This window comes from Semicossyphus pulcher, unplaced genomic scaffold (assembly GCF_022749685.1).
Source record: "Semicossyphus pulcher isolate SPU_LCO1_2020_fin unplaced genomic scaffold, fSemPul1.0.p SCAF_14, whole genome shotgun sequence".
Classification (NCBI taxonomy): domain Eukaryota; kingdom Metazoa; phylum Chordata; class Actinopteri; order Labriformes; family Labridae; genus Semicossyphus; species Semicossyphus pulcher.
The window spans coordinates 10,095,532-10,202,240 of NW_027211648.1; the positions used below are offsets into that span (position 1 = coordinate 10,095,532).

The 106,709-nt window shown below is 41.4% G+C and overlaps 8 protein-coding genes across 12 annotated transcripts; 1 reads left to right on the forward strand and 7 right to left on the reverse strand.

The window, feature by feature from the left end:
• Positions 1-246: 246 nt before the first annotated feature.
• Positions 247-9,832, reverse strand: LOC138591510 (TLE family member 5-like). The gene is made up of 7 exons (XM_069662133.1): positions 9,484-9,832; positions 7,488-7,585; positions 5,745-5,808; positions 5,366-5,410; positions 5,217-5,279; positions 4,947-5,021; positions 247-4,010 (listed from the first exon to the last, which is right to left on the reverse strand). Exons 1-7 carry the CDS (start codon positions 9,508-9,510, stop codon positions 3,771-3,773), a joined length of 612 nt encoding a protein of 203 aa, XP_069518234.1. The 5' UTR covers positions 9,511-9,832; the 3' UTR covers positions 247-3,770.
• A 5,018-nt stretch (positions 9,833-14,850) lies between these two features.
• On the reverse strand, positions 14,851-37,912 carry gna11b (guanine nucleotide binding protein (G protein), alpha 11b (Gq class)). 2 transcript variants are annotated; one of them, XM_069662448.1, is made up of 8 exons: positions 36,850-37,912; positions 25,314-25,498; positions 23,065-23,219; positions 21,745-21,873; positions 20,640-20,768; positions 18,467-18,596; positions 18,206-18,359; positions 14,851-16,549 (listed from the first exon to the last, which is right to left on the reverse strand). In XM_069662448.1, the coding sequence occupies exons 1-8, from the start codon at positions 36,983-36,985 to the stop codon at positions 16,359-16,361; spliced, it is 1,209 nt and encodes a 402-aa protein (XP_069518549.1). In that variant the 5' UTR covers positions 36,986-37,912; the 3' UTR covers positions 14,851-16,358. The 2 variants fall into 2 exon arrangements, with proteins under 2 accessions (XP_069518549.1, XP_069518548.1); XM_069662447.1 differs by lacking the exon at positions 21,745-21,873.
• An 824-nt stretch (positions 37,913-38,736) lies between these two features.
• LOC138591190 (uncharacterized) lies at positions 38,737-41,437 on the reverse strand. The gene is made up of 4 exons (XM_069661707.1): positions 41,273-41,437; positions 39,917-40,465; positions 39,651-39,811; positions 38,737-39,335 (listed from the first exon to the last, which is right to left on the reverse strand). Exons 1-4 carry the CDS (start codon positions 41,435-41,437, stop codon positions 38,903-38,905), a joined length of 1,308 nt encoding a protein of 435 aa, XP_069517808.1. The 3' UTR covers positions 38,737-38,902.
• Positions 41,438-43,711: 2,274 nt separating this feature from the next.
• tpgs1 (tubulin polyglutamylase complex subunit 1) lies at positions 43,712-45,447 on the reverse strand. Its single transcript, XM_069662343.1, has 5 exons — positions 45,243-45,447; positions 45,122-45,188; positions 44,496-44,542; positions 44,101-44,420; positions 43,712-44,043 (listed from the first exon to the last, which is right to left on the reverse strand). Exons 1-5 carry the CDS (start codon positions 45,412-45,414, stop codon positions 43,882-43,884), a joined length of 768 nt encoding a protein of 255 aa, XP_069518444.1. The 5' UTR covers positions 45,415-45,447; the 3' UTR covers positions 43,712-43,881.
• A 560-nt stretch (positions 45,448-46,007) lies between these two features.
• On the reverse strand, positions 46,008-52,520 carry LOC138591261 (inositol-3-phosphate synthase 1-A-like). Its single transcript, XM_069661796.1, has 11 exons — positions 52,346-52,520; positions 51,917-52,045; positions 51,657-51,818; positions 50,797-50,926; positions 50,293-50,486; positions 49,621-49,770; positions 48,861-49,076; positions 48,414-48,578; positions 48,225-48,338; positions 47,087-47,304; positions 46,008-46,975 (listed from the first exon to the last, which is right to left on the reverse strand). The coding sequence occupies exons 2-11, from the start codon at positions 52,028-52,030 to the stop codon at positions 46,780-46,782; spliced, it is 1,659 nt and encodes a 552-aa protein (XP_069517897.1). The 5' UTR covers positions 52,031-52,045; positions 52,346-52,520; the 3' UTR covers positions 46,008-46,779.
• A 2,546-nt stretch (positions 52,521-55,066) lies between these two features.
• LOC138591645 (programmed cell death protein 10) lies at positions 55,067-64,343 on the forward strand. Of its 2 annotated transcripts, none has more exons than XM_069662294.1 (8): positions 55,067-55,175; positions 56,584-56,813; positions 57,230-57,283; positions 59,415-59,532; positions 59,691-59,817; positions 61,585-61,663; positions 61,798-61,883; positions 63,475-64,343. In XM_069662294.1, the coding sequence occupies exons 2-8, from the start codon at positions 56,724-56,726 to the stop codon at positions 63,554-63,556; spliced, it is 636 nt and encodes a 211-aa protein (XP_069518395.1). In that variant the 5' UTR covers positions 55,067-55,175; positions 56,584-56,723; the 3' UTR covers positions 63,557-64,343. The 2 variants fall into 2 exon arrangements, with proteins under 2 accessions (XP_069518395.1, XP_069518396.1); XM_069662295.1 differs by having other exon boundaries at positions 61,801-61,883.
• A 4,456-nt stretch (positions 64,344-68,799) lies between these two features.
• LOC138591408 (glycosyltransferase family 92 protein F13G3.3-like) lies at positions 68,800-79,093 on the reverse strand. Of its 3 annotated transcripts, XM_069662000.1 has the most exons (6): positions 79,025-79,093; positions 73,636-73,879; positions 73,253-73,553; positions 71,694-72,024; positions 71,416-71,591; positions 68,800-71,020 (listed from the first exon to the last, which is right to left on the reverse strand). In XM_069662000.1, the coding sequence occupies exons 2-6, from the start codon at positions 73,718-73,720 to the stop codon at positions 70,789-70,791; spliced, it is 1,125 nt and encodes a 374-aa protein (XP_069518101.1). In that variant the 5' UTR covers positions 73,721-73,879; positions 79,025-79,093; the 3' UTR covers positions 68,800-70,788. The 3 variants fall into 3 exon arrangements, with proteins under 3 accessions (XP_069518101.1, XP_069518099.1, XP_069518100.1); XM_069661998.1 differs by having other exon boundaries at positions 73,253-73,879; XM_069661999.1 differs by having other exon boundaries at positions 73,253-73,879; positions 79,015-79,056.
• A 7,684-nt stretch (positions 79,094-86,777) lies between these two features.
• LOC138591191 (beta-1,4-galactosyltransferase galt-1-like) lies at positions 86,778-89,023 on the reverse strand. Its single transcript, XM_069661708.1, has 4 exons — positions 88,407-89,023; positions 87,343-87,673; positions 87,090-87,268; positions 86,778-86,997 (listed from the first exon to the last, which is right to left on the reverse strand). Exons 1-4 carry the CDS (start codon positions 89,021-89,023, stop codon positions 86,778-86,780), a joined length of 1,347 nt encoding a protein of 448 aa, XP_069517809.1.
• Between the last annotated feature and the right edge of the window lie 17,686 nt (positions 89,024-106,709).

Below are 106,709 nucleotides of genomic sequence, written 5' to 3' on the forward strand. Positions count from 1 at the left end.
ACCATGACTCTGCTTGTTCATCCCTCAAAGCGCTAATTTGTATCCGAGTCAACCCTCATACCACAGATTATTTCATCAAGCTGCAGAGGAACAAACTGCAGTTTTTATCCGGCTTCAAAAAGCTACCTTTCATGAGCTTCAATGAGACGGTGTTGAAGGGATGTCGATGCCCTTTAAAGTTGCAGCTCCGTCCTTCAGATTGCTTCAGTCCTTTTTCCACACAGTAACAAACCCAACACAAATGAGCACTCTCAATCACGTCTTTTATTTGTAAGGCACCAGAGAAGCTTCCTTACTGCTAAAAGGTTGATTCATTCTCATTAGAGTACACAGTTGCTTGTTTACATCTTTGTTTTTTTTTTGCCCCAGGTATCTTAAAATGAGACTGTGTTCATTAACACATGAAACTGGTTTTTGTTTTGCACAAAAAAAGAAAAAAAAAAAAAAAAAAAAAAGATAAAACATTTACAAACCTAGAAAACAATGTTAAGTGTTACTGCCTACTGAGAGAATGGGAGGAAAAACAGGAAAAACAACATGGTATACAACATTGTGCCTCTCTTAACTGTAGGCTTGTAAAGCACACATACAACACCAAATCTTCCATGATACACACACGTTAAAAAGCAGCTTTGAAACATACAAAAATGCTTTAAAAAATATGTATATTGATATATTCATATGTATACAAATTGGCCCTTCACAGCAAAAACAAACACACATACCATTCATATGTCTGAGTTTTGCCAAAGGAGGTTTTTCTACAGAGACTGACGTCAGCGTGAAGAGCTCTCACACTCGATACGCTGAGGTCAGATCTCCCCCAAACTAGCACAGACAGAAAAAAGAGAGACAAAAACACAAAAGAGCACCGAGCCACGACTTAAGTGCTTTTCAAATCATAATACAGAGGAGAAAAAAAAAAGGGTTGAAGCTCTGATTTTTGGACGTGCTCAGACATTAAAAGGTGGGTTGTCAAAGCTCTGGACAGCACTCACATTACAGGGGAAGAACAGAAAGGTCAGGAGATAAGGAGAGAGAGGAGAGAGCTGCAGTGATGATAAGGTGAAGAGTAGACTCTCTTTAAACACTCAGTAGATGTCAGGAAGTTCATACTAATGATCAATAAGAGATCTCCGCTGCCCTCTGGTGGCCGAAATATGAACAATTCTTCTTCTGACTATATACCTCAGCTGTGTCCCGACTCCAAACTACATACTAACTGCAAACAATTTGATATCTAACCTTTAAGGTTAGTGGAAAGAAATCTACATACTGAACACTTTTAAACTTACAAAGAATGATACAATACTCGCTTCATTGGAGGACGATTAAACAGCGACTTTAGAGAGATACTGCCAATTAAATTGGACTTTAAATTAATCACCAACTACTTTATTAATAGAAGTCAGTTTGGAGGGGATTTTATTTCTCTCTTTGATTATTGTCCAAATATTGGGATTGCAGTGCTTTCAGACAGCGTCCCCTGGTAGAAATTCTCATTAAGAATCAAAGACTGAAATATAATGCAAAAGTTCAAACCTCGCAATCCGTCTCACCTCCTCCTGGCCGATTGCTGCAGGACATATTTGAACCTCTAGATCAAAAACCTACATTTTTCCCTAATTATTCCAATAATTTAAAGTAACAATCCCAAACTTGTTCATTTAAATAAAAGTCTTTTAAGTCACTTTCTATCACTGAATGAGTTGCATTTGCAGTATATCGTATTTTTATGGACTGGGTGTCTGTGGCGGTTGGTCTGCCAGAGAGGGTAGGCGGAGCTAAGCGGCTGCACTTCCGGTTTAAACATTAATCTACTACGGCTGAACAAACAAAGAAAAGATCGATGACTACAGATACAACTCCGGCTCCCATCAGCGCTCATCTGACAACGATTTACTTTCTTATTAATCTCTATATCTGATGCGAGTTCAGCTAACAATCCGTTCAGCGTTCAGATTTCCCGACAGATGAACAACTCCTCCGAGGGATGTAATGAACCAAGAAATGAAACTTGTGAAAAATCTGGAAAGCGAGATTCGCATCTGAACACACGGATGCTTCTCAAGTTGCTAACTGGACTGTGAACAATGCAGCGCACGGAAAAGGAAGTGTTGACTGGAAGTCGTTTATCGCTAACCGCTGGCTACACGCCCGACATGTTCACCGTTGCTCCCAGAGGCTATAGGGTCGTCAGACTAACGCAGATGGATTCAGAGTCATTTCAGGTGTATTTCATTTATTGTTCACAAGAAAACTATTAACAAGCCGTGTAGACTGTATGTACTATATTAATTAGGCATGTATTGAGGAATTGGGACACAGCTTTGATTTAAAACAGGAGAGATGTTTTGCAACAGGAAACAACTGTGTGGTCGACAGCACAAATTCTGACTGTGAGAATCGCTGCTTAAAGAGCTTTAGCAACTCACCTTGGACACATTCTTCATTAAAACAAGAGGAAAATTAAAAAAAAACAGGGAATCACACCAAATTAAAGAGGAAAAGACAGGTGCTAACAGGTGTGCTAACAGGTGTGCTAACTTGCAGAAACACGGTACTCATCTGTCTTTTACAACCGTCTGGTTCTGAAGTTTAGATCCTGTTGAAGTTTGCCTTGGTCAGTTCAAGAGCGGATGAGTACGAGGGAGGGGCAGAAGCAGGCGGGGGAGGGAGGGGTGAGGAAAATACAAAAAGGTGCTTTAAGAAAAAAAAAGTGTCGTCTTCTCTCTGATCATTCACTCGAGCACACACAGACACATTTTTGAATGTCTAATTAGTCTTTACGAAAACAACATGTCAAAATAAAGTCGATTTTTTTCAGAGCTTTTCATTGAAAGACGAGTCCTGGTCCATGCTGTGTAGCGCGCGTAGCAGCAGCGGCGGCAGCAGCTAGGCCTATGAGACACAAATTAACCCTAAAGATGGGTATACTACCATTTGTACAAACTATAGGTTTTTAATGTTATATAATCCCGTTTATGTGGGACTGAGGTACACAGCGAAAGGTAACTCCTCCAGTGGTTGGTCGTATGAAGAAACAAAAAGGGTCATGTGGCTTATGTTTAAAGGAAAGTGAAATGTCCCTTTAAAACTTCCCACCTAACAACAGACTGAGATTTAATTTGGCTCTGAGTACGTAAATGAATGATATTAACTGTCCAAACAGCTCCTGTCAACATTTTTCAATTTTAAGGAAAATTAAGGAGCTTTTTTAAAGTAATGAGAGGAGGGACAGGAGCTAAAGGAACTAAAGGAACTGCTTACTGAGCCCGGCAGACAGGGGCCAGGAGGAAACAATCAGATGGACTTAAAGGACACGAACAAAAAAAAAACACAGAAAATAGATCTGATTACAAAAAATATGAAGAAATATAAACCTGTGTGAGGCAGATGCATGTAAGGGACACTGCTGTTAGCTTTCACTCTCAGCTCTCACTCTGAACGGGAAAACATTTATCTTGGTTAAGCCCGACAACAGCGGCTTTCACTAAAAAAAAGAAGCATCTATTTAAAGTCTAGAAGCCTGAACTGAGTCTATTACCGCTAAATAATAAGAACATTTAACTTTCACTCTCAGCCATTCAGCAGTTTTCTTTCTCTGCACATCCAAAAAGTTTTAACTCCTCTGCTCGTCATCATCCCTGCAGTTACTCTTCTACATCAACACTCAACAGACAGGCAGCCAGACTTACATCAATCTCCATTTACAGTTACAGTTTTACCTTTCTTTTACCCCCCCTCCAAACTGTCTCCCCGTGACGGCACTAGTCTGACTTGTCCCCGTCTTCTCCTCTCGGCGCTCTCTCAGCGGCGTCCCGGGCCTTGTCGTCCTTCACCACCTGGGCCTGGCCGTGTGAGTAGTTGGCCAGGATGGAGGAGAGGGAGAGCAGGCCAGAGCTGGAGGAGACGGCTGGCAGGGTGGGAGGGGTGAGGCCCAGGGGCAGCGGGGTCACCGGCAGGGCCAGGCCCTGCAGCTGGGACAGGTGTTGCACCTGGAGCTGTTGCTGAAAACACACATGGTAGAGATGCTGTGAATTCATGAGTTAAGTTTTTTCATACATACATACATAAACATGATAACATGAAACTGATTTTGATCTTTGATATCTTTGTAAACTCCCCCGCAACTTTGAAGACACTTTGAAGCCATGAATCATCCTCCTGCTTGCACCAGAAAGTGACACATAAAAGTGTATCCCCCAAAGAGCTATACTTAGCAGACTACTCGTGACTTCTTGCATGATTAGCTGGTGAACTATCATAGCTGGCAAGCTAACTGTTAACATGCTAGTTAGTCACTGACATGCTACTCTGTCATAATAGCTTTCCTGGCTAGCTAGTTTTATAGTGGCTGCTAACAAGCTAGCTAGATCCATCCATCCGTTTTCTATACGACTTATCCTGTTCAGGGTCTCGGGGGGGCTGGAGCCTATCCCAGCTGTCATTGGGCGAGAGGCAGGGTACATCCTAGACTGATCACCAGTCAATCACAGGGCTGAAGCATAGAGACAGACAACCTTTCGCGCTCACATCCACACCTACGAGCAATTTAGAGTCACCAATGAACCTAACGAGCATGTCTCTGGACTGTGGGAGGAAGCAGGAGTACCCGGAGGGAACCCACGTTTGCACAGAATGCAAACTCCACACAGATACACAACCAGGGTTCAAATTAGGATCCTTCTAGCTGTGAGGAAACAGAGCTAACCACTGCGCTAACCACTGAACCACCGTGCAGCCCCAGCTAGCTAGATATTTTTTCGTAAATGTTTTAACAACCTTCTTTTAAGGTTAAATCCACTAGTTTTATGACACATTTCCTGCTATAAAAAAACAAAACAAATTACACTATACATTTGATTTTGTGGAGACGTGATCCTAACTTCTCTAATAAACACATGTGGGAATAAAAAAAGTACTTTCCTCACTTCAAAGCTTACCCGTATGATGGAGTTCATCTCAGGGGGCGTGACCTGCTTGGCTCTCTCAATGGCGCCCATGACTTGCTGTTGATGCTGAAACAAGGGACGTGATTGGACAATGTTACATTCAAAGACCTATCATATGTGACATAAAGAATAGAGTAGGCAAGAGTTAGAATGCACTGATGAATAACAACCAGAATGTAGATTACATAAAGGAAAATGGTTTGATTACAGTACAGCGTGCATCTTTTCCAATCATATCCATGCGTGTCATAGTGTCTTTACCTCTTGTGACAGGTAAGGCAGCACCTGAGCACAGATCCCGTTCAGTCTCTTCACTATTTCAGCCTGAAAAGAAAAAAGAAATTGTTCAGAGCATTAAACTCCGATGATGAATCCTTCTTTTACTCGTCAAAATCTGAGACAGTGTTTACCTGTTTGTGCATTTCAATGTTCAGCCCGTAGGACATTTCATAGTACTGCAAAACAAAGAGGGAGGAGACAAACGTTATAATAAACTAACGAGCTAGGTTTATATTGTCTGTGCATTTTTATACACCTGCACACGAACTAAGAATCTTCCATCTATCTGAGAAGTGTATATCCTTAACTGATCATGTGATGAGTGATGCTGTGCTGCCGTTTGCTCACACACTGGACATTATGTACTCGGACTACAGTAATAAACGGACATTATATAGACATTCCTGGCGTGTGCTGGATCTACAGTGATTAAAACTCAACACTAAGCAACGCTGGTTGCTATGTGACGAGATCATAAAATGATCAGGCGAGCATTAAAGCGATACTTACCATGATGTAGTGACGCTGCATCTCTGACTTTTCAGAGGCCAGTTTGTCGCACTCCAACTTCAAACTGGGTTAAAAAGAGAATAAAAAAGAATTAAAAGTCAGCATGTGTCTCTTCATGTCGAGGAATAGCTGGCATTTTGGGAGTTGTGCTTACTCAACAACGTCTTTCTTTATGCTAAGCTGATCACCTGCAGGCTCTACGTTCATATTTACATTATATCCATTCCTCTCATCTACTTTTTAACTTGCTTTTTTAAGCAAATACCAATAACAAACATTTTCTACCCATAATTGTAAAAAGGCTTTCAGCAAAGTGAAAAACGGAGCTCAAAGTGTAGATTATAGCAGAAGTAGGGAAAGGATTTATTGATATCAATGCCATCATCAATCCTGCTCATTGGTCTGGTCTATTCCTGATTCATGATCAATTTTCTATGTGGAGAAAAAGTACCCCTGCACAGGTTTTCACCATCAACTCAACTGTTTCATTGGTAATGTTGCTTTCTACATTGAAGTGTAGAATCTGTAGGCAGGGACGTGAGTTTAAGGGATGGCAAGTGTTCTGGTTTCAGTTTGTAGTACGTATGTAGTCCGAGTAAGATTGACCAATCATGTATCAGCAGGACGTGTGGAAAGCAAAAGCAGGCAGAACATAATGCGCCGTAATGACATCCCGGCTCCCATCAGCGGCTACCTAACAACAATTTAGCTTCTTATTAATCTCTATAAACAGACATCTGCATGCTAACAGCTAACAGTCTGTTCTAGATCAAAAATTCAACCTGAGATAAACTCCCTTGATGGTGTGTCACGAAAGCCGTTCAGATTCCCCGACTTCCTTGAATGCAACAGAAATGATCGATCCGACCTCCGTTCAACAAACGAGCATTTTAAAAGTAGTTTTCTCCTCCTCTGGAGGACAGACCTGACAAAGCTTCATTTTAAATTTTTACTAACCTGCATCATGATGTTGAGATTTTGGCAAACTTAAGACCCGTTAATTAAAGTCAATCACCAGAAAAACGGGTTCTTTTTCGGGTTCATACCGCTGCAGTAAGCCTTAGTGCAGCCTCTGTGTAACTCACTATTTACAGTGAAGCTGAGACTCACCAGAAACAGATGAACGGGCGCTCCTCCGGGGGATTTAATGACAGTGTTTATCTGTGCTGGCATATCTACAGGGGCGAAATTCGCTACACTTTTGATCTGAACACACAGTTGCTTCTCAAGTTGCTAACTGGACTGTAAACGGTGCAGCACACAGAAAAGGAACTCTTGACTGGAAGCTGTTTGTTGCTAACCGCTGGCTAAACCACACGCCCAACATGTTCACCGTTGTCCCCAGAAGCCATATAGACGATGGGATCTGAGATTGTCATGTTACAGACATTAAAACTAGCACTGGTGTTGCTCTGTATTTGTGAAATGAAGCACCACTTCCGACCGTTTCTTTCTCTCTGCCATGACTCCTTTTTGTGGTCAGTTTCCAGAAGTTTAAGGTCATTGTTGTGCACAACTGTCAGTGAAACATGTTGGCATTAATAAAAGGAATTAAAAAGCTCAGAGGTAAACAAATCTGACAGATAGGAGAACTTCTAACCTTTTCCCAATTCCCATTCTTACGCAGAAGGAAAGGGAACTCAAATCCCTGCTTAATATGAGTTGCGGGGAAAACAAGGAGAACAAGAAAAGGTTTCAGACTAAATTTATATTAAGTGTTTGTTTGGTTGCGTAGCTGCATACCTGTGGTACTGTGCTTGGAGGAACTGGAACTCATCCTTGATGCGGTCACAGGAGTCAGAAGTGGTGAACTTGAGAGGTTGACTGGACTGAGAGGATGCCTGAGAAACAGAACAGGATCATTTTTACATTTATAAAAAGGCCTTAATGAAACTGAAAGCACACTTTGGATGCACAAACATAGCCTGAACATGAGTGCTGTATGAGTGTGTGTATCCTAATGCCCCGGTTTGTTTAGAAACAGCAGTTTGACCTCTGGGATTAACCCTTTGAGAGGATAGCTAAAGTGAAGGTCAGCCTAAACTGGGCTTCAGGTCCGATTGAAGAGCATTAGATGAGATAAAGGGAAGAAAAACAAGTTTAACTTAGAGCCGCTAATATTACTTTGAGTTAATTATCTGAAAACACAGATTTTCTGCCACATCTGTCCTGACAAATTAATAACCTACATCTGTCTTTAGAAAAACATAGTGGAACAACTCTTTGCAGGACCGCAGAGTGTGCGGTGATTGAGGAAAAGTGTTTACAGAAGGAAAGATTAATGCGCGCCCGTGCTGACCATATGCGAGAGGTATTTAGAGTCTGCATTAGAAGTCTGGATATGTATAGACTACACTTAAACCATCAGACCAAAGCTGTAATCCAGGGTTTATCTTGTGCCCTAAACCTCATTACTCTCTAAATAAGTGGCACGAGGGCAAGAGGTCTCCAGTGGGATTATGGGACGGAGCAGAGCGGATGGAGTCACCCGGTTACACGAAGGTCGAAACTCTGTGCAGTGCATCCAAAATGCATCCGTGTGCTACATGTTAAATAGTGCTGAAAGCGTCAGCCAATCCATTGATTACTTGAATGGCAGGAATCAATGAATTGTTTTAAAACAACTGCAGTCGCGTTGGGCTCTGGCCAATGTTTGATAGGCATGTTGCTCTATTTTCAAACACTAAAAAAGTACATAATAGTTGGATTGATTGATCTTAAAAATAACCTTTAGACACAGACAGAAATGAAATAATTCAGACATTTACTATAACAACAAATTGCAGAAAATTCACCATTTCACATTGCCAACCTTAAATTAGTAGATCAAAATAAATGTAATCTTCCTGTATTTGAATTATTGATGAGAGATTTAATGCTTTTCGAGTAATTAATAATGGTAAATGAAGAGTCTTGGCTTTTGCTCGATAGCAATTTGCTTAATAAATGGCGATGAAAAAAAAAAAGATAGCTGCAGCTAAAATAAACTCATCCTCATATATTTTAAACATATTCTAAGATTAATCGTTTAGTCGTTAAAGTTTTTCAACTTTTGCTTCAGTTGAAGTCTTTTTTCACCTACTGGTGGTTTACATTAGCTACTTAACGCAATTAATCTGGAAATAACTGATATGCAATGATTTACCTGCAGCTTACTGGCACTTATTTGTCTCATTTTGATGTACATCTTTTCGTCACACTTCTGTTTCTTGCAGCTTATTTAAGCAAAATCTAATCGAAATTTAACCCAGTATTCGCAGCAGTTTTTGTAAATCCTTTTAGAGATAAAATCTTGTTGCGCTGTTTGCAAATAGTTTCATCAACTTTTTTATACACATTTGCTGCAGCCTTACATTTATACAATCTGGTTTGACAAAAGACAAAGTGAAAAAGTGAAGCTAACCAACATAGAGTAACTTGCTCTCATGGACTCAACCCTTATCAATTAGCTGTTTTGCCTATATGCTAGCTAACGTCCGACTGTGTTTTCAGCCTAATAAAGGTAACCAAGTGCTGTAGCTAGTATCTACATTATTTTCAAGTTTCAAGCTGCTTTGTCTGCCCCACTGTAACAGTCTAAACGTCGTGAGGAGATGTAGAGAGGTCTGGCATTGTGAGACGAGCTGACAGCTACCTGCAGCCAGCACAGCTAGTATCAGCTGGCGGTTGCTAGTTAGCATTAGCTCAGTCTGCTCAGTGTTTAGTTTCCCACTGGGACAAGTTTAACTAGCCAACTCACCGAGTGCCTTGATTGAGGAAACATCATGTCAGCAGTGTGTTTCGCCGTGTTTCCTTGGTCTAATCGAATTACCAGGCTAGCTGGCTAAGCTAACAGCTCCCCAGATATTATTAAATGATTGGAGACGCTGTTCGCACTTTGTACTCTGTCATCGTTTAGAACAACGTTAGCTAACGTCAAAGCAGCACGAGCCGGAGATCGTCTTCTGCTCTCTGCGGTGAGAAAACCCGCTTCCTCCGAGGATAAACAGGCTCACACAAATAAAACGGTCTTCAAAGGAACATCAGGTTTTTTGGAATAACGTTAACGTTACACCTCCCCGGGGAAATCCTGGATGTTGACACATGAGCCCCCGACTTTCCTTTGCTTTGAAGAGAAGAGCAGCATCACCCGGAACACAAACCGAGCAGCGGAGGAGCGGGCGCCCCGTGTGACACAGAGCTGAACTGACCCGCTCATTGAGGCAGGCAGGGCCGCAGACAGAGCTGCTGCGACCCCGGGCTGGACCAACAACTAGGATTCACAGACAGCCGGAATGGGCCCCCAAAGTACATCAGGGCACCTGTGCATTGATGGCGTTTTATGATTTTATCAATTGTGTTGTTTTATGGAATTTAAATCACTTAAGTTCTGTCTCAACCTGAAAGGTACTATTAAGCACTATATGGACAAAAAGTTCAGACCGGGATTATTTTAACAGGATTAAAAATGATCTTTCTTTCAGACCTACCTGAAAACAATATTAAAATTACGATAATGGGACAATTTTTGTATTTGTTTTGGTTAGCCCTAACCTAGCCAAACAGACATTTATTTTCTCTAACTCTGGAGAACAAGACTTGTAGACATCTTTGCAGCACTGCAGTAGTTCATGAAAATGCTGTTTTGAACACATACTTTAATCTTGATCAAAAAAATTGCCTTTCTAGCTTTGATACCTCACTTGGCCAAAATGCCATTTTGCTAAAGGCTTTGATTAATTTTGCAGCCCTAATTATAAAGAGGTTGCTTCCTATCATAATGTCGCCCTGTACCATAATTTGCTTTCAATACTTTACTTTATATTGTTAATTAGAATTAAATAAGGTTTTGTTTCAACCAGAATTGGATGATTCTTAATGTGGTGTTCGATTCAACTATCCCCTTATACCGACCCTAAAAGTAACCTTCACCTTAACTGAACCCAGAGGATAGATATGCAATGGAAATTAGAGGAAGAGGGAGGTCAATTGCAGACAAAAGGCAGGTCTCACTGGCTGCTTAATTTTGTCCCAACCAGTAAAACCCTAATGCACAGCAAAAAAATTAAATACATTATGACATTCTAGCCTGAGAAAAGAAAGAAAATCACAGAAGAATCACACAATTTATAGACATTTAAAGCTCCTTAATGTATACGTTTTTGTTACTACTACTACTACATTTTGGATGATTCGTACCTCCCAAAGAATAGACATTTCCCTTCCTTCAGCTGGGGAATAACAGAGTATAACTAGGAAACCTATCCATCCCACGGAAGAGTTTTTGTTAAATTTGAAACTTTATAATGGCAATGCTTTTAGATCTACATTTACAACTTATCACAACACATAATCATGAAACCCACTCAACACAGACACCGTGAGCAAGTATAGGAACAAATTTATTTCAATTTAAAACAGATACCTTGTCATTATGTTTCTCTCTTAGAAGGCGGCAATGATCATAAGTCATGTTCATGTTTGAATGAGGATCAGGCAACAGTGGTTGAAACAAATACATGAAACACATAAAAAAATATGGCAAGAGTTATGTAAATCAATAATCGATAATAACCAACTGATTGAACCCCCCTTCATCGAGGGCTCTGCTTCAATGAAAACATCAAAGCCCTCACTTCCAACACAAAATAAACAGCACATGCAATTATAATTACAGTTTCTTAAAAAACAGCAGATTATCTTTTAAATCTTCAATCTTAAATACAGAATAAAGTCTTTGTGTGTTCTTAATCATCTATCCTTTTAGTCTCCGTTGTGTTTTACTTAAAAAGGGGGATGGTGGGGTGGGGGGGGGACCATCTCAGGTAGTGGTCCTTTGATGATGACCACAGCGTTGGCACTTAGAGAGAGCCTGGCTCTAGAGAGAGTGGGGTTGGCACACTCAATATAATACATAATTTACATTTGGTTTACATACAAAATAAAAGAAAAAAAGAAACAGCATTTTTATACACCACTACACGATTGACCTTCAGGTTTCATTGGAGTGAGGAGAAATAAATCAAGTGGTCCTACATAACAGTGTTGGTAATGTTTTCTTAAACAGGAAGTGGAAACAAAAAAAGGGGGAGAGATTTGAATATGCAATGACTCCACTCTGATGGCCAAGAGATAAGTTTGATTCCGCTTATTCCAACAAGCCCATGGGAAGGGACAACACACAACCGCGGCTGCCCAAAAGGCCACAGAGCACGCTCCGAAGCCTACACAAACGGGCTAGCAGCGCCATCTTGCTTTATTCAAGGCAATAAATAAGGGAGCTGTAGTGAACAACCAAGCCTCTCTCTTGCTAAAAACAGGCAGAAATTAAACACAGACTGCCTTTCCTCTCTTCAGCTCATATACATATCTATCGATCAAATGTGTGAATAAAAAAAAAAAGTATTGTGCAAATAATATCATTTTATAGTTAAAATCCAATCCTCTCTCTCTCTGCACTGGTCATCGCTCAAAACGGCCACGAATACAAGAATGAGACGTTTCATACAAACGGCCTCGCGCCTCTCTCCAGCTCATTTCTAAATGTCGGGATTACATGTCAAAATAAAACACACTGGGCTGCTAACACACTAACCAAACCCCAAACTTACAGCCAGCCCTTTACCATGTGCCACAGTTGTAGTGTTAAGTCTAATAATACGACATGGTTTGTCACCATCAAAGTGATCAACACACAGTAATACGACTACTGATAAATACTTGGGTATCCATACTGGGCCCACCTCAAGAACTAGCATCCAGGCCCTCTTTAGCCTAATGACTGTTGGCCGTCTGCTTCTACCGTTAAAGTTAGTGTCGTTCTCAGCAGACAAAATGGCAGTTAAGGACCACACAGGCTTAAAAATATAGATATATTTTAGCCCCATTAACTTTGATAGTGTTCAAACTGATTACAAGTCTTTGATTGAGTCGCTCTGTTTTGCAGCTTTGATTCCCATTCATCCAAAAAAAATAAAAAAAATACTTTAAATAACATGGAACTAGTTTTAGACCCACTGTAGTGACGTTTAGTTGTTGAAAACAGACAATCATAAGGTTGTCGATGGGCCAATATCAACCATTTATTAAGCAATTAGGCACTCGCCTGGGATATCTGATCCGAATTAACTTGAGCTTCTTTGCAGGAATTGTAACATTCATTTGGTTATGACATATCCCTGACATGGCATTTAGTAATACAGCAATCCACATCTCATGTTACCAAAAAATTAAAGGATTTAAATAACTTTAGCTTAGTGTGGAATACAGGAATACACCAGTAGACACTGACTTGAATGTGTACCATTTTTTTTCACGTTCCTGCGGAAATAAAAGCTGCTATTTGGCAGCCACTGAACGGCAACATTTGTCCTTTACATTACATCTGTTTTCCTTTTAAGTTTGGTCCAATGACAACGCAGCTTTGCAATGCATTGATTGGTTGAAAAGGGAATTCATATACCGAGAGTTTTGTTCTCATTTAAAAAAAGATGACTTCATGCCAACTGTGGTACAGATCATCTCTTAGTGTCAAGTTAAACGCCGCAAGTTACATATCAAACCTCGCTGGCGTGAATGGAAACCAACAGCTGCGTGCAGAGGAGGATAGTTATAAACTGCTGAAATGGTGCAACAAAAAAAAATGATGACGTTTGTGGTTAATGGGTAAAAACATGCAAAGCCACGAGCATGGTCATTACTTGGCTATCAGCTAGAAGTCAAATACTTGGGGAAACATGCAATACTTGTCCTGGTAGTTGTGTAATCGAGTAATAAGTGTGTTTTATACTGAATGAGGTATTACAGGGTACACTGTGATACCAACAAAGAAGTAGTGAAAGTCTGAGAGCCAGACACTGGGTCCATTTAAGTCACCAAAGGGCCAAATACATAAAGAAATACATGAAGAAAACTGCTTAGTGTTGGTACACTCTCTATACACACACCTTATGTTTGCATTAACACCCTGCCTATACTTCTTATAGCACATACTGCAGGAAATCTCCATTTATAAACAAGGATTAGTAGTGGATGACTTGGTTCACTGTGGTCCTGTACTCCACTCCCCACTGTCTGATGCACTGTGATAGCCCTTAATGAGGATGAAGGATAAGTCACCTGTAGAAAAGGTCAAAGACCAAAAAAGTATATCTGCACTTCACTGGCACTATCAAAGCAAGCCTCAAAAAACTGGAAATTAACAATGCAAAAAACCGACAACAGAATTTTTGTGTTAAATTACAAATAGCAAGCATGGACCGCGTGGGTCTTCAATCACTGATAAAAAAGTCCACCTACGTTCATACTGTACATTTTTCTAGGTATGCGTTACAGCGCTGCATCTATAAACCGAGAGGAAATACAAGTTTCTTTAAAAAAAATCAAAAAAAAAAAATCAAACGAAACAAATGTGAGGGCTCCTAAAGAAAACCAAACAGTATTATCATGGATGGAGATGTGATGGCAAAGTACAACTGGAAATGTCTCAATAAGAAATAGAAAGCAGAGATAAAAGTCCTTACTATACCAGACATTCGTTTTTTTACAGCAGTTCAGACTCAAGTAGGCTCCGCCATGAGAAAAGGAGCACTTCAACATGACAGAATCAAAAGCAGTCAAATTATCAACACCTTCAAACCTGGTCCATAAATTAGATAAATAAAAAAAATCTTTAATTACTCTTAAAATCATCTTGTCACCATACTGTGAAGATTTTTACCAGCCCTAGTTAGTATACTCAGGAGCCAGAGCTGTTGGAGTAGTGTGGAGTCGAGAGGCTGGTTCGGAGGAACCTCTTTCTCTGACTATTGCTCCTTTGCTGATTGTTTCCTCAAGACCACTCAGCTCTGTGCAGTCCTATTAATCAAGTGAACAAAATCCATAATCACAGTATCACTACTACCATAAATTCATAGGAAAAAACTGTATGCTAATGAAAGAAGTTGATTCTTTTTTTCTATTTTTTCGTTTGTTATTTGCCAAAGGTGGTGTACCACAGAGCGTTTTTGTACAGGAGTGTTTTGTGTATATGTATTTACAAACAAATATACACAAACAACGTTTGCAGACTTTAGAGTGCGCTTTCTGTGAAAGGTTCATAGCCCCGCCCACCCCTCCCTCTCACCACTCAACAGCAAGCAATCTTTATATAAACAAAGTGACTATACAGTAAAAAAAAAAGTAAACAGAAGCACATCCTGATGTGATGTCACCGTCAGGAAGTGTGTCTGATTGGACGGCTGAGGGATGTTACCGCATGGATTCCATTCACATCGCGGGATGTGTGGGCGTGTTTAATTTACAGCTTGTATTTTGTTGGATAAGCTACTTGCAGCCCGAGCTGCAGATGTGCTCTGCAGGGCCGATAAACACTGATAACATCACACTCCCCTCCACATCTGCTTCCACCAATCAGAGCAGAGCCTGCGTCAAACGCCGGGTCTCCTCTCACCTACTGAGTGTTCTGTAATAAGGGGTGGGGGTTGTTGGTGGAGTCAGATGCTGTCCCTGTGAATCCATACAGAAAACATCTGGAGGAGGGAAGCAATGTGATAAACTTAAACATAAAACACAAAAATCCATCAAAAAATCTTGAAAGGATACTTATGTCAAGTAAATTTTCTTCTTTTTAGACGTCTTTGTTTTGCAAAGTTTAAAAGTTTTTATAGATTTTCTTACCACTTCTTATCACCGTTCCTTTTAGCCATTAGTTGTTTAATAGAAGTAGACGTAGCAACAAATTTCTATCATTAAAAACATTTAAAAAATTTCAGCAATTAACAGATTTTGATTAGCTATGTCTTGCCCTCTCGTGCTTTTTGTCTTAAGTGTGTTTACATATGCATTTACTTCATAATATATATTTCTATTTTTTTGCGATTGCGATGCTCACACTGGTGGGTACATTCATAGATGCGAGGTGGAGACAGAATCCTCAGCCCCGCCCTCTTGTGTCCGGTGTGCGACCTCACTTCCTGTCCGGGTCACCCTGTCCTTAGAAACGTGATGCTAGTCGCTGGTCCTTGGTTGGTTTCAGGAGTTATGAATTTCACTTCCTTCCATGTGGAGGGGAGTTCAAAAAGGACACGACGGAGGATCTGATCTCACACCACTGAGGGTCAACTCCAGAGGGCCTAAGGGGTTTGATGCCGCTAGTCACCAAAACACAGCTCTTCGCTAGTCAATGCTGCCCCAAACACACACACACATCACACACACATACACACAAACACCAAAGTCCCCCTTCAGTCACTGTACAGCCCGTGTAAAAGGTTTGTGTGCCAGATGAAATGTGCCAGAGCCAGCAGCAGCCGGAGCCAAATCTGACACGCGGAGCAGCTTTGGGAGGAGCGAGGACTCTGACACAACAAGCTGCCGAGCGAAGGAGGAAGAGGGCGAGCTTTGGTGAAAGAGGAGGGGCGGCGTTTGAAGGTGGGAGGATTTGTGAATGTAGTGTAGAGAGGGGGGAAAAAAAAGGAAGGGCTCTGTCGGTGTGTGTGCGTGTGTTAGTGTGTCTGAGTGTGTGTTTGTAAGTCGGCATGGTGTGCTGTGTAATGCGTGTGGAGTTGAGCGCACACTCCCGGAGGAGGTGAGCATTTGTGCAATGGGGAGGAGACGTGCGTCGTACGAGAGCTCTCACACCAGATTGTACTCTTTGAGGTTGAGCTGTAGGATGGTGTCTTTGACAGCTGCAAACACAAAACGGATGTTCTCAGTGTCCGTGGCACAAGTGAAGTGAGAGTAGATGATCTTGTCGCTGTCTGGGTTTAAGTCCACAAACATCTTGAGGATGAACTCCCGCGCTGCCTGGGCATCTCTCTGGGGACCTGAGGCAAAGACAAAGACAAGCACATGCAGGCATTGACTTCTTTATCTCGCCATTAAAACTTTAAAAAGGTAAATAATTAGGTTTGGTATGGTGCGTTAGAAGGGAGGCGTAGCTTAGCTTAGCATAAAGACTTCAACCAGGGGAAACAGCTAGCCTGGTTCAGTCTTCTGCTATTTTACACATTGTATCGCATTTATTTAAATCATACAGAAACAGTAATGTAAAAAAAAATTGATATATAGTATTAAGAGGAGTCTTTAAGGGGGGTTACATAGACCTACATGTGGAATATAACCTTAAAGCAGCCAACCCAATAGCTATATACTATAGCCCCTTATACACTGCCAGTTCAAGGCGGGAATATTACGCCTCTATTATGTTTCGTCTTCTATGTAAAACGTATACCATAGTAACAGAGGCGAAATGGCGACAGTGTTAACAGCAGAGCCGTCAGGGCGGAACAGAGCCGTGTGTGTGTGTATTTGAAGCATGCACTGTTTGTTTACACCTCACGCACGTTTTGCTTCAGCAACGCCGGAACACTCTGTAAAAACACACACTGGGGCGGCTTTACGCCAGCTTTGCTCGGTCCAATGTAAAATGGCAAAGGCTGCATGACGCGGAGCTTCGTTACGGCGCCGAGACAGAACCGCAAAGTAAGAATGGCTTATGTTGCATAAAAGCCATGGGTGGATGGATACAATTGTACTTAAAGCACTATTATGTGAATTAAACAAATAAAATACAACCTGTTAATGACGTAGATGTCAGAGCTGTTGGAGTTTTTGAATTTGGAGAGCTACCCATTCCCCTTATGCGTCTAATTGTTGTGATAAACTTAGATTACTTTCTCTTGGCAAACCACAGACATAGAAGTGATAAAAAACCTTGAGATGTATGCGAAATGCCAACCACTTTATGGAAGTGTAATCATGCTATTGTTATATGGCCTGGCTCAGTACACTGAAGGCAAACATAACCGAGAAACAAGCGTAGCTAACTTTGACTGGCAACTCGGCTTACAGGCCCTGCAGAGGTCCTGCGTGTGCAAGAGTGTCTAAGAAACAGATTTTTGACATCAAATTTTGTTTGTATATTTTTAAATCTTTACTTTAAGTTTTTATTTATTTAGTATGCGACTGCTGACATTTTCCAACATTACACTCTCTGCATTACACTCAAACAGCAGTCGCTCATGGCATCCATAATATTTATTGATAGTGCGAAGGCTGCCGTTTTAGAGAAGTAGACTTTGCAAGGGCTAATAAATAATAGTACCTGATTAATGCATTGACTGGAGAACTTGCTGACACCGGATACTGTTTTATACAGTTTAGGTTGTAATTGAGGCATTAAAAAAACACAGCTAAGTACAATATCATGTCATTAAGCTTAAGTTCAACATGATAATGTAATTCTATCTTTAAAAATGCACCTCAATGCTGGGTATATAGCGAAATAGACACTTTCACAACCTTTGTTATACTGGAACAAGTACAATGATGTGGTCTGTGGTCATAACCGCTCTCAGACTGTTGTCTCAACACAGAATAATGCATTAACATAAGCTACACTTATTTACCTAAGGGGGCGAACATCGCTATATTAGAGATGGGCCTGATGACTCAACACGCACACGTAGAGATTATCTCACCATCAAACTCAGGGAAGTAGTCCACCAAGTGAGAGTAGGAGATCTTCTCCTCTAGCAGGTCCTTCTTGTTCAGGAAGAGGATGACAGAGGAGTTTTGGAACCAGGGGTAGGTGATGATGGTCCTGAATAGAGCTTTACTCTCCTCCATACGGTTCTAGTGCAGAGAACAGGGAGCATTAAAGCAAAATTAAGAGCGTTTTTTTTAAATAAAGTTGTTACAGCCATAATAACAACTTACAAGCTGGTTTAAAGTCCACCTACCTCGTTGTCGGACTCCACCAGGACCTGGTCGTACTCACTCAGCGCCACAAGGAACATGATGGAGGTGACATTCTCAAAGCAGTGAATCCACTTCCTCCTCTCTGACCTCTGACCTCCTACATCCACCATCCTGACGGCAGGACGAAGGAGAAGATGAGGAAGAGGAAAACATGTTTAGCGTTTAGCTCTTGGTGGCATGGTTCACATTCATTCATGTACTTTTGTTTAACAGGACAGAAGTTTCAAATGATCTCAAAGTCCTGGAATGTCTTACAAGACTTTTTACTATTTTAAGAGAGGGTTTGAATCCATCAAGTATTTTTTTTTCAAACACTAAAATGGGCACGTAGCAGGAGAACAATGTAAGAGAGGAACTATTTTTTTGTGCAGATGAATGTCTTACACATTTTCAGCACATGACCTGAATAACGATATAGCCTCTCATCAAGGGACCCTTGAAAGCATATTTTTACAATTATTTAAGCAGATGTCAGAAGGCCTCTTTTTTGGGGGGTCCTGATCACTCCTTGTCCTATTAACTTCATTCTAAAGAAACTACTAACACCTGATGGATTCAACATGAATGAATCAAATTCACAACTTCATGGCCAAAAGTTTCTACAGGTCTCAGAGAAAACATGGGTAGATGTCTACATTATAAACAGGTACAAAAGTGCAGTGTAAATACCCTCATGTCCTTGTAAGTAAGTGAGTCAAGCATGCCACCACAAAAAGGAAAGCGTCTCCGTCAGAGACAGATCTAGGATCAGTTTTAAATCAAATGCTGCTCAATTTAGGAAATTGTGTTATTCTCACCGTTTGGCAGAATTTAGTCAAATTTGCTGGACTGGAATTCTTAAATTGAGCGTCATTCATTAAGGAGTTAACCTTACATCTGATACTAGGTCAGTCTGTATTTATGTGATGTAAGTGGAAGGTCATAACACCTCTATTTCTCTAGTAGAAAGACAGTGTTCCTAACCTTCCTGAGTGTGTGTGTGATAAAGCACCACACAAAAACAAATGTGGATGTTTGGAAGCATATTGAAGAAGACAAATGGGGAGATGGGAATGAGGGGGAGTGTTGTTGCAGGAACAAAAGACAGAGAGGACACACAGAGGACAGTAGGTTGGAAGATACAGGGGGCACCTCTGGTGGCAGGATCCTTTTCAGGGTAGAAGGACTCCTCCTATGTAACCTAATGAGAAGCTACAAGCTGAGAAAATTGCATCTCAAAGAGTGTGAAATACATAATGAAGAGTTGAACTAACAGAACTAACATAAAAGGTCATGAAACTTTGATGTCAGCTCAAGGCCTGCAGGCAAACAGGTTTGCATTCGCTGAAGCCGTTACAGCAATCCCGGCTGTGATACTGACTAACGGATGTGCGGATCCTCATACGGTTTCAGCTTCTCCTTCACAAGGTCACCTTTCACTCGTCGGGGAGTTTAGGTCCCAGTTTCATTAAGCCTTCATTTGTGACAACTGATTCAGTTAAATCTTTCTAGTTAAGACCCTTTGAACTGAAGCCATTTATATAACAGCTTGACATCAATTTAACACCTCACTATGAATGCTTGTTTTCACCTCTGGACGCACAGGTGCAAGCCACCGGACCAGGGCGGAACACGGTCTCTGAGAAAGCTGCACAAACATTGTGAAGTTCACAAAGCAAGGCTGCCCCCTGGTGGTGGCCCAGTCCACTGTGGTCCACAGAGACCCGGGGCCAATATAGGCCCTGCAGGACCTGCTGCCCAAAATAACATTCCTCCTGCGCGGAGAGGACGACCTCGTTTCTTCTGCCAGCCGGGGAGGAAAGGAGGAGAGGAGGAGGAAGAGAGGAGGTGACCCATTTACAGAGACTGGGCACCAGAATGTAGGACTTTGTGTTTATTGGGGGGTTATGTTTTGTGTGGTACCACTCCTGTTGGTAACAGGAGGTAAAAGAAAGTGTGACTTTTATGTTTATGACTTGAGGGATGGTTAAGTAGTAAGAATGAGAAACAGACACAAATGCATAAACTAAAAGTAAGGGGGTACAAGATATTTTTGGGGGGCACAAAAAACATGGTTTATGTCGAGCTTTGGACAAGAGCACATCAGATGACGTATGGGTTAATGATGTTACAACATAACAAGGAGGCACCGAGCCATAACGGTCATCTTTCTACCTGAAAATGATGCTTTGCAAGTCGAACGGGTACTCTATGATTCCTGTAGTGGGGATGCGCACCCTGAGCACATCTTGCTGAGTGGGAAGATAGCCGGAATCTGCAATACGATCCAGATCGGTAAGATAACTACAGGCAGGCCGGTCGAGGGGGGAAAAAGGAGAGATAAGGAGAGAAAAAAAAAAAAAGACAGAAAAACAGTTATATAAAGCGTGACAGGCAATTACCGCAAGCCCCCCGTGCCATTCCAGGAAGTGTAGATGAGTCCTGTTGAGGAAGCTTCACAGAAAAAGGCCACATCTCAGAAACAAAAGGGTGTTAGTGTCACTGCTCCACCGACACTATCTATAAACCCAACATGAGGCTTTTAAGATCAGCTTGCAACTGTAGTTTGGAGTTTACTCAACTCATTTTGTAATCACAACAATTTGCAGTGAGGTCAAGTAGTTTGTGGATTACGTTGCAGACAGTGAGGAGGCTTCAGTGACAGCAGTAGCAGTGACTACAGCAGCACCTGGGTTCTATTAAGAAGGTTTGGATAAGTGATATCAAGGATACCAGGAAAAAAATAACATACTATTTGTTTCTCCAAAGTAAATAAAGTTGTTTTATTTCTTAAAGGTTTCAATTCCTCTGTATTTTAAAATGTGCCCATTTGCCTCACTGATTGTGTAACAATTTCCTGGAGAATCTCTGACATCACCGTCTAATCCTTCTCCATCTGGTTTTTTGGTGGCTGCTCCCCACATGCTTCAGTGCAGCATGTCTGGCCTTAGTTTATGTCCTGGAGCCAGGACCTCAGCACAATTGTGAACAAAAACCACTGACTTATAAATCAGGTCAACCGATGTGGCTCTCAGGCTCTATGATTTAAGCACAACATCCCATTTTCCTGGAGGATAACTGGGTCTATTAAGATAAATGGGCCCTTTTGGAAAAATATGAGGGCATTTGCAAGTTTGAAATTGTGATGTAACCATTGTGTGCATCACCCCGTCTGATAATTCTTCTATTTTCTGGAATAGTACTTATCATCCTGACAGTCATCAGTGGTTTCTGTCCTCTAACTACGGTGATGCTGCAGTCCTGGTGCCATGGGGGGTACCTGAAGATGACGTTCTCCAGGTCAAACGGGTACTCTATTATACCCGTGGTGGGAACACGGACCCTCAGCACATCCTGCTGGGTGGGAACGTATCCCTCCGCGGTCACACGGTCTATATCGCTAAGGTAACTGGAGATATACATTATAGCAGTGTGGATAACACTGAAACAGACATATTTAATACTTCTCTTATCACTCACACACACAAAAAATGCATATTCACCATTCAAGCACACCTGCATGCATGCTGACTTGAAGCAGCATTAAACTGTAGTACAGCAAGTCAACAACCAGGGGGCACTAGAAAGTGAGTCAAGTGCCTGTGGCTACTCAGCCTGGGGTTACATATTATTACACTGTAATTGTGGCAAACAGACACAACCACAAAACAGGCGGCTGACACGTTTGGCAACACACTATTGTTTTTTCATGTGTGGTTACATGTCCTACTACTACAGTAGTACTACTACAACCCTAGAAGTTTTGGTGCATTAAAACGGAAATTACTGGGAAGTACGGACATCAAACTTTAGCTGAACGTTCTTAGTATAATTGATTATAATCTGTTAATAGTGGGGCATGATCATAGATAGCAGCATGTAGTTTAAATGAAAGACAGGATCATGGGTCTAAAGTCACTGCTTAACGCTCTATTAGCTGGTAGAGACAGCATGAACTCTGGGCCTTTCCCCCACATTCCCCTCAATGACACACTGCTCTTCTGCACAATATCAAACAATCATCATATTTTGTAGATTAACATCCAGGACGGTCAGTAAAACAACAATTAAAATCCGACTAGTTGATCTTTTTCTTGTGGATTTTTCATATGAGAATTGTGAAATTGGTTGGTGAATTTTGAAATATGTCTGCAAATAGCACCTCACGTGCTGCCCTGCCCAGCACACATTACAAAACTAACCAGGTAATTACAAACAGAGCATACACACACACAAGCTGCCACAAACCACACATTCAAACACACCCTAATGACTCTGAATAGTGTTGCCTTGATCTCTGGAGTCAACTCTGTCTCATGGCAGGATCACAATGAAATCGTAACAAATTAAAGAATTTTCTATAAGTGCAAATATCTCCAAAAATAAAGATCCAAATAAGAGCACAGGAATCTAAGGAATCAAGAATAACTTCACTGATAACTCTGTTTCAGTTGCCCAAATTAACATCACAGTCATACCTGCACACTCACACATTGTGTCACAGTCACACAAATGCCTTCCTTAAATCCTGAACAGACACCACACCTGATGACAACACAAAGACAAAGAAACACACAGAGAGAGAGACAGACAGACGTACTATTTAGTAGAGTCGGAGAGCTGGTACTCTCTGCGGCGGTCGTAGGCCTCCTGGATCCCGGGGTCGGCCCACAGGCTCTTGATAGCTGCGATGTAGGGATGGTCGAAGCCGTTGATCTTCTCGATGTCCACCTCCTTCACGAGCATGGCATTAGACTGGAGAGAGACAAAACAGAGGAGATGAAGAGCAGGGAAAGGAGGAGATGTAGGATAACTATGAAGAGCAGCGAGAGGAAAGATGTCTGGACCTGGTAGCTGCTCCTGACCAACCACTTATTCTACTTATTCCAAGAATAATGTTTCTGCTAGACAAACTAAATGCGTCCCTTAGAGAAAGACCTATCTGGTAAATCAACTGATTTAGAGGTCGTTTGACTTGACGAATGGATTTTTTAAAAATGAGCAAAACTGAGTTTTATTTATAAGAAAATTAAGGTTTTTTGTCCCCTCTGGAATGCCTTACAAAAAGAAATGATTCCTAATTCTCACATTATACTAAATTTTATTGTCTATCTATAAAGAACAGTCCTCATAGCACTATATTACTTTGTAATCTGCCTATCTGGGGCCATTTTGCTGTATCTTCTTCTCTGGTTTCAATGTGCGCTGTAGACAGCTGCCCTAAGTGTTTCTATCTCATCCCTCCCTAAATCATTTTGTCTTTTTCTTAATGGTGCACAAATTTCAATTATGAATACACCCTCAGGTCACGGGCACAAATAATCCTCTAAATACATTCAGTTGAAGAGCTACTTTATAACATATGAAATTGAAAATTGCTTATGTTTACAGTTTGCCCACTGTGTACATATTATTCTAAAAACTGCACTTTCTTGACTCGTAAGCTGGTTTGTCAAATATATTTGAAGGGTTTTCATATAACAACTAACTCAGTTGTAGGTGTATGTGAAGGAACACTTCCTATAAAACAAATTAGCTTTCACTTTATGACTTTGTCAATTTGAAAAATGATTGAAATCCGGATAAACAAGTCCCACAATGATGAATAAAAGGAACTCCACCAACTAGTCAAGTGGGTGGAGTTTCCCACAGAAAGACTGAGCAGGCGATGCATTTGTACACTGACCATATTTGGAAGAATACATAAGATATAATGACAAGAATAGCGATTTTTCATTATATTGTGATGTCAAGTTGGCCTTCGACCTATTGGGTAAAACATTGAATCACTTCATTTTATTCTAGTAGACATTTCGCTAAGCCCCTCCCTTAAACGGCCACTTTCCAATCCTATGTTAGCAACCGTAACTAGGCGCGGGAGGCCTGTCAAGCTTTCAGAACGAGAAATCTGCAAGTTCGACAGCAGATATCCTCAAAGTTTAGAGGGGGGTGTCATATTTTTTTGCTTTTCCGAAGCAAATGGATTCAAAATTGTGGAAGACGGTCAACTGGTCTCCGCTTGCGATCCTGCCTGGCCTTCGCTACCACCACTGATGATATCGGCACAGCCTTTATTTTACCACCCCTTGGTTTGTGCCGTTGTTGTGGCAAACTTGTACAGGATTTTGTTGGGTTTTCCTGTTGTGCCTTTAAGAGATCCAGTGCATGAATCAAGCCACCTTTGAAACCTACTCTGGAATATTCAGCACTTTGTGTTGACTTTTAACTGATGGATTTCATTACATGATGTGACAAATTTCAAAAGTTAATGAGTGATGTCTCTTTACACAAAATTATTGTGCTGCTTAATTATTAGCGAATGCATACGGTTGCAAACATCTTATGATCTTATTATGGAGCACAGCAGTTTGCTCTTTTAATTCACAATATTTAGGTGACTATGCTGTTCAGTCGTAATGTAGAGCAGTAATTCTAAACACTGGTCCTTCTGAAGGAGCGTACTGCTGGATTTCTGTCCTACTGAGTGGCGGACTACATTCACCTTGTATCCCAGGTGTAAATCAGTCCTCATTAGAGGTTCACAATAAAAGAGCAGCAGGGCTCTGAGGACTGGAATTGAGAACCACTGAAGCATACAATAATAGACTATAATTATGTAGTTGTATTGTGCCCACACCAACATTAACTAGTTCACTTTCAGTCATTTCATGTATTAAAAGCAAGCCTATGTACAAATACTCAATAAATACACACCTACAGTCAAAAACAAAGGAATATTTATGAGTGTGTGTGCGACTACTGGTGTTCCCTCCCCATGGCAAACAATAACACCTGTAAAATGAGGGGTGTGATAATGTCCTGCTTTTGCTTCTGCAGGTCAGTCCTTACCCGGTTCTGCTCAAATTTGTAGGGGATCTTGAGGGTCTCAGTGGCGCGGATCATGGACTGCATGGAGGTGAAGATGTTTTGGTAAACAAGCCGGATGAAGCCCCTCTTATCTTCGTCTGAGTAGCCGGCGCCGTGAATGATCCTCATCTGCTTGATGAAGGTGCTCTTGCCACTTTCTCCCGTACCTGACAGGACACAAAGGCGCACAGTTAGAGACAGAGTGGTCACAGTAAGACCACTGAAGGCGTGGCCAGTTATGACATGCAGATTTTAACAGTGTTAGACACAAAGACCAATTTAAAGGAGACAAAAGTTGCATCTTAGCATTTCTAACCACACTATTAAGATGCAGGGTCGTGTTTCTGACAGTTTTTAGTAACATAGTCCGACAAAATTATAATCATTCATAAAGGATACCAAGACGATGGGAAGAAAGTGTTGCTCTGTAATGGCATAAATATCGCGATACAATACGCATCACGATACAGCGCTATGATTCATTACAGTGCAATATATTGCGATATTGCACCCAATGAGATATATGGTGCCTTTTAAGACTCTCTTTAATAGGCCTGTGTTCTCGGTTAAGTATGAGTGGAAGAGTCAAACAGCTGAAGCCAACAGTGCCGCCTAGTGGTTGGAGGTTAAAGTACAATTAAAAAAAGAACCACTGACACGAATCGCATGAAAACTATTCATCAAAACTAGATGCTGAGTTTTTGAGAATAGACACCGCACAAATACTGCAATACTCAAGAGTATTTTCTCACAACTCTAGAGGACACACATCTAAAGAAAGTTACAGTCTTCCTCATAAACCTGGAAGTACCTAGCCACTTTCCGATTACTGTCATGTAACTATAGAACAAGCGCAAAGACTTTAATAGCTCTTAAATTGTATCAAAAATTGCTACCTAAAGCAGTTTTACGTAGTTTTAATGATGGACATTTTGCCACATAAAACAGGTACAGCTCACACCCATAGACACTGGGGTTGGGTGATATCACATTATACATTTAGTACCGATCATTAACATTGATATCTCTGGATGTATTAGACCATTTGTGGGCAATGTGGCACATCAATTTCAAGGACTGCTTTATGGTAATGTTGGATTTTTATACGACTTTTTGACAATATGATTTATTACCAGGACTTTCATTCATATTACCTAATCCTACAAGGCATGAGTCCCCTGTCCCCTCCAATCAGTGGATAAGTCATTCTGAAATGAGGCTCCTCGTTCGTGCCAAGACGATGACATCGAGCCAAATCTGTGACCCGAGACAGATGCTCCATGAAAGGCGAAAGATGACCGTAAACTTTCCAAGAACATGAAGCAGTCTGTTAGAGAATCTGATATTTAATTAGTACTCATAAATGTCTGTTAATTAATAAGGAAGGCAAGTTGGCACAACCTGGTAATAATATGCCAAAGTTTTCTCAAAATAACGTGGGATGTTCATGCAAGTCAGTTTAACACGTTATAAAACCCCTCTGCTGGAATTACAAGTTGATTAACTAAACCAGTTACGACTGCCGGCATGTCAAAGGCTTCTTTGTCCGACGCAGGTTGTTATCACACAGTTTTGAAAGCGAAGGAATCAAAAATGTTTCCAGGGAGAAGAGGAGATATGTGTGAGGGGAGGGGTACAAGCTAATTTAATGAAGATGATTAAGACAACTTGCCCTACATTCAGGATCTAACACTAAACTGCCTCTGCCGAAAGGTGACAGCAGGGTTCGTTGTCAAAAAGGCTGCATTCCTTCAGTGATCCTCCTCTGCCCTCCTGAGTCCATATCTGGCTGTAAGATCATCGCAATATTTCAAGTGATGGCAGCTCTCCAGATTTACACATATGGTAAGGAACCCAAGAAAAAGGCTTTGGATTAAAGGCGAACACTTATTCTGCCTCTATTCACAAGAGCCTCCTTGATTTCAGTGGAAGAATCAAAGTCTCTGCATCGAGTGAAACACACGTTTTTAGGCTTTTCAAGTCCTACAGTGACTGCCAAATAAACCCCCCATTTGCTAGGGGTTTTCGAGGGAGGAGGGTCTGCTTGGCCTAACCCACATTTCGCACTAGCTTTCTATGTTCTACATGCCCAGAAACACCACCCTGAGGCCACAAAAGAAAGAAAAGAAAAGAAAAAAGCTGATGGCATTTCAGTCCTCAGTGAAATCAAAAAGGATCCAGCACATCCATAATATCTGCAAAACTGAAAGGGAAAGACGAGGAGGGAAAAAAAAAGAAAAAACACATACACTCATCTCACCACCACCTACATTCAAGGTTTTTGAAGAGCAGCCATATTTCCGTTACCATAGCAACCCCTCCTCTGTCTCCCTCTCTTTTTTCGTTCCTGTGTGTTTTTTTTTCCTTCTTCTTTTTCTTTTTCTTTTTTTTTTTTATTAAACCCCTCCCATCCGCCCTTTCTCTCTCTCTCCTCTCTCTTTCGTAGCAGACAGTAAATATAACTGCGAGCCCCTCAGGCTTGCTCTGTGCTCTTCATCTTTTGGCGTACCACAGAGAAAGAAGAAAGAAGGGCCTTGGCTCCATAGAGTCTTTGGCGGGGGGTGTAAGACAAAAAAATAAAAGCTGGTCTGAGGTCAGTACCAGGGGGTTCCGAGGAAATGCTGTAAAAATGTGGGGAGAGATAGCAGGAAGTAATGTCTTTATCTCTAGACACAACATTTGTGTTCAACACTGCGTGTCCATGATGGGAAATGACATCATCTTCTTCTTCCACAACAAAAATGTCCAATTTTGGACACCACACAGACTGTCTTTATAGTTTCTCCTGCTTCCTGCAAGGTCCTTACCAAAACAGTGCTCACAAAAGAAGTCAAGAACAGACAGCATATTCTTTGTACTGGGCGGCAGCGGTAGTGTCCTGGTAGTAACTGCTTCAGTGAAAGGAGCAAGAGGATCACTCTCCAGCTTGATGTCTGATTTATTTCTCGTGACCCCCATCACAAGATCTCCCTCCCCTGTGTTCTCTTAACTGTCGTGTCCCTCTTTCCCCAGACAGCACACTACGAGCCTCTGTCTTCCCCTTTTTCCTTCCTAGATTGTACCAGCACCATTCACAACCATTTGCATGCCCCCACCCCCATAAATATGCCCTCTCTCACTCCCCTCCTCCCCTTCGTCACAACCCCTCCTAACCTCCCTGAGGCTAGAAATATGCCTCTCCATTCTCATCCCTCTCTGTCAAGAAAATTTTGGATATTCATAACTAGAATCCATCCATTCTTTTTTGGTAATGACCTAGAAAAAGGAGGCCACCTTTTAATAGCTCGCACACTACTTGGGTTTGATAACGCTTTCCGTTCCAGGTAGCAACGAGCGTGAGACAGAAAGAAAAGACACGAGAGCTGAGATTATGCCCCAAATGCAACAGTGCAAGATACACTACACAGCCCACACGCCAACGCTGGTCTTCTGTGGAGCCGATGTGTTTCTTGGAACGGTCTCAATCAGGGGTAACCCGACAACAATGAGCAGAGCATTCAAACTTGCTCCGAGTAGCCAAATTAAGAAGTGAAATGAAAACAGTATGTAAATAGTAACAGCTATCCATCGTGTCAGGACGCCAAACACTTCACCTGTATGCTTTGTTGCCAGGCTAGCTTTCATAAGCCTTTACATAACGTGACTGATGTCAGCCCGTGACACAACACCTGATGGACTTGACACACCGCTGTCTTAGTGCAGCAGTTTTGGTTGAGTCCAGGTTGTCAGTTTATCTGGTTATGTCCGTGCGTGTGTGTGTGTGTGCAGGGCCTGCTGCTTTGTTTACACAGTCTGCTCATATCCTATAACTGGCCGTGATGCTCCACATGCAGGCACCGGTGGACACTAAAGGCCTTATGTGCAGGCTAACATCAGCCTCCCTCTACAATGGCTGTCGCAGCTTTCTATGAATTATCAGCTTTATGGTTAACCTGCATGTAAATACATACAGATAGTGGTTGAATGGTATGAAAAGTGTTGGCTTATCTAGGTGCTTTTATGGAAGTGCACGGGAATCCAATCTCAGCAAAGAGAAGACATTTGCATAAAACATTACAGAAGTTAAAAAAACCACAAAAAAACTGGCACGAGCCAGGTGTTAGCCCTCTTATCAGCGCTCTGGAAAGATTCTGTGTGAATCAGGCAGTCACAAGGGCTAACCGAACTGTAGCGTGGTCCTCAATCTTTTACTGAATTCATCTTAGAAAGTGGCCTCTTTCAGGCGTACAAAGGGAAGGGATTGAGCCAAGGCAGCCTGGAGCTACGCAACACACACACCAGCTGCCTAACCGACTGTTGACACACACAGATCCTGTGGTCAACCTCGAGGCATGGATGTTACCTTTCCTGTGATGGCCCATTTTCTTCCTTTTTTTCCCTGCAATAACCTGGGCATGCAGACGGACCTCAGCAACAACACAGATACACAAGCTTAAAGACAAAGAAGGATGTCTCTCTCAGCTCTGGTGCAGCTTTCCAACATGTGTTTCTGCTTTCAGGATCTGGGCACAGCCGCACTGCTGCTTTGTGCTGATGTCTCTGCATCTGCCGAGTGCTGCACGTGCGTGGGTGTCAGAGCTGTAAACTGAATAAACATGCTATAGCGTGCACTGCACACAGTAGACACACACTCGTACACCTTCATTTGACCACCTTAGGACGGTTTTGTCTGTTCACCAGTGAGTGTGCGCTGAGTGCTGTTCTGGTCGAGTGGGTGTGGGTGAGCGAAAAAGAAAAATCAAATGCAGGCTTTACAAAAGATTTGAAGCGAGCAGCAGTATTTTAGTCTGCAACACACACACACAAACTCTGCTCTGCTGCTACGAACTAAAAACAGCCAAATCCTAAGATGTTGACATTATTTCTTCAGCCACGGCATTTATTTTAGGGAACCTCATAATGGAGATTGTGTGAGATAACATCACTCTGTGTCCACACATGGGCAGAACACGTTTATCGAACATCTATGGTGCAATTATTTAAATGTACCCACATTAGGTTTTTCGCAACAGAATTCACAACCACATTGCAAGTCTAACATCCGCCAAAATAAAATCACAAGTGTAAGCAGGCTCTGTGATTCCGAATCCAACTCGAAATTGAAAGATGAAGTGGCGGAAGTTGAAACGGTACGATCACAGAGACGTGTGGGCTTTACTGTACACAGCAGCTGGTGGGAGTAAGCAGGAACGAACATGCCACCCTGTCAGCACAGAGCGCGCTGAAGATAACTGGCAGCGAACACAGAGGCGGGCCAGGTCCCCCGTCCTGTCTGGGGACCGGGGCAGCAGCAGCAGCAGTATGTGGGACAGTCAAACATCCAGCCTCATTCACCCCCAGATCTCCTGAGAAGCAGCCATGACCCCATTTAAGACCGTGTGCGCGTGTGTTCATCTGTGCACCGATATGAGAAACAGTGTAAAAGACACCATGTCGTAGAGGGAGACAAAGAGTGTGCGAGGCTGGCTGAGGTCAGGTCGAATGCCTGAACATTTAGTGAAAACTAGCAGAGACAGAGGGGGAGGCAGTGAATGTGTTCTTTGATGGAGAACATACAGTTTGTGCTTAATTCAATGTGACTTTATGATTAAGGAATTACTGAAAAAGACTTGGAATTAAATCAAGACTTTTCAAATATTATAAATAATCCTGACTAGACACTTAGGATTGTAATGGGATAGCTTAATCTACATTAAACACAACCCACAAAAAACACTGCAATCAAGCTTCATAAGAAGATCAAATAAGTAGTCCTGCATACATCACCTCCCATCACAATCTAACACACTATCCACTACAAAAATAACACACGAGGTTATTGTTTTAGCTGAAACAAATCAGCAATCAGTACAAATGCATTTTCCAATAAGCACATGTCTTTTAAGTTCAAAAGATAAATTCATAAAGATAATGAAATTCAGTGACATCAAAAACAACATTTGGGGCTCTCTGAAGGCAACGGGGTTTAAGGCAGTTCTGACCATGAACTGCCAGGTCCCCTAGGGATGCACAATATTGAATTTTTTTGGCGATATCAGATATTTTCCAACCCTTTTTGCCGATTGCAGATTTTGTTTTTTTTCCACCTAACTGCAAAGAACATCAAGTCTCTCCTGTAGTGGAATTGATATCATGCCTACTCTTATTGTAGTGGCCAAAAACTGCCATACTGCAGACATCTTGCACCCTTCTTCACGCTTGACGGAAGAGGCGTTGTACAAAAGGTCATGTGTCTGATAACTCACGTTTCTGAGCGCACCTGAATGCAGCATCCCCCCGAAACACAGCAGTGTTTGATGGTGTTGAAAAAATGTTGAGAATGTGAGCTAACTGTTAGCTAGTTTAGAGTTGTGAAAGTTGTTGACCTTCTATTCATTGGCAGGTAGTGCACATATCTGCCGATGCCGATATGTCATTTTCAAGCCATAATCTGCAGATACCGATATCGTGCCACCCTAATGTCCCGTTTAGCCTGTCCAGGGAACTTCATAGCATATCAACCCAATCTCTCTGCTGTCAACTTAGTAATCAAAAGGGGCACAATGAAGTGTCGAACCCTCCTGTAGCCTGAGGTCATTGTACCTGACCCTTTAAGGTAAGCAGAGGCAACTGGTATCGCTGGTTTTGATTAATATTTTGTATTAGACAGTAATAGTATCACTGTGACTGCACTCCTAGACATAAATGTGATCATTAAATGTTAAGACGTAGAAGCATCTTGTTGATCGATGACAGTTAGCGTAACATTTATATTCAGGGTCTTCAAAAAAAACATTTACAGAAAACTTCACTGGTCGTCCAGAGTGTTTTGTTTAAACCCTAACCCTATTTTCCATAAACCTACATTGAGACTAGTAAGAGACATGTAACTGTAGCAGAGGTACAGCTTAACGATTGCAAAAAATTATAATCACTTTTATTTTGGTAAATGTTGAGATTTGTTAGCGGCAAAGATAGACAGCATTGCCTTGCAAACAAATATAATGTTTTGACTGTTTGCCATCTTTGTTAACACGATTATGCCCTCATCTTGGTTTTGGGAGAACTTCACATTGATTCAGGCAGACGGCAAACCGGACAAGAAGCTAATTATTTTGCTGTCCTGGCAGTCGCTCGAACTGTTTGTTTTTCCTGCGTCTTCCAGGTGTTGTTCGTCTGCCGTTTAACATATGCTTGTATATAGGCCTAACCTAATTTCATTAATTCATAACCCAAAACGATTGAAATAGTGCCAAATGTATTGGCACATCGTTTTATCTGGAAGATCACGTAATTAAAAATTAAATCAAATTAATCCGTCTAGCTCTTACTAGAGTCGGGTCAATATATTGGCTAACATTAGCTTGTTGTAGATGTATTAATATTGGTGAATAATTCAGCAGCACAGAAGCAGCAAAGATATTCAACACAGTGCTTAAATTAAGCAGTTTGTCCACTAAAGAGAAATTATTTTCCAACAGTAAAATGTCCTTCCATATCTAGCCAGTTTTTTTAATTACCATATTCAAATGAACTTCTTCGCTAACAAGCTTATTTCACGTTTATATATTAATAAAAATATACAGCCAACACTTCAATATCAGATTTTCTAAACCCTTCAATCTTGCAGAAGCCTGGGTCATAATAATTTCCATATTAAAAACTGTGAGATCTGACCATGATACAGAGGATTTCAGTAATACCTGACCATCCACATAGCTCCACATTCACTGGCATTAAACGTACTGTGCTAACACACACACACCGACACACACGCACACCGACACACACGCATAACCACTGAGGAGTAGAGCTAGAAGATCCCTATTGCCATATATGATCAAAATAAGACGGCTTGGCAAGAGAAGTAAGGTCAGCAATAAACATCTGAGCCTAACCCCTGATCCTCTTCCTGGTTCAATCACACTGTTCCTCTGAAGGATGTCTCAACCTGGTAACAAGACGTACTGCTGAGGCAGGGAGGATCAACGGGAACGCTTCAATCAATGACGACTTGGCAAACGGCTGTACATTAAACTTCTGCCTGGGATCGTGTGCTGCTGAGCGATCTACAGCGTTTTGGGTGTTGAGCCAACTTTTTGCCCCAGTGAGACCCCTCTCTTAAACCCTGTGCTTTACAAATTCTCTGTTGACCAAAAATGCCTTTCCGACGTCACTCTGGGCATTTTTTTGCTAATAACCAGACATTCTTCTCCTCATATTTCATGTGAAACCCACATTTTCACAAAAAAGCGAATGCCAACTGGTGCCCTGACAGTTTACCTCGGTCAGCACTTTGAGAAACCCTAAAGCGTTTGCCCTTCCATCTCACTTTACTGACCGTTCTCTCGCTCCAGCAGTTCATTTACCCGTTGCAGCAGAGGCCACAGCTCGCAGCCCGCTGTGTTTTGACCAAGTAGAGGCAAACCACTGGTCTGTGGAGCAGGAAGCTGGCGGTATGGCCTGATATGGCTCTCAGTGACAGGCAGCAATACTGCGGGCACCGCTGCAGCCCTGGCAGACTTGTTATTTTCTGACCGAGTGGATAAGCTGGAGATTGTTATAGCTTTTACCTACAAAACTAAACCGAACATTCTTCTGCACCATATTCTCAGTCTGGAAGTTTTATGCCTGTGTCTGGCACAAAATGAAACCAAACCTCACAACTGCTTCCTTGCTATTTTGGCAAAGCACCCTGGCCATAAAGTAAACCCTGCCAGGAATGGAGTGGGAAACAGAGGGAGGGTGGACCTGAATTAGTGTGAGAAAAAAAACACTTTGTTTTAGGAAATGCTACAAGCAGAAATGACAGAGACTCTTATATCAATCTGCAGCTGAAGCATTAGCCAAACTAATCGATGACTCGGTTAATTGGCAGCTATTTTGATACATCATTTTAGTTATTTTTAAAGCAAAATTACCAGTTGCTCTCCAGCTTCTAAAAAGGTCTGAATTTAATGCTTTCTTTGATATTAAAGTAAACTGATCTGTTTGCATTGTGGACGGAAAAAATAACCACATTTTTAGACACCACCTTGAGCTGTAGGAAATATGACTTATTCAGGTATTTTCTGTTTCTAATGTCATGAAGGTAAGGATAACGTCCTTACATTGTATTGTACTGTTGCTGATCAATTATCACAGTTACAGCGGTATCGTCATACAATGCTGTCCCATATGCATATATGACAACTTAAATGAAAGAGATTGATACACTTCGTATTGCGATAAGTGTTTTGTGTTACCGTTTTGATTCTTAGTATAGAAGTCCTGAACTGTTCTGTAGGGGGTGTATTCTTTATATATCAGGATCTTGCATTTTACCCTGAAAGTTATAGCCGTGCACCAGTTGTTGTGTGTCACATGTAGCATGCTAGTTGGCTTAGCCAGGTTAAACAAACTCAATGGGCAGCTATTAGTGTTGAACTGTGTAGAGACATTGTTCAACTCATGTCATTTACAAGCCTTATTGATATTAAAGAGAACAGCTAACAGAGCTAATGTTTTTTTCGTACATGAATTAAGCGACTATGTAGTTTATCATAATGTTATAAAATCCTCGGTCAGTCTTTCTATAATAAATCCAGACACATGAAATCAGATGCAATCTGAATACTGCAAAAAGAAATCTGCATCGCATAACTACAAAACTGAGAATACTTGACGCTGTTGGGTAAATTGCATTGAGCATTGCTAAAACGTACAACATATCTCATGTTACACTGCAGGGTAGCTAATGACAAACACAGCTTCTAGTTTTCAATATGCAGCTCAATATGATTTTCCCTCCTCTTTAAAACACACTTGTTGGATCATTTTCAGAAACAGACGGCTGTCGTCTTCCTCCAGTGAGGTGTGGAGAGGCGGGCGGCTCACTGATGGCCGTGGGCCTGAGAATAATGGCAGGGGATAATAGGAGTCAGTGACATCTCAGAGTCTGAGCAGCGGATGTGTTTAACCAAGCCTATTAAGACCTGCGCTAATCCTGCCTTACACGTCCTTATCCAGGCGTTCACTGACAGCCTTAACTCATACAAGATGGGCCACTTACACCATGACTGATTGCAGTGCCTGTTTGCTTTCTGCCTTTTATTACAATGACACTTTGATAAACGTTTTTAATGTCTGCTGTGGAAGTTAGGTAAATGCAAAAACACCAGATTCACAAAGCTACAAATAAGAGTGTTAATGATCGCCTAAATTTATGCACATCCTGAAATAACTCAGTCAACCCATCCTGTCATTGATCATCTGGCAACAGAAATGCGATTGCAGCACACAAACAGACCATTTCAAATCTGCGACACAAAAACAAAACACCCCTTTAACCCGCTCACCTTGGCCGCCAGGTGGAATGGATTGCAAGAGAGATTAAAACGTATGACACAGAATAGAATACATCCCATCAACGGTATGGCTGTGGTGTGGCCTATTTCTGTGAGCTGAGGTATTCAGCAGGGAAATGAAAGTAGACACACATGTCAAATATCCAGGGCTGCTTAAGGTGGGTGAGAAACGGGAGCAAACGTTTTGAAACTAAGGATGCAACCTAGATAATTCTAATTGTCCTAAAAATGGATACCTGTTTTTTTTTTGTTTTCAAGGAGCCTTCACACTGTTATTTTCAGTGGCTGGTAGGTCTCATCCTACACACACGCACGGTTAAATGTTTACCTGTTAGAATAGACATGCACACAAAATACATGTCCCTGAAAGCAACACAAGTACATTTGTGATGGCCTATTGTTCCTTTTACTGTGCACAGAACTATGAATCAATGCAGTACAGAGCAACTTATTCAACAGCAGCTCCCACCTGCCCACACACCAGCTATAAAAATAGCTAACCTACTCAGCTAGACTACAGGATGAGGGGGCAAATCCCTCAGTATCCTTCTCCTCTGGAAGGGTAGATTGTGTGGAGGCTATTTGATAAAAAGAAATTCACAAACGAACAAAAAGGCACCAAGCAAGGTCTTTGTGAAGAACCTGAAGCCTCATCCAGCTGCACAAATGTTATGCAACCTGGTGAGAGCAACAGTGCAAAGCAACCCAAAGCTGCTGCTGCTTCTGCTATTATCAAGTGACCATCTTCACCTTTTAACAAACCACAGTGGCACTTGTGAAGCTGACCAACTGATTAGCTTCAGGGCTAGTCAATAATGTCACACTGGCCCACTGACAAGCATGTGGGAGCCTGTAAATGGTGACATCTTAATAACTTCGATGCCAACATGAGCTGTTGTCTGCACACCAATGCAAATACACTCGTTGAAAAAAAGGGACAGTATCGCAGCTTCGTTCATTCTTGAAGAAGCAAATAGGCTAACTAATTTTAACCCAACGAGCTGCAAAGAAGCCACGCATTTCAGATATCATGACATAACGTTACTCATACTGAAACTAGGCGTCCAGCTAGCAACCTTAACTAGTAGCATATTTGCTAGCATTGTCAAGAAGGCCCAAGAAGGTTAGTTTTCCATAAAACGACACAAGACATGAAAATAAAAAATATACTCGAGTATTAGCATGCCACATACCGAGAAGAAGTAATTTCAGCTCTCTCCTGGAGTCTCGCTTGTCTCGACGGAGTTGTTTGTCAATTTCTGCATTGATTCGTTTCGACTCCTTCGCCTCTTCGCTCAGGCAGCAAGCCATCATGGACTCCAGAGTCATCCCCTCTGCTTTTTTATCAGCCCGGTTTAGACGGGACCCGGCTGCTGGCAACACTTGCCCACTGTTTCAACTTAGCCCCGAATCCCCGGTCCTCGCTCCGGTTTCAGGCGAGGAGGTGGTCTGACTGTCGGGCTGGACGGATGGATGGATGGACGGGACTGGGGGGGAGGGGAGACTAGCTAGGGGCCTCGCTGTCAAGTTGTCCCCCCAGCCGAGAACAACTGCGACTTCTCCCGGGTGTTCTCGGAAAATCACGGAAGATTCGGGCAGGGGAGGGAGCCAGGAGATGATTGGGCCTCCCCGAGATGCGCTGCCTTAATACAGCTAATGTTAAAATAACTGAACAGATTAGCCACTTAATACCTGGTTGATACAATTAACCCTCTCTGTTGCTTAGTGTTCAAATTATATCTTCACAATCCACAAAAAAATGGTTCAAAACTGCAGTGTCGCGACATCCAAACCCGTACCAGTTGATATCTGTGCAGCGCGAGCTAGCTGGTTAACGCTAATAAAAGTAGTAGCCGTTGCTAGTACGCGAGCAGTAGAATGATAACCGTTAGTGCACTATCCACGCCGCAGCAATGCGTCCGTTTGCTAAGTAACTACATTAGCTAACGTTAGCCAACTGTCACGTAACGGCTGCTTCGCGAGCCCGCTAGCTCACTCAACAACGCCTCGGCTAACGTTGTGTCAAACCGCAGTGATTGAAGCAGCAAGCTGGTTGAAGGAATTTGTCCGCCTAGCTAGCGATAGCAGGGCAGCACCCCATTCCATCCTGACTCATTTTCACGGTAAAATTTAAAGCTACTAGCACAGCCTGAAAGAAGGGGAAAATGCGTGCCGAACCGGCGGCTTTTGCCAAAATGTATTCGCTGCAAACAGCTGGCTTTTCGGGTAGTTCGTCGCCTGAAACAAGGTCGGCACCCACACCAGTCTGATGCCGAGCAAAGAGGAGGAGATACTGTGGTGTTGAGTGACAGACGGAGAATTGCATGAAACAGGTTTGTGACAGACCAATTGAATGAACGAGGCGGGTCCTCGGGGTGGGATCTGACTCTGAAAGCACAAGTTAGGTCGATGAGAAGATGCAAAATCCGACATGTATGTAGTAGAAAGATCTCTTTTTGAAATAATTTAGGCGATGCACTGCTAAATTAAGACCACCACCTGTCAGCTGTATGCTCTGCACTCAGATACTCGATATTTCTTTTAAGTGTAGAGCAACAGTGTGCCTGAAAGCAGAAGGCATTTCAATACGTAGATAAACCCCAACATTTTATCAATAACCTGCAGTATAATACAAGCAGCATCAGACAAGACAGATTATTAGCGACAACTGTGGTGGTTGTGTGCTGTGATAGCAGTGACATCTAGTGGCCTTAGAATGCAATTGCATGTATCATTTTCACAGTATTTATTAAATATCCATCTGTCTATCTATCTATCTATCTATCTATCTATCAAACTCCAAAAGGTTCGTTTTTAACCATCTAACACTAACAGATGAACTGTTTTTAATACTTTTAGAGCCAAGAAATGTCCAGTATCCAAAGGAAAGTACCAAAATGAAATTTGTATATTTACATTACATTTATATTAATATTTACATTGTTTACAAGCTTTCAAATATGCCGTAAGGCAGCATAAAAATGATAGGAAACAGTAAACCACAGACTGACTTAAAATAAAATCTTTATGCAATGATGTACCATATAGAAATGTGCAAAACATAATAAATAAGCACAGTGTCATGATAATCTGTGCATAGCCATGCCAGCAGCCCCAGGAGCCCTAGTAGGCTGTGATGTTTGTTATACAACAAAAAGTATGGATAGTGTGTAAAATATGTTGTAGTACAACATAGTGCAAATGTTAACATGATTTCAACAACAGTCTTTACGTGCAGGAAGTGTCTCAATTATTCATCTGTTCAAAATAGTCACAGAAAAGTTGTCGGACCTCCTCAGAGTGACTTTGGTCCATACTGGTCGAGAGGAGCGGCTTGTGGCTGGGCTGAGGACTCTCTGCTGTGGCCACCTCCGCCTGCCACTCCTCCTTGAAAGCGTCTCCGTGGGACTCACACATGTTATGCAGGATGCAGCAGGCTAGAATCATGGTGGGCACCACGTCCAGTCCGCAGTCGTTCCTCTTGCTCAGACACTGCCAGCGAGCCCTCAGCCTCAGCAGAGCCTCCTCGGGCACACGCAGCGCTGTGGTGAGCTGACGGTTAAAGAGCCGCTGTTGCTCCGTCAGTGCTGTGTGGCTTGCCCTCCGACCTTTCTCCTCAGGATAGGCCTTCATCAGCCAGCTCTGAAGAGGGTAACAGGCCTGGCCCAGCAACACATACCTGGACATAACAGTTTATTTCCTTCTGTTATACCTCACACAAGTCTTGACATCTTAAAAGGACTTAGCATTGAAACAGATTAGTATACTGTACATGATCATTGCAAATTTCAAACATGTTGAAGAATTGAGGCAGCATTAATTGGTCTGAGTTTCACTTAGGAAGAAGAGGTTTGAATCTTAAACCTCTGTATACGACAAGATATATGGTGGGCCATTTTAAACACATTCCTTAAGGTAGAAATATACATAGTATCCTTAAATGTTTGAAAAATGTGACAACTCAGAACCATCATGGTGTTGGCTAAAACTTTACCTGAGCTGTTTTCCCATGAACGTAGGTGGTGTGGCAGGCGACAAACCGCCCTCTGCAGCTGTTGCCCACAGCGAGGAGTTCTGTAAGATGTCAGCTGGGTCGGTTCCACCTGGGAAACTCGCACATACATCCCAGAACTGCCCCCGGCCGTTAACAGCCACCTGAAACACCAAAGAGACAAAAAAGAGCCAAGAAGTTAAAATCCATAAAAGGAGAACCTGCGAGAGTTATTTGATTATGTGACAATAGACGGGTGCCCTTTCTACCTGTGACATCACAGAGAGCCAGCCAGCAGGGTTGGCATAGTCAGAGGCATTGTTTGATGGGGTGATGATAGCTGTGTGGAGTGTTGCTATGGCAGCGACACAGTGAGGGAAGCCCCAATTGGACAGGAAGAGCTGTGCTGAATCCTCCAGCTCCTGCTCACAGGGAGGCCGCAGGTACATGGAGCTGAGGAGCGCCACGATGGCGTGACACATGTCTCTAACACACCTGCACACGGTGGACTTCCCCACACCAAACAGGGTGCTGATGGTGCGGTATTCGATGTTGGAGGCTAGACGCCACAGAGCCACCGCGACACGTTTCTCAACCGGCAGCGCCAGGCGGAAGCTGGTGTCCTGCCGGGCCAGACGAGGCCTCAGCTTCTCACAAAGGTAGAAAAAAGTCTCCCGGCTCATACGGAACTTGTCCAGCCAATCAGATGGCTCGAATTCGGTCATCACCACCCGCTCCCACCAATCAGTGCTCAGAGTGGTGGTCCAGGGACGTGTGCGGATGCGGGCGTTGGAGCGGATACCTCCTGCCAACATCATCTGAGGAGAAGGACATCGATAATGAAATAAAGGTTTCCTTTGAATTCATTCACACACTTTATCCAACTGTTAAAGTTAAAACTATTTGTTCTACAGCGCTATTGAGACATCCTACTTTTGTTTTGTAAATGTAAGTGCTGTAGAAGATTTTGTGGTACCAAGAGGTAAAAATACTTTTTTCACTTAAGTGGGACATTTTGTGTTTTTTTAATACAAAAGAAATATGCTCACATATAAACCTCTTGTAGGGGAAATTAAAAACTACATATCTATTATTTCTTACAATGCAAAGAGAAGTAAGTAAAAAAACAACAAAAAAAACAACCATATATTTGTGTTGCCTTTGGTAAGATCTATGTTGCTTAGCCCCTGCTTGACTATACCTTTGTCATCATGTTTGTACTTCCAGCTTATTTATGGAATAAGTTACATTTAAAAAATAGTCTTTAATTTCAGGCTGTCAACTCTCAGATTTATTTTGTTAACACACTCTTATACGGTAGTTTTGGGTTTTTGATTGCTGAGCTGACGAAACTTTACTTATGTATTATGAGAAAGGTGGTAAAGCTATGTTAATGTAGCTATCAATTAATGAGTTCACATTTGAAATAAATAATATAATAATAAGTCTCATAAAATTGTGTTTTTACAATTCATTAAAGTGTTCATATATTTTAGCCCAGGAAGTGTATGGTGACGTGAATTTAAACTATTCCAGGTGGTAAAGCATAGCATGCTAAGATAATACAAAATAATATTTATCCATCTGACAGTGATGAGTGATGAGGCAGAGAGGCAGGCACTGACCATGATCATCCTCCTCTGTCTCTGAAAGAAGTACTGGCGATGCCTGATGCGTCTCTGGATCTCATTGCGCCTCTGAAAGTCTGAGTCGTTGATGTCTCTCCTGCGCTTCACAAGCAGGTAAGTCATGAGGAACATTAAAGACCGCAGCTGCCCCTCTTCCTCCATTTTGACTTGTTCAACTGGCAGGCACCACACAAAACATTACGTCATTACAATGAAAGTAACGTTTAAAGGCTGCTAAGGTGCTGAAGGCTGCACAAAACTACTCGTGTTATGTTGGATATTAAAAAAACTGTAAGCTTTTGCACTTCCGCTTTCTTTCTGTTTTTGTCTGACAGTCTGAACACCAGAGCGGTGCTGCCATCTAGTGGCTGAAACTAGGTAGCGGCTGAAAGAAGAACACGTTAAACGGTTTCATTATTTTATACTATATATACATTTAGTAGCTAGCTAGCTAAGTGCAACCTGAGTACAATTTTGAGCTACTTTTGCTTTATTTAAATATTTCTATTTCATGCTACTTTATGTGCTCCTTTATCTACTCCATTACATGTTTGTATTATTTGGAAATTATTAACACAAAATAAACAAATAAAACATATAATAAATTAGGATGTTTTCTTATTGATTAAGCTACCTGGCAGTAGAGACCAATTATCCAATATTATCCAGTGATGTTGTATAAATTATTTAGCAATGGGCCATTCTGCATAACAAGTACTCTTACTTCTGGCACGTTAAGTACAATTTGATGCTAATACATAATAATAATAATAATATGTACTTTTTTAATAATTCAGGACCTAAACTTGCAACAGAGTACTTTTATGTGGTGCATCTTATGTCACATTAATAGCCCCCCCGATCTCATTTGACCTACCCTGAGAATGACAAATAAACAGGGGTTGGCCTTCATCATGGACAACTGTTTATAGGTTGTTTCAGGATTAGAATTAAAGACCTTTTAAAAATTGTGATGCAAAATGTCTATGTGCTGTACACTAATATAATTTCTAAACTACATTTCAATTTCTAGTTAGCACTTGCTTTACGTTTAAATACATCCATATATTAATTCCTTTTACGTGCAAATCAGGAGCTTTCATCTTAAATAAGTATAATGCTTACATGTTCTCTTAAATGAGTGAAATTTGTCCCTTAGTTCTTTGCTCTCTTTATGCTCTCAGGTTAATTTGTAAACCTTTTTCTCTCTTGAGGAGCTGTAGTTGGCCTCGGTCTTTTGTAGCTTGACCTAGCCCACAATCCTCCTCTCAGGACTATTTTGGCCTCCTTGTTTTATCTTTGGTCTTTGGACCTGCATCAGCATAGCATATACAATCAGCTTATAAAAAATGGGGTAATAGTTTCAACAAAACATTAGAATTCCTGAATATTCTGCAAAAAATAAAAAATAATAGCTTGAAAATTACTTGGCTTAATCCACATTCCTGTAAACACATCAAGAAAGTGTTAAGTTACAAAAGGAGGATTTATTAGGTTGTTTGATTGGATTGCATTAGACGTAGATCAGTACAGAGTGCTACATGCTATTAAAAAATGTTATGGCAAAGGTTAAACAATAATGGAACCTTCCAGGATATATTTCAAGGAATACATTCAGTCTATGAGAGGAACTCATCCTTCACACAGTCACAAAAAGTTCTATCTCCTCCACTTCAAGCCCACTAACCGACATCAAAAATATTAGTGTTCACTTCCACACAAGGGAAACTGTGCATTTAATAATATCTGTGAGTGTTGCTTTAATATTACTTGTTATTTAGGTGTTCAGTTGCTTTTTTAGATTTTGGCTATATTCACAAGGCGGCCATTTTCTTCTAACGTCATGCTCAGGGTGGGAAGCTCAAGTACTGTACTGTGGTTCTGCAGTGTTCCAGGTTTTAATTCATATAAATGTAGGAAATCGAACAAATCATTTCAACATCAAGCCATATATCAAGATAATACTACATGCTTGAGAATCAATTTGCCAGCATTAAGCCATTTTCTATAGCTAATATAACCGTTAGCTAGGAAGTGGCTAAATGCTAACAATATCTTTTGAAAGTGTTATATGATAGAACAGACATAAACAGGGTCCAACTTTGTTGAAACAACATATTTGATAACCCAATAGCTACAATTAGACAACAGCTACAGTTAGCATCAACCAATGTCTAGCTTACATTACCATTAGCTAGGAATTTAGGCCTTTCCTATTGTATTGTACAACATAATCAAAAGGTTATGTAAGTATTCAGCAACCTCCTAGCTAGCGGTAATATCAGCTAGGAAGTGGCTGTATGCTAATATTAGCTGTTGTCTGTTGGAAGCTAATAGGTTAACAAATATGTTGTTTAACTTGAAATATGACCAGATTTACCTCCAGATTTGACAATTCATTGTGTTTTACAGTGGCGTATCAATCAGGAAATGGTGAAATAATAAAGTTTTAATATAGTTTTTAAGAATCACTACCTTTCAGAGGAATAAGGAAAATGGCTGCCGTGTGAATACGGTGAATAGGTCAGAGGTTAAGGGTGCACAGGTTACTATTTATTCTAGTATATATACTGACGATTGCTGTACATTCATAAATTATGAGAAACTTAGGACACAACTTTCACTCTAGTGATAAAAAGCTCTGCTGCTGCATTCTCAAACTCCTTTGCGTCCATATCGCCACCAGGGCCACGTGTCTGGGCTCGAGCTATGGCCTGAGCTAGCTTGTATGGAGAGATTTTGGCGCTTGCCTCCAGGTAGCGTATAGCCTTCATGTTGCCCTCCAGACAAGAACTAGTTTTAGTATTAGCATTAGAACAGTTTGCATCACAGCCTTGGGAGGTCTCCAGGGCTTCTTTTAAGGTCCCCAGCACAGCCAGGCACAGTGCCTGTGAGGCAGGCCCTTCGTCAGGGCAGCACACTTCAGCGTAAAGCCTCTGAGCTTGCCGGATGTAGTCTGAGAAAACTGCACATGTGAGCACGCCGTGACGGAAGATATCATAAGGGACGGCCTCATGGTCCTGGCAGTGGAGGCGACGGAGGAGAGGGGCGGAGGTGGAGGCAGGGACCCCACCCTCACTGCATAGACATTGCAGAGTTTGTGTGTAGAGACCTCCTCTCACTCCTCCTCCTCCTCCTCCTGCTCCTTCTGTTGGGCTGTCAGTGCTGGAGCCGTCTGGGCCTTCAGGAGCCTCCCCTAAGCGTCTGACGGGCCCAGTGAGGTTCAAAAGGTCGTAGGCTACACGGACGTTGTTGCTGAAGGCAGATCTGGATTTAATGGGATAAGGGAAAGAACGCTTTAAAAAATCAGGCATATTTTTGGTCATTCTCTGTTTCATAAAGAATTGGTTTGTCTGTAGTGACCCTTTAATTCACGTAGGTTTTAAGATACCAGATTTGGTGCATCCTTCTAATTTGTTGTAGTGTATAAAGTGTTTGGAATTGGATGGAAATCACATCTTTTCATGGTTAGTAAATTGTTTACATGCTCTTTGTAGAGCCCTTATAAGCCAAAAATCACATTACGCATTCTGTGATAGTATTTTATTGTGAGTCAGGCCTACTCTGAGACACCCAGGCCTAGTTATAATAATAATAAGGCTTATTTATCGGACCTGTAGTTACATATAGTTTTCATAGTCACCGAACAGCAGAGAAAATGCTTAAAACTGACTGACTGAGTAATTGCATTAATAAGTCAGACGAGTCTACCAGACATCCAGGGGTGCCAAGTATGAATAGCTGAATTATTTAAATGCCTGCATTAGACAGTGACAGAGTATATGACGATTTGATCACAGCCACTATAAGAACTTCTTTTGGAAAAGATCCTAAATATGCTCAGACCTTTGGGAGTGGTGCGCCAGCCGCAGGTGCCACAGTGCCCGGTTGAGATGCTGCTGCTCCTGCGCGCCTGCGCTCACCAGGCCGTTGCTCAACTGATCCCCATCGCCGCATCTAGCTGTGCCGGTCTCTGACACGGATGCGAGGTTGCAGAAGTGGTCTGCCAGGAACCCGATGGGATCGTCCGATCTAGCCTCGACCATCTTCAGGATGGCCCCACGGAGCAGCTCTCCCACGCCAGCCTGCGACAGAAATTCCCTGTCGCTGTCCGTTTTGGTGGCTTTGCCCTCGGGCATCCCTGGAGGAGTAGCCCCGGACCGGCGCTTCTCCTTGTCCGCCATTGCTGATGACGTGCCGTGTCGCAGCAACGGCAGCGGAAGTGATATATGAACGGTCGGAAGACAGGAAATGGACCAGTTTATATCGGATAGTGATGGTGATCAATATCGCAAGAAAACGTAAAATTATAGTGATTTAAAAGGCGTTAAAGCTCCAAAACAGAGACTTGTCTACGGAGCCTCATCACCAACTCTCCCCTCTGTGTTGTCTGGTTGTTAGGGACGCTGTTTGATGGATGTGTGTCTGCGTGTGCGTCAAGTAGTCCAGTGTGTGCAGAGGCGTACGTAAGGACAGTGATCCCCAAGAAGGTCTATCTGCAGCATTGCGCAGTACTACAAGACACGCCCCTTATGTTTAGACACTAAACCAGCCCATCAACAATATGGCTGGTCCCCTGAATGTTCCCACTCCTGTCCCTCTTCTCTTCAGTGTCTATCCTAAAATGCTCATCGGCTCTGATTTGCAGTGTCACCAGAAAAACAAATTTCAGAACATCTATTCAGACAAATGCATACACATTTTAACATGAGACATGGCTTAAATGCAGGAAGGCAAATTTAATAAATACTAACAAATAATGAATGCCTGAGATGTTTAGCTCAAACGACAGTATTTAAATGTTTATTGTACATAAATAGCTCATGTTACTTTTAACAAAACACCCAAAACTTTATCCATAATTTATTATTTAGCTGTAAACAAGTCATGTGGATGGCTATAAAAAGGCAGCAATAACCAGTAACACAAAATACAGTGAGTTAAGAAGATGCCCCTCAAGTAACTGAACAGTACATTCAAACAAATACAGCATTTATCAATTTCATTTTCACAGCTGCAAACGCAATATCACATTTGCTTGAACTATACTTTACAATTGTATTTAGTAGAACACATGGAATATTTAAATAAAGATACAAGCACAATGAACAAAAACAATAAGAAGTTGTACTTACTTTTTTAAATAATACATGTTTAATTCTGAATAAAAACAGATTTTAACAAAACAGGCTGCCTTTAACAGTGTTGTGCGGAGTGGAGACTCAAATGTTAGCAGTATATAGGCGTCATACAGGCCCCTGTTGAAGCTCAGTAACTAAATGTTACGTCATCACACCAATCAATAGGAAGGTTTGCTGAATACTTATTATCTTAAATGTATCTTACATAAATGTCAAGTTGACAAAGTTGTCAAACCAGTGTTGCTCAAGTATTTTTTATGATTCTCGATAAATGAGGGCCTTTGGTATTTTTTACAAAAGCTACCAGGTTTAAAATTGTATTAAGTTTCAGTTTTATCTTGGGCTGTAGTGCTGTGTTTACAGTCATATTGCATGTGCTGCATCATTGACATGTGCACAGATGCCATTTGTTAGAGGGATATGGTTCCCGTTGGTAAGGGCAACTTTTTTCAAAGCAGCCACGTTGCCGTTGACGTGGTTGGCATGTGGAGGCAGGAAGTCTCTCTGCAGCTTGTGCTCCAGCAGCATGTGGTTCTGAGGAGGAAGGCTGAGGCATGCCCTGAAAGAGACAAGGAGAAAGTGTTGTCAACTTCTGTCACTAAAACTAACATTAATTCTCACACCAATGTTTAAACCTGTGACCTTAAAACCATCATAGTCTTTTCCATACCTCAATATGTTTTCTATGCAGGCCCTCTGGCGGAAGAAGGCGTTAACGACCGGGGTCCCTAATGGGACCAGGGGGGCTTTGCAGAGGAAAGAGAGCACTGCTAACACACTGTGAAAGGACTGGAAGTCCTCCTCTCCCTGAGGGCGGACAGTCACACGCTGGCAAAGCTCTGTCAGGATCACCAGGTCCAGGATGATTGGGCTGGCGAGTAAAGAGTCCTGTTACAAAGAAATAAATGAGGTGAGTTTATTGTAGTAATAGACGTTTCTTAATACCTAAAACTGTTTAAAGTTCTGTAGGTCCTTGCATATGCGGGAACTGTATCTAGTGTATAGCAGTATCATTTTTAATACATTTGTAAGAAGTCATCAAATAAGAAACTTTCAAATTCCAAGGCTGCTACTGATGCATAGAAAATGATACCATATTCTGTAAACACTGTGACTTTTGCACTTATTTTACTTCATTTAGTTAAGTTAATCATGAATTCAGCATTTTTCTGTTAGGAAAGTACGTCTGAAATACACGAAATAAATGTATTTCTTTTCCTCTTAAAGCCACTATGTTTAGATGTTGTGGTTGATTGCAGAATCTTTCATCGTTGTTTTTTGTTGTGAAATGGATCAATCCTGTAAAAATGTGAGCAGGCAATATTCTGCTCTCCCATTTGTGGCAGTACATAGGCAGTACATACCTGTCTACCATTTGGTCTTTGATTCTACCACTAGGGTGCGCCAAAGTTGCACATTTTCTGATTTAATACAAAGTAGATGTAGGTCTTTGTAAAAAAAACAAACACCTTATTGACTTAAATGTAGTCTGAAATTAAGTGTGTAAACATTAACACAAAATGTTTTTAAATGTGTAGGAGTGGCTGTGGGCGGGCTAAAGCAATGAGTCAATGACCTGAAGATGTCTCTTTAAATTAGCTCCAAGACGTGTTAGGAAGGATTAACATTAAGCTCTGGCTGGCACCAGCCTCTTCCTCCACAACTGGCCAAGTTAAGCAGGAGAGCGTGTGTGTTAGCAAGCAGTTAGCAGTTTGAACTCTGACACTGGAAAGTTTTAATTCAATAATTTAATTTAGATTTGTTCTTTTCAGTCGAGTTTCACAGAAACAGATTAAGAGACCACTGACCTCACAGGTGTTGTGCAGTGCGATAGTATTGGTCCCTCCCATCATTATCTCAGAGGTGTATTCATCCATGGCACGCTTGCTGTCTCCCACATATGGGACGTACTTGATCACCACCTGAACCGACACAAAGATGCAGTTAACAAGTCTGATCAAACGTCTTTATGGAGGTCACTGTCTTTTGTCACTCACACAGTGGTCAGGTTTTTCTCCAGGCTTGAACAGTATGGGGTTTGACTGCACCATGTCATCCACCACGTTGCTCTTGGAGATCTCTTTGGAGCGGAACTGCTGCGGAGCCGACAGGTTCTTCCCGTCGTTGTTGCCGAGGTGATTGTAGCTGACGATGGAGGTCGGCTGTGAAGGGCGAGAGGAGCTTGTTAAAGTAAGAAAATACATGGTACAGTAAGTTTGGAGCTGGCATCTTATTCTCATACCATCTGGTAGGACAATCACAGTTTCTCCTTCAATGGGGTAAGTATAGAAGAAGTTGTATGCTGTACAGATTGTTGCAAATTTTGGGCTGCATAAATAAAAATGATTGATGTAAATTTTTCAATATATTCCCATTAGATGCTTTAAGTGTAACATACAGAGAACAGGACCAGAATAACCTTTGATCCATGCATCCTGTCTTACCTTGATACCCGAGCTGACCAGAAAGTCCACCAGCACAGACTTGATCTTGGTCTGACCGGATTTGAAGTCATCCCCTCCGATGAACACGCCTTTCTGCACCGCCAGCTCCACAGCCCCCGGCACGAAAGTGTTCTGTGGGGAGCCGTTAAGGTAGGCACAACCCTCCAGTATGCTGGCCACTGCAAACAGGGTGGAGGGAGAAACCTCAGCTCCAGCCTAATGGATGTAGGAATAAAATGTGTTACTCAAGTGCCTCATCATAATAAAGAGAAAAAGAAAGCTTAACTCACAAGGCTGCATTTCACATCATCTCTGTTGTACAACTCTATTGTGGTTTTATGCCCGTTAAAATGAGCCATTTGCTGAAGATCACAAGTCTGTGAAATAGACTGTTTAAGCTGACAGCAGAACAAGTATGCTGAAGGCAGGAGATAAGAGAAAAAGTCACCCATGAGGGCCAAATCACAATTTTCTCTCCTCTGATCTGATATAAAAGCCGACTGTTTCAGACTCATTGTGGAATTTCATCTACAAATCCACAGTGAAGTGTTAGAAGAGTTAATCTTTTCATCCTCTAAGCTTTATTAATCACTAAATGTGATGGAGGATTACGGTTTGGTCCTCTGCATTAGGAGGAAATTAAAGTTTATTCTGTGATTCACGAATACCAACACAGTTTAGGTTGGTTTAAAGGACTACAGAAGCCTGGATTGTTGCACTAAAGAGTGTGTTTTATGAATCAGGAAGTTTGTGCTCTCACCTGGATGGCAGCTAGCAGGTTCTTTGCAGTGTCATTGACCCCCGGTATGATATCGCAGAAGCGCTCAGTATTGGCCGTCCACATTACGATGACTTTGTCGACACCACTTGACTGATGGAAGTCTCTTATGTCAGCCCGGATCTGCTCCACCTAGAAGACAATTTCCTCTTCAAGTCAGATTGAAAATCACACATGCCATAGCTGTTTCGTTACCTATTCCAGTCTTGGATATGCCTCTGTTATGGTCTAAAATGTGGTCTAAACCGTAGCCTACACAACAATTTCATATACTGTCTTATGGCTGCCTTTAGACACTAATATTTTACAGAATAAAGGAGAACTAATTTCAGGCATCTATCACGTGACAATAGCAAACAACAACTGTGCACTGCTGCGGTTGTCAGGAGGGACCAGGAGCTAAGGTGCTACTTACTTAAGATCCTTTTGTTTCCAGATACTCTGCTTGTTTTTATGTCTGGATTCCCTTAATGTACTTAACCGGGCTGATAGCAATCGTGACATATTCATACAGGGCTAGTAGTCGTAAGTAATCCTTACTAGGAAGGAACAAAATGGTATCTGAACATCTCTTGAAAATACGACAGTCTAATACCAGAATTAAGGCGAGACTTCAGTTCTCATAACTGTGCCGATCAGTGGACCAAGCATTACCTGCTGTTCCATGGTCCCAGTGAGGACGTTGTCTGCCCGACTCTCTTGGTTTGCAGCGATGAATTCTGGGATATAGATGGAGGGTCTGGGCTTCATGCAGCTCATTTGTGGTCGCAGCTGCTCTTGTAGCGACCAATCAAGCACCTGAGCTCTCTCCATCGCACTGCCAAGATCCAGTGAAGAGATATCCCAGCCTGAAACAACGCAACGATTCTAGTTTAAAGATGCTGGAGTGCTTAAATAACTATTTTTTCAGCTTTAAACAGGCTGACCTTTGTGAGTCATAACTTTCACCTTACAATACACAGTAGCAGCTCTATAAATAGGCTGCCTGCTAAAGCTCTTCCCTTATGAAGTAGCATACTAGACTCTGACCATCTCTGGCCTCTGAAGCTGCCCTGGGGTCAGATTTCCCTGCTGTTACCTCAACTGCCTTCTCTCAAGCACTTCTTAGTTTCTGTGTCATAGGTTAGACCTCGAGGAGACTATCTGCAATTGCCGTACCGTCAAAGACAATATCATCAGGATGCACCATGGGAAGGAGGTCACGAAAGGGCACGTTAACATCGCCCTCTGGTCCTGATCCCAGACACACAGTAGACGCCTGCAGGAAGGAGCCGAAATAGTTTGCTTTCTGAAGAATGCGAAAAGAGAGCAGAGAGAAAGACATTGTTATTTCATTCCCTTTAAGGAGTAAATTTCTGGATTTTAAAAGTCTATTACAAGTGTATTAAATCCTAAGAACTGGAGGAAAATGCCGGAATGGAAATCACATTTTAGCGGTAAAAACGGAGGCCCATATAAGGAAATATTCCAAAGACCAGAGTCAGTTAAGCCCTTGACACTCCACTGAACATGTCAGCATAACCAGCTTATAATGAGTCTCTACCACTGTATCATGGGACATACAGTCGGCTATATTTAAAAAATAGGACAAGAAGGTTCTCTATGAGCTCCCTCATGGCAGCCTCATCCTATTACAGTCCAGGTATAAAGACTTTACTCACCATCTGGACCTTTCTTAGCACCTTTTAGAAAGAAGAATTATAGCTATGTTTGCATGTTTTAGCCGCTTAACTAAATTAATGATTTATTAAAGGGATTACAGGGGATCATTTTCTGCTTTTACGCCCCTTCAGGCAGCTGCTGGCTAGCATTGTATGGAAATGAACTTTCAGGTTAATCCTAATGATAAACATCTCCAAAGTTACATAATCAAAGTTGCATTTGTTTCCACATTTCAAATAAGGAAACTGTCAGGGATAGAAGGCAAAGTAGGGAAAATGTCAAGGGTATATAGGTTGTTTTTCTACACTTTACTGAAATACATGAATGTTTACAGGCATAAGTGTCCCTGAACTCACCTTAATGCCAGTCTTGGTTCTCCAGGTGAGGCCCTGCTTGTTGGCCAGTACAGCTGCTGTAACTGTGGTCCCGTTGTTTCCTCCCCAGCCCACCAGCATCACACCCAGCCGGGGCACCCTCCTCTCTGTGCGAAATGTCATCTCGGTAGTGCGGGGGGTCACCTGTTTCCCATTTGGAGAAAAAGTAGAGGGTACAGATGGCACATACAAACACATAGGTGGACAAAAATGTATGTAAAAAAACGAAAAGGTCCACTTACTGTGACTTTGTTCCCCTCTGTGTGCACTGATGTGGTCTGGTAGGAATATTGAGACACAATGTGTGTGTCTGTGTACCTCACATTAGGGCTGTTGATATGAATATTCACAGACATGACTGTAACGATAGTCTGAAAAGAGAGAAACAACGAGAATGTGTCAACTCTCCATGTGGAAATTGCACTATGGGTAATGCTGCATTTCCTCAACACGTCACTCAACGTACCGACTTCCTATGATGAAAAAAGGAAAACACAAGTTACCGCCACTATTTCTTGCCTCCCTTATAGACCACACAGTACATATCATTTAAACAATTCCTGTCGGAGCATCTGTGGGTATTTCTGATATTTAACAACGTAGATACAGACATTTTAATGAATGAATGACTAGCACAGATAACCGACAACTAAACCCGGAAACCGCCTCACCTTTTTCTACTTCAAGAGTAAAAGATGTAACTTCGGTTAAATGATCCCCGGTGTGTCTCGCGGACAGTTCTTCGTCTTTATAAATGAAAGTTTCGAGTCGTTTTTCGCTAACCGTGCCAGTAAGTGCCTATCCCCTGCTCCTCAGAATGTGTACGCAATTGATTATCCTCCCTCGTTCGACGTATTCTGCGCACGTGCCAATCAGAGCGCTCAGTCCCTCTTATGTAACCGGCGAGGATGTAGGGGCCTGACAACCGCGTGGCAACGGTAGCGAATGGCTAAAGCCAGTCAGGCCGGTCCTACAGAACAGCTCATTCCCTTCAAGCCACAAAGATTAAAAGATATTCACTTGAGAAATGTCTTGCTGTGTCTTTATATTATGGTGATATATCATACTTTATAACATAGCTTGTATTAGGGCCTGATGTGTAAGATGTGTGTTTATATGCAGTTTATAGGAATCATTATGACAGTTTATTGCCACCATACTACAATCTCTATTGTAACATTATGAGACCATGCTAATAATATTCAGTGGTATGCGGTGGACCAGAAGACCCTTGACATAGGCTACATGTATTATCCTCAGATCAGGCCAACACGCTTGAGTGTTTATGTATGTTCATGATCATTTTTTACTTATATTTTAATGAAAAGAAATGTCCTAGAAACACACCCAGACTGCCTTTAACCTAACAATCTTAATAAATCAAATAATTACAGTTTTTAAGGCTCTGTATTCCAGGACACTGAATTACAAATGAAACAATGACATCTGAGCTTGTATTCAGCTTTCACTGTCTCCCCAGCTGGTATTGATTTTTATTCATGTAGCCCAATCACAACTAAAGTAATCTAATAACACTTTACATATAGAGCAGATCTAGACCATTATATCTGTGTATCATGGCAATCATCCTCAACATACAGATAAAGCAATCAATGAGGGACAAACAGATTTCTTGATAGGAACACAGTCAAAATGAGCTTATGTGTTACTTGATGAAGACCAGACTGAATGCAAAAAGACCCCTAAACAAACAAAAGAGAGGATGGCTAAAGGCCTGACAGAGAAGGGAACCAAGTTTTTGCTAATGTGTAAGGGTTATAGATTTTAGTCATTGGTTCCCCAAGCATATAAATTTGGACTTTATTTCGGTTCATGTAAATTATTATGTATAAATGTCCTGACATGTAGTCTGAGAGCTCTCAGTGGAGAACCAAAATCTACATGAGGTACAATGTTTGTCCAAAAGGAGGCTGATGTTGACTGAAGAACAACCTGCTGTATTATAAACCAAGGAATTTAAATATCCTACTTGGTGTGTGTAGCAAGCAAATATCCTATTTGTTTTACATTAGTAGTTACATTTTTAGTTCAAGTTTATCACAGTTAAATTGAAGCACTGAAATAACCTTCACTTGTGTTGATAGCATTGAACTCGTGACGCACTGGTTTAGATTTAAGTAATCCATTTCTTTGACTCCTCAACAGTGCTTTCCTTGTTAAGGCCATATGTAAGTTACCTGAATTTTACTACATGTAAAACAGAAGCTCAAAACTCCACACATTGCCTGAAGGCTTCATGCACCTGGAGCGTGCAGTCCTCAGAGTTACCAGACCAATGAACTGACAGCATGGAGGATGACCTCTAAATTCCTTTGGAAAAGACAGAAAATTAAACCCTCTACCTCCTGACATGGCGACTGTAACTGGGAATTAAATCAATTGTCACGTGGTAATTTTGGATTAAAGCCAAAATGACATTTTGATTTGTTTACTTACTTCTTTACTTGAACTGATGGACACCCCAAAGCATATCTATAAGCGTTAAGAATTTTGATTATGGACTTTAAAGGGATTCTTACAGGATGTATCTTACAGCACAAGTTGGGGACTTGTGAGAAAGGCAGATTACAAACAAATTGGTCAGAATGTACTTTTACGTCTTTTAACTGGCACAAGGAAGTTTGAGCACATTTCACCGATTTTAGCTTCACTCCACTGGCTACCCGTCAATTTTAGAATTCATTTTAAAATGATTTTATTTGCTTTTAAATGTCTAAATGGTCTTGCCCCATTGTACCTCTCTGAGCTTCTCCACCATTACACACCCAGCCGATCTCTCAGGTCAGCTGACCAGCTGCTCCTGAGGGTTCCCAAAACTAGGCTGAAGCTCAGAGGGGACCGGGCGTTTTCGGTTGCAGCTCCAAAATTATGGAATGAATTGCCGCTGCACATTAGACAGGCCTCCTCACTGTCTAATTTTAAAACTCTTCTTAAAACGCACCTCTTTTCTCTGGCCTTTAACACCACATAGGTTGTTGATTTTATGTGCACAGATATTTTATCTGAGGTGAACAGTCTAGTAATTTATTATGTTTTATGTTCTTTTATTTTTAGTATTCTGACTTTTTATTATGTTTTATTGTATTTATTTTACTGTACAGCACTTTGGAAACCTTTGCGTTTATTTAAAATTGTGCTTTATAAATAAAATGGATTGGATTGGATTTTAGTCACATAGATACAGCCATCCAACATCCCAATTCACAAAATGAAATGTAATAAAAACGATATTACTCTATATTAACTTCCACAAAGTAACTCAAAAATGCTGCAATAACAGACATCTAACCATTGTATATGACGTCACAGTCGTTATAGCCAGACGCCCTCTGATTGGATAGCGTGTGTTTACGTAGCAACCGTCCGGAAGATGTCGCTCAGGCCAGTCCTAAAAAACTTCCGCCTTAAGTTGTAAAGAAAACATAGCAGCTAAAAGGCAATCGACGGCGTAACCAACCCATTAAAGAAGTCAGACCAAAGGTAGATACAAGTACACATTTGACATACATACACCGACTTACGCGTATGTCCTTAAGCAGTTTGTTGACGTGTTTTAACTCATCAATAAGTACGAATCTCCAATTTACTGTAGCTAGCACCTAAGCTACGTTGTTAACTGCTAGCAGTTCGCTAACATCGATTTGGTCGGGCATAGGCCTCAATTGGGTATCTTTACGGTTAGATCGCTATAAATTTATCACCGTACCGTGTCAATTAATGTTCTGACAATGTATTTTGAAATCTCCAACCTTAAATAAAACAGCAAACCACAGTTGAATGCACACAAGCTACTTTCTTAGCCATGTCCAGTTAGCATGTTAGCTGTTTCCTTGGGCTGAATGCATCCAGTTTCCTAGTCAATGTAGCCTACCAGTTAGCTAGCCATCGCGTCAAACACTGTGGTTGACAAAAAGTAATCATACTGTATATGTTATACACATTAAAGAGGCCTGTAAAAGCAGAATTAACTTACAAATCTAGCCCAATAGCCAAATGCTGGTCAGTTTGTTAACGATAGCTCAAAACTGAGCTGCACTGCCAAACACTGCTTTGTCTGTAATGCGTTTTCAAATTCTTACAAATATATCATAACAGTTAAATAGGAAAGGGGTCTTGCTTAAAGACATTCAAGTACTTGTGTGCTCACACTGGCCTTGCTGTCACCAGCCAGGTAACAGATAACTGTGCCACTCCCCTCCTCAAAGTTAAACAAACCAACAACAAATTATCTCTTACTGCTCTTTAGTAAGCTACAAACTTCAGCATATATTAGCATACAGTAGATGTATAGTATTATTTATATATTGTGATCACCAAATGTGTTGGCTGAGTAACACGAAATTGGAGAGGAAGCTAAACATATCGTTTAGATAATAGAGATTCCATGTTATAGTTTGTCCATGTTAAAGAATAACAATTTATTACAGTTTAGTTGTTAAATATCCAGCTTTGAACAGATAGAACTTGTTATCCATTCAAGCACCAATTCCAATGCCTAATCTCTACCTTAACGCATGCCAAGTACCAATCTAATACCAATGTTTTCCCAAGTTTAAAATCCTTATACCTCACTGCGAGGAGCTCATTGGGATCATTTTTATGTCACTATATACTACACTACCTTAATACTTGGAGTACAGCAGCTTAGAGATCCCACTGGACAGTGAATGTGTGGTTCATTTGATCAAAGCTGATTTCATCTTTTAAGAATGCTGTCATGATTGTTACAGTTGTCAATAGGCCATCTATGCAAGCTGGCATGGTACTCCTGGTTTATGATTAACATAATAAGTAATAAGAGGAAATTACTTTAACTTACAGTACATAGCAAAACAGAAAAAAAGAATTAATCAATACCCTGCTGTTTGTCTTTTTTTCCCCCTGCCAGGCTCTTGTCACTCTGGAGCTTGCGAGGTTGTGAGAGTGTGTGTGTGCGTGCGTGAGTGGGTGAGTGAGTGTATGTGTGAGTGTGTGTAAGCTGCAGTTTCCTCCTCACCTTTTCACCAAGAGCGGCTCCTCCCCTGGAGGATGACAATGGAGGAGATGAAGAATGAAGCGGAGACAAACTCCATGGTATCCATGACGCTGTATGCCGTGATGTACCCAGTTTTCAACGAGGTAAAATAGCACGTTTCTCATGTGTCACCTTAAGTACAGCATTTTTCTTGGTTTGTTGGCATTGGGTTTAATCCTTTTTGTACTGTATTAGTTTGGACTAATGATTACCAGAAGATGACCGTCATCTACACTGAAACATAGCAAGAGGAAGTGCACTTCTCTCATGATGCTTTTGTTGTCTTGTGTAAAGCTCTTTGAATTGTCCTGTTGCTGAAACATGCTATGTAAATAAACTTGCCTTGCCTTCCAAATTTCAAGGACCATGAAAGATGCTACTCTAGGATGTTCCTTTGAATCAGCTGATGGAGCATTTTGCTTTAACCTAGCACACAGCTGCAGTTGATCCCCCTGTACGTTCTGGTGTAGGTGACGCCTCCAGATTAATGTGTGTGTGTTTCTCTTTTTGTTTTCAATAGCTGGAGAGGATCAACCTATCAGCAGCACAGACGCTCAGAGCAGCCTTCATAAAGGTAAGACTGCATTTATGTTTCATCCCATGCTCTTAACAAGCATTCTGACAAAGGTTAAGTTAACCCGAGGACACACAGAGGAACTTTTAAGCACATCGGCCATGACTGAGGACAAAGTTGCCAGTTCAAGGATGTTAGAACAACAAGGCTGCTCCACATGTTGCCTGATGCAAATTACAGGTCATGGAAATAAACCAAAACAGAACACAGTGCAGCAACACGCGAAGTAAAACCAGCTAAAGCAGCATTCTTCCTTTGTGTTAAACTCATCACAAGTCATGTTTGTATTTTAGAGAAGAAAAATTTACATTTATTTATTCATTGAGAGAGAGGACAAGGGGATAAATAGGGACATAGGGGACGAGAGAGTGGGGATGTGACACGCAGCAAGGGGCCGAAGGTGGGAGTCGAGCCCGGGGCCGCTGCATCGAGGACTGAGCCTCTGTACATGTGACACGCGATTTAACCACTGAGCTAAACCACCGCCCCAGTTTATCTTTATTTTAGTAGCTGCAGCTGTTTTATCTTTTATGTTAATGTTACATTCAGCATATAAGGTGCTGATATTTTGGAATGCTGAGGGGGCACTAACAGAGTAGGTTCAATAAATCAGGCTTTTATCTTTATTTTTATTTATTTGAAATGAAAACTATGAAATTGCACAAATATTGAAAAGCACCCGTAATAATTTAGCAGACATTACAGTTACTTTTCCTTGTTTGAACCCAATGACCTTCATTTTACTATCATATGTGAGACACAAAAGCAACATATCATGACGTTTGAGAGGCTGAAACCAGGCAATCTTTGCCTGAGAAAGGCCTAAACAGGAATGATTAGTTGATTTATTTCCTGTTCAATAATTAATAAAGCAAGTGTTTCAGTTCTACAATTGGGATTGATAATAATGTATGATAGGCGTATATAAGCGGTTGCTTCTGCCTCAGCCTTTTCAGTCACTACTTAACACATGGATTTGAATATTTATGGTGTGATGACTGAATAAATAATAATAATAGCTGCAAAGACTTTTTCAACGATTTAATGATTTTTTTTTTTTAGAAATTAATGACTATTTTAATTTTGTCGACTCATCCCTAGTGTGAAATTGCCTTAGTTTCTTGTGCGATGGGGAATTATCGGCGACACTACAGAAGCGCTCTGTTTGGATTTAACCTCCAAATAATGTTGTAAATTTACCCGGCAAGAACTGCTGGCTTGTTTACAACCTGTAGGGCTGTCGGACCGCCCGTGGTTGTTGATCTCTTGGACCTATTTTTAGCAATGCCGCTACATTCAAAGGTCTCAACACTTCATCTAGTGAGTGAAGGAACCCCAGCCCCAGACTTTAGACTCCATACCTCACTTGCATTGTTTCATATAAATTCACCAGGGATGAGTGTTAAATGCACACATAGTGACAAAGTATGGATTTTTTAATGACATAACACTGCAGCTGGAGCACATTTGAAATGAATGATGAATGATCTCATATAAAATGTTCTGATTAGTTTTCCAATCCGTAACATAGAGGTTAGTAGGTTCAGGTTGTATAGCGGTTACATGATTGATATTTAAGTGGATGAACTCGGCTGACACCCATATATAAAAGGTTCTGGTATTGTGTGATTGTAGTCATTAGCCAAGCCTTTATTTTGAAAATCCATACACTGCTGTGATTGCACTGGCATAATAAAAGCATGGTGGCCATAGATTACCTCTGTACTGCTGCCTCTTCTGATGATGAGATGTGTTCACGGCGAGCTCAGATGAAGTATTAATGAAGGAGAAGCAGCTTTGTCGTTCTCCAAACCAAAGGGAGACGTGCTCACCTTACAGCTGTTTTACTCTGACATTTGTGGGTCTTTTGTTCGCTCGTCTCACTGATTGGTGTCTCTGCTGCCCCCGCTGCTTCCTGGCTGCTGTAATTCATGGTTGAATAATTCACGAGGCGAGCTTTTGTGCATTCGTCTGAACTTACATTCAATAAAAATTCTGGCTTTGTTCTCTGCAGCTCAAAGCTTCTTCTCGCTTTCATTGGAAAAGAAAAACGGCTCTTTTCCTTATTTTTTTCTCTCAAACATGAATTGATTACTTTTCTTCCCACCTAATTATATTTCTCTCCTGTCAGGCGGAGAGGGAGAACCCCGGCCTGACTCAGGACATCATAATGAAGATCTTGGAGAAAAAGAACGTCCAAATCAACTTCACTGAATCCCTACTGCGCATGGCAGCGGATGATGTGGAAGGTGAGTGTGTGAGAGGAAGAAGAGCCGAGGTGCGGTGGTGGGAATGGTCTTTTGTGGCTGTGGGATCCGCGGCCCTGACCTGCAGATCATCGGTGCACACCAGTGCTCTGTTCTTTATAGATCACAGAGCGTCTGTGCTAAACACCCTTTTCCCGCAGAGTTCATGATCGACCGGCCCGAGCAGGAGTTCCAGGACCTAAACGAGAAGGCCAGAGCTCTGAAACACATCCTCAGCAAAATCCCCGATGAGATCAATGACAGAGTACGCTTCCTACAGACTATCAAGTGAGTGTGAGCACACAATGGAACAACAATTCAGAAAATATCTGATCATTTTTACAGCATAATGTTCAACGTCATGACCAGGTGGTCGGTTGCAGCTATAATAATCATGATCACTTTTTACTTTTATAATGAATCATTAGCCTACAAAGGAAAAATATATATCATGGCTGCTTCAAGCAACTACTGTTTTGGTTTATGTCAACAGTTAAAAACATGAAGTACTTTAATATTTATTTTTTATCGCACTGGTATCGGCCAATACTCAAGTCTAGGCCTTTGAATCCTTGGAAGAAATTGCATTCAAACATCTCTAATTCTGCCTGGACCAAAGTGATGGTTTTATCACCATTGCTATATAGCCATGTTGTTAGCAGCTAGTGTTGTGAATGCAAATAACATAATACATAAATGTATATACACTCACCGGCCACTTCATTAGGTGCACCTGAAAAATCAAATGTGATCCAATACACCAGCTCAGCCATAAGATTTGCTTTTATGTTGCCTGTAATGTAACAACGTGTTAATTCAATTATATTTCAGCGTCATAACTGGTGGTGGGGCTGTACAGAGCTGCATCATATTCAGAGGTGTTTCTAATACTGTGGCCCCCTCATGTATGAAAATAGGGAGGACAAAAAGACACATCTCACTGTAATTTAGTTCAGTACAACACCACCTTTAACTACAGCCTCAGTAATAAACATTGAATTTACACACTTTAGACTCTCAACAAAACAAAAGTCAACAAAAACTAAACTTCATAAAAGCAGTATCCATGGCAGTGCTGTTGTATTGAACTTGGATTTTTTAGGTGTGCCTAATGAAGTGGCTGGTGAGTGTATATATATCATCATCATCATGAGGAATTACTGTAAAATCAGGAATATAAGACGCAGTCTGTTTTTGGGGGTATCCCGGAGGGAAAAAGGTTTACTATAGCTATTTATTAATGAAAATGTACACACAAGTTATTTCAACACTATTTCAATTTATTTTAATTTGAAACTTTCAAATCATAAATTACAGCCGACCATCTGTTTTCACCATCTCCATTTTGCAATCCTACTAGCTACCATTGCGGTTGTTGAGCTCAGCTAACGCTCATGTTGATTATTAGTAGGATAGTAGCGATTGGACAGCGCATGTCCGTGATGAAGCTTTAGCTGGATTATAGCGCCATCTTCTGGGTAAAATAGTGTAACGCAATAAAATACCTCTCTCTTCATTTTATACCGGTATATAGGTCGTATCGCTTTATAGGACTTACTTTGTAGATGGTAAAAAATGTATTGAAAGTGAGTCTTATACACCAAATTTTACGGTAAGCATCAGTAGTGTTGAAAATGTTTCAGCAAAGGAACAATAAAGCTATTGATGCTACACAATGTAAGCTAGATGAGCTAGTAAACCAGTCATTACCATGGGCGACCTTTGCACAAATTGTTTTCCAGTTAATCAGAAAAATGTGGGGCTGTTGGGTTAAATGACCTCCTGATAGATGTGGATGAGTGTTCCCTAATTAGAAATTAAAAGTTGGCTGTTTTCATAAATCAGGACGAAGGCGAAGAAAGAGCGTAACACAAAAAAATACATTGCAAAATAAATCCAGCCTTTATTGGTGATGATGGTACAGATACCACTGATAACTTTCCTTAGGACGATGGTCATCTCACTGCTGCTGTACAGACATGCCTTACACTGACTGTTACACCCCGTGGTGGAATGTATGTTATGAAATCCTCACCTGTTGTTTGTTTCTCACAGAGACATAGCCAGCGCCATAAAAGAGCTCCTGGACACAGTCAACAACGTCATTAAGAAATATCAGTACCAGAATCGCAGAGTGAGTTACAAAGATACGCACACGCACACACACACACACACACACACACACACACACACACACACACACACACACCTGTACTTTATTTCTTGTGTATGTTAACATGATGTCCCTGTGTTCATTCTGTGTTCGAGAAGGCCCTGGAGCACCAGAAAAAGGAGTTTGTGAAATACTCCAAAAGTTTCAGCGACACCCTCAAAACATACTTCAAAGACGGAAAGTAAGTGTAACCGTGACAACCCCTGTGATGATTCATCCTTTCCTTACGCTGTTTATTAAAGACAGGTTACGTCATTAGTAGAAAAGCGTTTTGAGCAACACAAACACCTCAACTCCATATGACTGAGGAGCAGCTGGATTTATGCTGACATTATGAATCTATTAGTTTACATGAGGACTTTTCTAATTATGACTTTGAGGTTACTTTTTAAGGAATAGTTCAACTTTGGGAGGCTGGTTGTCTCAGCTGGCTGCCCTAATCAGCAGTCACTGCCAAGAAATGTTCCTGCTGCACATGACCCCAGTTTCTTCCTTTGGGTTGGGTCATTTTATTTTGATTTCAGCTTCTTTTTATCTGAATTATTCCCAGTGGGATACTAAACCTCCTTTAGAGAGTCCTGGTCAAGAAAGCAGCTTAAACGAAATTCACATGTAAGAACAAATAAGCGATAAATAAAAAATGTTCAATTAGCAACATGACGTGCGTTCAGTCGTCAAATAATCCTTAATCCCGTGTTTTTTAAATATTCCAAGTCTATAATGTCATTTGGTTTAAGGCAGTATTTCTCAGCTGGTCTCGCCTCAGGACCCACCACCACCTCCTTAGTGACCAATTACGACCCAAATTTTTTAACCAGTCAAATTTATTTGATTAAATTTTGTACAGTTTGCATAAGAAGAACGTATTCACTCTACAATTCATTCAATTAGCAGCCTTTTTCAACAGAAACTTGAAAGGGCAACATAAAGGCAACTACTGTGGGGCTCAACACGTTTCAAGAATGTAAATGTAACTGTAACTGGGATTAACCAATCAGTGGATACATGGAGTGTGAATAAACTTCACTTCTGCCGCATGCATGTCATAGGAAACCAATGACTGTATATATAGAACCTTCAAAATAAAAGCGCAGCATAGACTTTCTGCAACAACTTTTTTTTTCTTCAAGCACACTTCCGCGACCCACTTCTGGGTCCCGACCCACCAGTTGAGAACCACTGGTTTTAAGTATTTTGACATTTTACAGACAATCAATTAATAAATATTTCACAGATTGATTTTAGTTGCAGCCCTATAGGTCAACTGTGAGCATCTGATGCATCATGCCGTCCACATTTTCACGGTGTGATCAGCGCTGACATTAACGAGAGTTGGCAGACTGATTAGGAAGCACATCATGCAGAATCGCTACACAACTCTACAAACTACATCTATCAAAGGGAATCAATAACTCTCTGACACGAAGTCAACAAAAACTGAGCACAAGGAAAGATGTGCTGATTGTTGTTGTGTCTTTGTAGCCAGCGGAGTGACAGAATGTCCTTTAAATATTGAGACATAGTTTGTTACGTGATCGTCCTCCTCATGTGTGTCTACATTGTAACGTTTTCCATTGTATCGAGAACTGCTTCGACAAAGGGCAGGAATGTTTGACTCATGAGGTCATTGGTTAACTAAACCTGTTGTGCGTCTTTAAGTGTCTTGGCAGAACCAGCTCGCACCCGCTCCCGCTCTCCCCCCCTCACTGATCGTTAACTGTTTGTTTGACCAGCTCCTCTCTGTTTTCTCACATTTCTTTCTCCGTTTCCAGGGCGATAAATGTCTTCATCAGCGCAAACCGGCTCATCCACCAAACCAACCTCATACTGCAGACCTTCAAAACCGTGGCCTAGCCCTGCGAGACCACAGAGCCCCCCCCCCCCCCGCCCCATCCCCCTCCTCTTCCTCCTCCACCCCATCCTGTGGGGGGGAGCAACAGCTAGACAGGTGGATGCTTGAAGAGCGCCTGACCCATATATGTAAATTAGACAGAGTTGATTTTAGGGTTGGGGGTCGATTCCATTGAAGTTGATAGTCTAGATTCCAGTTCAAGAGACTGAAAAGTGCCATTTGTTTTTTTAAATGAGGATTTTCCAGTCTTGAAGTGGAACTGAACGGGCCCAAAGTCTTGGTTGATTTTATTTGGACAGTTTTAATTTATAACCCTGGTCTTGATGGGAGTAGGTGAGGCGAGGTGTTTATTAAAGACTAATTGCCATTTTTCTAATATATTCATGTTGATCATTTTGCTTTTAGCTTTTCATTCATGGCTACACATCTCTGACCGCATTCAGTAGGGGTGTGTCTCAGTCGTCTTTACTGGTTTTCTCTTCTCGGCTCCTTTTTTTTTTTGTGTCATTTTGCCACGGTCTGTACGCGCAGGATCTAGCTGCGGGGAGAGGAAGCAGAGCTGGACATTTGAGAGGCAGACTCAGATTTCTTTTCTCTTTATTATCAGAAGACAGAAAGCCAAATGACTTCCAGCACAGTGTGCGCCTTACCAAGTCCTGTAACATTCCCTCCTCTCAGTGTAATGAAGTGGAGCCAGTCCCTGCTGCTGGGGGATGTAGAGAGAGAATTGAAAGTTCTGTATTTAACTGATATCTGGTTGCAAATGTTCAATAAATAGTTTCCAAATGATGATGCTTTTTTAAATGGGTCCGAGTCCAGTATGTGTGGGATGTCTTCTTTTTCTTCTTCACAATGTAAAAGAAGTGTAACCTCAATTTATTCCACAGGTTGTGTCAGGTCTAACTGACAATTTAATTTTAGTACTACACTTATTTTGCGATAAGCTGGGATCTTCCAGAGCTGCAGTTCATGGAGCGGCCACTAGAGGCTGGTGTGAGTCGATCCCCATAAGGCCCCCTGTTAAAGCCAACTTTACAGCAGAATAAAACATCTTGAAAGCCTGGTACAAAAAAAGACACGTGACAAATGTACTGGGGGTAAATCCTCTAGAACACAACTCACCTGTTTAGATAATACAAAGGCTTCAAGTTATGTAAACTTAAAGGTGTGGCTGCTTTGAGTTACCACTGTGCTGATTTATATCACTGAACTTGTCCTCTGCTGTATCCACCCTGTTGTTCAACACCAAGGTGTCAAGTTCAAGGCTTTCAATGATTTGGCCAAAATGTAGTCTGCAGTATGCAAACAAAAGCAAAATGTGCAGTAGGCTAAAAATACCCGGATGTCGTCCTGATTCGGGGAAAATCTCCAGTATGCATCGGACCAGTCTACCTCGCCTACTGTATCCCACAATGCAAAGCGCTGGAACAGTTGAAGTGACAGCAGCAGCATTCCAGCAGAAGGGGGCGCTATAGCTAAAGAAGCGGCGGTTATTGTTTACTTCCGCCTGTCGTAGCATACTGCAAAATGAATTTGAAAAGCTCCTTCATACTAGTTACTAACGCCGAACGCAGTATGCAGTATATAGTCACTAGCCAGTAACTACGGGCCTTTAACAAACCGGACCCTCCCCACTCACACCTGAACGGAGCACCCTTTGTTTAGGTGAAGGGATTAAATACAGCTCCGAGCTTTGTGACGAACTCCGGCGGAGACAGGAAATGTGTGTAACCATGGTTTCAAGTCACACAGATAACAAAAGCGACGTTAATACCAGTGTGGCAGAGTCATGAGGAACATGAACTTCGAGCTTCCTTGGTGCCTTTTCTGATCTGTAAATATATTTACCCTGTTAATATAAAACACTTTAAACTTTTCACTTATTAAATCCAGAATATAACATTAACTTTAGGACGTTGACGTCAGTATATTATTTGATGTTTATTTTAACTAAAGCAGTTCTGGTTTGTATGGGTGATAACATGGAACTTTGATGTACGTCTCTCATCTCACGACGATCGTAATACAACGTTGCAGTAAGTCAGCATCGGTGCAGACTTGCTGGCGGAGGGTTCAACAACCCACTCCACACTCCCGGAGTGGAAATGCGCAGGAAGAGGTGTATGAGAACGGCCCTATGTCTACTTCCTATATACACAGGCTTATTTAGCATTGCACTTAAAAAAAGAAAAGGACCGAAATTGATGTCGCATGAATCTTATTTTTCAGTCCAATGTTTCTTCTTCCTGATCACAACCTTGTGCATACATCATCCACGATCGAACTCGACCTCTGACAGTTTGGCAGGACTTCGGAGTGTGTCACATTGTGTCCGCAGCGGCTCGTGTAACCAGTGAGCCTCAAGCAGCCGTCTCACTTCTTCCCTCAGATTATTTTCATTTTTGTACTTGCAGTCTTCTGTCTCAGCCATTGCTGACTCCAGTTACATCACTCGAGGAAATATATATCAGATTTCACACTCAGCTGTCTGCAGAGACACAAGAGCATTTTGTTTCTCATTTGAGCTAGACAGTAGTTTAGCCCTTTTCATTTTATGGACGTTTGTTTCTGATATATTTGTACAAAATAACAGACTAATATTTGGCTTGTGTGCAAATAGTGCAAATAATTGTCACTTCTTCAGAAAGAGGCAAACATCCTTTGATAGTTGTACATAACATTTTTGGCCGACCACCGGGGCTGAGTTAGTGAGTGACGGTACTTGAGTTGCGACATCGCAATGGCGGATCATGGAGCATATTGGACCTCCACTGACGCGACTCTCTGTCGCTATGGCTCTGGATACTTCGTTCAGGGGAGTAGGCGGGGCTGAAACATCTTCAGAGGTAAATGTTTAAAACCCTTCCTTGTTAAAGGAATCTTTTACTTTATGTGCCCAGTTTGACAGAGTCTGGTATACACTGATCAGCCATAACATTATGACCACCTGCCTTATATTGTGTAAGACGCCCTTCATGGACTCCACTCCTCTGAAGGTGTGCTGAGCTATCTGGCACCAAGACGTTAGCAGCAGATCCTTTAAGTCTTGTAAGGTGCGAGGTGGGGCCTCCATGGATCGGACTTGTTTGTCCAGCACGTCCCACAGATGCTCGCCCATTTGCCCATTTTCCCTGCTTCCAACTCATCAACTTAGGGGACAAAATGTTCACTTGCTGCCTAAAGTATGGCAGGTACCGATTAATAAATTTTCTCTTCCACTGTCGGTGGTCATAATGTTTTCTTTTTTACCGTTTTTTTTTACAATTACATGGGCCAGAAAGCAAAGAAGAAAGTTTGCTTTACCTCCCTTTCCTCTTTTTTGGCTATGCACAACACTCACACTTATTTTCAAGCAAACACGAAGCAAATTTGATTCCTGAAAACCAACCTTTGAATAGCATTTTAGCCGACCTGAGCACTCTTTATCCGCTTCTATAATGTAAATATTGGTGGGTGTCATCAGGTCACTGCCCCTGACTTTGATAAGCATGCAAATCAGTACCAGGTAATTTCCTTGATACTGCTTTTGTCCGCTGCAATGCTGTCGTCTGGTTCAGCAGGGCACCCGGACAATAACGCTTCCATCGTTGCCCCGAAACAACGTGGCATTAAACCATGAAATTGCAAGGACAGAGAGAAAGGCTCTGTCAAAGGAGGAGTCTTCATCCACTTTCTGCTGTAATGCTTGGTTGCTGGACCCAACTAGCAATATTACAGTTTATAAATACACAATTAAAAGTAAAAATGCTGCATTTAAAATGTTAAATTAGTTAAAAGTGTGCAAGTAGATATCAAAAAGTATTCAAAACAGAAGAATGGCCTCTGTAGGTGTTATATTAATGATATGATTGCAATATTTAACAAGCCTAGCTTTAGATAGCTGCCAAATTAGAGTTACAATCTCAAAGATCTCAGTTTTGTTCTCTTTGGCGACACCTATGGCGATTAACGGTAATTGTGGGAGCACACTTCCCAGATATCCAGACAGTGTCGCATGTGTGACGTCCACGGTTGGCTCCGGTTGTAACTCCTGATTTTCCTCGCTGACGGTCGCTTTCCTTTTTAGACTGTTTGCCTTCATCTGAGCATCGAATTTGTTTCTTTTTCTTTGGATTTTCACTTATTGTTGAAGTTGTATCTGTAGTCATCCATCTTTTCTTTGTTTTGACTTTTCAACGCCAAATTAGGGACTTTCCGTGAATCTGCAGACTTCACGCCGACTTTCCTGTGGGACTTACCCAGAGTTCATAGCGAACTTGGTGATGTAGGCCTATACGAACGTGATTGTCCAGCCCCCCAACAAATGTAAACAAATGTTCGTACATTGAAGTAGTATTTAATAAAGTTTCACCAAAAAAAAGAAAATGAATGTAAACAATGCGAGCATGGATGGTGACAAAACCGAATACGTTTATCTGTAAGTGACAACAATTAAATATTTGCATTAATTAAACATCAATGCCTTTCTGACTTTTGATAGTTTGTTAAATAAAGCTTATCTTATCTTAGAATATGTGAACACTGTAAGACACACAAATGCATGCTGCAGGTCGGCTTTTTTACTTTATTAGTTTTAATGGCCCATCTGGTTTCCAGGCAACGTGTGATGCCCTGATAGTGTGTGCCGTTCCTCATTTTTATGCAGCTCTCAAACCCTCGCAAACTCACGCACTTCGCGCCTGACGCCATTAAAGTCCGTGAGTGTTCAGTGCTTAGGCTTTAGGGTGGAGATAGGGATTGAATCTTCTAGATAGTACTTTAGTATAGATGTGCATTTCCTTTTTAAAAGTAGGGAAGCGTTGGTATGAATTTGCAAGACATTGAAATACTACCATGAAATAAACATGCTTTAATATGTTTCACTGCCATTTTAAAGGACTTCAATAAAACGAGCAGATGAGTGACGGACTGATCTGGGGGAGGGGGGGGTTAAGAACTCAAAGCTCTTCAGCTGTCTGCCTCGCTGACGTTATTAAGGCTGGCTACACATGACTAAACAGACAGGGGAGGAAAGTATGTGAAAATACCGGTTTTGGGGCCTTGTCCTGAAAAACCAGTTGACTTAAGGAAAATTCGGTTAAGGACAGATGCAAGCCCAGACAAAAACCTCAATATAAAGGCATGTTAAGGGTGTTCCTTTACTGATCCACACACCACAAAGCATTTAGCTTCCCACGCTCCCTGTGGTTCTTCCTGGTGTGTCCTGTCAAATAATGCAGAAGGGAGAGCACTGCTTTGTAGTGTAGTCTTTAATTGTGTCATTTGATGTCATATATACACACAGCCGTTGTTGTGTGATTGAGATCAATGTTTAGAAGTCAGAAGTCACCATGAAAAGACATAAAGAGGATGGATACAGCAGTTTTACTTCACGGGCAAATCACTTGTCTCTGTTTGCTCAATGTTCCTGCTCATGTTTGAAGAAGTCGGTGAAACAGGGTTTATTATTTACATAAGATTTTTATGACTTTACAATGAACCAGCAAAAACACCTGGATAAATCATGAAAGAAAAACATTTAAGCATAATTAAATGTTTACAAGAATATTACATGAGGCAATTCATTTACTCAACTGGACACACTCACCTGTTCATACTGCATACATCTTTGCATATTCACACCCCGCTCCTTCATAAATATAAACTGTACACGTTACGTTTCACATTTCTTGTCCGATAGCTGAACTGCATCTCCTCGTCTCTCTACCTGTGCGACACAGTTTGTGCCATCACACTAAAATTGATTGCTTTTAATACCCTTGTTTGATTTGTGTTCCCAGCATGCAGCTTGATAAGAAATCACAAGGTTTCCATGATTCTCTGTGGCTGGAAAAAATCAGTCAGACATCCTTTACGTGCACTCTAGCAGCTGGTTTAAACTGCACCTGTGGTTAAGTCTGAGTCTCCAGCTGTACATGTACCTGTGGTTTCACTTATAGTCGCATGCATTCGAACTTAGTCTTTAAACCTGTCGCAGACAGAAGTGAGAGTTCAGTAAAAGGCACATTTATAGAGGTCAGATGTGGGTGAGACACATGTATTGCTTGATCACTTGTTCAACTTCTTTTTGACATAGTTGTCAAGTTCATCTCAGCTACTGTGACCTTACAACCCAGCTGATTCCGCTGAAATGCATTCATGCATTCATGCATTCATCTGTTCCTATCCCTAGCATCATTTATAGCTTTTATTCTATTTTAATTATTTTATCTATGTATCTACTTTTTAACTTATTTATTTCTCTCTTATTCATTTATTATTATGCCTCTGTTACTACCTCCGATGAAGGCTCAGAGGCGGAACGACTTTGCCCCACCTTTGTGTGTTTTACATTGAAGACTAAATGTAACAGAGGCGTAATAGTCCATCGTTTTCTTTGAAAAAAATTGTTTGTAAAATTTCCTTGAAAAAAAGGTAATATAAAGCATACAGAGCAATTAAAAACAGACTTAACGGGCAATACCAAGGGAAGCAGAAGTGCCACCAGACAGCTTTTGTATCCTAGCAATAGGAAGCACCGTTGAGAAGCCTTCTGAAAATGAGGTTGTGGGCGCCGCCGGCGCAAAAAACGCTGTTAGTGGACACAGACCCTTAAAGTATTAGTCATGGTTGGTCAGTTATATATGTTGAGGTAGAAAGGCTGCCACAAACTCTTGAACTGAACTGAGCCACTAATCATCATCATCGTTATCTTACTCTAACAGGTTCTACCGACACCACCAGGTGGGTTTCCATCCTCTTATTCTGAAGTGCAATTTCTTTACGTGCATTAAAAAATCTGGCTTGGGTGGAAACGTTGGTCTATTAATGCAACAAAAGGTGGAAACTTTGAGTGGAAACAAACAAGGAATAAATGATGAGATGAGGGAAATACCTTGAGGGATGAGCTCTTAACTTCCTCAAATTAATACCGAAATCAGGGAGAAGCCTCGCTACTGTTTCTCTATCTGCAGGTTTGATTGCGCTGAAGTTGTTAATAATTTTAGCCGTATTACGGATGTATTTTCAAGTCAAGCTAGCGGCGTCTAGACTGAAATATCTCAAAACCAGTTCAGTGGGTTTCGAGTGAAATGTCTTGACATCTATCCGATGAACTGCAATCAAATTTGTTCATACATTTATGCCGCCTTCTATGTTGGCCTGTACGACAGACGGAAAAAGCAACGACCCTCAGACTCCCTGCCCATATTCAATTCAACCTACTGCAAGAGATCCAACCGCTCCATCCCATTCATCATCTCTGCCCCTTTGAGCTCAGCAGGCCCGCTCTCCTCAGTGCTTTGTCCACATTGGGAATCAGTTTTTCCTGGAAGTCCCACAGTCGTTTGTCCTCATTGAGCTCCTCGAACTTTAACTTCCCCCTCAGAGGCACGCGGACATGAATGATCCGGGAAAGATTCGGGGGAACCTTGTACCTCGGTCCGAAATTCTTGAGCACTTCATGCACTGAGACCTGCTCCACGGACCTGTCACACACATGAGACGTAGGAGAGTTCAGAGCATTTTATTGTCTCTACCTTTCTTGATGTTGACCATGGTTTTCATATATTCAAATCCTAAACAAATTGGTGAGCTTGTCCAGTCGGGTTTAGGGAGGAACCTTTGCTCGTCTGTTGTTCAGGCTACTAGACATAATGTTTGTTCAAGCAAATTAATCTGTGGATTGGAGGAAATGTTTGTAAATGCCTGTATTGTGATTTTGACCGTACTTTACTTAACTTATAAAGTCACCATTTAATTTTACAAACAATGTTTCACTAAGACATTACAAATTTGCCCACTAAATGACACAAAAAGGCTTTATTCTACCAAACCACTGGCTGTTTTTCCTGAGTGGGGAGTCTAAAAAAATCAAGCCTACCTTGGCCGAACGATCATCTTGTGCGGGTGGTATATTTTTCTGTCGGGGTCCTCCCTGTAGATGTGCTCCAGAATATTGACTCCCGGCACCCCGTCCCACTGAGGAAGATGAAACCTCCCACTCGGCTCAAAGTATTTCTTGGGGAAGATGTGGTTCTCAATGAAGAACACGCCTGTCTGTGGAGGTGACACAACACGGAAGATGGAAAGAGGATGTAAATATTAAAAGAGATCAAATATAAGGTCTGAAGTTTGGATGTTGACGTTTTATGACCGTACATTTGGCTGCTGCTTTTGGAGCGTGTTCATCAGAGACATCAGGTCGTTGTGTTGGTACGGCATTATAATCTCATCGATGTCGTTCAACAGGACGTAGCGGGAGCGGTCCATGGATCGGTAAACGCACTCATTAAGCGTGGTCAGCTGGCCGAAGTAATGTATGTCCCCCCCGCTCTGTGAGAAGAGCCAGCCACGGGACGGATTCATGAACAGGTCGATGGGCCAAGGGACTACCTCCACGAAGCCCGTCCTGCTGTAGCTCTGCAGCAGGCGGTCGAGCTCTGGGCCGCAGCTAGTGTTGTAGATCACCACCCTGTCCACACCCAGCAACCTAGGGAAGGTGAGGCAGAAGTTGAATGATTTGCTCACCAAAATAACCCCCAATAAATTCATAAAGCAAGAGTGGTTTCTAGCCATGTAGACTAACCTTTGCCCACTCTTTACCCTCCTTTTAGCTCTGTTTTTGGTCTCCACCAACTCCTGAGGAAAATATCTAGCTCTTTTGAAACTAACTGGTCCACTATGTTCATGGCCCTTTGCTACTGGGAGAGAAAATTGATTATAGCTGCTTTTTCTGGAGATTTAGATTTTAGAGTCTACGTTCGCATTAGACGCTTAAAGGAGAAGTTCGGTATTTTTGAACCTGGGTCCTGTTTTTACAAATTTTAGTGTCAAAATGACTGATAGGAAGAAAACTTTGGGAATCGGTCCAGTAGATCTCCGGCGTAGACGTGATACGGCCACTATAGTTGCAATTGCGCCCAATCAAAGTACGTCCACTAAAAGTGCTTGTTTTTGCCACTGACAGGCTCAGATTGTTACTCCAGGTGTCTGACAACATTACAGAAATGATCCCTACAAAAATCGTCCTTTTTTTAAAGAGTGAGATCCTGTTTGTGTAACAAGAAACAGAAGTCTCGCTCAAGGAGAAGTCTCGCTCTGAAATCTCGCGGGTGGTGAGACGTTACCTGAAACAGGACGTTGGTTCAAATGCCTCATCTTCATCGTCGATCAGGTAAATATTCAGGCATGGCTTGTGAAATATATTCCTGCTGGCAGTCCTCTATGTAAACAAATCCTCTCTCCAACGCTAACTCACGTTTCCACGGTCCTGTTCCGGTAACATCTCACCACCCGCGAGATTTCAGAGCGAGACTTCTCCTTGAACGAGACTTCTGTTTCTGGTTACACAAAAAGGATCTGATCTCACGGTGGAGGCCATCTACTGGACCGATTTTGTTCCTATAAGTCATTTCAACACTCAAATTTGTAAAAAATTTAAGGTTTAAAAATACAGAACTTCTCCATTAAACTATCTGGAGGTCTAGTGTGACCTATTGCTGGACAATTTTAATGTTGTGTCATTGTAATGGCATTTTTATGCCATTTCCTTTCCTTAACCAAACCAAGTACTTTTTATACTTAGACCTAACCAAGTTGTGAATGTTTCACTTTGTTTTGTAGTGCGGTCTCCAGGGAGGAAAGTAGGACATAAAGTCATACTGATTCGATGATCTAGATACCACTGAAAGCGCTGTGGTTTGTGGTGTGTAGCTAACCTGTACATCTCCAGCGTCTGTGCAAACTGAAGCACATTGTTGTAGCCTCCAAAAAGGTTAGAGACGCAAACCGTGAAGTTAAACTGCAACTTTTTGTCCTCGTTCTCACTGGTCTTCTGGTTTCTTATCGGAAGCCAAAGCTGGTTAGATACCTCTGCTCCTCCTGGCTGAGTCTGAAGAGCAACGTGTGTAGCGCTGCACTGTTTAGGAATCGGACACATGACGTCTGTAGTGACGAAGGGAAATCCATAGTTGTCCGAATGTTGTAAAATATTTGCTGGAGTTGTATGTGATAAGAAGCCTGCACAGCAGAAAAGACAGTATAGAGGTTTGATGGAGCTTCTCTTGAATATTCCGATGATGCGTAAATCGAAGCCTTTTACTCTCTGGTCGATGAAGGCTGACACCAGCATGTGGTCGGTATTGTTCAGCAGGGTGATGGTGTGCTCGGCTGTCCAGAGGGGGCATTCATTCGGAGATCCTAGCACCTTTGGGATGTAATTGTACATCTCAGGTGTACATCTCATGGAGAAAAAGATGAAGAGGCAGGTGGCGATGAGGAGGAATAATTTCCCCTTGATTTTTTTTTTAATTTCCATCCAGCCACAGAGGAGGTAGATTCACAACCTGAAATACAGTTAGGAAAGTTAGATAGACTAATGTGACATGAACTCCTCTCAGTCTGATGCAATTCAATTTATTGCAGGGCTTTCATATTGGATTGCATTAGACCTTAATTTAAATTCCTATAAAAGGGTAGATTGTGAGTTGAGTTTGAGGTTAAACATAAAAATACCCTTTCGAGCCTTTGAATAAGAGAAAAGGATTTTCCTAGAAAAATAAAACATAGACTTTTACAAATATAATATAATATAAATCATCACTTACGGGCCTCTATACATGTGTGTTGGTGAGTGTGTGTGCAGACCCTTGTGAGACCCTTCCCTCTGCATCTATTCTGTTGTTTTGCTTTGCTGAACTCAATCAAGCAATCAATCACCGAAAGGAAAGCTGATTTACAGAGGTATAATTGATCATTATATATATTGCAAGACAATCACACATCACAACATCTGATTAACCTCTTCTTCGACCAATTAATGTCATGTCATGAGCGCCACTGCGAGGACTCGTGAAGTAGTGAGCCAAAATCGCAGGGAAATCCGTTTAGAGCGACATATATTTGTAAAGTGGCAGCCTATTGATAATTATATTGCACGAGTCAGGACGACTATACATTGCCGTATCGTTATTTTGTAACACCCCAATTTAGTGACATTTTACCACTGAGAACACTGGTGGTGTGTTTATTTGCTCTGTATATTTCCAGGATTTTAGGAGGGTTACATTATACATTTGTACATGGTTACTTCTAATGTTTACACTAAATACCTGGTTTGGTTTTCTATTTCATATGATAACTCATTTCAATGTTAAAACTGGAAAACATAGTTATACTACTATTGTTTGATACCCACAAAAAACATCTGATTTTCTGATGTTACCTTGAAGAGAAGATTTAAAAAAAAAACACACGATACATGGACTCATGGCAATGCACCAATTAGTTGAGGAGACATTTCACAAAAGAATCAATAACATCTATATTAACAGGTCAAATCGGTCTAAATTAGGGATGCACGATATTGCATTTTTTGCCGATATCCGATATGCCGATATTTGACAACTCATTTAGCCGATTACCGATACCAATATTTTTTTCCCGCACACCTAATTGCAGAGATCATCAACTCTCTTCTGTATTGGAATTAGCGTGCAGTATAATGGTGATACTCTTATTACATTTGTTACAACGGTCGGGGTGACGGGTCTTGAGACGGTTAATCAAGTTTGTAGTGTTGAAAGACTTTGCCTTGGCTCCTCCTCGCATCACCGAAGCTGAGCAGTCATTGCAAATAGCAGTTTTGCTATCTATTTCGGACACTTTGACAAACTTCCACACCACGGACATTTTGGCTTCTAACTCTCTCATGCTGCAGGTAGACACACGTGACGTCATCACGCCGCGCCGCGCAGGTCTTCTTCGCGTCGGGGACATTGCGCCGAGGTCGGGCATTTAATCAAGTACGCAGCAGCCCATTATTTTATCGGTTAAATATATCGGCCGATATCGGCGCGTTGGCCGATAACGATAACGTGCCGATAATATTGTGCCTTCCTAGTCTAAATGTATTTATTTACTTCTTTTGGGATATACAGATTGGATGGCTTTTGTGTATGATTTAAGGAAGTCTGGAAAAAGTAAAAAATTGCAAATTCAACCCATCATGTGTCTCAGGCAGAAAGCTCTGGCTGCTTGTGCTCGATTTCAACATGACTTCTCCGTCTCTTCTCACTACAGAAACACATATCGATAGCTTGTTAATGTCTGGACACACAAATCTGATCAGACCACTTGCAAATAACAGAGTGGAAAAGTCTGTCTTAAGGATTTGGGAAACAAATCTGATTTGCCTGCAGTGCAAACAAAGCTTACGTTTCCGTGTATTATTAATGAGGGGTAGAAACACTATAACTGATCAAGGCCTGGGGAGTTAGAATCATTTTTCTGAGATTAGTTTTTTTGGCTCTTCAATTTTTTGATACGACAGCTGGAGAAAGACAGGAAATAAGATGACTAAAAGTGCTCTGATGCAGTGAGGACTTTTCCTCTGTATATGGGGTGTGCACTATTTTTAATTTGCGTTTAATCTTTGGTTTCTGTCATCTAGCAATCAAGATTTGGCATGTAACCAAACGCGAGTACTGTCAAAGGAAACCGAATCCACAGCAAATATTGCTGAACATACAAGTGACCATAGAAAGCATTTGTTTTGTTATACAGGTCGCTCATATTATAAACAGGCACCATCAGATAACCAGGCCTGTACTCTGACGTGGTGCAATAAGACTAACAGGAGACCCAACACAGATATCATACATAAACCTACCTACTGTAAAGATAAGAAAAAATCTGTTTTGGACACAGAAAATACAGTATGTATGTACATCTACGCCCTTTAAACTGTGGATATTAATCAGTTATTAAACCAACCAGCCAAACATTTTAAGAGTTTCCTTGTTGAAGCAAAATGAATCATCTCTAAGATTAATTGCACATCCTGCTAATGATTAGCTTTAATTATAAAAGTCAACAAAACAAAAACAAGTTCTTGGTTGGAGTGGATCTTAATCTTAGCCTGGTCCTTCCTGTTACTTTGAACCGCTTTTTGTTCGTACCTCAAACAAGGCCGATTCAATTACATCTTAGTATGCCAGATTTTAAATAAAGGATTAGTGAAGTCAGTAGATTGCGTTACATTAACGTGTTTTCTTCAGTTTGACTCTCCTAAATTCCCTCTGCTTTAATGTTAAAGGGATAGTTCAGATTTTTTGAAGTGGGGTTGTATGAGGTAATTATCAGTTGTCTGTTATGAAAAGCCGGCAGGAGTTCCTACACAGAGAAGCTAAGCGAAGCACAGTTTCAGACGGAGTCCTGAATACTTTAGCCTCTTAAAAAAGTCCTACATATAAACAAACATTTTAGTTTTTGTTACATTCACGTCAGAAAGCCCTTTCGCTCTGCTCTATATTTTTCTCTGCACAACGGCCCTGTATACCTACGCGCCCTCTGCAGAGTTGCTTGACTTAGCGAACTCCCGCAGGCTTCTCCTAACAGGGGCCGTGCTGACACTGTAAGCTTAGTATTTCTGTGCCAAACAACAGACTTATAAACAGGCAAATTATCCTATTAATAAAGTGATCCTCTGATAATCTAACAATGTAAACCAACCCCCATAAAGTCAGTGTTAGACGGTTGATTTAAAGCTCCTGTGAGGAGTTTTTCGTCCATTACGAAACAGACTGAAATTAATTCTGATGCCTCTATATGACCGACAATAGCAAACCAGACCATCAGCGACAAGATTGATTATTTCTATATAGATATTTTTAACGCTTGAAACCGCTGGCGGGGGGGTAGGTGTCAGACGAAGCGTTTTACTGCACGCTGCCTTTGTTTACATTTTCCAGGGCAAAAACTTAAAGTGAGTGATACATCTGACTGTTAAAGAAAGCAGTTAAAAACCACCACTTAAGAATGTACAAGACAAAATCAGCAAAGAGATGAGAGGTACGGTTTTGTCCACAGGGGGCGCCAAAATCAACACAAACTGACAGTTCCTCACAGGAGCTTTAATAAAAACACAATACTACTTTGAACAGTCTTTAAATTCTTTAAGACTGGCTTCCTGTCTCTGCTTCAGTTTATGTATTCATTTGTGCATTTTGAGGAGTGCAGACCTGCGTTAGCTCTCCATCGCAGCATCACTAGCATGTGTGGTAACGCTGATGACCCTGAGATGACTTCAGCTGTATGGCAGCGTCATAAACTTAAGAGGTAAAATCTATTTTTGGAAGGTATTTCTCTAGTGTATTTTTTCATATTTAAACATTATTCTAAACAACAAGCAGGATTCAGGTCATTACCACATTTGGCTCACAGAGCCCACAGGTCTGCCCTGTTCCTTGCCAATGAATCTTTACTTCCTTATCGCATAGAACCCTATTGTTTCTTTCCTGTTTATTTATGGTATTTTTCATTTATCCGAACCGCTTTTTATGGATTTTAATCTTACCATATCTGCAGGCAATGAAGCCATTCCCAAACCAGATAAGAGGCAAGGGTTCATCTTTGGCAGGTGCCTGGATATCACAGGGCAGACGTGCACAGATAAGGCTTGGCACACACATTCACACTTTTCCACCTTTCAGTCGACAAAGACTTGAGAGCAAACTGAGAGGGGAAACCCACCCAGGAAGGCCTAATAGGTTTCACAGCAGGTTCAAAGCAGGACTTTATTGCTTTGAGACATGAGTGCTACAGTACTCACTGATGAGTACGTGCTGTCGTATCCTACCCACCAAAATAAAACCATTCAAAAAATATCATCAGCGTGTACTTTACAGCTAATTCATACAAAATTTGGTAAATCTAACTTTACCTTTTGCCCAAACACAACACCATTGTTGCTGAATTCCTTTTTCTCCAAACAAATGAACTCTACTTGATTGCTTTCTCACACACTGCAAAGTCTTTGATGTTTGATCCTATTCACCAAACAGAAGCAGTCAGTGTGTGCTTCGTTAGCATGGAGGAAGATTAGAAAAGCATCATTTTGTGGGTGTTACAGTGTCATCAAATAGTCAGACATTACCTGGATGCAATTATTTATCTGCTTAACTGTTCTAGGGAATGGAGTGAGCCTTGGCAAACAGGTTTATTAATCAGTATGTAATAAGAAGTGTTCTGCTACTTCCAACAAGACCAGTTTTTATATTTGTGGTTTCAGCATAAAGAAACCCAGTAGGTGCAACAAACAAGCTGTATAGCTTTTGGGAGGATACAAATCTAAACCAATACGCTGTTAATTCCTTACATGGGAATTTAAAGTTACATCTGATAGAAGCCAAAAGTAGAGAGTAAATATTAACTATTTTGTACGAATAACAGAGATATTACAGCCAAATACAACTTTGGCGTCGACACAATTTGTAGTTGTGAGCAAAACTGCACTCAAATATTAATGATTTACGAAGAGAACAAAAATTTACGCTGTGTTATAGCAAAGGAATATCGTAACGTTTAGCCATGAGAAGAGACTTTGATAACACTGTACTAAGCCAGAATTCGCAGCAGATTTCAGAAGAGAAATATTTTACTTTTAAACTCATTCTCATACTCATTTTAGTATTCAACATACAGTAACTCACTCAGCTGAAGTGTGGGTGGTGTTGTCCTGTTGTCGCCTGCTGAGACACTCAGTGAAGGCGGGGTTGATAAAATGTTTGTGTCCCTGTACTGGTTTCTACAGGTGACAATTATACCTCAGACATCCTCTGTCCTTCCCACTCGCCCCCCCCCTCTCTGTATTTCCCTGCACCAGAGGGCGTGTTCAGCTTTCCACAGGGCGGTGCGACGATACAAGTTTCACCCCATTGTAAGTCAAATTAAGAGAACTGGCAACGAAAAAACCCACCGTGTGTTTGGTGCTGCCGTGATTCAAAAGTTTAACATTACCTCCCCTGCCGCACAGCTGCTGCTTAACAGAGCAAATGACTCCATTAATCAAGTTTTAATACTGTCTGTCAGACAAAGGTACGCGCCATTAAAGGCATTATGAACTAATTGAAGTTATTTCCGGTTGGATTATTAAGCGATATTACGTCTTTACTGCACGCTGATAACGGGACACGTGTAAAGTTAACTATAACACTTAAATATAAAAGTTAAACACTTTAAATGTATTCTGATAATGTTTTTTTAAAGCTTCAGGGCGTATGCATTAGCTATCTTTTCTCGGGAGGATAGAGAAGGCCCAAGAGTCTTTTCTTATATGCACCAATCACGTTCACACAGAGAGATTCTTCCACAACCATAACATACAGAAAACGTAGCCTTTATAGAATAATACATTTAGAAGATTAAATATTGAAAATTAGTGTCATAATTAACTCAGTTATTGGGGATAAAAAGTGAGATAGTTTTTATTTGTTTTATATTATTTTTACTTCTGTAAATGCAAACATAAAAAGAAAATACATAGAAACATGTTTAACTGCATGTCTTCTTCTTTATATCTTTATTTATTTTATATATGGCCCCAAATCCTCCTTATTCTTCTTGATTTCTTGATACGAAGTAAAGGCATTTTACATGAAATACCTGTATTAATTTATTCATTTCCCTAAAGTAGCTAAGACATTGGTTGTTTTTTCTTTGGCAACGTGCCTGTGTGAAGCATAAGTGTCAACTTGTTTGTGTCATTAAAAAGGGACTGCTCAATTCAGCAAAAATAGGACACACAAATGTAGTTATTTACTAAGATTTATTCAACCAAGGTTAATAAAGTGTCTTTTTCTGGATAAAAAAACATTCAGCAAACATTGTTAAGAAAAACTACAAAATACACGTGATTTTCTGAATAACCCCAACAAAGCAAAATAAGTAAATTAACTTTTCTTTTACTCTCAGGTAAGCCAATCCCTCCCTAATAAATACAACACATATTACAGATCATTCAAATTTGGTTCTTTCTTTAAAATATGTTTATTATGACACTTTTTCTTTTCTTGTATCCAGATGATGTTGAGGGTAATGATTAGCATTTGAGTTGCAGTTGTGATAGTAACAGACACTCAACAAAGTTATCTCTCCTGGAATCAAGTGAAACCGGTTTCAGCCAGCAGGTGTCCCCACAGAGCAAACATCAATCATCACCCTCTGCTGCTGCATTGTATTGGTTGTACTCTCTCCACGGAAGATTGCACTTTACCACACGTATTGCAGGCTTTTACCCCGCCAGCTACAACAGGTCCATGATGACGTTTAAAAGTAGAGAAAACAAGTGACGTGTCAAACAGTACAAAAGCGAACACTCCGTCAGTGTTTTCTTTCTATCCAGAGTCCCTGAAATACAAGAACTTTCATTTCAGTGATCATTGCAGGCAGGCTTTGAAATAAAGAATATGTAAGAGTGGAATTTCCACGACACCAGAAAACCATGAATAAAGAAGTTAGATGCTTATAGCGTTGGTAAAGAGATGGCTAATTTGATCACTTTTGGAGTGTACACCTTTTAAACAGATATCTATGAGCAGGGATCTACACGGTGGTGCAGTTGCAGTGGTTAGCGCCGTTGCCTCACAGCTTGAAGGTTCCTGGTTTGACTCCCAGTTGGGACGAAGTGGGCCTGTCTGTGTGGAGTCTGCATGTTCTCCCCAGGTGCTCCGGCTTCCTCTCACAGTCCAAAGACTCGCCAGTTAGGATAATTTCAGTTTTCCCATATGTGGCGTGGGGGTGTACCCTACCTCCTGCCACATGCCTGCTTGGATAGGCTAATGCTAATAGTAGACCTGTTGACTTCAACTGTTACAATTACGATTACCTCAGCCTTTATCATTACTCTGCTTCTCTCACTAATTTATTTATTGAGCTAATCTTCACCCTAGTCTACCACTATTATTGGCATTGTAACCATGAGTATGTGTCTGTTGCTGTTCATGTAACAAGAACATATGTTGTTGTTGTAACAAGAACATATGTTGTTGTTGTAACAAGAACATATGTTGTTGTTGTAACAAGAACATATGTTGTTGTTGTAACAAGAACATATGTTGTTGTTGCTCTCTCTGCCTGTCTCTATCCTGCATCTCCTTCTATCCCATTTTCGGCCCATCCAGTCGAGGCAGATGGCTGTTTAACATGAGTCTGGTTCTGCTCGAGGTTTCTGCCTGTTAAAAGGAAGTTTTTCCTCGCCAATGTGCCGAATATTGCTAAGTGCTGCTCATGGTGATTCATGTTGGGCCTCTCTTTAAATAACATAAAGAGTCAGTCTAGACCTGCTCTTTTTGTGAAGTGTCTCGAGATAACTCTGGTTATGATTTGGCGCTATACAAATAAATTTGATTTGCCTAACAGGATAAGTAATCACCATGGAGACTTAGCACACTTCCACCACGCCAAGAATAAATAAGCCAGGAGAGAACATAAGCACCTGTTACAGTAAACAGCAATTACTGCTCTTTGAGGCCTGTAATTGTTGTTATATAAGTAATTGATGGAAAATATGCTTCCTTAGAGTTACATAAGAAGATTGACATGACAGTAATATCTGTAAGCTAAAGAGAAGGCTAGGCCAGAGAGAGGGTTAGCTTAGCTTAGCACAAAAACTTATAACAAGCATTGTACCTTTCCGTTTTGTATGCATACAAAAAGCAAGCTATGTAGTATTTGTTAGTGTGCAGATTCATTAACTTTGAAAAGCTTTTCAGTCTCTGTGCTAAGCTAAGCTAACTGGCTCCTTCTGTAGCATCATTGTTCTCACCTAACTCATAAGAAGCGGGATTAAAGCAGCACATTATCCAACACGCCAAACAATTCCTTCCTTTTTTATCTTGACTCTGTGTCCAAGAGGCATTGGTTCAGCTCTATGGCGATTTTTCTGACTGTTACTGTTGTGTCCACCCCCTGTGTACTATATTTGTCTTGTACTGTGTTGACCTGCGCGTCTCCAGGGTCTGTAAAAACTAGAACACATCGTTGCTGTCAAAACAGAACCTCGTCTCTTCCTCTCCATTGGTCTTCTTCCACAACACAACATCTTTCATTGCACCGCATATTCACAAGATGCCCATGCATGAGTGCAGCCACATTCACAGCAGATTTTTTGCATACACCACGGTGACACTGCCAAGAATACCCTCCTTCTACACATGCACTAATACACATACGAGGAGGTTTACATGGAAGAGGATGAAATTCCCTCCGATTTCTTTTTGTCTTGTCCATTCAGCCACAGTAAAAGATTCCCCGGCTGAGGCAGAATAAAGAGGTCACACGTTAGAGGAACAAAGCAAACATGCTCTATAATTACTGCAATGAGCCCCTAAGAGGTGTGAATGTGACCACGCTTTATCTGAATCAACTGTTTAATCCTGCAGATCTCATTAAATACAAGCGTTAAACAAAGCCCTGTCATGTGCAAAATAGCCTTTTTAACTCCATTCTTTCTTCTCTATTTTTAACAGCGACTGTGATGTTACACCGATATTTGTCTTCTGGGTGCCTGAGTTAATTTGTCTAAGTGTTCTACTTATACTCTAAGTATATTTTCACTTTCAATTATGCTCTAACTTGCTGTTTATTTTGGATGAACATCTGAGCAATCTTATGCAATCTACTTCAGCATCCTGGATTTAATCATTTCTTGAAGAGGTGCATCAGACAGCATTATGTTTAAAGGAGTTGCTAAGATTATTTCAACATACATTTACATAAAGAAGAGGGCCAAATAAGAGAAACATCTCTAAGTATAATGCTGTCCAATAAGTAGAGATAGACCGATATGGTTTTTTCAGGGCCGATACCGATACCGATTATAAGTAGTCAAGGAGGCCGATAACCGATATTTGAAGCCGATATTCATTTGCAGTAAAAGTGAAAATATTACAGTCAAAATTCCAACACTTAACTTTGCTTAAATGCCTTTAAGCATATGCATCAGAGCCAAAATAACCCAGTTTTAAATTGATCTCTTATCGGCTGTCAGATTAAAAAAAACAAAAGCCCGATGCCGATATGCGTCAAAATGCCGAATATCGGTGCCGATAATCGGCCCGGCCGATAATCAGTCTATCCCTACCAATAAGGCTCTTTTATCGGATTGAATAATTGTATGGGTTAACTAAACAAATGTGTGAACGGTCTCCTCTGGGTGTGTAATTCCAGGTGTTTGGATCTGCATCCTCCAGGAGTTTCTCTCCCCCCGTCTGTGTGTGCTTGAGCTCTGCTGCTTGTGTGTTTGCATAGTTCGGCCTCTTCCAGGTTGCCATGGCGGAGGATGGGCGGGGCGTTGTGTAGCTCAGGTCTGTTAAGCAGCGCCTCAAAATCGGTCGCTTCCTGGGTGCTTTTTCTTCATATCCAAATGTATCTGTAGGTTTGTCTTCCTGATTGTACGCACTGTAACTTTATTGTGTTGACCTGCGTGTAAACTCAACATGTTTTGCATGCCTGTTCCTGAAACTCCACCATGAAAACTTGTTTAACAATCCAACTGTGGCCTTGAAAAGATGGCAAGATATTTTGCCTTAGTAGATAATACAGCTGCCGCCCTCTTTTGGGACTAGATCAAAACAAGGAAAGAAATATGTTTTTCCTCCTCCTCCTCTTCTTACATGAAGTGACCCAGAGTGTCTTTGTGTTTCAGAAATAACAAATGCTCTTCTTGCCACACCCAAATTTATAAACACAGTATACATGTCATTCTTCATTCAGGAAACCCGGAAACGTTTGCAAAAGATATAAAACAGGGTATATCATTTTCAGCTATCTTTTCAGATTTCAAGTCAACTACTTCCTTCACTTTCACATAACTCCTCTGTATTTGTTACATCAGTGCTGCTTTTAAACCTGTAATTTAAAAAGGTCTTGCCAACTGTACAGTGCTACAAACACACACACAGCTGGAGTGGTGTCCCCACCAGCCTGCTGAACATACAGTATATACAGTGAAAATTAATCATCTTGTTTTATCGCAGCGCCTGCACCCAAAACTAACTACGTCAACTGAAACCAAATTGTCCATATATCACAACGCAGCTCTCCAAATAAGATCCTTCTAAATTGCAGCATCTACAGGAATGGACGCTTAAACGAGCCAAGGAGGGAGATTCATGGCATGTTCTTTATTTTTAGCTAATCCAATAAAAAATAAATAAAATTAGCAACATTACTTCGACCTCTCAGCACTTCTCGACCTCTAGCCAGCCCAAAAATCCATAATGCCCAATGGGTCATTGGGGCGGCGGCTCAGCGTCCGATGTACAGAGGCCGCAGTCCTTGATGTGGCGACCCGGGGTTCGACTCCCACCCTTGGCCCTTTTGCGTCTCATCCCCGCTCTCTCTTCCCATTTAAGACACTATCCACTTTCCTCTCTCTTAAATAAAACAAGCAGACCGTTGTTCGATTTACTGTATAACATTGCATACAATTTTAAACATCATGCTTTGTGCCTCGACTATTCTCTGCAAAGTAGCAAACTATGGCTGTCCGATTAATGTAATAGAGTAGAACCATAAAACCGCATAAAATGGTAATAATCTAAATGACGTGTCAAATAAACTTTAGCAGCACGAGCCAATCATTGCGATGAAAGCTGTACTCAAACACAATCCAACACTTTGCACTGCCTGTCGTACACGATAACCACCATAAAGGTCAAACCAAGCTCATTTAAAAGAGGCCGCTCTTGTAGCGAAAATACAATAACTCCTCACCAGCTTGAATTATGGTTTCATTATACATCCTTTCATATGCAATTTGCTTTCTGCCTGGCAAGCCCAAAAGTGTTATCCATAATGAAAACAAGCTAATTCCCATGGATTTTAAAAAGGTACTTTTAGAGATTCAATCACAGCGACTTGGCTTAACTGACCTTTTATTAAATATAAATTCTAAAATGTTGAGAAGGAAGAGCGTTCAGGAGATTATTGTCCCACCTATCTGTAAAATATGAATGCTAAATATCATGCATCAGGGTTTTTAAAGCACCCTAAAAGCCATTCATCTGTCTCATTAGTGTCTGGGCAGGTTATCAAAAGAGAATTGCAGCATGAGTGCAGCTTTGTAAATGTTAGCAGATCCTCCAGCCCTCTGGGGTATTTAAACGTCTCTTTGTCCTGTGTGAAATCAGCAGACCAGTGCTCCCACCTGCTGTAAGCGGAGAGATACCCCAGTTCAGACTGATTCAAAGTCCAGCATAAAGCAGAACGCAAACTAAAAATTTTTTAAAAAGGGGAACTTGTGTGTAACAGATCTCTAACGGTGTTCATATAAACAGGTTTGGGAGCATACAGCGTACTTCCACTGAGGTGATAAACATCCAGTTTTTACCTCCATTTTTGTCTTGTGCAACCTGTCAATACACATTCGAGAGAACGTGCATAATCCCACTTATACTTAAATTTATCACCGTTTCATTCCTCATAACAATCAAGGCGTACACAGGCCAGAAGCATTAGTTAATTTTATTACAGCAATATCAATAATATTGATTCATGGGAATAGATGTAATAAACAGGAGCAGGACAGAGATCCCCGGGGGCCTTGACACTGGAGGAGGCGACTGTAACAACAGCAGAGAGACGAACCAGGTTAAAGCAGGAGGTTTAAAGTCCTTTGGCCCAAACGGACCCTGAAACTAAGCTCTGTGAGGCTTTACCAAAGCACCGATGCTCTGAGCTAAATGGTAAGGTCAGCAACTTTAAAAAGATGACAATTCTGACAGTAAAATGTTCACCACTTTCACCATCTTACATTGGCATTTCAACATCCTAACATTTACTTAATGGGCTTATTTCACAGCTGACATTTTTGCAACCAACAGGAGGAAAAGCACAGCTGTTAATAATAACTTTAACAATGGTGCTGTTCTATTCAGGTGTCTGAGAAAGCCAGGAACGGCAGTCAGCATGCACACAACCAGGGCCATGAAATTGAAGCAGGTAAATGGAATACAGCCATCATTAATGCTACTATAAACACCTGCGCTTTTCCTCCTGTTGGATGTAAACATGTACGCTGTGAAAAAGGCCTATAGCACTAAAGATAAAGAACTGATGATGGCTACGGGAAGGATATATCTTCAAGGATACTTGAAGATATATTCTGGTGGTTTTTCTGTAGCTAATTACATGGCTATCAATCAGATAGTTGTCGTAAATATTCTCATGTTTAAAGGTGAATAGTCAAGGGATCACCAATTCTCTCGGGTCCATCAATATCTGTACCAAATACATGGCAATCCATTTATTAAATCAAAATGTCAGTATGTGTCAGTCCCCTAGCCATCAATCAACAGTGGCTGCTATTAGACTTAAAATATAGTAGACATAACTGATAAATACATACATGAATTATAAATACCTCCATCTCTCTTTGTCCATCCCATCCATCAGCTCTGCAGGTCAGAGCGCGAGCAGCCCCGCCTTCCTCAGCATGGTGTTCACATTCGGGATCAGCTTGTCGTTGAAGTCCCACAGTCGTGTATCCACGTGGATCTTCTCCAGCGGTGGCACAGAATGGTTGCCCAGTGGAGAGTGAATCACGTGACACAGCTCTGGTGTGATCTTGATCTGCTCTCCGAACTTTCCAAGCACCGAATGCACCGAGGTCTGCTCCACCATCCTGCAAAGCAAACAAACATTCCCAGATGCTGCTGCTGATACCTACTATATACTCTGAGTTTAAAAGGTGCAAGTAGAAAAGAAAAGTGTTACCTTGGCCGAACTATCAGCTTATATGGATGGAAATCTGCAGACATGTCAGGCGTCACCTTATAGATGTGCTCCAGAATATTAAAGCCTGCCACCCCTCTCCATTGAGGAAGGGAGTCATTTTTACCCCCCTCGAAAAGTTGCTTGAGATAGAGATGGTTTTCAACCAGAAACACCCCAACCTGCAGCATGAGGATTCAAATTTTAGTTTGAATGAAAACAAGAACATTAAATACCAAATATACTCATGACCTACCTTTGGATGCTGCTGTTGGAGGAAGACCATGAGAGGTTTGAGGCTGTGGTGTTGGTAAGGCATCATAATCTCATTGATGTCATGCAGCAGGACATAGCGGGAGCGGTCCATGGATCGGTAGATACACTCGTTTAGTGTGGCTAACTGGCCAAAGTAATGCACCTCCCCTCCATGCTTTGAGAAGAGCCAGCCACGGGATGGGTTAAGATGCTTGTTAATGGGCCAGGGAACTATCTCCACGAAGCCTTCCTGGCTGTAGCGCTTCAGCAGGCGATCGAGGCTTGGTCCACAGCTGGTGTTGTAGATTACCACCCGGTTCACACCCAGCAGCCTGTAGCAAAGAAAGGCATGATGGTTGACTAAAATGTTGAGTCAAAACAAATGAACACTTGTGAGTCTGCGAGGTACCATCAGCAAGTTACCACACCAATGTAACCAGTTGCCAGTTAATCTTGCTTTGTGGATCATTCACTGATATGACTGTGCCAAGGTACTCAGAAGGCTGCTTTTTTTTTGGATAATTATCTGGTTAAAATAATATTTAAATAGACTGTCAAACAAACCACTGTTTGCTCAGCTGTGATACTCACTCTGCTGGACAAACTAAGTTATGAATCACATTTCTTTATTACCCCTAGCATCGTTTCCTGCATTATATCTGTATACCTGAAGTTAAGTTCCCATATGCAGATGTGATTTATTTGTGGTAGGCTTACATCGGCCGGATAATAACAGCCAACCGATTCATGGGTCAGGCTCAAGTCTGGGGCTCAACAAACTCAAAAGGCCCATGAAAGCCTGCACAAAATTTCATTACAATCCATCCAGTAGTTGTAAAGATATTTCAGTCGTGACAAAAGTGGTGTACCATCAGGCTGTTCATTAAGTTAAACTAGGGGTTAAAACACAAAAACTGGCATACACCATGGTAAAACTACCAACCCGACCCGTTTATTCTAATGCTGTCTGGAAGCCATGCCGTAAGCAGCTCATTTGTGAACCTTGTAATGCTTATTTAAGGCCATGCTTTATAGTAAGTGGTATGCATTGTGAAAAGTGCTGACCTGTACATCTCCAGGGTCTGTGCATACTGAAGTGCGTTGTTGAACTCAAACAGGTTGGAGATGCAGACTGTGAAATCAAACTGCATCTTGCTCTCCTCCTTCCCACCGCTCTTCTGATTTCTTATGGGGAGCCAAACTGGTGCAGATATCTTCACAACATCAGGCTTAGTAAGCAGGCTGACATGTGTAGCGCTACAATTTTTGGGTATCTGACACAAGACATCTGTAGTGACGAACGGGAAACCAAAGTTGTCGCTGTGTTCTTTAATTGTCGCTTGAGATAATGTTTGTGACATGTGGCCCTCGCAGCAGAAAAGGCAGTGAAGGGATTGGATGGAGTCTCTTCTGAATATGCTAATGATGCGTACATCAAAGTTTTTCACCCTCTGGTCCATGTATGCCGACACCAGCAAGTGCTTGGTATTATTGAGAGGGGTGATGGTCTGGTCAGATACCTGTACAGGGCAAATGTTTGGAACCCGACGCAGGCTTCGGACTGGGTTTGGGACAGCCCTGTAAGTCCCGGAGAACATCAAAACCACAACCATGGAGCTGGAAATGATGATGCCAATGGAGAGGAAGAAACACTTCCTTCCAGGTCTCTTCCACTTGTCCATTCAACCAAAGAATGAAAAATCCTGTGTCAGAAGTTAAAATAAGATATTAGACATTTGAGATACGAAGCTACGACTATAATTTTACAACGATACAAGCTTGGTTGTCATTACTGCAAGAAAATATGCAGACATGATATTGATTAGGGTAAACAAAGTCATGTCATTGAACTAATCTTACAAACATTGTTATAAACACCTTGTAATCAAAACACTACCTCCTTTTATGGTCATGTTTCCTGTGTGGTGCCTCAAGGCTCTGTACTAGGACCATTGCTTTTCTCATTGTATTTGGTCCCACCTGGCAACAACGACTGAATCTATGGTAAGTTTCCTTATAACCCCTTTAGATTTGTATTCCTATTATGCCCTGTGTGAGCCATATTATCGCTGTAAACTTAGACATTGATTAAAATTGTTAAATTCTTTAAACTTTGTTAATCTCAGGATCTGGTTCTGCACACAGACAGGCTGCATCCTTGATAGTTATGACAATATTTAAGGCAAGATTTAATAACTAGTAGGCTAACATTCTACACAGAGGATATTGGCATGTTGGTGCAGCTAACAATCCCTTCTTAGATGTCAGACTGTAAACAGCAATACATAAGTGAATTGGCCGAAAGTCCTTTAGACTGCTGGCTACACCAGAAGACCCGAAAAGTTAACCTCCACTCTCAGAAGCTATATCCTCTGACAATAGCCAGTGGGTTCCGAGATACTTGTATTGACATTTTAAAAAAACACCTCAAAAGGAGACCGGAAGCAAATCTACTGCCCCCATAATTAGACAAACGTGTACAACCGCTGCTCGTGCTTGGATAACTTGTGAAAGAGCAGTGTGCTCTCCAGTCAGACCCTGACTCAAAAGAGGAGCCTGGTGTGCAACCTAACCTGCTTTTACCGGACTCAAGCGCGAGGTAAGCATCTGTTATGTTAGCACGCTAGCTTGCCACCGGCAGTATCTGGTCGCGTTTGTCGTTCACTCGTGCGATATTAGTTTTATAATCTCCCCTTTCAGTAGAGGAATGTAAAACACCTTAAGTGACGAATGTGCACGGATAAAAGTCAGTTAAAGTTAGACAGTTTAGGGGATGCAAACAAAGTATTTTTGATGGAATGTTTTTATGAACCTATATGAAAATGGCGTGTGCTAGTAGCGGCTACTTCTAAATCTAAACCACTTTTTTTCTATGCTTCACCTGCTTCACCTAATCGTGATATTAACCCGCATCAGGCCTTAAATCATTTTAAAGAGAGATAAGTTATTTAAGTCAGCGACAGTTCAAGTAATATTAGCGGAAATGTAAAGTCCTACCTCAATAAGCAATGGACATGTGGACAAACAGCAATCATCCACCACAGGTGTGTCTGATGAGCACAGGTGGAACGAGATGACCACACTTTGGCACCAGGTGGTCTTAATATGTTAGATATCCAATCAGTGGGAGGTTTTTACACTTTGTGTGACAGCAGGGGAAGACCGTAATGGAAGAAATATTCAGATCTAACAGATGGTTGATGCTCTTAATACCATCCAGAGGGTCACAAGATAAACCTGATGATTAATGACAGAGTAGAAGATAAAGATCAAAGTGCTGCTACACAAATCTGATTTCAATTTTCTTTGTTTAAATAAAACATCAAAAGATTTCTTATTGTAGGAACTACTTTTAACTGTGATACCCGAGATGCACCGACCAGACACTGCCAAGTATCAATGTCTCTTTACAACAGCTGTAATATAGTGCTGGACAGAATAGTAGTCAGAGTATTTATTTATTTAATTATGTTAACTATTTATATTAGGAAATATGGCACATGAAAAGAGAAAACATTGTCAGTTCACCAATAAGAGTCACAGTCAGAAGATAGGAACATAAATGTCTAATAATAGTATAATTATAATTCTGTGCATCTCAATAGATCAAAAGAAAAACAAACACACAACAGAAGCCATACCACTAATTTTTGATAGTTTTAAAAGCAGCAGCAGCAAACCCAGGCGTCGATGCTGTTTTCCACCAGCAGATGTCACCAAAGTGCAAACCTGAACAATGCTCCTCTGTTGCTGCGTCAGTCTGTCTCTGGCCGAGATGTGTTTGTTGTGCTCTCATCATGACAGATGGCACTTAAAAACAGCCATCTTTGATATGAAAGATATAAATACACATCAACCCCTGCAAGTCGAATAAGATTGTCATGTCCACATATATCGTGGACTGCTGCTGAGGGTACTGTACACTGTAGTGTTAGATGAACCGTTCCTTCCTTCTTTTAAGCCGCTGATCATTTGAAGAATTTCTAACAAGGCTTTAAGGACACAACCATGGCTGTTTTCACCTATTAAGGAGCACCAGGACAAAACATATTCTGCTGTGCTCCTTTGAATGTGAGCCCAGTCAACTCCCCAGCTCCAAATCTGGTACAGACAGCACAGCAGACTATAAATGGCAGCTTCATTATTTGCTCACAGACTAACCAGTGCTCCTATGTGTTCTGTGCTTTAAACTGTGGTAATTTGAATAAACACAATTTCTCTATAAAAGTGTCAAATGTGAGCACGCAGAGTCAAACACATTGAGGCCTTAAATTTAGTCTCCTCAAGTTAGGACCAAATCATTTGGTAATATTGTTGCTTTATTTAACTTTGTTTTGCAGTTTTACCAAATTGCTATGTTAGCAGCTCTTATGACTGTACTTTTGCACAATGTTGCTTTAAGCTAAAAGCTAAAATTAGCATGCTTAAATGGTCAAATTTCCAATGCCAGAAAACGGACTTTTAATTAGTTTTAATTATCACTTAGCACTAGCAATTAAGCATGTAAACAGTTGCTAATTACCACTAAACACAAGCTGTGTCCCAATTCAGGGGCTGCACTCTTCAAAGGACGTATTTGAAGGCTGACTGCATCAGTGTCAAAGGCTGTCCCATTTTGAAAGCTCCTTTAGTTGTGGCTAACAAATGCGTCCTCCTTTTCCTGGGCCACGAAGGATCCATCGGGTGCATCCTTCGCAGCCCATCGTATCCCGCGATTCATTGTATGGCAATTCAAAAGAATTAGTGGACTCTTAAACGGCCGAGGAATACCTTTTGGTTTGGACTCGAATTGAATAGCCAGCTATACAAATGTTAAAGATAACGATAAGAGCCTTGAAACAAATTATCTTTAAAATGATAGGTTAAGTTACTCAACGTTAGTTATGATAGCTAGTTAGCCCGCTAGCTACCTGTTGCTAGGTGACCGGAGCCGAGTTTGGTGACGCAAGGTTAAGGGCAGGAACAGCTGGTGACACAAACAGGAAATCCTCCGTAGACCAGACCGTCTCATTTCAGTTTGGCTTTAGCAGTCTATGCAGGCTACAAATGACTCATCCTCCATAGACCGCATCCGAAGGATGCAGACCCTGAATTGAGACATAGCTTACAGCTGAGGCTAATGGAAGTGTTAGCATGTTATTAATTTTGCTGGTATTAGAAGGGATTGGACTGGTATACAAATCTAAAGGGGTTATACGCATATTCAAGGAAACTTACATTAGATTCAGTCGTTGTTTTTAGGGAGGACCAAATAGAATGAGAAAAGCAATGGTCCTAATACAGAGCCTTGAGGCACCCCACAAGAAAGAACATCACCATCAAAGAGGGTAGTAGTTTAAATGTATGCAACTAAGTCATGGTAATATCTTTTAAAGGATTTGAGATATTTTAGTCTGGACTACAGTGGTCAGCCAACTACTGCAAAATTTGGTGTAAAGACATACTTTTAATACATTTTTTTTATCATCTAAAAAGCGTGCTGTGTCCTATAAACTGGTGTGACCAATATACTAGCATCAAATGCAGAGAGGTATTTTATTGTGTCACGATTTTACCCAGATGATTGTGATGTTGGTGTTGGTGTCATTATCGCCGGTGCAGCCGCCAACCTCACAACAATCGATGTCACCGTAGGCTGAACTCAACTACGGCACCGGTACCTGGCAGGATTGCAAACTCGACGTGGCGAAAACAGATGGTAGGCTACAATTTGTGTGTTTTGATTGTGTTTCAAAAGAAAATAAATTGAAATAGTGTTTAAAATTATTTTACGTTTTTATTAATAAATAGCGATGTAAAACTTTTTTACCCCTCTGGGTTAACCCCCAAAACAGACTGCGTCTTATAGTCCGGTGCGATTTATATTCTGGTTGTTGTGGTAATTGACATTGATAGCATGCTTCGACAAAAACAGTTGTCACACAGTACAACTTGGATTTTTGAGGCCCTTTCAGTGTCTTTGACTGATTGGCTTTGGACACAATACACATGCTGACATTTTGTATTTTACACTGTGGCTACAAACAAAGAACTAATAGTCTTTTTCAGCTCAAACGGTATCTCTAGAATCCTATAAAAACCTCAGAAGCAGGCCGATTTCACTGCTATCTTTACTCTTCCAAATGACTCAGCACTTTTGCAATCACAAATCAAAACAGCTGAACACACATCCACAAAATCAACCTCATACTGCAGATCTTTAAAGGCCTGGCCAAGCCTGCAGGGATCTCAAAGTCTTGCATCCTCCCAACTGTGGAAGCTCCTGACCCAAATATGGAAATTAGAAAGAGTTGATTGATTTTTAAGGCTGGAGTTGAATCTAGATTATAGATTCCAGTTCGTGTGCCTTTTGGTTTTTCAGTTAGGACTTTTTTGGAAACAAACTGGTACAAAAAGGGATTGATTTCTTTTTTGATAGGTGAATTATTATCAAAAGAGACACATCATTTTTCCTATCATGTTTATTTCACTTGTAGCTTTTTAATCATGGCTACACATCCTAGACTGCACTCGATAGGGCTCTGTCTCAGTTAACTGCTTTTCTCACCTCAATGAACTTTTGTCTTCTCTCGCCATGATCCGTATGCACATAATTGACAAGAGCCCCAGAAATAATTCCAGTAACAAGTGGGTCATTAACATCTGACCGCAGGTGAAATAACTGTGAGGAGAGGAAGCAGAGCTGGACAGAACCAGATTTTGATTCTCTTCATTATCCACAGACAGAAAGTCAAATGATCTCCAGAACAGTGTGTGCCTCACCAGGTCCTGTAGCTTTCCCTCCTCAGAGTGTAATGAGCTGGAGCCAGTCCCTGCTGTTTGGGGAGGTATTTATAGTTATGTATTTAAATGATATACGGTGGCAAATGTTCAATGAATACTGTAGTTTGTGTACATAATGTGTCCCAGTCCTGTATGTGTAGAGTAGACTGCCTTTTTACGTGACAGAGATGGAGAGAAAGCATTCTAGGTTTTATTCAAAATGGGTAGCTGGGGTTTTATTTCCAATTTTCACGTTAGGCAGGGGAATTCATCCTTCTTTACAATGAGTCCTTTGTGCAAGAAAAAAGGAATAAGGAGAGAAATAGCTCAACAGTTTTCAGACAAAAAATATGCATCCCTTGAGCCGGAAATGGACATGTATTGAATGATTTTATGGCCATTTGGGGGAAACAGAGACAGTTAGCAGGTAGCATAACATCATCATCTTATCACCTTAAAAAAATGACTAACTTATTAGGAAACAATTGCCTATTTACATAACGCAGAACAACATCAAATGTAAATGCGCTCTTCACTCTCCTTTTAGCTCAGTTTCGGTCCCCTCCAGCAGCTAAATGCTTTGCTACTTTATCCAGCTAGTTGCTAACGTTTTGAGCATACAATGTACTGGACGTATCACTGCGAAGTGTTTCTTTCTCAACTACGTAAATGAAGCCTCGAGTTCTGGCGTGTCCGCCGCCATGTTGGTTTTCTGGAGCCGGAAGTGACCATATTTGGATGAGAGAGGGCGATGCTGGAGAGGAGCGAGGGGTTGGCAAATGTTGTGATCAAAGCGAAGCAGTCTGTGCCCGTGGCTGATCCATTAGCTTGTGAATGAGTAAGCTTAACTTCGTGTTTCCCACAGAGGAGATTCTTTTTGTGGTGGTGACTGAATGCAGTAGGTTAACGATCAGAATAATTAAGTAGTGGACTCGCAGCTAGCTTGCTTGAGATAGCGGCGGGTAAACGAAATGTAACAGGAAACTTAAATGAACCGTTCTTCTCGTCACTATGGTCATGATTCCTGGTCACTTTCTGGATGTATAAATTCCTTCTTCTAGTGTTAGGGTTATTTTTACTGTGTATTTATTTTCTCCTGTGCTGAAGACGCTTTGAAAACCTGCTGCTGTAAAGCCACAATTTCCCAGTTTGGGATCAATAAAGTACATCTATCTATCTATCTATCTTAAGCAGCAGGATAACCAGTGCATCGCCTAACCTGGCACACATTGGGCAAGAAAAAGTGTGAAACTTCTCTCCGTTGAAATCCAGGTACTTGTCTTTCAGCTGTTATGTTTGGCTATAGTAGTCGTCAATATCAGGTGAGGTCGCAGTGTTTCATACATACAGAAATTATGCATCTGGATTTTAAAGGAAAAAAACATTAAGGTCGAGCTGAAACGGCATTTTGAGAGTATCTAGCTTCCGTATCGTGACGTATTTCCGAGTGAAACAGGATGTGCAGGTGGGACATATCATTGGAGGGATTTGATTTGATCGTTGAGAAGTGGGCGTAGACAGACGTTCTCCACAGCGCAGTAGCTAGCTAACTGACCGAGCGTTCTTGGTGCTCTGCGGCTAAATGTTGCAGATTGATTGGTTGAAATTGTTTGGTGCTAACTTACGTAAGCACGCGTGAAATTTAGTTTTACCGGAAGAAAAAATGATCAGATTTTGATATAAGAATACGAAGAAATGGATTTTCTGTATTTTTTTTGGCCTATAATATATATATATGTATATATATATATATATGACATTTTTCATTTCACCTCGACTTTAAAATGTCTCATAAAGATAAAGCAGTGGGGTTAAGGGTAGCATGTCTTTCTATTGAACACCACTTGAACTGTACAATAACAGTTGACCTGTGTCCTGCTGAAAGAAATCAGTTCTGACGGCAACATTCAGCTCTTATACAATGATTAATGACCTAAAAATCCTCTATAAACTCCTGCTTAACTTTTACCTGTCATTTTGCTATGTGTAACTTAAGTTTCTGAAAAGCTCATTAATCTACATCTTATACCGTCCATGCTTTTTCCAAGATGGTGGCATGGATGGTGGAAGCTGTTAATGGCCCGACATTAGGTGCATGCAGCGTGATGTAACACTAGAAAGGTGAGATTTATGCAGATATTTAACGTTGATGATGCAAATCCTCAACACTTTTTTTAAGAGTTGGGTTTCTCCAACGCAAACTGGACTAAATCGAGGCACACACGTGTAGCTGTGCTTCCACTTCGGCGTGAAACAACATCAATACAAAATCCTTGTCACAGCCCTTTTTCGGTACACTGTGTATTATGAGTTTAATCAGGGGAGATGCCACAAGTGATTAAAGACTGTTCCGTTGACCTTGTCAATTATAACAGTTTACGTGCATAGAGCTCTATAAATAGCAGCCAGTCAGAGAGAATACCCCAAGGGAGCCATAGATGAGGCCTGGACACATGTGGTGGTGTGCTGTAGGCAGAACAGACGACAATGATGGCTGAGACACAAAACATTTTAAGCTTAAATAAAAACAACGTTTGGGTTGCAGAGGTGTTTATGTCATGCTTGCTAATTGTATTGTATTATTGGTCCTATTTCACCTCATAGTCTACTGGTGTTAGTTATCTTGTATTATTACCTTCATATTCTTAATAACTCTTGTAAAGCTGACGTTTAGTTTTCTTATTGTCAGACATTTTCAAAGAGTTCTCTGATTATCGTCTTTGTTACCTTTTCACCTGCCGCACATTCCCTACATGTCCTTCAGCCAGCGGAGTCATTAGGCTTAGCGTAGTCTAATATGCCCACTTTGAAACACAGACTTTCCATGTAGCCTTTTTGGAGTTTTACTATTGTTTCAGTGGGAACTGTACTCTGGTTTTCCTTCCCCCCCTGCAATGGCTTAATCCAATTAGGGCGGGGCCAGGAGAGGTATGAAAGGCGGCTGTGAGGCTGTTTTTACACCCCGGGAATCTTGGGAATCTTTTTTGCTCTTTCTTGCGTTTTTGCTCAATAAAACCCACCAGTTCTTTTTTTGCACATATTTCTGCAGCGTTCCTGAGCATTCTTCAACAAACATCTTTTTACTCAGCACCACTGCTGAAAAGCCACACTGAAATCCCTCTTTATGTATGTTTACTATCTGTAATGCTACAGCCTTTTACATTGCACACATTCTTTTACCTTTTCACAGCCTGTCACCTACATTACCCAGTATGCAACTAAAATGCCAACAGTGGAGTGTTTTGCTAATAGCTGCTAATTTAGCCTCGAGCTACTAGCCTCTAGCAGAAGATTCGTAGCGGGCTACAGAGGTCTTTTCTCTTTAACTCCATATCCTCACATTTCTTTAACTGTCAGATTTGTATTCTTCAGGGGCGCTGGTTTAGCTCAGCGGTTAAATTGGCGGCCCATAGACGGAGGCTACAGTTCTCGATGTCGCGGCCCTTTGCCACGTGTCATCCCCCATTCTCTCTTCCCCTGTTTCCAACACTTCCCCCTGTCCTCTCCATAAATATAGTACAATGTGCAGCTCCCTGTGGAGACAGAAAAGGTCATTAGACATACATAGTAGTACTCGTACACAGACTTACATGTTATATAATAGGGAAGTTGTCCTTTAAAAGCCATAAAAAGCATACTGCTATACTGCAGCTCAGCTACTGTCTCCCTCTCACCCATAACAGACCTAATTAATGCTGCACAAATAGCCCATCGTATAGCAACTGAAGCTATATTAATCACATACAATCCAGAGCTCCCTTTAGTAGCACGCAGTCATACAGATTACCAACCATTAAGATAATTAGAAGCTCATTTAAATAAGTCATAGTTCCTGGATGCATATTATAGGTTAGGCTTAAGTTATGGTTTTAATATTCTCCTTTCCTGCAACTTTCTCTTTAGGTCCAAACACAATGTAAACCCACAAGCAGCCAATGTGTCTCCCAGGTACACTTGGAACAATAATGCCCAAGCTGCCATAACATAAGTGTCACTACAATCATCTCACCGCTCACCCAATCTTTACCATCATCATCGTCACGCCCATTATTGACTCTACTCTCTGGATTTCCTCCGTCATCAGCATCTTTATGGCTTCTGGAAGCCGGGATAGTACAATAAAAGATAGGGACAATTTCTCTTGTTAATGGTGGATGATAGTAGGAACTTGAGAGCACTTACAAAACAAAACAAAGACGGTGTTCTTACCGAGTTGGCTGTTGTGGTGTTGTTTTATTTCTGTGCTTTGTTTTCTTTCTTTCTTATAATGTAGAAGTCTGTTTTCTCAAGTGCTTTTTAATGCAGGTGGGTTACTAGCAGAGGCTGGAAAATTACACATTCTATACTTAAGTAGAAGTACAGATAGTTGTGTAGACTTTAGTAAAAGTAGAAGTACTGATTCAACTCCTTTACTCAAGTAAAAGTAAGAAAGTACAGGCTCTGAAATGTACTTAAGTACAAAAATAAAAAGTATTCCTCTGAAGGACATTTTACCGACCATTTTCGGTGCAGAGCTAACTAAACATCACAATAATAATAATGATAATAATAATTCAAAGACGATTAAACTTAAACATTCTTCCAAATGAGCACCTGGATATTTTTTTACAGCTTTGAAATCAGTCTTGATGTTAGGAAGGCAGCGTGAAGAGACCAAAATAAAAATAACCGATAATTCCCCTCACATGAATGAAAACTAAAGTAATACTACAGGATACTACAGGTAAGAGTGCTGTGTCTTGGGTGGAAAAAAGTGACTTGACTTTGGACTTGACTTGCCTTAACTAAGGACTCGACTGGTCACAATACTGCTAAATGCACTGTAGAAGTCAGAGAATTGTCGAGTCAGTATAATTCGTTGGCGCTACATCACCAGAAGGGAAATCTACTGCAATGAAAACTATTGAACAGTGCTTCATCAAGCCTAATCAATCTTGTCGCTGATGGTCTTGTTTGCTTTTGTAGCTCATATAAAGGCGTCAGTACTAATTTCAGTCTGTTTAATAACAAGCTTAAAACTCATGTCCAGTGTATTTACCTTTTAGGGCATGTGTCCACTAATAGTGTTTTTCAGAGTGCCTCTCTGCGGCACTTACTGTTGCTAGGACACAAAAGTTGTATCATGGCACCTCCGCTTCCCTCGGTAGTGACCATTAAGTCTGTTTTAAGTTGCTCAGTATGCTTAGTATTTGCTTCTGTTCAAGGAAATGTAACAAAGAGAACATAAAAACAATGGAGAGAGGAGTCGTGTCCTGGCATCAGCAGCAGCTTTAGACCTGGAAATCATACCCTGGAAAAAATGAGTCTGGGTTGCATAAGGTAAACGTCAGTGACCGACAGGATTAGTTTCTCCTCAGGCATTGTTATTGACATGAAGTTGAAAGTCCCGCCCCTTCTTTATTCTGATTGTTCGGGGAGGGAGAAGTGACATTTACAAGCGTGGCGGTGTTTTAAAAGTTGAACTTTTTAACTGAGAGTGCAGCGACAAAAAACAGCTGATGTCGAGGACGTTTTCACGCTTAGGAAGCACTGAACCTGTGCTGTGTTCAAAGTGTGAAGGAAATCTTAACACAGCATGACCTGAGCGCTTATTCAGCCTTTAGTCCAACATGTGACATTGCCATCATATGTACATTTAGAGGTGCATGTCTGAAAGGAGTTCTGCAGTCTGTCTTCATTTGTTCTATTCTCAACAGACAGACTGGGCTGCAGCAGATGGGACTCCAGCCGCCACTGGAAAAATTAAAGGTACCATGTGGAGCTTCACTGTAAACAAACGAAAGGTATGTTTACTTCCAGTGTTTCTGCCCAAAGTGCATTTTGTTTGTCTTGAAGATCTAACAACATATGCGAATGTGTGGATTTCTCCTCAGAAGGCATTTTAAATGACAATCTGTTAGATGTCTAAAGTGTGCAGTGTTTGCGTCCATGTTTGCTAGCTTGCAGATTTACTGCCTTCATGGGTGCATATCAGCATTTCTTGGAGCAATACAGCCACTAACCTGGACTGTTTAATATTGCATGTGTACCAAGTTAATAAAAAGAGACCCACTTTTAAAAGCATTGCTCCATATCGCTTCAAAAGAACAGAACATCTAAAACCTGCACTTTTATTCTGAAAGGTTCTGCTGCCCTCTAATCTCTTCCCCCGGTTCAGACTCGCTGTGTTGTGTTTGTATTGCACTGCAGTGTGATTCGGACTTGACATTGATTTATGCTGACAGGCATATTTTACAGCACATCTTTAATGTATCTGGTCTGTTAAAGGACAAACGTCTCTGCAGTTAGTCCATCATGTAGATACCATCCAGTGAAATTGTTTTTCCTCACATCCCATTATCCCAAACACAGATTTGTCCTGCTGTCTTTATTACAGCAGAATACAAACACTCATTCACGCTAATCTCCTCCATATTTTCTGAAAATGTTCTCACAGTTACTTTCTAGAGGAACACTAAAGGAATACCAAAGTCTTTCTTCGCCTTCAGCCCCGTCCTGCTGGCGTTAGGGGGCCAGAGAAGACAGAGCGATGCGTGATGCAAAGGAGGCTTTAGAGAGGCGGCTTTGCATTTGATCGACCTCTCACTCTTTCATCAGCAGCGATGAGAACTTCTCCTCAGCCGCGATTAGTGGGGCATGTAGAGAGATGTAAATTTAGACAAGATCATAGAGAAAGCTGCAAGGCTTAGCAAGCCAGAAGTTAGACGGATAAATCAGGTCAAACAGAACAGGGGACTGAAGCCGCAGGAAACATCGGAGGAGAGACTCGATTCAAAATAAAAGCTCCATCCAACTGAAACTAAAAGAAGTTCCACGTACTGTTAGCCAGACGCAAATGTTCTCACCTTAAACTTTATCTACATGTTTTTTTTTGGTCCGAGTCGCATTGTTCAATCATGTTTGAGCTGGCTTTGGTTATATGAATGAAAACCATCTGTGTGGAGAGCAAAAGAGGTGGACGTCATTGTCTGAAATGACAAACAGAACCGTCTTTTTTCTGAAGACAATTTAGCTTCTTATTCATCTCTATCACCAGATATCTATACATGAATGTAGACAGCATCCGTTTCATGCGTATGATCACAACTCCATTCTTACGTCTCAATGTGCTAGTTCTACTGAAAACAATGATCAAACATCTCTATCGCCCCCTGCTGACTGGCTGCAGTATAGGTCATAAAGCCCGCCTCCTCCATGTTAACAGATGGGACATGATTCAAACTATAAAATCAAAATACGCATCAAATAAATTTGTCTCAAACATTATAGTTAGTTCTTATCATGCTGATTTACGTCAGAGTGTTGATGCTGTAAAAAGGATGATTGACAGCCGATCTGTTCGGGATTAGCAGAGTAGAGGAGGAACGGCGAGAGGAGACGTAACTAAAGCAATCACTACAGTCATTGAAGTTTCCAAATCTGTGAACCTTAACCTCAGACCAACACAAGAAGATGTTCTGCTGTTAAACATGCTGGCGTGTTTAACAGCAGAACAGCTTCTTCATGAACAGCTTCTTCATGATCCTTGCTTGGATTTTTTTCAGTAATTTAAGTGTATGTTTTGGTTAGCGGCTCTACTGCGCAGCTCTGGCTCCAAATGACGTCACCATCAGAAGATGGCAGCGGCTATCACGGCGGCTATTTTAGCATCAACTTCATAGAATGAGAGCAGATGGAGATGCGTCGTCCATCTATATGTACAGTCATTGCTCCAAATGGGCAAGATGGCAGCGCCCGCTTCCGAGGGTAATTTGCCTTCACTTTTTTACAATGAGAGGAGGTGGGGACACGTCCAATATGACTGGCATCATGTCCACAGATCTCACAGTCAAATGTTTTCATTGACACTATTTCATTGGTAAAAAATGCTCCAGATGCAAAAACAACTGTTCACAGCGAGGCGAGTGGATTAACCCAGGCAGTCCAGATAGATATGATGTTTTTGCTGTTATTTAAACATTAATATTGTACAGATCCATAGATCAATTTCTTCACAATTACCGAGGGAGAACTGTCTGAGAAAAAAATGATTCTGTTTGGCACTAAATGCAGGCAGATTAGAGGCAGTGCTCACTTGGATCATGGTCAAATGCACATGCAAAATGGGAAATTTGTCTACAGGCAAGCTTACAAAAAGCTAATTAATGATTAATAAATATTTACTCGGGTTTAAATGGAGCACTTGTTCCAAGGAAATTCCTCTGGAAATGAACAACTGCTTACCCAACAAAACTCAACTCAAACATTTGTCTCAGACCTGCCTTTATTCTGCTCATAATTAGAACCAATTTGCATCGTTCTTTCCAGGAAAGTTGGAAGAAATTGTCGGGAAATGTAAAGTGAAGTACTGCATTTTTTAATTTTACATTACTCTCCATTTAACTGGGTAAGCAGCATCTGATTTAGACGCAGACAGCAAAGAAAATGTTTGCATAAACAATCTTAAACTCACCCTGAAGCTCGATACAACTCCAGGCAGAGAGAAAATAAGTGATTTGTTTAACTGACCCTTTAGCTTACAATTTGCCGGCACACCCACCTGGAGCGTCTGAACGAACACGTCTTCGGCTGCAGTGAGCGCTGCTCGCCGCGCTGTGATGGACAGCGGTAAGATTTGCACAAGTTCAATTGTGTTTCTGGTAAATTGCTGCTTTTACAAACATTCACACCTGGGAGTAGAGCCCGTGTCTGCTCCTGTCGACTGCTGAGCGGCTCCACTGGAGCATGTGAGTGCTAACTGTCTTACACGTTCATTTTTGCAGAGCACACTTTCCATAAGCTGACCTGCGGAGCTGAACCGGGAGAGTCAGACTGGAGCTTTTCACAGCAGGGGGAAATATTTATGGATTAAGTGACATCCTGGAGTCAAATCACGACGGATCACAGTTTAATTTTAGATGCATATGGAGATAAGATAAAGATGCAAGATAAAGACGCTAATACCATTCCTATATAGACTCGTAACACGTTTGTGTGTGTGGGGTACGGCTCTGTAAACTGGTCGCCCACTTTCCCGCAGAAATTGACAGATTTAGGTTTCAACTCCGGAGCTTGAATGGATTGAATGTGATGCTGTAAAAATCCGACTTTAAAAAAACAAGCAAACAAACAGGATTAGCCGCAGCCGGAGTTAATCCCATTTTATTTCAGATACCTCTGTGTGTGTGATCCCTGTGTGTGTGTGCGCGTGTGAATATGTGTGTGCTTACATGTGTGTTTTTATACATATGGATTTAAAAGCTGCGTCTGTGCGTTCACGTATGTTGTGCAGGTTCGGAGGTGTTGGTGAACAGATTCAGCAGCTATCTCCTTTTTTTAGATTGAATAAATTATTGCGCTGGCATCTGCATCTGTTAGCATCTGTGTCTTGGGCGCGCGCGTGTGTGTGTGTGTGCTAACGCGAAACACACACTCTCGCGCTGCAAATCAGCTCCCCGAGGTATCGCCACCTCTCAGCTCTCTTCACATGTGTAGCCTCATTTTCAGCTGGCGTACATGTAAGTAAAGACGCAGAGCACAAGTGGGAGTGTGCATGCATGTTGGGATCATATGTAGGTGTGCGCACACAGAGGAAGAGGAGGATAAATGGAGAACAACAAACACAGCGAGCAGTTTGGAGAGCGGAAACGTGTAAGTGGATGGATATATGATTTCCTGTTGTTATACGTGCTAATTGACTGGATGTCTCTGAGCCATTAGACTGTGTATTTCCATTGGCCAAGGGGCAATTAGCTTATCAGGCGAGCGCACGCACGCACACGCGCACACACACGTACACACAAAGAGAGATACTTGACAGTTTGATCAATGGATGTCTTACTGACCATAATGACTCGTACGGCCCCCTCTCAATGCAGCACAGCGTGAGTCCGAAAAACAATAACCCTTTATCACAATCTAACGCACGCACGCACGCACGCACGCACACACACACACACACACACACACACACACACGCACTACATAAAAGGCACATCAATCACAATCATAGCCACCTTTAAAGACAATACAGCCGAGAAGAGAAGGGAAATGGCACATCCCTAATTACTGTCTCACTGTTGTTTACGCCCAAATATCACACGTAAACACACAGATATGGTGCATTAGTGAATACTCACACGCACACACGCACACACGCAGCGGCACTAAGGGAGAATGATGAAGTTTCTTTAAAGAGAATCGCTTCTCACAGACCCAGAAGAGCTCTTAGTGACACAAATCCCCTCTCCTCTTTCTCCTCTCTACATAAAGTCTCTCTCTCTCACACACACACACATGCACACATAACTTAACAGATTCATGGATTGGTTTTGCTCCTCTCTCTCTCCTCAGAGTGTAAGTGATCTATCGATCCGGTGGATCTCTCCCAGTGACCCCCCGCTGGGTTGGGAGAGCCAGCCATCCCCCGGAGATTGGAGCAGCTAGACCGTCTCCCATCGATTAAAATGAGTCATCAACGCACCTTAAGATTGCGTTTATTTTTCTCTGTAGCGTGTCGATGCGCTGTGTGTGTTTGTGTTTCATCAGTAGGGGGTGTCTCATTGATTGTGTTACATTCTTCTGTATGTGTTCTACTTGTGCGGGCTTAATTGCAGCAGCAGCCCACTGTTCTTGGCTTGTCCGCTTTGTTGTAAAAACACTTATTTTCAGGTTGGTTTGACATTTTGGGAAATGGGCTTATTGTCTTTCTTTCCCAGAGATAAATGAGGAGATCAATACATCTCTCATGGTTGTGAGTTAAGTACAGAGCTAGAGCCAGGAGGTGATTAGCCTAGCATAACGTCTAACAGCAGGGTGAAACGTCTACAAACATCTCTAAAGCTCACTGCTCAACACGTTTGCAACTCTTGCTAAATGCTAACCAAAACAGAAATGTGTGAGAGAGTTTAGATGTTTCTATTTCTTAGCGTTAGCTAAGCTAAGAGTCCTGTTGTTACCTTTGGTTTAATAGTCAAACAACCAACATAGCAATATGTATTCATCGGAAAGCAATGCTAATCAGTTAGCTTTAAAGGAGATGGTGTGTATGTTTTGTTTCACTTTGAAGAAAGCTAGGCTAGCTGTTTCCGCCCTGCGTCCTGTTTTTAAGCTAAGCTAAGCTAACTACCTGCTTTATGCTAAATGCAAAAACATGAGTGCAGATCTTCTCACAAGCCCCCAGAAAGAAATTTTAACCAATTTATAAAAGCAGGGGCTGCGCGGTGGTCACAGCTAGAAGGTTGCTGGTTCGAATCCCAGTTCGTAGGGGGCCTTTCTGTGTGTCAGTTTGCATGTTCATGTGTGGGTGTCCTCCTGGTACTCCGGCTTCCTCCCACAGTCCAAAGACATGCTCGTTAGGTTCATTGGTGACTCTAAATTGCCCGTAGGTGTGAGTGTGAAAGGTTGCCTGTCTCTATGTGTCAGCCCTGTGATTGACTGGGGATCAGTCCAGGGTGTAGCCCCGCCTCTTGCCCAATGACGGCTGGGATAGGCTCCAGCCCCGCGCGAGCCTGAACAGGATAAGTGTTGTAGATAGTGGATGGATTATAAAAGCAGCATGAGTTGTCTTTCCCACTTTAACAAGCTAAAATGAAACACATTTTACAGATCATGGTCTCAAGGTTCATGCTGCTGTCACTTCCTCTTCACACAGCCAGTGTTTTGCCTCACAGGAAGTTGGCCCTGCTTTTGAACCCAACCAGGGACGTTTTGTGTGGAGTTTGCATGTTCTCCTCGCTGTTGTAAGGGGGTTTCTCCAGACGCTCCAGGTCCTTCCTCCTACATCAAAAACACGCATGTAAAGCTATTAACTAATGCTGTGACCACATGCTGCTCTTAGTAGTTAAGTGGGTCAAATAGAGAAGAGCAGTTTCTCGGAACGTGTAACTTTTTAATTATGCAAGAGCAAACTGCATTCATACATGACAAAATATCAAAAACAACCCGTGTGTCCTCTCCGAAATGGTCTGATGTGAACATTTCCTGATCCTCCCCCTTTATGGTTCTGCTCTCGTTAAGTTTAGCCAACTAAAAGTACTTTATGTACGCGTATGGGTGTGGTTAAGGCTAGGACAACTCCTGCATTCGCTAAAAATATAGCCAAACCTGGCAGCCATATACCCCGATTAGCCATAACATCAGGACCACCTGCCTAATATTGCGTAAAGCACTGGGCCATCCACATGATGTAAAAGTCAACTTGATTGATCCGACCAGGCCAACTTCTTCCATTGCTCCGTGGTCCAGTTCTGATGCTCACGCGCCCATTGTAGGTGCTTTCAGTGGTGGACAGGAGCATGGGTACCCTGACCGGTCTGCAGCTACGCAGCCCCTAATCTCTATTTACAGAGTCTACTTAAAAATGTAGAATGCGTAGGCAGGGGCGTTGATTTGTCATGAGTTTCTAGTTTAGTTTGGGTTTTGTCTTGTATTGTGGTGTTCAGTTATTATTTCTTGTTTTACCTTGTCACTTTGTCCCTTGTCATTTTAGTTTATTCTGTGTTCTTGTCAGTAGTTAGTCTTGTTTAGTTAAGTATTTCACTTGTGTCCTTTTGGTTAGATCATTTCCTGTTTTACTTTGTCACCTTGTCTCTCGTGTTGGTCCACTTCCTGCCTTTGTGTTTCCCG

Excerpts from the sequence above, each read along its gene's own strand:
- LOC138591191 (XM_069661708.1), bottom strand. The coding sequence starts at position 89,023 with ATGGACAAGTGGAAGAGACCTGGAAGGAAGTGTTTCTTCCTCTCCATT. Across the intron at positions 87,269-87,342 it reads TCCAACAGCAGCATCCAAAG|GTTGGGGTGTTTCTGGTTGA; the intron begins GTAGGTCATGAG and ends CTCATGCTGCAG. Across the intron at positions 86,998-87,089 it reads AAGCTGATAGTTCGGCCAAG|GATGGTGGAGCAGACCTCGG; the intron begins GTAACACTTTTC and ends TTTGCTTTGCAG.
- LOC138591510 (XM_069662133.1), bottom strand. The coding sequence starts at position 9,510 with ATGATGTTTCCTCAATCAAGGCACTCG. Across the intron at positions 5,809-7,487 it reads CTCCAAGCACAGTACCACAG|TTTGAAGTTGGAGTGCGACA; the intron begins GTATGCAGCTAC and ends TTTTTAACCCAG. Across the intron at positions 5,411-5,744 it reads TGCAGCGTCACTACATCATG|TACTATGAAATGTCCTACGG; the intron begins GTAAGTATCGCT and ends TTTGTTTTGCAG.
- gna11b (XM_069662448.1), bottom strand. The coding sequence starts at position 36,985 with ATGACTCTGGAGTCCATGATGGCTTGCTGCCTGAGCGAAGAGGCGAAG. Across the intron at positions 21,874-23,064 it reads CTCTCCGACTCTACTAAATA|TTACCTTAGCGATATAGACC; the intron begins GTACGTCTGTCT and ends GTATATCTCCAG. Across the intron at positions 16,550-18,205 it reads CTACTTCCCTGAGTTTGATG|GTCCCCAGAGAGATGCCCAG; the intron begins GTGAGATAATCT and ends TCTTTGCCTCAG.
- LOC138591261 (XM_069661796.1), bottom strand. The coding sequence starts at position 52,030 with ATGTCTGTGAATATTCATATCAACAGCCCTAATGTGAGGTACACAGAC. Across the intron at positions 50,487-50,796 it reads TGATGATATTGTCTTTGACG|GCTGGGATATCTCTTCACTG; the intron begins GTACGGCAATTG and ends GCGTTGTTTCAG. Across the intron at positions 46,976-47,086 it reads TGCATAGAAAACATATTGAG|GGCATGCCTCAGCCTTCCTC; the intron begins GTATGGAAAAGA and ends TGTCTCTTTCAG.
- tpgs1 (XM_069662343.1), bottom strand. The coding sequence starts at position 45,414 with ATGCCCGAGGGCAAAGCCACCAAAACGGACAGCGACAGGGAATTTCTG. Across the intron at positions 45,189-45,242 it reads CGCATCCGTGTCAGAGACCG|GCGCGCAGGAGCAGCAGCAT; the intron begins GCACAGCTAGAT and ends TGGTGAGCGCAG. Across the intron at positions 44,421-44,495 it reads AGCCTACGACCTTTTGAACC|GAGCAGGAGGAGGAGGAGGA; the intron begins TCACTGGGCCCG and ends GCCCAACAGAAG.
- LOC138591190 (XM_069661707.1), bottom strand. The coding sequence starts at position 41,437 with ATGGAGGAAGAGGGGCAGCTGCGGTCTTTAATGTTCCTCATGACTTAC. Across the intron at positions 40,466-41,272 it reads GACAGAGGAGGATGATCATG|ATGATGTTGGCAGGAGGTAT; the intron begins GTCAGTGCCTGC and ends CCTTCTCCTCAG. Across the intron at positions 39,812-39,916 it reads GGCTCTCTGTGATGTCACAG|GTGGCTGTTAACGGCCGGGG; the intron begins GTAGAAAGGGCA and ends TTGGTGTTTCAG.
- LOC138591408 (XM_069661998.1), bottom strand. The coding sequence starts at position 73,851 with ATGGAAATTAAAAAAAAAATCAAGGGGAAATTATTCCTCCTCATCGCC. Across the intron at positions 72,025-73,252 it reads CAGACGCTGGAGATGTACAG|GTTGCTGGGTGTGGACAGGG; the intron begins GTTAGCTACACA and ends CACCTTCCCTAG. Across the intron at positions 71,592-71,693 it reads TCCAAAAGCAGCAGCCAAAT|ACAGGCGTGTTCTTCATTGA; the intron begins GTACGGTCATAA and ends TCACCTCCACAG.
- LOC138591645 (XM_069662294.1), top strand. The coding sequence starts at position 56,724 with ATGACAATGGAGGAGATGAAGAATGAAGCGGAGACAAACTCCATGGTA. Across the intron at positions 56,814-57,229 it reads TGTACCCAGTTTTCAACGAG|CTGGAGAGGATCAACCTATC; the intron begins GTAAAATAGCAC and ends TGTTTTCAATAG. Across the intron at positions 57,284-59,414 it reads TCAGAGCAGCCTTCATAAAG|GCGGAGAGGGAGAACCCCGG; the intron begins GTAAGACTGCAT and ends CTCTCCTGTCAG.